Source organism: Pseudorasbora parva, chromosome 8, assembly GCF_024679245.1.
Source record: "Pseudorasbora parva isolate DD20220531a chromosome 8, ASM2467924v1, whole genome shotgun sequence".
Taxonomy (NCBI): Eukaryota; Metazoa; Chordata; class Actinopteri; order Cypriniformes; family Gobionidae; genus Pseudorasbora; species Pseudorasbora parva.
Genome location: NC_090179.1, coordinates 32,914,565 through 33,058,743, shown reverse-complemented (window position 1 = coordinate 33,058,743; position 144,179 = coordinate 32,914,565). Strand labels below are relative to the sequence as shown.

At 37.9% G+C, this 144,179-nt stretch overlaps 4 protein-coding genes across 10 annotated transcripts in view; 2 read left to right on the top strand and 2 right to left on the bottom strand.

Moving 5' to 3' along the window:
- Nucleotides 1-52,140, top strand: part of cadm2b (cell adhesion molecule 2b) — a 263,536-nt gene extending 211,396 nt beyond the window's left edge. The window contains exons 4-12 of one of the 6 annotated variants that reach the window (XM_067450974.1): nucleotides 11,428-11,580; nucleotides 13,090-13,227; nucleotides 25,465-25,626; nucleotides 26,243-26,333; nucleotides 27,998-28,176; nucleotides 41,359-41,385; nucleotides 50,663-50,785; nucleotides 50,899-51,004; nucleotides 51,437-52,140. In XM_067450974.1, the coding sequence (XP_067307075.1) occupies nucleotides 11,428-11,580; nucleotides 13,090-13,227; nucleotides 25,465-25,626; nucleotides 26,243-26,333; nucleotides 27,998-28,176; nucleotides 41,359-41,385; nucleotides 50,663-50,785; nucleotides 50,899-51,004; nucleotides 51,437-51,542 (1,085 nt within the window). In that variant the 3' untranslated portion in view covers nucleotides 51,543-52,140. The other 5 variants (XM_067450978.1, XM_067450975.1, XM_067450976.1 and 2 more) reach the window with 5 other exon arrangements.
- Nucleotides 52,141-63,199: 11,059 nt separating this feature from the next.
- On the bottom strand, nucleotides 63,200-72,332 carry bach1a (BTB and CNC homology 1, basic leucine zipper transcription factor 1 a). Of its 2 annotated transcripts, none has more exons than XM_067450972.1 (5): nucleotides 72,190-72,332; nucleotides 71,342-71,596; nucleotides 69,008-70,234; nucleotides 67,789-68,007; nucleotides 63,200-65,313 (listed from the first exon to the last, which is right to left on the bottom strand). In XM_067450972.1, exons 2-5 carry the CDS (start codon nucleotides 71,579-71,581, stop codon nucleotides 64,960-64,962), a joined length of 2,040 nt encoding a protein of 679 aa, XP_067307073.1. In that variant the 5' UTR covers nucleotides 71,582-71,596; nucleotides 72,190-72,332; the 3' UTR covers nucleotides 63,200-64,959. The 2 variants fall into 2 exon arrangements, with proteins under 2 accessions (XP_067307073.1, XP_067307074.1); XM_067450973.1 differs by having other exon boundaries at nucleotides 67,789-67,995.
- A 708-nt stretch (nucleotides 72,333-73,040) lies between these two features.
- mipepa (mitochondrial intermediate peptidase a) lies at nucleotides 73,041-102,904 on the top strand. The gene is made up of 19 exons (XM_067451791.1): nucleotides 73,041-73,481; nucleotides 73,573-73,746; nucleotides 76,240-76,328; nucleotides 77,331-77,417; nucleotides 77,764-77,827; nucleotides 78,900-79,082; nucleotides 79,190-79,346; nucleotides 80,962-81,010; nucleotides 81,356-81,416; nucleotides 81,571-81,623; nucleotides 82,666-82,819; nucleotides 82,931-83,008; nucleotides 83,730-83,934; nucleotides 84,034-84,143; nucleotides 84,851-84,925; nucleotides 85,080-85,196; nucleotides 92,185-92,306; nucleotides 93,585-93,658; nucleotides 102,187-102,904. The coding sequence occupies exons 1-19, from the start codon at nucleotides 73,338-73,340 to the stop codon at nucleotides 102,285-102,287; spliced, it is 2,097 nt and encodes a 698-aa protein (XP_067307892.1). The 5' UTR covers nucleotides 73,041-73,337; the 3' UTR covers nucleotides 102,288-102,904.
- Nucleotides 102,905-103,499: 595 nt separating this feature from the next.
- Nucleotides 103,500-140,544, bottom strand: tnfrsf19 (tumor necrosis factor receptor superfamily, member 19). Its single transcript, XM_067451790.1, has 10 exons — nucleotides 140,185-140,544; nucleotides 139,407-139,499; nucleotides 138,324-138,434; nucleotides 130,151-130,329; nucleotides 125,970-126,055; nucleotides 109,475-109,636; nucleotides 108,122-108,244; nucleotides 107,816-107,918; nucleotides 106,754-106,998; nucleotides 103,500-104,027 (listed from the first exon to the last, which is right to left on the bottom strand). The coding sequence occupies exons 2-10, from the start codon at nucleotides 139,494-139,496 to the stop codon at nucleotides 104,023-104,025; spliced, it is 1,104 nt and encodes a 367-aa protein (XP_067307891.1). The 5' UTR covers nucleotides 139,497-139,499; nucleotides 140,185-140,544; the 3' UTR covers nucleotides 103,500-104,022.
- Between the last annotated feature and the right edge of the window lie 3,635 nt (nucleotides 140,545-144,179).

Below are 144,179 nucleotides of genomic sequence, written 5' to 3'. Positions count from 1 at the left end.
CCCACTGTAACATGATGTAAAGACCCTGCGTATGGGAAAACAGCACCTGCAGAATGTATTCATTTTGCACTTCATAATGAGAGATCAAACTACCCTTTATTGCGAAATGTAACCTCACAGATCCTGAATAATTTATAGTCTATTGTGTGGTGCGCTATATGTATCTTTACCAGATGTGTTTGGGAATGTAGATGAATTGCAGCTGAAATCCGACTCTATGTATCTGAGACCAGCATTTTACGGTATACGTATTGATGGCAAAATTTGTCTGAGCTGCGGCAGTATTAACTGCTCTTTCTGTGGGTATCTCAGATGCTTCTGGCGCATGATTCCTGACATTCATTAGAGATGTTCAACTCAAATTGCAAAAGGTCAAATTGCAGAGTGGGCTCTTAATTGGCCTGCGGCAATCAAAATGTTGTTATGTTCTAAATTACTGCATTAATGGACTCGTTAAATCGCTCATTAGATAAGAAGATTCAAAAGCGAGCAAAATGCAGAGGAACAACATGAGGTGCTGAGACAGGCGTCTGGTTATGTTTAAGCCTACAAAGGTCTGCAAGGTTATAACAGTAAATTGTCTTTTCCTTACTCTTTTGAAAGGGTTTATGTAATGCTGCTCTCTGATGGGTATTTTCAGGTTTTACTTGTATCAGCACATTCTGCATTGTCAATTCCAGCTGGTCCCCTGTGTACTATTGAGGCCATCGTGATTTATATTAGCATTCATCGCTGTGGGACAATAAATGCGAGAAATCAGACTGTGATAATTTACTATATCTGTGTGGGGCAAAATCCTATTCAGGAATAGATGAAAAAGTCCAACACGCATTCAACTCGCAGAATTATCGAGGACAACAAGGACACGTCCAGGATATAAACTCTCTCCACGCCAGAATTTTTGAAAAAAGTTGCTAGCACCAGCATTTCTGATCATTTTCACAAAAGTTTCAATGTTTAATGCGGAGTTAAAAAACATACTTTTTCATCAACACTTGAATGTGAGCAAGTTTCATAAAAAGCAACATTTTGAGCAAAAACCTGAGAAAATCTATTTTTTTGTTCAAAGACTATGTCTGGATCGGATTTAGAATGATGATCAAAACAATTGCACAGTCCTATAGTTCAACATGCGTTGAATTACAACAGAGTTTTGATTAATTTGCTGTTTAATGTTGATTTTTGAGATATTTTACATATGTTTCTTTTTTGCCTGTGTTTTGATCAGGAGACTCAGTATCTTCTTCAGAAGATGTGTAATAGCGCCCCCAATCATACAGTGAAAACACAGAAAGCTGGAAAATTCTGTAAATGTTTCTGTTAAATGCATGGACAAAACTGGGTAAAGAGGTATATAAAAGTACAAAACGTGAGATCTCAGAGATAATCTCTTGACTATTAGATATGTTTCAGGCACAGATTATACGATTATTTAGAGCAAACGGCAATGTGATGGGTTGGATTCCTATGGGATGTATGAACTGATTCATACGTTGTATACTTATATAATGCATTGTATGAATGCATTGAGATAAAAGTGTGTGACAAATGCACAGATGTAAATGTAAACAGAAATGACCGTGGCCTAATGGTCAGCGCAAATGCACCACAAATATAGTTTTAGCGCTTAATGTGTGGGAAATATAGGTTCAAATTTGGCTTGCAACCTTTCCCAATCTCAGCCCCTTTTCTTTTCCACTTCAGTTCTGGTCATCTCTCCACTTTTAACAGGACCGAAACAGCACTGCTCCATTCTCAAGGAAATCAAAATTGAGAATTTGCTTAAGGGCTGCGTTCTATATAACACTTATAGGCTGTACTATATAGATGTTTAAATGTTTTAAAAAGTTATTCTGTTTTTCATTTTGTCTAAGCCACACTTCTGACTCCAAACCTTCTAGACAGAAGACAAGTGAAACAAGTCATCACCATCTAACATTTCCACACTTAGTTAAATGTCATTTTTAAAGCTCAACACCTCACATAGAGCCAAATGGGCCTCTAATGGGCTCCTATCATTATAGCATTACCAGTCAATAAATGAAATGTTAAGTGCTGTGTGACATTTCAGAAAGTCTCTATTTGTAGCTTAGCATTAAGGGTGTTGTAAGGCAGAGATAAGGGATGGTTTCTACTGTGACTGTCTTAAGTTCATTTGGGTCTTACATCTAGGTTGTTGATGAATGTGAAGACGGACAAAGGTTGATTGAGTTTAACAGTATGCTTGGTTATTAACTAATGACCATTTAGGTTAATGTTCACAAAGCGAAAGATCAGTGGTAAAACACCTTGTGTAGTGAACTCATGATCATCAGGTCTAATTCAACTTCAATGACCTACAATGTTTGTTGGAATACTTTAAATAGAGTTCCTCCTTACAACAGTCAATCCTATCTGATGAAACAAACTCTGCATGTTTGCATATTCTGTTTGCCGTTGCATTTCTGGATAAGCTGTGGATATTGTACGTTCTAAGTCTCAATTTTACATGCTCTCAGTGTAATACAGCTCACATGAAAGCATTGTGTTCTTCGACTGACCCAAAAATGTCTTGTCTTGTGTTTTGATATAGCAACAAGCTTGATGAACAAAGGCTAACTTTTTGTGATGCAGCAGAAGAAACTAAACCTTAGAGATTTGTCAGAGAGAATTAGGTTCTAGTTTAGCTCTTTTATGTGCACAATTGCGCAGTAACTATTCCCTATTGTTAGCTGAGAATGTCAAATTTGACCTTATATGACTTGGTGTAAAAAAAGTCACAATCCCACAAGTGTTTAAATGTCATCATGTCAGTTGTTACCCAGTTTGTCCCTTGCACCTGGTTCATAAGAACTGTTTGAACCTCTGATCATTGGCCACCTGCAGTGGAGCACTTTCTTGGCCCCCAAGAGATGCTGTGAAGTAGCTTCCTATCTACGATAGAAGTACAGGCTCACGTCCCTGCTATAATCACAGCCTGTCCAGATAGTGACCAATCACAGCTGGCCGTTGGAGCAGTCTAATTGCAGAGAGTGGGACTTCTGGCTTCTCTAAATGTGTCAATGCCAGGATCAACGCTGCCAGCTGCGGGACAGTCACAGCCGCGGGGCCTGTCGCTCATGACGTCCTTTTGCGTCTCCTCATCAGATAGAGTGGTCTGATTATGTCAGAGTAGAAGCTCGGCTCCAAAGTTGGATGTTAAATCTGGTTTCAGAGCCTTTTGCGAAAAAGTGCTGGGAGTCTCTCAAAGTGCACTGCCAAATGATTGTTCACAAGAAAGGTGCGAAGACATTTTGTTGGCAGTTGTTTTCCTTCCAAGAGCAACAACACCAAATATATATAAACACAATATTATCCAACCGCACACACATTCACATGCACTTATGACCTTAAAAATAACATTCACAATCTGTTCCATTATCCACTGCGTTTTCTTCGATTCGACTGTAATTCTTCTCGCCAAGTTTTAATTTGTAAGCCATAAAGAGTCTTAAATAAAAGCACCATTCAAAGATGCTAAACAGGGGTTCGAACCATCGGGCAGTTGTCAGACTGCTCCGGCCCAAGGGAATGATGTGATGTCTGTCAGATCATCTACAAGTCAGCCTTGCAGAGTTCCCTTCTTCCCCGAAAAAGATTGAGAAGGGCGCAAGGTCGAATCAAAGGATTTCTACTGCTCTCTAAGTGGAATAAACTGCATTGAATAAGTCAGAAGGATGTTGGAAACCAACCATTTCATCATGTCGACTTATTTAAGCTCTGGGAAAAAGAGCTTTGTCAGACGTTGGCATTTCACGGAGGTTGTGACAGATTGGAGCTAACTCTGGGCATCTGGCAGGCTTTCGATTCTTTTTTTGGAAATGTGGATGCGGAGTTTTGCCAGCCCCTGTTGGCCTGCGTTGAATTGATAACAGTTGTCTGTAGGGTTATTCAAACCTTTGTATACTTGTTTCTGTCAATGGATTCAGGATAATGTTTTGCGCTTGACACCATTGTGTCAGAATAAGACGTAGCACAAAATGTAAGTGTAAGTGAAATGAACCAGCGCATCACAAGATTGTAGTATCGAGCTCTCTTTGGGAGTTGTATTCACCTCTTCATTTGACCCTGGTGCAGAGACAGATTTGACCACTGAAGGAAGTCAATTTCAGACTCTGTGTGGGTGAATCTTTTTTCTTCCTCTCAATGTCTTTCTTCTCTTCGCTGTCATTCTTTTCAACAACCATATCCCTATATGTTATTATTGTATGACTTAAATGAAAACTGCCAAGCGTTTTAGAGTCAAGGCACTGTACCATCAACCCTCGGCTGTGGTAAACAGCAACTGTTCCTCGCCTTGGCAGCTTATCATCACCTTTGTGATGTTTTGCGTATGAGTGTGTATGTGTTTGTCTTTTCTGTAAACAACAAGAGAGCGTACTCTTTTCTTCCATTCCTCCCTCTGTGTCTGAGGAAGATAGAGGGATATGGGCCGGTGAAAATGTGTCATCTGTTCCTAAGCTTTGATGGTCCTTTTCTCGCTGGGTTTCGTTGGACTCTATCAGCAGGCCCATGTGTAGCGCGGGCCCAGACCTGATCACCTTTCCTCCCTTTATCCAATTCCGCTGTGTCTCCGTGCCAACCCATTCCTCATTCCCCCCTGGCAATTGCCATCTCCACAAACCCTCTATTCATTCTCTATTCATAACTCAGCACACATTCAGAAGGAATATTTAAACAGTCTTGACACATCCTCTAGAAAGATGCTGTCTTGTAGCGTCAGATCTTATTGTTTGGAGACGCATTGCTTTTTTAACATTAACGTACGTTTAAAGGGTTTCAAAAGACGACACAATTGTCTCTACTGACATGTAAGTAAAACATTTTTTTTTACATTTGACATGTCATTGTGTGCATGTAAGAATGTTCCCAATAGGACTGTGAAACAAAACCATGTTTTTGTTGAAACAAAACAGGACACCTTATACAATTCATAGCATGATGTCTGTGTTAAGGTGTCCATGAAACAGAAGTTGCAACTGACTACTGTATTATGACATGTTTCCAGCTTGTTGAACAAGGGCCAGATTTATTAACAACTTGAGCCAGCGTACACCCACTTTTGGCATTAAAAAAAATTATGTCAGGATTTACTGAAGGCACGCAGTGAAAAATTAGCGCTAAAAAGTTGTGGACAAAGTTATTTTTGAGGCTGAATTTATTGCATATGCATTTGTAGGAGTTTCCCTTTCAGAAGCAAAATTTATGGGAGGAAAATCATGCAAGGTGATTTCACCTTAAAGCTGCACTGTGTGATATTTTCCCCCATCTAGTGGTGAAAAGGTTTATGACCATCCAGTGAATAATAGTTTCTGTTCCTCTCAATTTCGATTTCGTTTCAACTCCTACGGTGGCCGATTTAGTCATGGCTTCCAGTTCGACCTCTTCGGTGAGTGTTGCTTCAACTCAAGTGATGAGGTAATTTTTGAAAACTATTATAATTTGCAGTTATTTAATTTACCAAATGATCTATGATCAAATTAATCTATGAAAAATGAATAATAGTTTAACGTTTTCGTTATTTTTAACCAGTTCATTGCTAACATCAGCTATCAGGTTCCCAGACGAATGCAAGCTAATCTTAGTAAAGTATCTTTTATCAGTGCTATCGTTATTCTGTTGTACAACACCACTAGCGTAAGGCAAACAAATTATAATGCAATTAAAATATTAATCTCATGTTATCCGTCATAGAACACGGATTTATGTTATAAGGTAAACAATACTTTTTCATCATTGACGCGAGGAAAACTATCCTAGACGTTGTTCTAGTGTAATGCACAGCACACCATGATATAATTAGCCAGGCAACAATAAAACTTCCAATATACACAAATAGGCTGAATTAATATTACCTGTCGAGAAGAAAGCAGGCAACGTCGGCGTTCTTTTTAAAATCGTTGCTCCTCATGAGCTCTTTCCATCTTGGAAAGGCCACTCCAATATTTACTTTTGTCTTGTTGATTTGCCTGTTGCATTGCCGTCTTAATTCTCTTTTCCGCTTCCTTGGCGACTCTGATACATATCCCGCAATATTACTAGGTCCCCGACCCGGGTCGAATTCGGTAATCAATTCCCGGACGTGATCCCCCTCTTCACATTCGACACAGTGCCATCGAGTGTAAAAACGCGAAAAGCGAAGCTTGAATTTACGGGTATGTCCCTCTTTGGCAAATGTACTTTCAAGATGGAGGAGCAACATGGCGACCGCCATCCGAACCCTCAACACGTATGTATTTTCAATGGTATATTATAAAATTACGAGAATGCATTATTACTTGAAAGAAGTAAATATACATTAATGAGCACATATATTTTTGAAAGAAATAAGTGATTTTAGCTAAGAATAAACTAAAAAAGTTACACAGTGTAGCTTTAATATTCCGATATTACCTTATTTAAAAAATGTTATTGAAAGTTAGACACTGGTAAAATGTACCAATGATCACATTTAAAACACTTTTGGCCTCATAAAACATACCCTGTAGCCCATATGAATTATATAACAATTAGGCTATCGATCTCATAGTGAAAACCTTGTAGCCTACCAACATTTAATTAACAGTGGAAGTGAAATCTTGGTACCGTCTTATGCGTACAGGTGAAGGTCATGACTGTCACGCATGTCTTAGACAGTAAGCTTTTACCTAGTGTTTACTGTCTTTTTGCACTCACAATCTTCTAATATTACGCTCTGACACAACATATTTCTTGTCACACTCATTTTACTTGTTTGCGCTAGTCAATTTACTGTTTTTCGCGCCCAAATCTACAGCCCAAAAATAATGTCTTAAAATGGATGCTAATTTGTGCTGCTCTCGGTAGAATATGTTGGTCATTATGGAAATTATCAAGTTGCATCGTTAGTGGAGCATGTGCAGAACCTTCCACTGGCACTTTTGTGGAATTGTGCTCTCATGCTAATTTGCCCTGTTTAGTAAATTTGGACCTAAATGTATGAAAAAATGTTGTTCACAATAAGCAGTAACATGCATTAACTAAAATTAGTGACTTTTGATTTCATGCTGACTTTAAAGCCAAAAGGCAGATGAGGTGAAGCAAAGTGTACAAGCTGTTAAATGAAAATTCTCAGTCTCTCTCTTTTTTTTTAAACGACATAATGCAAGTGGATTGTGCATTTCAGACAGTGTGGGGTGATGAATAAGGTGACCTTTCTGTTCAACAGTCTCTCAGCTGCCGAAAGCTCTTCTTGGAAATTGCGAACATAATGGACGAATGGCTTGCTTGTGGCAGAGAGGTAGAAAAGGTTGAAACTCCAGTTAGAGACAACAAACAGCTTCAGTGTGAAAGTGACCGTCAATTGCAGGGGATATTCAGGACAGTGGGTCAAAAATGTTTGTGTCACTATTCTGTGTACAAACGAATCTTGTGAATAATTCATAATGTCATGAATTAGTAAGTGAACCTAATTCTTAAGCTTTACTGACAAGATATTTTGAGCTTGAAAACTGTGGTTCACTAATAAAAAGTACGGATGAGAGCTGAACTTAGTCCCGCCCAGAACATTTGAGGTCAGGAAGTTCAGTCTGGAATTGATTCGTTGTGGACCGACTATGCTCGAACCAGAGCTGTTTGGACCAATCCATTGGCGGGCTTTATACGATGATGGACCGATGATCAACAGTAACGTAATCATCTACATCACCAAAGAGCACTCGGGTTGAATTTTTTTACTAAATGAAGAACTTGTATGTATATGCATTCACCTTTACTATTTCTTTTCAAAAATGATGATTGTGTTGGTAAGTACTCCTTGTATCCTTAAATTATTTTCACAACACTGGCAAAGATATTGTAAACTCATCTTCTTCTTCTACTTCTTGCTTGCAGTTGAGTTCTGTTGACAACTATGCATCCCTCAACATACGTCACTTACTCCATTGCTCTGATTGGTTGTAGGTCTATCCAATTGAGTGCAGAGGCATATTCTTCCCTGGTTAGTTTGAAACATGCCCCATAATCACAATCCAATTGAGCAGTATCAGACTCAAATCTGATTATGAGGACATCAGGCTAAAAAGTACCATTGTACTACTATACAGTATTTTGGACATGTTCCATGGTATTAATAATACTAATAATAATTTATCACACATAAATGATTCCAAAAAGTTGGGACACTGTACAAATGGTGAATCAAAAGAAGTGCAATAATTTAAAAAATCTCATAAACTTATATTTTATTCACAATAGAATATAGATAACATATCAAATGTTGAAAGTGAGACATTTTGAAATGTCATGCCACATATTGGCTCATTTTGGATTTCATGAGAGCTACACATTCCAAAAACAGGTAGCAATAAGAGGCCGGAAAAGTTAAATGTACATATAAGGAACAGCTGGAGGACCAATTTGCAACTTATTAGGTCAATTGGCAACATGTTTGGGTATAAAAAGAGCCTCTCCGAGTGGCGTGTCTCTCAGAAGTGAGTATGAGTAAGTGAGAAGAAAAATAGTGGAGCAGTATCAGAAAGGAGTCTCTCCGGGAAAAACTGCAAAGAGTTTGAAGTTATCATCATGTGCATAATAATGTGCATCATGTGCGTAAAGTGCATAATATCATCCAAAGATTCAGAGAATCTGGAACAATCTTTGTACGTAAGGGTCAAGGCCGGAAAACCATACTGGATGCCCGTGATGTTCGGGCCCTTAGACAGCACTGCATCACATACACATACTAAAACTCTATAGGTCAAAAAAGAAGCCATATCTAAACAAGACCCAGAAGCGCTGGCATTTTTTCTGGGCCAAAACTCATTTGTTATGAATTATTGCATTCATCCATGAGTGTGTGTGGCAAGGGCAGCTTACACACCATCAATGCTGAAAGGTATATCCAAGTTCTAGAACAACATATGGTCCCATCCAGACATTGTCTCTTTCAGGGAAGACCTTGCATTTTCCAACATGACAATGCATCAATTACAACATCATGGCTACATAGCAGAAGGATCTGAGGAACTGAAATGGCCAGCCTTCAGTCCAGATCTTTAACCCATAGAAAACATTGGCGCATCATAAAGAGTAAGATGTGATAAAGAAGACCTAAGACAGTTAAGCAACTAGAGGCCTGTATTAGACAAAAATGGTACAACATTCCTTTTACTAAACTTGAGCAACTTGTCTCTTCAGTCCCCAGACATTTGCAGACTGTTAATAAAAAGAAGAGGGGATGCCACGCAGTGGTAAACATGGCCCTGTCCCAACTTTTTTGACATGGGCAGATGCCATGAAATTTAAACTATTTTTCCCTTAAAATTATACATTTTCTCAACATTTGATATGTCATGTTGTATTCTGAATAAAATAATGAAATTTGAAATGCCATTGCATTCTGTTTTTATTCACAATTTGTACAGTGTCCCAACTTTTTTGGAATCAGGTTTTTATTTAGTGCTTTTCTCAAATGGCATGTACTTGATAGAAACCAATGGACAGATTCAGATTAGGGCTGCACGATATAGTGAAATAATCAAAATATCGCAAATGTGCATATCGCCTATATCCTATGCATATATCGAAATGATTTTAATGGGCTGCTTCAAAAGTTGACGCATATAACAGAGAATAGACTGTGTATGTGACTCTTACTTATGTGTGACTTCCTTGACGTTAAAATAGTGTAACGTGAGGGTTTGATATGTGATGGTGGATCACTCCTTATGAGAATAAACAGCAGAATGGAGACGTATGAATTTCTCAAGTGGTGCTTTACTGAACGCTACCCACAACAACAACACTTCCCCGTCCGGACCTCCCTCACATGACTGAACTAACCAATCAGAGCGAACTTAGAGTGAGGTATGTGAAAGAATCTGAAAGGCAAAATATCCTGACTGCGTTAAATATTTACACCTAAACAAACTTGTAAATAATTAACTGATTAAATATTGTGAATACATTTCTAGTAACTTAACTAAAATATACATTATATTAAATTCTGAGCATTACAACTTTACATATAAACTCCACTTCTAAACCTTACAATAGTTTAAGCACAATAAGCAGTGGAAAACAACTACTTGCTGTCTCGCACTGTCTGACACACACCTTAGACACACAAGCCGCCCCTCGGACATTGTGCAGTCCTTTATTCAGTTGTCTTTCACAGTTTATTGTACCTGAAAGGTCAAATACACACAGTTATGTTAAAATGCCTTGGCAAGAACACAGTAAGTAAACACAGTCGGTGTCTTGGGTGAACATAAACAGTTGGGAAAGAAATCAGAATAGGCTCCATGCAGTCTTTAAGTGACAGCAGCCTAATAAAGTAAACCTGCAGCTGTCAGTCAAACAAAAGAAAAAGAGAAAATCACTCTTGCTCTTGTCTGAATAACTTTGTAGCTTTATTATGAATCAGTGTAAATTTAATTAATGTGAAGACTATGCAGTGTTTTGGTTTTACATTTTATTTATTTAGTTTCTGTATTGTTTCTTACTTGAATGCTACTGTTATATCTAATGTAGGCCTACCTGAAAGAATTAAAGCACTGTTTATTTCATTTGTATCTTTGTTTTATTACATTTGTCCTTGATTCTAATAACAAAGATAAGTTAAAATAATATAACAAATCATCCACCACTAGGTTCAGGTGTTTTTGTTTACCTAGATGTTCTTGATATTAAGTTTTAGGTTGATATAACTATATATTACTGTAATACAGTTCGTAGATGGGAAGGAAGGAGGCGGGAACCGGCGAACATTTAACAACTTTTATTAAACAAACAAAACGAAAGTAAACCGCGGGCAGCCCCTCACGGACGACTACCCGCAAATAAACGTAAACAAAACATAACATAAAGTCCAGGCCTGGTCCTCTCTCGTCTTCCGCAGCCCTTGCTCCTCCTTTTATGCTCCCGTCACATGGCCGCGAGACGAGACCGGTGTGTCATGCAGCTGGCACTTGTTAACACTCATCACCGGCCCGCTCTCGCGGTCCCTCGCCACGCTGCTTGCCACACCACAATTACCAAGTTGAGCAAAGAATTGTTGGTATTTAAATATTGGCAACAGTTTTGTTGATCACATTATTTAACAAGGTATTGCATATCGCATTTTTCTTCAATATCGAGCAGCACTAATTGCTAAGAAAACTTATTATGTTATTTTCAAATGAGTAGAGTATTCTTTCATAATTTATCATATTTTCATTTGAGCTGTTATTTTTGTATGCCAACCCTGAATATTTTTAATAGGACAAAAAATAAAATTGAGTATTTTGTGCCCTGGATGCTTCACGCGACCAATCAAAATACTAAGGTTGAAACCAACTTTACCATGGTACCACTAAAACACCTTTTTACGACAATGTAACAATTGAATGTTGCTCCAAAAGTATTTTTTTTTTTTTACCTTATTGATTAGTTTTTGTTTTTATATCTTAGCATTAAGGGACAACCGGATTGAACTGGTTCGAGCCTCGTGGAAGGAGCTGACCATCAGCATCAGTGATGTTTCTCTGTCAGATGAAGGACAGTATACATGCTCGCTCTTCACCATGCCTGTCAAGACTTCCAAGGCTTTCCTGACTGTGTTAGGTAAGACTTCTCATAGATCAATCTCCCTCTCATCCTCATCTATCTGTGCTTTTAAGGTCAACTCACTCATCACTGATCTATGGTCAGTGTGTTCTCTTCTTTCACATGATCTTGTTTTCTTTTAGCTCTTTGGTGACACAGAGAGTAAAGTAAATGAGAAAAATTCACACCGGCTAAGTCATTAGATGTGTCACTGCTTTGGTTTATAATCAGCTTGTGAACTTCTCACTCTGTTCAAACTAAACATATTTTTTTACAGACAATAAGTTGTTTTTTTTGGTTCATCCAACAGTGGTGAGACTACTTTTATGTGGAAATACCATTTTTACACTGCATATTGTTTAAAAGTAACTTTACAGTCAATTGTTTTTTTGTTTTTTTTGTTTTTTTTTGTTTTTTTTGTTCATCCAAAGCGGTGGGACTACTTTTATCTTATGTTTCAATACTACTTTTACAGGCAGTTTTGTTTTGTTTTGTTTTGTTTTTGTTTTGTTTTTTTCATCCAGCACTGGTGGGACTACTTTTATGCTTAAATACCATTTTTACATTGCATATTATTTAAAAGTAACTTTACAGTCAATAGTTGTTTTGTTTTTTGTTTGTTTGTTTTTTGTTGTTCATCCAACAGCGGTGAGACTACTTTTATCTTATGTTTCAAAACCACTTTTATAGGCAATAGTTTTTTTTTTTTTTTTTTTTTTTTTTTTTTTTCACCCAACAAGGGTGTGACTACTTTTATGTTTAAATGCCATTTTTTACATTGCACATTGTTTAAAAGTAACTTTACAGGCAATTTTTTTTTTGTGTGTTTTGTTTTTTTGTTTGTTTGTTTTTTTCATCCAGCAGTGGTAAGAATACTTTTATCTTATGTTTCATTACCACTTTTACTGGCAATTATTTAGTTTTCATCCAATAGTGGTGGGGCTACTTTTACAGGTTGATACATTTCTTTAGCATCTTTCCATATATGATATATAACATTACAAAGACAATGTTAATAAGAAATGTTGTCACAGTTCCATGTTAAAATGGACATCCAGTCATTCGGCTAGGTGTTCATTTTAACATCTATTGTTGTGCAGTACTGTAATAATACTTTTTTTGTTTTTTGTTTTTGGTCTAAATCTATTCCTTGGTAATCAGAAGCAGTGAACCCAGAACATTCATTTAACCCCCAAAGATGATTGTGACATTGAACAGTTGTCTGTATAGTTTGGTTTGATGTAGTAAAGATTAAAATCTCTTTCATTCAAATGCTCTCTGTTCCAATAAAATCACAAAATACTATGAAGCATAATATAAAATTGATATACATCTACTGACAAACATATATGTAAACTGAATTTTTTTTTTTTTAAATAATAAAAAAGAATGTCAGTCAACCAACATTTGGCAAGAAATATTCCTCTGAACTACATCCGTTTGTGTTCAATGGGGGGCTGAAATCCTAGAATCACCCATGTTTCCATCAGTGCTGTCTATAATCCTCCTCCTCTGTTTGTATATCAGGTGTTCCAGCAAAACCAGAAATCACAGGCCTCTCGAGACCTGCCCAGGAGGGGGAGGACGTCACACTGACATGCACCACATCTGGCAGCAAACCGGCTGCTGACATCCGATGGTTTAGAAACGACAAGGAGGTGCAAGGTAAACAAATCCCCCCGGATAGCCTAGAGCTCACTGTGTGCAGTGAACAGTTGCACATGTTGTCAGAGTGCAAGTGTTACATACTGTGTAATGTGCATCTTTACACTTTATGAATTGTGCAGCCCTTTACAAAGCATATCACTCAGTGGGTATAGCGTAGTATTGTATAATCCTGGGCCTTGAAGGTGAAGTGTGTCATTTTGCAGTGTTAAAATATTTACTGCCTTCCCAGTTTAATGTGCATAGACTGAACCAGATTTCCAAATACATGTATGCGTTGTTGTTGTTTTTATTTGTTTTTCTAGAAAGAATTCAGATAATAGAGGGAGTAATGTATAGCGGGATCAAAGTGGTGTAGATGGTCAAGCCATGTAATGCCAGAGTAAAGGCTAATAATGGCTGAATACAAATAAAAGAATAATGAGGATTAGGTCTCATTCACAGCAGGGTGTGAATGGTTCTTTGAGTGAGAACAATAGAAACATAAATGGAAAATCTCCTCGCCAGACATTAGACAATAGACTGCAAATGGGTGTTTACAGAGCAATAAAATATGTTTTAACATCTTATCAGCCTTTTCTAAAAACTCAAATGACATGGTCTTAGAAAATGATTAATAAAAATCATAGATGTTATGATTTTATTTTTAAAATGACGCATGAGCAGACTATATATATATATTCTAACTTTTCATAAAAGTACAACACATAAAAGTGGGGCAAAATCTTATTATGAAATACGTAAATGTTTTTCTCTTGTTCACAATGGCCACATTAATTGCAACATCCTTTTGCCAAGATCGCAGCTCTGAGTCTTCTTATAACTCCTGATGAGTTTGGAGAACACCTGACAAGAGATCAGAGACCATTCCTCCATACTGAATCTCTCCAGATCCTTCAGATTCACAGAGCGATGCTGTTGTATCTCTTCTTCATTTCATCCCACACATTTTCTATAGGGTTCAGGTCAGACAACTGAGTAAAGATATTCAAGACCTCCAGCAAAAAAAAAAAGGAAAAAAAAAAGCCCACAACATTAAAGATCCAGTTGTATTTAACCATGGGCATCGGGGTACTTATCCGTTATCCTTGCTTGCACCAAACCCATTTGATGGGTGTGCTGCCAAAAAGCTCTTTTTTTGTCTCTTTTTTTTAACACAGAACCCAGTCTTTTGAAGTTCCGGTTGTGTCGGACAACTGAATATGTTGGAGTTTGTTCTTGGATGAGCGAGAAAACCCTCCCAAAGAACTTGTGGTGATGCAGGTGCTGTTTGATAAATAAATAAAATATTCGCTTTATGACCCTAAAACTAATCTCTGCAATTCTCTGCAGTTTGAGTAGACAAAGAGTGATCCTTGGAGAGTCATTGTCCACTCAAACTCTCCTCCTCACCATGCATTAGGACGAAATGGACACATGTCCTCTTCCAGGCAGATTTATAAAATGTTTAGCTGATTTTCAATGCTTTAGCTATTTTCTTAAGAGCCACTTTCCATTTTGTAAAGCTCATCAATCTTTTGCTGCACATCAGAACTATATTCTTTGATTTCACTCATTGTGGTGGATGATTAAAGGGAAATTTAGCCTTTTTGTTTCCTCATATTTATACTCCTGTGGTACAGGAAGTCGTGGCTGAACAATTTCATGCTCCTAGTCACTCTGGTGTGCTAAAATATGAATGTGAATATACTTCAGAGATAATTTACTCATAAGAATATCCAGGGGTGCCAATAATTCCCCCCCCCCCCCCCCCAAACACACACACACACACACACACACACACACACACACACACACACACACACCATTGTCTTACTTCAAAGGTTTTTATTAGTATTTTTTTATGAAAGATCAAAAGAATAAACAGTGCAGATTTATTTTCACAGCTGCCTTCACTCAGATTTAACAAGGGTGCCAATATTAGTGGAAGGCACTGTATATCTCAGTCTGAGTAGTTAAACTGTAAAATCTCAAGTGCTGGCTTTCTAAATATATGTTGGCTATGTGTCTATTAAAGATGCCCTAGAATGATTTGAAGCAATATGTTAAATTGTTCTCTGATATCTACGTAGGGGGGTATGTGGCTTATTTAAGGGCAAAAACCAGATACAGTTTTACAGGTCCATTTACAACCCTATAAATTGTCCCTAGGATGTAATGTTCTGTTTTTGCCTCATTTCAGAGTCATGAATATTAATGTTGAGCTCTGCTCTGATTGGCTTATTTCAGCAGCTCACAGCACACTGCAGTTCAGTGAAGCAGCTCAAGAGTCCTGACCATCCTGACAAAACACTGACCGACTGAATGACACTTTAAGCAGAACATTCAAATGAAGATTGATAAAATGCAGCCTACTTGTTTATTGGTGTTTTCAGATCATTCACGCCCGAGAAAGAGCTCACGTTCGTGCGGTTGCTAGATTTCAGTAATTAAATCCCCCAAACAGAGCTTTTCTGTGAAAAGAAAACCTGTATACACTCCGGTTTTTACCTAAACATGTCCAATCTGGCAACCACGCGAGCTCTCTTTTGCGCATGGACGATCTGAAACCACAAATAAACAAGTAAGACTATCGTTTTAACTTATATGGTGGAAAAGGTGACATTTGCTAGAAGAATCGTGTGAACGATCTGTAACCAAAGTACGGTTGTATTTTGTAATGCAAAATAATATTAACCTTTGTCATTAGACACACTATTTAATTTTGTATGGTACTTGGAGTATCCTATTGTTACTATATTAGCATCTTGCATCATCTAGACAATGCGGTCTAAGAAACTTTCAATTTAATCAGAAATTGTTTAAACAGCTAGTCAATAAGTGGATAAATTACTTACTGCTTGCAGGAATATAGTTGCCCCTTTCTTCAGTTTAAGACGCTGAGTGAAGCTTGCTAGAAATGGGGCGAACAAACGAACGATTTGTTGTGGTATCCGATTATTATAAACCTTAATCATTTGAGGTTGAGCCGTTTTTGCTATCTTAGAGTGTCTTGTGTACCATCAGTAGATTCGGATTGTTTGGACAGATGCAAATGTTGGTGGCGTCCATATAAATGAACCCCAAGGCTTACGTCATGGTTGGGTTTATGTTGAGAAGCACTTTTTTTCTGTTAAATTTTTGATTTACGAGATTTACATAAGAAATAGGAGGCAATGGTGTTTGAGACTCACAGTATGTGATGTCCATGTACTGAACTCTTACTATTTCACGTCAAGGTTAATTAAATTTTTCATTCTAGGGCACCTTTAAGAATACTTATGAGCAGCAACCTTTTTATTTTGGGTATGTCATTTACACCCCACTTGCCAAAATGGGGAGTATTGGGTAAGAAGTTAATTGTATCTATGCTGAATAAAAGTATTAATGTATTTTTTTAAATCCTAAAATTCCTTTAATAATTAAATATATTATGCTAATTATATACATACATGATTATATATATATATATATATATATATATATATATATATATATATATATATATATATATATATATATATATATATATATATATATATATAATTATATATAGTGTAAATGTTTATTCACCAGTGAGATGAATCATATTTGTCTGAAAAATATATAGTTTCTGATACTTTGATTCAATCTGATGTACGGTAGTGCAGCATAGCACAATACATCGGTTCAACTTTAACCAATATGTTACCCCAGACATCCCTCCAAGGGCTAAGGCTCACACATCTCGGGTAGAAGCCCCAGTCCGCTGATCTGGTGGTGGTGATTGATGGCCTGAGACTCCGTTAGACAGGACAGACTCAGATGGCATTCATGCAAGCCATACTTAAAGGCCAGTGGCACGCGTGAGCATGGCATCACAGCCGGACTGCCTGTCACTCACTCCAATTCAAAGGAATCTCGCTCTGTGATCTGATCTTGTGAGACGCATTGGATGTGCTTCTAGAGACCAGCACGCAGGCCCAAACAGAATATCTAACACAGTGCGATACCGCTCACTTTAGGATGGTCAGGGAGATACGAAGCCTTGTGTTGATGGATACCCTGGCTGCCATCGACAGAACTTTCAGTGCAGCCTTTGCGACTCTTGGAACTTCAGCACACAATCAAAATCTCCTGAGAGCTTTTTTACCACCGGGGTTTGCTGGTGTTTTTTTTTTGGGGGGGGGGGGGGGGGGGGGGGGGGTTAAGCTACAATTTGCTTTCTTTGGAACTGTGCTAAATAAGCTACAATATTTGCCTTCTTTCATGTGCTTTTCATGCTGCTTTACCACATTGGATAGGTTTGCACCAGCTATTCACAAGGACTGTTTTAGGACCTGGGGGTTAAAGTAGGGGGTGTTAGTAACTACAAGCTCATTTGTAATAAAATGTATACTTAAAAGTATAGTTCACCCAAAAAATGTAAAATCTGTCATTAATTACTCACCCTCATGTCGTTTCAAACCAGTAAGATTTTCATTCATCTTCTCAAAAAAGTTCATAAAGAGGTCCTAAAATGAATTTAAGTGGTTTAGTCCAATTTTTTTTAAGAGACTTGATCGCTTTATGATGAACAGATTCAATTTAGGCTTTAATTTACTTATAAACTGATCAGAGAACATAAACCGTAATTCAACCGAACCTGCTGCCTAACACAAAAATGAACCTCATTGGTTCTTGCTTAAACTCGAACCTGCATGCGTAACACAAGAATGAACCTCATTGGTTTGTGTGGAAGCTCAAATGTGCTGCATAACATACAAGAATGAACCTCATTGGTTCTCCCACGTCAAGCGAACATGCTTGAGCTTGTGTTTACCAAAAATGATTTGTGAGTTGATGAATGTTTATTTGAATAAACCATATATAGACTAAACCACTCTAATTCATATGGATTAGTTTAGCAATCTCTTTATGAACTTTTTGAAGCGTCAGCGTTGTAGTTGCATAGCTGTCAATGGAGGTACAGAAAGCTCCCAGATTTCATCAAAAAGATCTTCATTTGTGTTCTGAAGATGAATGAAGGCAATATGGGTTTAGAATGGGGTGGGGTAATTAATGACAGAAATATTTGGTGAACTATCCCTTTAATTTGGTTGCTATTTGTTCTTAAATGGTTCAACCAAAAAGTATTATTTTGTCATGATTTACTCACATTCCTGTCATTCCAAACCTGTATGACTTTCTTCTTTAATGAAACACAAAGTGTTTTGAAGAATGTTCACAACCAAACAACTTCTACTGTATGTGCAAAAAAAAAAAAAAAAAAAAAAAACATTTCACATTTCTCAAAACATCTTTTACTTTACACACAAGAAAAGGGTCCTACAGGTTTGAAAAGACATGAGGTGAGTAAATGATGGTTATGAAGAATCTTCAAATCTGTTTCAAATGTGTAAACATAGTTGAAAAGCTGTGAATTTTTTATTTTGTTGATGTTTAAAAAAAGTTTATGTGGGGTGGAATTTTAACAGATTAATTGTGCAACAATCAATTATTTAGCAATGCTGAATATATTGTGGCCACTTGTTAAGAATTGGTTCACAAGAATTAAAGGAAGTGTATGTAAGATTGTGGCCAAAACCGGTACTGCGATCACTTTCAAATGACTGTAGAGCAGTGTATCCCCTCTTCCCCTCCCCCCTGACTCGAGGTTGCCAGATTGGCTGCAGGATCCAGCAGGAACGTTTATAGCTGTTGCTGTGGTAACTAGAGTAGAGCTGGCAACCCGGATGCTGAAACACTACTGACTTCGTGATTGGTCGATAGGTGGAGGGTGGAGCTTCAGGCCAAAACACAACATGACAACATCAACATCAGTTGAGGGCTTCAACAACAACTTTTAAATGACTATCCTGGCCGGACTACTGTTGTCAGTGATATAAGTATTTGAAATTAACTTGATTTCTTAATGTCTAGTGACATATCAGGGCTATTTTACGATTAATTGAAATACATTTCTTACATACAGCTCCTTTAAGAACTTGTTCTCTTTACAATTTGCTAATCAGATCATATAAGTGCGTATCAGACTTCTAATTAGAAGGGGAAAAAATCGCTTTTATTTATATTGAAACATTGTGGGTGGGTGTTTTTGCTAGTAAGCAGCAATCCAGAGTACACTAGCATCCCCCTACTGTGCCACTCAGAACACCCAACAGCTTTGGATTGAACAAAAACACTCAGAACATATTCTTTACCGCATAGCAGCTCCTTGGCTATAATCCAACATCAAAATGTAATAATAACAGTGAAAGAATCTACTTTCAATATTTCTACCTCTCCTCTGAGAAATGCAATTGATTTTACCTGCACACCAGAAGCATTACACAGGTCTCAGAGAGAGAGAGAGAGAGAGAGAGAGAGAGAGAGAGAGAGAGAGAGAGAGAGAGAGAGAGAGAGAGAGAGAGAGAGAGAGAGAGAGAGAGAGAGTGTGTGCTTCTGCTGCTTAGTACACTCAATATCTAGCTTTCACATCACTGACCAGATACCACACTGCAACATATTGCACAGCTATAAGCATCAACACTTGTTGCTGTATATGAAATTACATATCATCAATTCTTCATACTGAACACCAGCAGTAGAAAAAAAATATTTTTACTTACTTACAGTACGTATATTTTCTTACTTATTTTATAATACCAGCATGTTATTAATTTCCTACACTAACAAAATGTACCATGGTATTACCATGGGTGTTTTGTTCATCGCTCCATGCTCATACAGAACCACATATTATACCGTTCATAATTTTGGGGACAGCCAAAACGATTAATATTTAAATATATATAAATATATATATATATATATATATATATATATATATATATATATATATATATATATATATATATATACAGTATACTTACTTACTTGGTAGTAAGTGTAACATTGTTTGTTTGTTTTTTTATTGTTTTTTTTTTAATTTATTATTTATACCTCAAATAAATGCTATTCTTTTGAGCTTTCTATTTATCAAATATATATATATATATATATATATATATATATATATATATATATATATATATATATATATATATATATATATATATATATATATATATATATAATGTAATTAAAATGGACAAAATTAATAATTCTAAATACACTTTTTATGTATTCAATGCTTTCAGCTGCCACAATGTATTTTAATTAGTGCTGTCAATCAACTAAAAAAATCTGTGATTAATCATGATAAATCATATGTTTTTAATTTATTTTATAATGTTATAACTTCACAGTTAATCTCAAAATGAATGTAGAAAAAACAAAGATAGTATATTTTAAATATTTGTTTAGTAGCATCTTTTTTATAAATGAAAGCCAGTATCAATGATACTAATACAGCTACTGGTGTCATAATGAAAATGTTTCCCCTCAATTTTAAACATTAATTATATCCATTCAACATTACAGTACATTGTAATTTAAAGCTATATATTTTTCTACATTAATATGGCTTCAAAAAATATAACAACTTTTAATTTAAGTGAACTTAAAACAGTCCTCAGATAAACCCATAATAAATGTCATATTTACCTGTGCCCTGTGAAACACAGTTATCAATCAGTCGGCACTACATAAATGATAAATTTAATTTAATCCTTATTAAAGCTTCAAAAGTTATTTTGTCAAGAGCCGTGAATAAATCTCTGTTACCTTTGTTTTTTGATTAATGACACGCATTCCTGTAGATTTTGTTCTCACACCCAAAGATTGCTCACATAAAGCTGTCTCTGAGTACTAATCCAAGTTCTTTTTCGCTGCTTATTGCGCTTAATCAGTAAAATAAAAACATATTAATGCCAAAATGTCTGTCTGTCTTATTCACGTAAAACATAGTCAGCTATGTTTTAAGTGAATAAACAGTTGGGAAAATATATATATAAAACACATGCAACAGAATAATGCACTGTAAAAAAATTTTTCATGATTTATCAAATTTCAGATATTCAGAGAACATAGTTTTCTGAGTTTATTACATTTATTTATTAAAACAAAATTGTACACCTCCACAAGGCTGGTAAGGGCTACAGGGAAATTGCCAAGCAGCTTGGTGAAAAAAGGTCCACTGTTGGAGCAATCATTAGCCCATTGGCTTCTGTCCATCATGGCCTCCTAATCATCCCCTTATCCTGATTGGCTTCATCACTCTGTCTCCTCTCCACCAATCAGCTGGTGTGTGGTGAGCGTTCTGGCGCAATATGGCTGCCATCGCATCATCCAGGTGGATGCTGCAAACTGGTGGTGGTTTGAGGAGATCCCCCTCTTCAATGTAAAGCGCTTTGAGTGCCTTGAAAAGCGATATATAAATCGAACTTATTATTATTATTATTATTATTATTATTATTATTATTATTATTATTATAAAATGGAAGAAGCTAAACATGACTGTCAGTCTCTCTCGGACTGGGGCTCCATGCAAGATCTCATCTCATGGGGTCTCAATGATCCTAAGAAAGGTTAGAAATCATCCTAGAACTACACCAGGGAGCCAGGGAGGAGCTGTTCAATGACTTGAAAAGAGCCGGGACCACCATTTCCAAGGTTACTGTTGGTAATACACTAAGACGTCATGGTTTGAAATCATGCATGGCAGTTTCCCCTGTTTAAACCAGCACATGTCCAGGCCCGTCTTAAGTTTGCCAATGACCATTTGGAGGATCCAGAGGAGTTATGGGAGAAAGTCATGTGGTCAGATGAGACCAAAATAGAACTTTTTGGTCATAATTCCACTAAACGTGTTTGGAGGAAGAAGAATGATGCGTACCATCCCAAGAACACCATCCCTACTGTGAAGCATGGGGGTGGTAGCATCATGCTTTAGGGGTGTTTTTCTGCACATGGGACAGGGCGACTGCACTGTATTAAGGAGAGGATGACCGGGGCCATGTATTGCGAGATTCTGGGGAACAACCTCCTTCCCTCAGTTAGAGCATTGAAGATGGGTTCCAACATGAAAATGACCTGAAGCACACAGCCAGGATAACCAAGGAGTGGCTCTTTAAGAAGCATATCAAGGTTCTGGTGTGGCCTAGCCAGTCTCCAGACCTAAACCCAATTGAGAATCTTTGGAGGTAGCTCAAACTCGGTGTTTCTCAGTGACGGGCCAGAAACCTGACTGATCTAGGGAAGATCTGTGTGGAGGAGTGGGCCAAATTCTCCTGCAGTGTGTGCAAACCTGGTGAAAAACTACAGGAAACGTTTGACCTCTGTAAATTGCAAACAAAGGCTATTTTCTCAGGTGTTCAAATATGATAAAGCTGTATCATAATTAATAAATAGTTATTTAAATAGTAATAGGATTTTTGTATTTATTTCATTTTATTTATTTATTTATTTTTAGATTATGTCTCTCACAGTGGACATGCACCTATGATGACAATTTCAGACCCATCCATGATTTCTAAGTGGGAGAACTTGCAAAATAGCAGAGTGTTCAAATACGTATTTACCTCACTGTATCCCTGCTGCCAAATTATGAGATCTATATGGCTGTTTTTCACCATGGTATTGATGTTAAAACTATGGCCAGTGGAAAAGCTAGAGTGGCTGGTAACTTTGGAAAACCACTTTCCACAGTGGCTGGTGAGCAAAACAGTTCATGTTAAGTCCTGATTACATTTGGCAGGTGCTAAATCCGAAGTGACTTGCAGCACATTTAGAAGATGCATTTTTATCAATACTAGTGTTTCCTTTGAATTGAACTAACAACCTTTGTGTTGCTAGCGCAATGCTCTACCAGTTAAGAACATGATGGAAGTAAAATGGGTTTGCCATTTCATTTTATTTCTTTAGTGTTTCATCAGTGTTTTGAATAGACAACATGGATGGGATTTGGATGAAAAAACCCAAGGACACCATTGATGTTATGAATGTTTTACTTTGTCTGTGTCTCTAGGGAAAGAGATACTTGTCCGTTTTATCTGGACAGGTCATGCATGTATATGTTTAGTAAGATGTTTTCAGGAGACAATCCTCCAGGGAGATGTTTTACTCAGCCATTCATGATGCTGTAGATCCAGGGACGGAACGCAGACATGGCTCTGAGGGTTATTATATCTGGTTGCTGATTCTCTATCACTTTCTGTGCTCTTCCGCACGCAGACGTTATAAGGATTATTTACAAGCGCTAAATGATTTTTTGTTCTTCACATTTCCTCAGGTTTTCAAATAAATGCCAGGGTAAAAGGCACAATGTTTTGAGCTGTATAGTATTAGGTCACTTTCTATTGGTGGATTGCTGTTCTTCTGTGTGATTGCAAACAAAAAACGTTCTGCAAACAGAAGAATGTCACAATGCTGTAGATGTACACAGTTTAAAGATAATACCTGTATAATCACATATAAATGATTAAAGGGAAAGTGTGTAGGTTTTGCTGCTTGAGGTTGCTTATTAAAAACAATAACAAAGGTGTAGCTTGATGCCGCAGTGAATGAGCGTGGAATCATGGGAGTTGTTGTCTTCACCTCCACAGCCGATTGAAAGCAATCCGACAGGACTATAGCGATTAAAGTCACATTCAATGCTTGCCGGTTTTCACCTCCTTCAGTTACGTTTGGTAACTTAAATTAACGTTTTGTTTCATTCTAATGAAATAGCCAATAGAGTGGCACAGATGTGACGTCACTTTGTAGGCCAACCCAATAGGATTTTCCCATAGGCTTTTGGATTAAAACAGGCTTTTGGATGCCTGTATTTATATGACGCCAGAATTAAAAAGCGAAATGTAGGCTATAAACGGACTACACCACGGTCCCGTGATTTCAATGTCACCATCACTAAGCTTTCGACAACTCTTTCAGTTTGATTTCAAAACTTTTTTCTAGAATAGTTTATAAGAGCACAGTTATGAGCATAATGAGGCTGTAAAAGCTCCTACCTTTTTAACATGATGGTGTTTAATCTCCTTGACAGCCTCTGTAGTCCCTTTTAGCCACTTTTAAGCAACCGCCTTTTTCAAGACTCGTAACAGCTTCACAAATTCACGAGTGGGGTAATACTGATGTATTTTATGTCATAAAATAAAATGTGAAAGTGTCTTGAGTTTGTGTTCACCACAGACCTTATTTCAACCATTTAACCAAAATCCCATTCAAAGAACCCTTCGACTTTGTGACGAGGGAACTGGAAGTGCTAAAATGCTCACTTCCACGTTTTGGCCAACAAAGTGATGTAATACCTGCACCACTCTGTGCTGAGTTACTACTCATACAGGTCACTTTATCTGACCAATAAAAATTGTGGGTTAACGCAGTGCTGTTTTACTTGGTCAAAACTGTCATACTAACAATACATTCGAATGTGTTCAAAGTTGTGTTGCCTCTGAGGTACAAACATGTTACTCACAGTGATTTAAGAAATGAGTATCACAGAACACTTAATAATCACAATATATGATGTACACTGTAAAAAATTATTTAGAAAAAAAGTTACCTGGTTGCCTTAAAATTTTGAGTTCATCGAAATTAAAATTTTGAGTTAATACAATGAACATTTTTTTTTTAAAATTCGACAACCTTTATTAAAATATTATTAAAAGATTTTGTGAGCATATTGGGTAATTATGTGCACTGTAAAAACTTTTGGTTGGTTTTTGTTGGTTTAACTTTAAAAAAAGTAAGTAACCTGGTTGCCTTAAAATTTTGAGTTTATTGAAATAAAAAAATTTGAGTTGATACAATGAAGGAAATTTGTTTAATAAAAAGGAACTCAAAATATTATTGTATCCAAACCACAAAAACAATTTGATAAATCATTAAAATAGCACAATTTGGCATGTTTCACTGCGTCATCAGAAATAAAACACACACAATTACCCAATATGCTTACAAAATCTTTGAATAATATTTTAATAAAGGTTGTCGAAGCTCAAAAAATGTTCATTGTATTAACTCAAAATTTTAATTTCAATGAACTCAAAATTTTAAGGCAACCAGGTAACTTTTTTTCTAAATAATTTTTTACAGTGTGTGTGTGTGTTTTATTTCTGATAACACAGTAAAACATGCCAATAGGTATGATTTATCAATTTTTTTATGTGGTTCAGATACAATAATATTTTGAGTTTCTATTTATTAATCAAATTTCCTTCATAGTGTCAACTCAAATTTTTTATTTCAATAAACTCACAATTTTAAGGCAACCAGGTTACTTACTTTTTTAAGTTAAACCAACAAAAACCAACAACATTTTTTTACAGTAGGTACCTGTATAGTACTGTATGTGTAACATTAGTTTGATAGGTCTTCTTGTTACTGTTTTAACAGGCCAGAAAGAGGTAAACGCCACTGGGAGGTCCTTCACGGTCAGGAGCAGCGTACACCTCAAGGTGGACAGGAAGGACGATGGAGCAGCGTACACCTGCGTGGTGGAGCACATAGCTCTGGGCTCTTTGCCGCACCAGGTCACAGAAGTGCTGGAGGTCCACTGTGAGTCATGATTTTGGATCATTTTAATGGAAACTGCTATTAGATCATCTGAAACGGGACATCTACCAGCACCAGTCTGAAGAGTGTTATGTGTACAGTAACACCAACTTGGCAAAGTTTAGTAGTAATGTAACCGTAGCTCAGTAACATGTTTTCAAAATAGTGTAAACAGTGTAAATAACTTTTACATGAATTTAAAAAAAAGGGTTTTACTAAGTGTTACTATTTTACAATAACTGATTGTATAATGTATAATATATTTACAAAAAATATCCCTTTTTTCCTTCTTTTTTTACATTTTGTTTTGTTTTTGTTGCGTCTTGTGTTTTCTTTTGTTTTTGTGTCTTGTCTTGTGTTTTTGTTTTGTTTTGGTTTCATTTTGAGTTTTTGTTGTTTCTGTTGTGTCTTGTTTTTGTTTTATTTTGTTTTTGTTGTGTCTGGTTTTTGTTTTATTTTGTTTTTGTGGTGTCTTTTTTTTAATTTTTTTATTTGTTTTTGTGTCTTGTTGTTTTAATTTGTTTTGTGATTTTGTTTTTGTTGCATCTTGTTTTGTGTTGTGTTTTCGTTTTGGTTGTCTTGTTTTTTGTTTTTGTTTTTTTGTTTTTTGTCAATCCAGATCCTCCTCAGGTACAGATTGTGCACTCAGTAATAGTACCTCAAGAAGGACAGTACTTCAAACTGGAGTGTGTATCCAAAGGCAACCCACTGTGAGTGCAGCCTTCTTTTAATCACCTACACAAAGATTATTTGAATACGGTTTGTCTTATGAAGTTGAACTTGCAGAATCATCACATCTCAAGGCGGCCCTTATCTGCATGCCGAGAACAAAAAGCAATAATACTAAATCAAATTGTGATATTTGGGAGAGATTTAGTGAGTCATATAATCATCTAGAGGCAGTTGTAACTCTTTCAGTGTGACCTTTCTGAGGTAGAGGACAAAACCATAAAAAGTTCCTTGAGCAAAAATGATAACAACATGAGAGAAAAATCTTTTCTGCCACCAGACTTCCCTATAATGATTACAGGAGCTGTATGGTTTTTACATATAATCATATGACTACATATCATACATTTTTTTAATTATATATTTGCAAATGAAGTACAATAGGGGGAAATTTACATTGATGTGTTCTTGTTTTTAAAAATAGATTGATAGAGTGCAACAAAAGCACTCTTTTTTTCTTTTTTACTAAAATCATTTCTAACAAAACATTTAATGGAAAAATCCTGTATAGTGTACATTTTCCTGTACACTGGGGGGTATCTACATAAACTAGCATAGCAGTACATTTGTTGGCACAAAAGCATGGAGTTTATTTGTGTTTGAAATGCAACAAGATGCTCAACTGATACACCAACTTGGCATGCAGTCAGGGCCGTTTATAGCCATTCTGATGCCCCCAGTCAAATTTTAAAAAGCTATATTGGTGTTACTGGTATAAATGATCGAATATATACATACATTCCGATATATATATATATATATATATATATATATATATATATATATATATATATATATATATATATATATATATATATATATATATATATATATATATATATATATATATATATATATATACTGTTTGTTAATGGGAAAAAATAATACCAGTAATACCACTGTGTTGCCAGATGCCTGTATAACCCTATGCCTATACTATATATATATATATATATATATTTCTTAAATGCTAAGAAATTGTTCTCAGACATAAGTACATAATTATTAGGTGTTGTTATTATTACTACATTTTGCATGAATGTTACAAATATTGAACCTTAAATAATGCAACGCTATGCCTTCTGTTTGTACGACTCTGCTTGCATTAAGGACTATTAGCAATGAATAAATCAATTCAGCAGTCGACACCATCTGTGAAGACACGTTAAATTTGACAAAGTGATTTAATAAAGGATGTATTAATATTGTGAATTAGCACATTTTATTATACCATTTTTAAATTGGTCGTTACAGTTTTATATGGGACAATTACAAAACACACTGATGCATTTATAGTTTGCCTCTAACATACACAAATACTATCTGCCCATTTCACAGCGTGATTTCTCGACTGCCACAAATACTGCCCTAACAAAATACAGATCTGTGCACTTTTTACCGTACTTGTTTTTTGTTGGTTTTGTATTGACCTTTAGTTTGAATTTAGCTTTATTGTATGGGGAAAGGTGCACTATGTAGTATTTTTGCAGTTAAAAACAAAAAACAAAAAAACACTAGGCCAGTGTTATATATTTTGTTCATATATTTTGACTTATAAGGTTCTCATGCTTTTTTGTTTGCTTGTTGTGAGTTCTCAACCTTTACATTTCTTAAGCCTCAAGCTAAATCACTCTGTTGTTTTTAGGCCTGAGCCGGTTTTTTGGACGAAAGATGGAGGTGAGCTTCCTGATGTCGAACGAATGATCGTGGAGGGTAGAGATCTAATCATTACCACACTGAACAAAACAGACAACGGCACATACCGCTGTGAGGCCAGCAACATCCTCGGCACCAACAGGGACGAATTTACGCTGTATGTGTATGGTAAGTACTTCTGGGTCAACACAGTCTCTGGAGGGCAATAAATCCATACGTTTATTTTTTTATATTCTCATGTGTTCTCATTATTTATTTTATTTGTGAAAGTTTACGTTAATATCCATCGTAATCTGCATCAAAACACACATACGCACTCAGTAAACTCCTCCTGGCCTAGTTTACCAGTGTTCTTGTGTGTTGGGGGTATACAACAGAAAATGCTGGTGGCTGCAGTATTTGCCACCAAAGTGAGACAAAGCCAGAAATGATAAGTTGGTTCTCCAAAACAGGAAGTAAAGCAAGAGAAGAACACAATTAAGGGTCCACTGCTAATGCGGATAACATTTGTCAAGCTAAAATTGGAAGGAAGATACAGAGCACCCGGGACAGAGACGGATTTGTAGCATCGCTTTTTAATAGGCCCAACAGAAGTCACATTTTTTGTACTGAAAAAAAAAGAGACTTTTCACAACAGGAGGGTCCCGTATGGACGGATTCCTTTTGAAAGTTGAGCCCACAACTCTCCATGACTTTCTGCTGCCCTAGATTTATTTTGCCAAATTAACAAGACAAACAGACACACAAAATAAAGATCTTCTTCACTGTGTAGAAGCTCTACAACTGAATCAGGTTAACCTTCATCCTTCCCTCACATGCTGTAACAAATCCTTCCATTGCGGGTCAAAACTACCCGTAGCCCTGAAATTATTGCTTTTTTTTTTTGTCCAGAAAGCTGATTTTTTTAAATATATTTTTTTATTTACCTTTAAATTACTAGATTTTAGATTTTGTCAATAAATAATATAATTTAAGCACATTTTTTTAACATAAATTCGAAATATCTCTCCACTACATGCAATAACAGGCTCAAAACAGCTATATATATTTCATGACTCTTGCCACTAGATAGCCTTATAGCTCTATATGGATCAAACAAGCTGTTCTGCTGTCAGGTCCTAAAGTCAGTTCTCACTATCTCTCAGTTTTCATTAATAAACACATGTATAAAATATTTTTTGGGTGAAGGTTTAGCATTTTTAGCTTAAAATATATAAGCGACATACTAGCCAATATATATATATCTGACAGACAGACAGACAGACAGAACGACAGACAGACAGACAGACAGACAGACAGACAGACAGACAGACAGACAGACAGACAGACAGACAGACAGATAGATAGATAGATAGATAGATAGATAGATAGATAGATAGATAGATAGATAGATAAGTAGATAGATAGATAGATAGATAGATAGATAGATAGATAGATAGATAGATAGATAGATAGATAGATAGATAGATAGATAGATAGATAGATAGATAGATAGATAGATAGATAGATAGATAGATAGATAGATAGATAGATAGATAGATAGATAGATAGATAACACTTTTAGTTCTATCATTTACTAGCAAAGACTAACCAAATGCTAATAACCACGCTAATCAGTCAAACGTTGACCTCCAAGTTAAAGAAATGTGAGGCAGCAAGATACAGACAGGTGTAGAGAGGAAAAGAGGGAAAATTTCATTCACATGACTCATTACCTCTGCTTCTAATTCATCTAGATGTCTGACTTCACCCGAGTGATATATATTAAGCCCTTCCTCTCAGGATGAGTTGTCCGACTCGGCTCTGAAATGAACCTAATTTGCTAATGGTACGACTGCCAAGTGGCAATAAATGTCAGTTGAAATCACACAGTCTCTATTCATCTCCAGTTAGCGTTTTAATTTCCGTTTATTAATGTGTCTGCTGGCTAGGTACACTTTATTTTTCCAAGGACAGATAGAAAAAGTGTTTAGGAAAGGAAATAAATGCAAAGCTGGGTGGCAAATTCTGCTATTTTAGTATTCTGTTATGGCAAATTGGGCCGTGATATTTAACATTAATCATGTGCGGTTAGAGTTTGATGCTTAGAAATTAGTATCATACGGAATTGAATGATTGAAAGGGATATATCATAAAGTGCACTTAATACAAAAAGTATGCAAAAGTTTACTTTTGCATACTTTTTGTGTTAAGTGCACTTTGTGCTAATGTCAATGTAATGATGTTCGTAGATGGGAAGGAAGGAGGCGGGAACCGGCGAACGTTTAACAACATTTATTAACTCAAAAGAAATAAACAAAACGAAAGTAAAACCGTGGGCAGCCCCTCACGGACGACTGCCCGCAAACACACAAAATAAAACGTGGGCAGCCCCTCACGGACGACTGCCCACAAACACATAATAACACAAAAACAAAACATAACATAAAATCCAGGCCTGGTCCTCTCTCGTCTTCCGCAGCTCTTGCTCCTCCTTATATGCTCCCGTCCCATGGCCGCGAGACGAGACCGGTGTGCCACGCAGCTGGCACTCGTGAACATTAATCACCGGCCCGCTCTCGCGGTCCCTCGCCCCGCTGCCTGTCACACCACAGTCAAATGAAAAGTTTTATTTTAAAATACATTTAAAATAATATAGTTTTAATAATCTTTTGTTGCACTAATGAAGTACACTTATGATGTGTTGACTAGCATGTAAAGTACTTATCATGTTTAACTGTAGCGTGTTATTCAATGTTACATTTAAAGTGAATATTATTTTAAATGTTCTAAATTGCAACTTTATCATTACAAATGTGTAATTACAAATATAATTTAAATATGGCATATGTTTCGATAGAAAATATATTTTAGTTGACCCAAAGGCTTGTCAGTGCATTCGACAGGACACTTTAAACATATTTCAAAGGCAATACAAATATTTATGAAATTACATATTGTATAAATACTTAAGTCCTATTTAAGGGAGTCACTCTTAAAGGGATACTTCAGCGATTAGCATTAAGCTTTGTATCAGTAGAAATCCGGTAGTATATTCAAATGATCATGAAAAAAATAGGATTCGTTTTATTACACCTCCACCCCAACTGCCATTGGTTGGAGAAACAGTTAGCCCCACCCCCAAACTCACACCATTGGTTTGAGGCAATGCCACTATGTTGGGCTGCTCAGGATGCTCAAATAAACATCATAGTACCACATTTACACTTTTTCCAGAAAAAGGGCTAGTAATATCTGTTAGAGTCATGTGTATATTTAAATATGCACATCAAAGTTTCAGAGTTAGATTAAATAGTAGTATTTTAGTATTAAAAAAGCCCATACAGACAAAACTGAAACCTCCATATATTCATAAGTCAAGCCACTCACAGCAGCCAATTTCTAGAAAGACAAGCATGAGCTAGAAAACAGCAGGGTCCACAGACAATCCAATTGCTCCTCTAGATGTGAAAATCCATGTATTGGTCTGCACGCTCCTATATATCTGAGTGTTATTGAGCCGTTGAGAGACCTGTGACATCTCTCCTGCAGGTGTAATGTATAGTCTAATCGTACCCAGCAGTAGGTCGGAGCAGACGAGACTCCCTCTGGCTACTCTGAGCCCCGAGTTCTCCTCAGACTTTTAAATGAGCATCAGCATTTATGTCTCATGGGTTTAATCCAGCACTTGCTTGGAACTGTAAAATATTTATTACTTGCTTCCTATAATCAGCGTGTGTTCGCTATACCAACCCCCTCTCAATTAAAACCATGAGAACAGATGAAAAAGAGTTTCGTTTACTTGCTGGGAAAAGCGTGCAAACATCCATAAAATTGACGTCTTTTCAGAAGTGCGCCCTGCTGCTGGAGCAAGAGATGAAATGCTTCCAGAGGCACTCGTGGGGCATTTTGACCCTAAACGAAATCCTTGCCAAAGAGCTTGAAACTGCTGAGTTGTATTTATACTTCTTTTAACTTCTTCCTCCTCTTCAGTCTTAGGTCTTATTTAAAGAGCTAATTATGTATTGGTAATCAGTCCGGGAGACATGTAAAGGAAGAGCGTGGGCGGCCCACGCCACGCAGAGACTGATCAAAACAGCACGCATTTGAAGTCCAGGCGGAGGAAACTAGCAAGTGATCACGTAGGTTTCTGATGTAGAAGTCAAGTATTAAACATTAAAGAACCAGAAGAGGAGCATTGACCATCAAGAAAAAAATGAAAATAAACATGTAAATAGAGCTGTTTTTGCATAGTTTTGGACAGGATCTGTAGAACTGGGCATATGGGTGATGTTTGCACAAATCCAGGTCATATTAGCTAGTCAGAAGCATAAGGATGTAAGAAAAACCTCCACTGTCCCAAAATGAGTCTACATAAAAAAAAATAAAAAAAAATGTTTTAATATGTCAAAATATGCTATAAATGTGCAGAGAAGTACAAGCTTGAATAGTAGAATTAAATACAGTGCCTTTCTACAGAAAGATATGGAGGCTTGTTTTTCCTCCATGGAATAAAACGATTTAAAAGATAATTAAGGTAATTATCTCACAATGCTGACTATTTTTCTCACAATTGCGAGTTTATATCAGTAAACTAGTTGTAAGCTGTAAAGTCAGAATTGTGAGATAAAAAGTCACAATTAACTTTCTTTATTTTTTATTCAGTGGTGGAAAAAAGAATCATAGAAAGAATGTGTGCTTCACAACAACACAGTGTATGCATAACAAAATATAAATATTATCTAGGTTTTTTTTACCTATATGCCTGAAGTGCACCAAAAAGCAAGCACATGAAAATGTTCACTAGTATTACACATTTGGGGTCAGTAAAAAAAAAAAATACTTTTTTTCCAGCAGAGATGCGTTCATTTGAACAAAAATGTCAGTAAAAATGTTTCAGATAAATGCTGTTCTTTTGAACTTTTTATTCATCATAGAATCCTTAAAAAATATATTATATATATCACGGTTTCAGCACAAATGTTGACAATAATAAGAAATGTCTCTTCTTCATATTAGAATGATTTCTGATGGATCATGTGATGTAATGATGCTGAAAATTCAGCTTTTCCTTTACAGGAATAAATTACATTTTAAAAGTTGTTAAAATAGTAAATTGATATTTTAAATTGTAATAGAGTTTCACAATATTACTGTGTTTACTAAACATAAAGTTCGATTCACACCAAAAACAAATATCTATAAAGATAACTATATTAGCATCCACACCAGTGGAAGATATCATTCTGTTTATTCTAAGCGCATACATGTCTGCCGCTTTTAATGTTCAAGCTCCTAAATCAAGATGGATTCTGATTGGCTGTCACTGTTTTTATCGTTCATTAGCTGGATAAAATCGTGACTCCAACGATATTGCTTCTCTGAGCCGTTATTGTTATAGCTGTGGTGTTGTCTGGCTATCACCAGACCAAGCTCAATTTAAAATTGAACATTGGTGTGCTCTGTATTTTCTACTGCACAAGAGGGTGTGATAAACAAGCATTATTCAAATGACTCCGTATGAAATTGGATAGTCCTTCAACCAATCAGACCACAAGGGGCAAAAAAACAAGCATAATTCAAATGAATCTGTATGCAATTGGATAGTCCCTCAACCAATCAGACCACAAGAGGCGTGATAAACGAGCATAATTCAAATGACTCTGTACGCAATTGGATAGTCCCTCAACCAATCAGACCACAAGAGGCGTGATAAACAAGCATAATTCAAATGACTCTGTATGCAATTGGATAGTCCTTCAACCAATCAGACCACAAGAGATGTGATAAATGAGCTTAATTCAAATGACTCTGTATGCAATTGGATAGTCCTTCAACCAATCAGACCACAAGAGGCGTGATAAACGAGCATTATTCAAATGACTCTGTACGCAATTGGATAGTCCTCAACCAATCAGAGCACAAGAGGCGTGATAAACGAGCATAATTCAAATGACTCTGTATGCAATTGGATAGTCCTTCAACCAATCAGACCACAAGAGCAGAGGTGTCAAAAGTACTTGCATTCATTACTCAAGTGGAAGTATAGATACTAGGGTTTAAAAATACTTCTGTAAAAGTTGAAGTTTCAACTCAAACTTTTTACTTAAGTAAAAGTGTAAAAGTACTGGTTTCAAAACTACTTAAAGTATAAAAGTAAAAGTAATGTAAGGAAAAAAATGCCATTAAAGACAAAAGCTTAGGCCACACCACAGGGGCATATAGCGCACTACGTCACCTCCTCAAAAACATTTTTCTAAAGGCCATAATGACTATAATGTTATATTAAAATGTTAATGTTGAAAAATTTGGGAGGCACTGGCTACCTGTTTCAGCCACATATATACCCATTGAAAATGAATGCATTTTAGTACAATGGACATATACCATATGTGTACTGCTGAGCATTAACATGTTTCCTGAAGCGGAAGATATGATGACTAGTTGCCTATAAGTAATGTTATCAATAACCTTTATTGGAATGTAAATGTAGGCTACATGTATGATCAGTGTTGCCAGATTGACGACACTTTAGAGCCCTACGGGCCCTGACTTTTTTTACACCCCTCCCTAACCTCATACCCACTGTCGGCCGCTGACTGCTTGGTTGTCACTTTAAAAAAAATTAACAAACAAACAAATTATCCAAACATTTTTCTAAATTAACTTTAATAAAGAAACTAAACGAAATATAACTACTTGGACATTAAAAAAAAAAAACTGAACTATTTTAATGACTGCAGGAGTGTGTCATAGGATTGTGCAGGGCGTGTGCAGGGCTCAAAGCTCAACAAAACCAGCCCACTCCCCCGGGAAAAAAAAAACACAGCCAAAACTATAACTACAAAAATAATGTGATGATATTTTATTGAATAAGCCACTTTAAGTGCAAACAGTGCCCAATATAAGAGATCAGAAAAAGCACATAATTAACAGGCATTTCATACGTTAAAACACACCACCAGGGGCGTAGCCATCTTTTCAGGAGTGAGGGGGACAGAAATGTCGTAATACCAATTTTTTTTTTTGGACCAATATAATTTATCGCATTCGCATCTCTTGCTCTTAATTTGGTAAGATATCAAATACACTGCTGAACAATAACCTCTAATATCTATATTTTTCTCCTATATTTTATGCCAATTTTACAAACACTTGTGCATTATTAAGTCTCCATAGATTTAACCAGCTGTTCTCTATGTGAATATATAATAAAGTGCAATTTATTCCTGAATTTATCATCATTCAGTGTCACATGATCTTTCACTGATCATTCTCAGAGGATTTGATGATCAACACACATTAATGATTATTATCAGTTGTGCTGCTCATGGTGCTGCTTAATATTTGTGGAAGCCATCTAAACATTTGTGGTACAATTGAAAAAAGAGAGAAATGAATACTTTTATTGATCAGACATGCATTCAATTGATCACAAGTGATATTTTTTATATTATAAAAGATAATTTATTTAATAAATGCAAATAAAAGCTGTCAATTGAACTTGCTATTCATCAAAGAATCCTGAAAAATAAAATGTATCATGGTTTCCACAACATTTTTAAGCAGCACAACTGCTTTCAACACAGATAATCATGTTTCTTGATTACAAAATCGTCATATGACAATGATTAGTGAAGGATCATGTGACACTGAAGACTGGAGTAATGATGATAAATTCAGCTTTGATTACAGGAATAAATTACTATTCACATAAGAAAATAGGCTGTTTTAATTTGTAATAATATTTCACAATATTACTGTTTAACTATTTTTGATTAAATAAATGCAGCCGTGGTGAGCAGAAGATAGCCTACTAAACATTAAAAAAGCTGCATTATTTATGTGATACTTTATTGTCAATAAATAGGCTACATTGAGATGGCTTGAAAAACACATATAAATTATATATTGTCGCAATCGTCTGATTGTCGTCGTCACGTTTCATCACTCATAGCGATTGTTTTCCTTCAGCTCCAGCGTGACTGGATATTACTTCTACGAATCCGCTTTTGGACATTCTATGAGAGCGCCCTCCTCATATTTAGATGCGAATAAAATGGCAGGTCATGCATAGATTAATTTTTGTCTCTGAATTTAAATCTTGATGTATTCCCATTGGTCTATGTAAATACATTTGACCGTGACGCGTGAAGCGCGCTATCAACCGAGATTAGAGAAGGCTGTCTTTAGCGTCCCTGTTAACTTGCCCGCCGCCGCGCAGGGTAACACCGGTTCGAATCCTCGATTAGGATCGGTGAGACCCAGTAAAAGTGCGGGGGACGAAGATACATTGTATTAAAAGTGAAGGGGACACGTCCCGTCCCCCCGTCCCCCGCGTAATCTACGCCCATTCACACCACTGTCACAATGCGATTCATTGATACTGTACAATAATCCGCCGACAAAAAAATATCAACAATGCGCTTAGCTTTGCTCTGACAAAACTACAGTACACTTGTGAAGTTCATAGAACATGCACTTAGCCCTGTCAAAACTAATTCATCATTGATTCAAACCTCTTTCAGCAGCTGTTGGGGTTGCTAGTTGCAGATGTCCTGAATGATGGACAGGAATCATGATTATATTTATAAAGTGTCTTCGAGTCACAGGTGTAATCCACGTTTGAGAGTTGGTTCACTCTCCCACTCCTTACTGTAGAAACGGCTTGTGTATATATACTGTATGTACCGGTATGCCACTTTAGCATAGCGATCACTTGAATATGTAGTACATCTACGACGAGTTATCCCGCTAAAAACCTGGCTGTCATGACTGAGCGCGTCTGCTGCTGCTGATTGACTGAAAGTGCGTGCTCGTCCGCTGGAACCCGCCCAATCTGGCAACACCGTGTGTGATTTGTGCTTTGAGTCATGGATCGCGTAGTAACCAATAGGGTGTTGGTTTGGTATATGTTTACACTTCTCATCCAACCACAATCAAATTCACACTATCCGGATGACGCGATTTATCTGCATTTTTTTTAAACAAGATGAAATGAAAGAGGAGTAACGAGGCTATTTTTAAAAAGTAAGGAGTAGAAAGTACAGATAATTGCGTGAAAATGTAAGGAGTAGAAGTAAAAAGTAGGCAGAAAAATAATTACTCCAGTAAAGTATAGATACCCAAAATTTCTACTTAAGTAAGGTAACAAAGTATTTGTACTTCGTTACTTGACACCTCTGCACAAGAGATGTGATAAATGAGCTTAATACAAATAACTCCATACGCAATTGGATAGTCCTTCAACCAATCAGACCACAAGAGATGTGATAAACAAGCATTTTCAAATGACTGTACGCAATTGGATAGTCCTTCAACCAATCAGAGCACAAGAGGCGTGATCAATGGGCAACGACCATTTTTTTTAAGGCTATGGTAAGGACCCATAGTTTCTCTATCTGTCATCGTGTTAAACCCGCCAATAGCACACCAGGTGGATAAGCCAGTCTGTGATTGGTTCCCACAAAAGTGTAACAGAAGCAGTAGTAATCAATGTACAGGTTTCCGGGCGAAATCAAATCGCCGGCAGATCAGGCTGGGTTTACCGAATCTAGTTGTGGTGTGAACTCTGCTATTCTTTAACATTGAGAATGCCTTTTAGAACCATATCTTTATTGTTATCTTTATAGTTATCGTCCATGGTATGAACATGCCTTAAGAGACTACTTTTCAAAGAAAATTACTGACCCCAAACTTGTGTATATTTTGTAACTTGTGCTGCCCTCAGTGGCCACCAGGGTCACATACGCAAAATCTCCATCAACAACACTAAATACAGGCTTAATGTTCTTTAAACAAAATATAATTTCGTACTTCTTTTGAGTTGAAATATAGCCCAGGCGCGTTCTTGTCAGGATTCGTGAGATTCACCCACATCAGAAACCCTGGGGGAAACGCACTCAGCCCGTTGCAGAAACGACCCGGGAGCAGTCACACAGCGTTTGAACTGCTGCGGGAATGTGGATCTTTTCCTCTCTTCCCATCTCTGTCTTTCTCCATCTCTCTCGCTGCCACTTCACGTCACCTCCACCTTTTTACATCAGAAATTCTTTTTTCCCTGATTGTACAAATTGGACTAAAAGGTTTTTGGCTCCAGTGTTGAGGGGAAAAAAACTAGCCACAGATGAAATTCTGGTTGTCAGTCTGTCAAAGAGGTGAGAGATAAAAGGCATTTCTCATCAGACATATGCTCTGTTTCAATAAATCGAAGGGCAGATTCTCCAGTGTGAACGAAAAAGCTTGTGGGGAGTGGGGACAAGCAACATTGGGTCTCATTCACTAGTTATTGCGTGGGTTATTGGTATTTGTTTGCACAGGTTTGCATTTTTTTCTTAACCTTGTGCTAATATTAATGAATTTGGAGTATTCTAAAGCTGAAGGAATACTTTAGTTTTTTTAACGCCCATGTGAGCGTATGCGCACAGTCGAACACACATCCTTGCAAAGTATGCTTCTTTTGACTCGTACGCATACACAGGCATTCAATGCATGAGCAGTTTTGATCAACCTTTCACCAAGACTTACAACCCATATAAATACTGCAAAAAATGAATGTAATTATACAACCTGAGCATTACAGAAATTGCTGTTAGAAAAATCTGGCGGTGGGCATTCAGTACGCCCATACTCTTCTGATGACGAATTTCGCATCACACGCACTGTACGCTGACCCTTGCGTATGCATAAAAAGTGAAGTATACTTTGGCCTTTATGAGCAAGCATGTTTCTAGTTAGTAATTTGCATAAAATACAACCAAATTTCATATTAGGGCTTTCCATAAAACTCTTTTTACAGCTGTTCTTCGCTTTCAGCAAACATATGATGCTCTCTAAAAATGTACATATGCATATCTGCGTTGTTTTACAGATACACCTCGCAGCTCAAGCTATAGCCCAACTCCTCTAAAGGTGTATCTTCGCTTTGTATTGTTGTAATGTTGGTAGTATACTGAATGTAAATGTTCATTCTCTGTTTCCTGGACTGTGGAATTCCCGTTTATTTGTTAGCAAAAGTCTGCCAGATGACTTAAAATATCCAGTGGACTTTTGACAGCTCCAGGAATTTTGTGAAAACGGCAGTTTCTTTCAGTTTTTTCCCTCCATTTCTTCTTTGTGGTCATCCAGTTTGAAATGTTAACTACAAACATCTGTTCGCCCATGGGCGTGCTGGTCTGAAAACGTTTTCATTGGTGGTGCATTTTCGAGGCAACTGAAATAGACTGCGCCATTGACCAACAAAAGCCCTGGTCTAAAGTCAGTGTAGTGCAGTGTTTTTTGTGTTATTTAAACAGCGAATAGTTATATACGCGCCTACACTCTGCTTGTTACGCACACAGAGATGCGCAGCAGCACACAGACATTTTTGAATATTAAAAATAAAAGGATTCCTCTCTGGAGAAGCGTTCAGTTAGCCTGACGTGGTCATACTCAATTCTAGTCAGAATATGAGTCTGAAACTGCTCCATTGGGCTGTGATTATAGGGCGTGTTTCAACCGAACCAGGAAAGACCTCAACTGGATAGACCTACAACCAATCAGAGCAATGTATAACATTAATTGTCAAATGTCAACAGAACTTAAATGCACTGTGTTGCCAAGTCTGCAGTTTTCCCGCAGGTTGTTTTCCATGTCCGCGGGTTGAAGCGACCTCAGTTATGTGATTGCAACCTTGCCAAAAGCCCCGCAAAGCTATATTGGGCTTGTTTTGGGCTAGTAGTTGGCAGGTTTTGTTGTAAACACTTGGCAACCTTGTGAGTGAGTGTAAACAACCTCTGCTGGTGTTGTAAAAAACAAATTTAAGGATACACAGAGCACTTACCAACACGATCAGCATTTTTGAGAGAAATAGTGAAGGTGAATGCATATAGGAAAAAAGTTCTCAGTTTAGGATTAGAACAAATTCAACACAAACACCTTTGAAGACGTGGATGATTACGTTACTGTTTATCATCTGTCCATCATCGTCTAAAGCCCTCCCTGACAGTTTCATTGGTCCAAACAGTTTCTGTTCTGGCACAATTACTCCTCTATGGATCAAGTCCAGACCGAACTGCCCGAGCTCAAATGTTGTGGGCGGGGCTGAGTTCGGCTGGCATCCAGGCTAGCATTCAGTCTATCCGTTCGCAAATTCCACAATATAAATAGTGTATCCGCCATGGTGTAAGCACAACGGGCTATTAAAGGGAATGGGAGATGAGACTCTGATTGGTTTATTGTATGTTACACCCAAAACACACCCATGGACTGCATTTTTATATAGCGCTTTTAACAGACCCTATGGCCATCCAAAGCGCTTTACATCTTGCCTCACATTCACCCAATCACTCTCATTCACACACCGACAGTGGTGTCTGCCATGTAAGGCTCATCCAGCTCGTCAGGAGCAGCCAGAGTTAGGTGTCTTGCTCATGGACACCTCAACACTTGGTCAGGTGGAACCGGGGATCGAACCACCAACTTTCCGGTTTGTGGACAACCTACATGAACCACTGAGCCACTGCCGCCCCTCTCATGACTCGAGAGACTAGGCACAACCCTTTTGGACCATGCGCCTGGTGCACCGATCGTTTTTCCCCAGCAAAAGTGCATTCGAACACATGCTAACTGCACCTGCACCATGTGCTCAGATCCTTAAAATAGGGCCCTTTGTGTCAAACTTTTTTGCCTCGTGAAACTCCCAGTTGTGCAGATTGTATGATGAAATGTGTATGATTAAAGAATGTCTATGTATAAATCATTTCGGATCATTTTGACAACGTTAACGTCTGTAAAAACTCGAAGGAAACACTTATGTTTTTTGTACATTATTGTTGCGTAAACATACCCTAAGTACAAAAGTTATTGATGAATCATGATGCAGTTTTCACACGCAAACTCGGTGCATACACATTGTTAGTGAATGAGACCAATTGCAACAATTTGTCATGCCCGTCCTTTCTTATCTGTGTAAGATAAAGAGGCTAGTAACTCAAATGACTAAACTGGTATTAATGCATTAAGAGTATCTTCATCTTCAGCCGCTTGAAATACAGAGCGATTTGCAAGATAAGAAACATCATTACAGAGCAGTGCAGTGGGCAAGGCACACATAAGAGATTAGCCAGAATGCATAGATATGAATATGTCCAGACAGATGTGTTTTGCAGAATGTGTTAGTTCGTACACACTGCATTTGTACTTGAAACCATTGTGTCGTCCGAGTCGTCCATGTTCCATCATTCTGACTGCAAGTTAATGCTGTCGGTTAGTGTCTTCATTAATGAGTTTGAGTTTTTGTGGCCAGTTTTTTTTTTTTAATTCTTTCCCCTTGTGATGTCCTCACCCTTGTCTTCCCTTACTGCCCCTTTCTGTCTGCGTCCATGGCAACAGCTAAAGATTTCCCAGGTACAACTACAGGTAAATATTTTTTTGCTGGAGTGCTGACATCATCATTGCGAGCCAGGGCGCTGTAGTGTCGCTTGTGGAGTGGTGGATCAGGTTACGCCAATTAACCTCCTCCATAGCATGAGCTGGTAGCCATTGCCTTGCATGGGAGCACTGCTGATCTTTGTGAAATGTCATGGTGCTCCATGGTGCTGTCATTCACACAAGGGATGCTTAAAACTTTTGGCCCAGGGAAATTAATCAAGATTTATTTTAGGAAGAATCTGTAAACCTTAGAAATGCCATTTATATTGTAAAAGGGTCGATGGCATAAGTATAGGCCTATATTAGATAACAGAAAGGAAACATCTTTTATAAAAATGTAGCTTTTAGAAATGTACAGTCAGTCCTTCTACAGCCAATCATTATTTATTTTCAGTTTTTTTCCAAGAAAATGAAAGCATTTCTCCACACTTTCAACATCAAATGTCAATTGTTGCATCTAAGTAACTATATATACGTATATATGATAATAAATAAGTCTGTACACAAAACATGAGCCATCACTGACCCACAAAATATTTGAGCCTTAAAATATATATTTGAAAGTTTTTAATGAAATAGTACATTATATATAAAAATATGACTCTTTCCAAGTCTGCTTTAGTTCTTTTTTGTATTATCTCCAATAACCAGACTTAATAAACCAGCACTCAATTCTAGAAGATAGCTCAATGTCCTTGTAGACCATTTGAAAGGCGTAAACAAAGCTAAAAAAAATCCTAGTTTTCACTCACTAGAACTGAGTTGCAGCATTGACTGTTAAATCACTGCCACAAAAACATGTCATCAGTGTGTGCATGGTATGGCCTTTTGAGAACATGTTTTGTTTTTTGTTTTTTGCTATGTACAGTTTATGTCCTGTTTTTGTTTTTGTGAAACATTGATTTTTCAGCTTGGTCGTCTATTTTATTGGGGTCTCTGTGCTGAATGTTCCACCCCCCATGTGTTCTAACTATTTGTCATAGGTCAGATTTCCTTAGCCTGCTCTCCCATAAGGGAATTGATTTTAATTATAAGCAACTGTAATTTGTTTTTAAAATCTAATTATATTTTATGCCACCCACACCATATTCCACTGGGAGTACAGTGAACATGAGCTGCAAAATGAGTGTTTGAGATGACAGCGCATGTAAAGATATATCTCAGGTGTTATCTGTGTTTAGAACACAGTTCATACTTTTAAGGAACTTTACCGGTTTAAAACATTTTTTTTTAATTAATGCAATGAAAATAACAAAATACCATCCGTAATGAGTTGCATTAAACACAATTTATTTTTGTTTTCACAAACTGAGCTGTCACTGTATTCTGTATTCCACTATGGAAGCTTGTTTCTGCCAGGAAATTTAAAAAAAATGTAATTACAACTTTTTAATCTCAGAACTGCAAGTTTATATCACGCAAATTGGACTTGGTGTAAGTTTATATATAACAGATCTGAGAAAAAATGCGAGAAATAAAATTATTTCGCAGTTGGGGGTTTATATATCGCGGTTCACTTTTTTTTCAGAATTGCGAATTTATGTCGCACAATTTGGACTTTATGATTCCCAATTGCGAGATTATAGCTAACATTTCTGAGACAAAAAGTCATAAAGTCAAAGCTATAAAGTCTGAATTGCGAACAGTGCTGGGTAAGGTATTCTAAAAAAGTAATGAATTACTAGTTACTAATTACATCTTCAACAGATTATGTTACTACGTAATTATTAATTACTTTATAAATCCCATATCAGTGTCAACCAGTTGAACAGTATAAGGATGAAAATGCTCTTTTAATTCTATTAATATATATATAAAACTGCATCAATTGTTCTTAAACTGGCCAATTTATTTAAAAGAAGGTTACATTAAAATCATACATTTTTAACCTTAGATGTTAAAACAGATTACATCAGAAGTAACTGTAATTCAATTCCAGAAAAAATAAGAATAAATGAGAGTAATCCCTTACTTACTTACAAGTGAAAAGGAATAAATAAAAAAAATTACTTAGTAATGCATTAACACCCAACACTGATTGCAAGATATAAAATTCAGAAATCTTTTTTTTTTTTTTTTTTTTTTTTTTTATTCCATTGCACAAACAAGCTTCAATAGGCCATAATGCCTGTCAGCTTAACGTGTTTTGAACCGGTAACAAATTAAAAGTGTTGCCTATAGACCTCATTTCTTATCTCCACAGACATGTACAATTTCACAGGGTCTTTACCACAAATTGTAAATCAAGAAATTAACATTAATTAATTCTGCAGTGATTTATTTTGATGCAAATGTTCATTTAAAACGTATGAGGATTCTGATTGGGTGTGTGTGTGTGTTTGTGTGCCATAAAACACATTTGTACTGTGCCTCTGGCCTTTCACATGCGAGATCTTAATGGAATTCATTAACGCTCAAGCTAAATGACTTACGTCTCTGGCCACATGTCGCCATCCATGAATGAGACTAATGATCTCTTTACTTTCACAAACTAGCTCCATTTCCGAAGGAGTTCAGTATGTCTTTGCTCCATCGAAAGAAAGATACAAATCAAAGTCACTTTCAAGGAAAGTCAGTTCACTCAACAGTCTGCAGCCATATTTGCAACACCTTGGGCATTCAAGACCAAGTCCTATCTACTTGAATGGGGAAATCCTGAAATCTCTCAAAAAACTGAAAAACTTTTCGATCTCACAATTAAATAACATATTTCAGTTCCAGCCAATGCCCACTGTCATAAGTACATGTCTCAGAACACTGGATTATTGGCTGCGGTGTCATGATGACTTAATTCATCAGCAATTGGCTCTTTATTTAGATGGCAGGACTTGTTAGGCCATATTGTGATGGTGTTGCACTTTGTCCCATTTATAAGTAATATGCACTATCTTTGTATATATAGCCTTTGATACATGCATTCTAAAAAATGCTGGGTTAAAAACAACCCAAGTTGGGTTGAAAATGGACAAACCCAGAAACTGGGTTGTTTGAATGGGTCAATTTACTAGGGTTCAAACAACCCAATTTCAGGGTTTGTCCATTTCCAACCCAACATGGGTTGTTTTTAACCCAGCATTTTTGTGAGTGCTTCTGACCTCCATTAGCCAGCTGTTAATCTCTGACCAGATAAATTTGGAGATATCATAAGTGTTTTCTATATTTAATATGCAGATAAAGGGGTATAATAGGTATTTCTAGTGTGGGGTAACGCAAGTAACTTGAGTTACATAATCTGATTTTTTATTTGTATTTTTTAAGTAATGAGTAAAGTAACGCATTGCTTTTAAATTTACAACAAAATATGTTACATAAAAAAGTTACTTAAAAAAGTAACAAGTTTGTTTTCTAAATGATTGACTTCTACTGTACAAGTTTTGCATTTCCTTCCCCCTGAAACTAATTCCTTTAACTTTTAGTGTGAAAGGACCTTGAAATTTGCCAAAATTATTGAACTTTTTCTTTTGTTATTAAAAAACAAACAAGCAAGCCCAGACCAGGTGAGAAAAAGTAACGCAAAAGTAACATTACATTCCATAAAAGTAACTAAGTAACGTAATTAGTTGCTTGTTTTAGGGAGAAATGCAATATTTTAACACTGGATATCTCTCAAAAATGTCTTTAAAATAAATCCTTAGGCTATATTAATGTTACCGTGAACAACAAAAACGTATAATGGAGTATTGGACAAAATATTGTAATAGCAATACAAGTATAGCCAAGTGACAACTGAATTTAAGCAAAATGCCGCAAAATTTGGAGCCTTTGACAAACAACAACTTTATCAACAACAAAAGAAATGGAAAAATTTTTGTGGTTACCATTGTGCTGAAGAGTAAAACTCAAACAAAATTATGCAAACTGTTGCCAACACATTATTTTTATAGCGTGGTGAGCATAAAATAAGAGACTTTAAAAAACAAACAAACAAACAAAAAAATCCTGTTGAAAGGTAGTGTATATTTTGTAATATTTGGACTATGAACAATTATATTGTGTTGCATTTTGATATTTTGACGCACAATTGTTTTTAAGTAAATTAAATTAAAATGTAAAATACACAAATATCACAGCATATACCTACATACCTTCTGTCACTTTTATAAGTGCAACACAAACACGGGAACGTTTTGAGGGATTTTTCTAGCTTGACACAACCAAGGTCAAAAACCAGCAAGTATGCTCCCACATGTAAAATCATAAGAATTGATATTAAAGGACCTCAAATAAAAGAATCAAAGTGATCAGTGTGTGTTCATGTGAATACGCAAGGAGACATCACTGTCCCACACAAGCTCTAGAATCTGACTCCTGCCTTTAATTTTAGATGATGTGCTGCATAACAAGACAAACATCATTATTCTTATCCCTGCTTTAAAACTGTCTTTTCATGAGATGCCATAATGAACAGGCAATATCCTTATTATCAAGGGATATGCAAAACTGTACTTTCTATTTCTAAGCAACATCCATCTACAAAGCCGAGACAGCAAAGAGGAATTGCTGCAATAGAATAAATAAACTTTTTGAATTGTAAATGTATATAATTCCTGAGGCTCATTTAAATGGGAAACAAAATTGATTGGAAGGGCAGCTTGAAATCATAAAACTGCTAACTCATTCAGAGTTGGAGGCAATACATTGGACTATATTATCAAACTGCATATTCATAAGAAAATAAAAGACATTTGAAGGAATAATGGCTTGGCTTTCCTAGATGTGCTATCATTTTTTGAAGCTAAAGCCTATCTTGTTTTTCATAATAGCATAGAAAAAGATCCATAGATTTAAATCTGAATGTTTTAATTTCTGATTTTTTATTTCCCCCAATTCAATTAAATTGGGTGGCAAATACAACACAAGCTTTCCAAATTGAAGTAAAGCAAATCTCATGATTGGTGTACTTGATTCTGAACAGCCTTTCATAAAGCGTACCATACTTTGAACTTGATTTCAACATGGCTTTTATTTTGCCTCAAAACAAAGCACAATGTTAATTGAACAAAATGGGTTCATTTACGTGTTAGAAATGGGTCTGCAGAAGTCCCTGTTCTACACATCTCCCAGGGTCACTTTGCCAAGCACAGCAGAAGTGAGAGCCATTCATCACTATGAGCTAATGAGAACAAGTTCCAAGTGCAATAAAGACACATAGTTAAAGTTTACACCCCTGCAGAAGCCCTGAAATTGCGCCCAACGCAGGGCCAAAAGGTGCTGCGTCAGGAAACGATCGCTCCAAGTCAAAGAAAAAACATTTTTGTCCCGTTCCCTTCAAGTGAGGTTAAAGGGACATTGTACCCAAAAATGAAAATCCTGTCACCCTCATGTTGTCCCAAACCTGTGTGACTTTCTTTCGTCTGTGGAACACAAAAGGTGATTTAAAAAATAAATAGAAAATAATATCTTAGCCTGAATAAGCATTTAAAGGTACAGTAAGTGATTTCTGTTGACATTTGAACATTTGAACTGATTGAGGCGGCCAAATATGAATCAGATTCCGATTAGAGAATCAGGAATGGAGAAGAGATTCTTGGTAACAATTTATTTGCAATCTTGAATATGAATTTGTGGTATGCAGCTGTGATATTGTATGGTCTAAATAAAATACAGTAGTACACTGTAAACAAACACTTGCGTTGTATCGGAACAGAACACTAGCGCGCTGGTGACTCGTGATGATTAGTTCGGCAAATTACGGCAAAAAAAGCGGAAAAACTAACAATATAAAAATCGGAAATTATCAATCACATGCATAACACATACAGATATGATATAAATGTACATATGTACTTACATGTATTGCATTAACGCATTAAACATTGCATAAGCAGCAGCATAAATTAAGCTTGACTGTCATCTTCTACCAGTGCACGTCACTATAAATGGAATGTGTGGAAAAAATAACATTAGTTCAGGCTTTCTGACAACCGTATCCGGTCGGCAAAACTCCGAACACATCTTCCCTTTTTAAGAATGACTTCAGTGCCGTTCTTTGTTCTTTTCTCAGAGAAAAGCTTAACTCCAAGTCTTCAAGAGTCGTAGCCAAAGCAGATTCGAAAGACCGCCGGTCGCCAGCTTCTTTGTTTACTAGTAACATGCAAACGCAACTCAGCCGTCATTATGCTAAGCCCCGCGCACCGATTCTATAAACGATGTGATTGGCCCGACCAGAGTTTGGTATTTACAGCTCAGAAATGTATTGAGAGTTGCTAGACACTCGCGGCAGATTAAATTTGCTGCCGCTAGGGTGCGTCTAGATTTCTAGGCTAACCTAAGCAGCCTCCTAGCGCTAAAACCATACTCTGTAGGTTTCGTGTTCAGGTCAGTACAGACAGTAGCACAGTACCTGCATGACTCGTCATAGACGTAAACAGAGAAAAGTACAATATTCTTCCGCAAGACCGTTTTATTATCCGCTAGAGAGCTAAAAGTTACTTAGTGGTGCTTTAAAGCTCTTGCATGATCATAACTCTTGTTTTTCCTGTGATATTCATCAGACCTTTTCTCTATTGCAATGTCTCTCAGCCATCTCTCTTTCTACACTTACTGTACCTTTAAGCTTGAAAAATGACACAAAAGCTCCATAAATATGGAGAAACAAACCAAAATCAAGTTATCCGCTTTAGCCCCTTCTTGTAAGAAATTACGTGAGCAAATCAATAGTTTTTAGTTGGATAGTTTCAGTGAATCAATTGTTTTGGTTCACAGATGGAAAGACTTAGTCATTTTACTGATCAGATTCAACTCACTGAAGCCCCTTTCACACTCCATGTCGGACCCGCAATATTCCCGGAACATTGCCGGGTCGCCTTCTGTGTGAAAGCAACCACGTCCCGGGATTGATTACTGAGTTGAACCCGGGTCGGGGACCTAGTAACGTTGCGGGATTCGACCCAGGACGAGCGCTGTGTGAACAAAAGCCGAAACTAATGCCGCAACATGTACATAGTTATCGTGTGACTCCTAGAGCTTGTTTTTTCAGTAATACAACCCTGCAGTGGCAGAAGAGCTAGTCGGTGTTTTAAATGCAGAGAGTGTTCGTATAAAAAAAGGAACTAAAATTAAACAAGCAGAAACATGCGCAAACTGGACACAAGTCGAGACCATGGAGCTCCTTACTATCCGCGCTGAAGCTTAGATCGCTCGACGTTATACGTCACATCAGGATGTCACGTGTCAACTCGATCCGGGACCGTTACGGGTTGTGTGTGAAAGCGCACATATTACGGTATTTCGCTGGCAGTGTGAATGGACCAAATCTAGCGGCCCGGGAACAAATGCCGGGTCGCATTATCCGTGTATTTTCCGGAATCGCAGTGTGAAAGGGGCTTTAGTGATTTGGTTGCAGTGATTAACAGCATACAAGAGGACCAGATTTTCAGCGAATAACAACTTAAAGTTTGTTCCCGGTCCTCATGAACTTTCATTATGGAAAAGAGTGGCTAAGCTTTTCATAAAAATAAAAAAATCACCTTTTGTTTTCCACAGAAGAAAGAATAAGAATTTCTTTCCACACATTCAAGGCAGGTAGTGACAGCACTACGCTCTCCACAGTGGGGACTTAAGATTCACGACTCCAGGTGACGATTTATTCAGTAGAAGTTCAGAGGCGACCAAATTCATCCTAGTCTGCGCTTGCTCACTCAAAGTTAAACCCAGGAGACAAATCAGCCTGCTGCAAACCCCTGCCGTTTTTAAACGTCTTGTATATCGCCATGGATTGAGTCACTTTGGTCCTTGCAGGGCTGTGTGAGATATGACAGGTCTTTGGTAGCTGTTCAGCATTCATGTGTAATGATAAGTCCTCCCACCCCTCCCTCCTGCTGCCTATTGAAAGTCAGTATAGAACATTGGCTTTGAATTGATGTTGCTTGGGCTCCAAAACTCAAAACAGCATGACATGCTGGGGATGATTCTGTGATCCGGCATGGAATAAACACCAGTTTGCAATTCCCCAATTTGTCTGCATGGGAATGTCATATGGCAGTATATTGTTTATATATAGGAATGCCTAACCCAATATTCCCTAAATATTCAGTTGTAAATGAAAATGGGTTCCAAAAGCTTTTTAGTAACATTAATTGATTAAATCATGATGATAATTTTAGGTTGTGTATATATACTGTATATATATAATAAAGAAAGTACTAGATTGTTTAACCTTTTATATATATATATATATATAAAATTATCCCATTTTTTGTTTTAAATTAGATTTGTATATTTTTGAGAGGTGATTTTCCATTCAAAACATAGTTAACTATTTCCTGGCCAACACTTAAAAAAAAAAAAAAAAGTTGCTAGCCAGTATTGCTGTTCATTGTTACAACATTTTCATGGCCCCCAGAATATGTTGTTGTATGAGTATCTGAGCATGCAAATTGTCAAAAGGAAGATCAGGGCCTCTGCTTTTAAACAAACAACAACAAATGTTTTATTCTAGCTTCATGCGTTCATTTTTTTATCAACACTTGGATGTGGGAACGTTTAATTTTAAAAAGCAACATTTTGAACAAAAAGCTGGAAAAATTGGGTTTTTGTCAAAGACTACAACGCGCATAAGCAATGCTTTTACCGCTTGTTTCTGCTTCTTGTTTCCTGTGTTTTGACCTGGAGATTCACTACTCTTTCAGAAGTTGCATAATACTGAGACAAACAAAAACAAAACAAAAACATGCTGAGTAGTACAAAAACAAATTACCCAGACCTGAACCTACCTATGAATCTAATGGGAAAAGCACATAAAAGTCATAAGTAAATGTCAACAATTTCACCATGTTGTACAAGTTTTGGCTTTAATCGCATGACTTTTTTTTGATGCGCATCAGATTGAAATGCTAAACTTTGTACCAAATAATATTTTTATGCCTCGAACAAGCTTTTTTTTTAATGCACATTTTGTAAACTTAATTTGCATCTGGGTCTCTAGACATGGTCTGGGTAAGTCAGTGGGATTTTTAGATTTTCGTCTGGAGGACGAAATTGTCCCATTTATCGTCCGCCAGACGAAAATCTGCCTGATCACTTAGAAAACCAACCTTTCCTCAACAACCTGCACAATTTAACACATATCTAAATTGAATGGGATCAAGTGAAAAATGACTGCCTGCTCCAGCTGAGATGCTTACAACAGTATTTAGTGAATTGTGGGAAGTAATGTGGGTGTTCATGCATCTTATATTAACACACCGACCCATAATTGGCTAATTATAGCGGTTGCTCCACTGGCATCTTCTCATTCCATCCTCTCCATCTCCTCCTCCTCTAGATCCTAATGCTCTGACGCAGCACGGCCCCGACCACGCGCTCATCGGCGGAGTGGTTGCCGTGGTGGTCTTCATCACCCTGTGCTTCATCATTGTCCTGGGCCGATATCTGGCCAGGCACAAAGGTATGGCTTTCCTCCCCTCTCTCGCCCCCTCACCTATAGTGTGCAAAATGCTTCAACATGTCCACTGTTGTACCTTATGTGTCTATGTGACCTATGTGGGACTGTGTGGACAGGGACATACTTAACCAATGAGGCCAAAGGAGCGGAGGACGCCCCTGACGCAGACACTGCCATCATCAATGCGGAGGGGAACCACGCACATGCAGAGGAAAAGAAAGAGTACTTCATTTAGCACCTCTGTTTTTTTCTGTTCAGTATTGTCACGGCAACACTGCGAGCCAGCAGAGGAGGCGTTATAGCGCTCCGCTCCCTAACAGCACTAGTCTGGTCTGGCTTTGTCTCTGTTTGCAAACCTCTTTAAGGCCAAATTCGACACGCCACCTGCTGCAAAAGAATGTTGCCTTTTTTAAATGATTCCTAATCGTCCAAAAAACTATATATATTAGTTGAGTTTGTAACTGTAACACCAGGTCCATTTAGGCCAAAAAACCCTATCCCACCCCTCCAAAATGACCCCCGTTTGATTTGCCAAGTGCCAAAATATACAGACATGTGCTTGTCATGTTTGTTGCTGTGTTTATTCATTTAATTTCCCAATGAATGCTGATTTCTCAACCACCCTCACTGTGCCTGTTATATACCTTTTTACAGATATTACCAGGGAGCGGCAAGAAATGTGGTTCATCTCAAGTCGGAAAACCTTGGCTTTGCCAATAATTACGCTTTAAGACAAGAATATGTGAGATGTATAATGTAAATATCATGTACTGTCTTTGTTTTTTTGTGTGCGTGTCTGTTGTTTTCCATTGTCAAAGTGGGTGTTTTTTTTTAAGTACGCCCTGTAATAAAGAATATCCCCCAGAGGTACGGACAATTATGTAACATACGGACTCCCGAAACAAGCCGGCAGATTGAAAATGGCAGGAAGTCGATGAAGCACAAATGAGAATTGGTGTGTAACCATTAGAAGCAAGATTATTTTCTATTTCCATCATACCTGTCTGTATATTCTTGCACTGTTAATATCCCCCCCCCCCTCCCCGAGCGTTTATTTCAAACCTGAAAATGTACCAAACATAAGCACAAATTCATTGTAAAATGTCATTGGTTTAGACAGTCTCAGGATGAAAAGAAGAGCCTAACTGAATTTGTCTTTTATCACTAGAGTGAATGAATTTTTGTTCTCACTTTGTGAATTGATCTAAACAGCCATTTGTTCGACGTTTGAATGGAAGTTCGGCATTGTTTCATTTCGATTCGCTGACCGACCCTTGTTAATATTGCTGTATATTATTTTGCTAAAGTGATTATTGGTGGAATATTGTTAAACTATAGGATCCCATATATATATATATATATATATATATATATATATATATATATATATATATATATATATATATATATATATATATATATATATGAGAAACAAATGTCAAAATATCTATTTCAAGTGTCCCATACATTTAGTTCCTATAAGTGAAGAAAATATTTGTTTGTTAGTTTGTTTTGTCCCAACCCAGGGAATGTATATAATGTGTATACTTAAGCATTTGGTAAGCTGTTTATTTAATTGAATTTGGAATCTTTATTGCTCTGTTTTATGCTACATGTGTGCAATTCCATTTTAGCCTCTCTACACAAGGTATGTCTCAACGGATACTTTTCATTAATATCAATTTATTGGGTAAATCTGATGGACAAACACAATACATTATTATTAGTGCTTTTTATAAGCTTGTGAACAGATAGGATCATTTGTTCATGAGAAGGTCAGAACAACAATCACCATTATTGCCTTTGTGTTTGCAACAAAACATACGACCACACATTGAAGCTCTGGAGCAGCGTAACCTTCAATGTACGTTTTTACGAAACATGTTTCCAGTGTTCATACTTTATTTCACTCTTTATAACATCAACTAGAACTAAGACATTTTTCTAAGAACTTTTGATTTGCCCTGTGTTTTTTGTTTGTTTTGTTTTCTTGTTTGTTCTTCTTTTTTTTCTTTTTTTTTTGCTGTATGGGAAAATGTGTGAGGTTGCTTTTACATTAAATATTCAACTTTTTCAAACTATGCCTCTGTAAGAAAAGAAAAAAACTCAGAGTACTGAGTAAAATATGCACAAACTCAGATTTGTTTTTTCTTCTTCATGCAACACACAAGTGAACACACACACACTATATTAGGCAGCAGGTGAACATTTTGTTCTCCAGGTTGATGTGTTAGAAGAGGAAAAATAGGCACGCATAAGGATTTGAGCGAATTTGACAAGAGCCATATTGTGATGGCTAGATTACTTTGATTAGTTAATTTGAGTGCATCTGCAAAACTGCAGTTTTTGTGGGGTGTTCGCAGTCTGCAGTGGTCAGTATCTATCAAAAGTGGTCCAAGAAAGGGACAGTGGAACAGTGAACCGGCGACAGGGTCATTGTGGCCAAGGCTCACTGATGCACATGGGGAGTAAAGGCTGACCTGTGTGGTCTGATCAAACAGACAAGCTACTGTAGCTCAAATAACTCAAGAAGTTAATGCTGGTTCAGTTAGAAAGGTGTCAGAATACACAGTTTATCGCAGTTTGTCGCGTAATGGGCTGCATAGCTGGAGACCAGTCGGGGTGCCCACGCTGACCCCTTCCACCGCCGAAAGCGCAAACAGTGGGCACGTGAGCATCAGAACTGGACCTCAGAGCAATGGAAGAAGGTGACCTGGTCTGATGAATTATGTTTTCTTTTATATCACATGGGTGGCTGGGTTCTTCACTTTCCTGGAGAACACATGACACCAGGATGCACTTTGGGAAGACGGCAAGCCGGCAGAGACAGTGGGATGCTTTGGGCCAGGGGTGGCGAACTCCAGTCCTGGAGAACCTAAATCCTGCAGTGTTCATCTTTAACCATGATAAAACTTACCTGCCTTTAGTGTCTTACCCTTCAGACCTTGATTAACTTGTTCAGGTGTGTTTGATTATGGTTGAAGCAAAGCTCTGCAGGACTGGAGTTCAACACCCCATGGGCAAAGTTCTGCTGGGAAACCTTGGGTCCTGCAATCCATGTGGATGTTACTTTGACACATACCACCTACCTAAGCATTGTTGCAGACCATGTACACCTTTCAATGGAAACAGTATTCCCTGGTGGCTGTAGCCTTTTTCAGCATGATAATGCATCCCGCCACAAAGCAAAAATGGTTCAGGAATGGTTTGAGGAGCACAATGATAAGTTTGAAGTGTACACTAATCTCAAATTCCCCAAATCTCAATCTATTCAAGCATCTGTGAGATGTGCTGAACAAACAAGTCCGATCCATGGAGGCACCACCTCGCAACTTACAGGACTTCAAGGATCTGCCGCTAACATCTCGGTATCTCCAGATACCACAGCACACCTGCAGGGGTCTTGTGGAGTCCATAACTCAAGGGGTCAGGGCTGTTTTGGCAGCAAAATCGGAGACAACACAATATTAGTCGTAATGTAACACTGCCAGCGGCATGAGGTAAAGTGACAGCAGGATGGTGCGTTGCTTGTGCCGCCTCTAATGCCGAGTTCACACTGCATGATTTCAGGCATGATTTCCACTCGCTGACAGGTTTTTACAAATCAACGACAAATGCCGAAAGCGAAGGTAAATTGGTGCTCGTTCACGCGAGTAAGAATTATCAAAGGTGTGATCCTGACTGAAAATTATATCAGCGATGACCTACAGCCAATGAGAGAGTGGGATACATGGCAGTGGGAAGTTCGGGGAGGAGTTAATTTTTTTAATAGATATATTTACAATTCTATCAAACAGAAACAAAGCACATACATTTGCTTGACCAGCCGCAATGGCAGCACAGTGCAAAATTATTTATTTGTCTCCAACTCTCTTTGCAGAACACAATCCTTGCTCCCCATGTCTCCCCAACCATTTTCTCCCCTTAATCTTTTTTTTTTTTTTTTTTTTTTTTTTCGTTACAAATCAGAGCACAGGCATTTTGGATCGAAAAGCTTCTTGTGGGAGCTTCAGTCTGGCGCGAGAATTGGTCTCATGCGGGAGTGATATTGCGTTATTTCCTTATCCCTTCTTGTGTGTTTTTGGTTGTGAAATGTAGTTTGCGGACCAGACAGAGTTGTTGGTGACTCTTCCTATTGTAAAGTCATACAATGTGAAGCACCTCTGTCACCAATCCATGTGCACACTGCAGCAACTGAATGCTACTCCAGATAGTCATGCAGTGTGAAAAGAACAGCAATCTGACGACTTTGAAAATCGTGTAATGTGAACAAAGCAAAATCTAGACAGACACCTAATGTGTGCAGTGGGGGGGGGGGGTCTAATTGGTAATGAATGGGGAAAAGTCACATGAGAGGAGACAATGGTTGCATCTCAATCAGCTCCCTGGTTCAGTAGTCAGGGCACTGATCAGGACATAAGTCAATTTGAGACGCACCCAATGCCTCCATCGCACTATGATCGGCTATGATTGGATGCGATTGGTTATTGATTAAGCAATAGATTGACACGTTCGTCTGTGTGTGAAGGAATATACACGTCCTCTTTTGTGTATAGGGATGCACGCCCCCCCCCCCCCCCCCCCCACCCCGAAAAGTGGGCTCCCCCAAAGGCCACAGTATAGTTCGAACACTGCTGATCAGGACATAAGTCAATTTGAGACGCACCCAATGCCTCCATCGCACTATGATCGGCTACGATTGGATGCGATTGGTTCACGTAATAAATCCCACCTCTTGTTTTCTTGTGCGTTATCAAATCAGAAGACAATGAAAAAGACTTAAAGCTACACTATGTAACTTTTCCATCTGCTAGAGGTCACCTGTTGAAAACAAAGGTGTAGTTTTTATGATGGCAAGTTTGAGCTCAGAATCTTGGGACATGTGGTCTTCACCTCACAGCCGGTGGAAAAGAGTCGGGATGGGACTCGGGCAGAAATCATGCACATGAATGTGATTATTAATGTTACTGTAGTATGAAGCAGAGCAGGACCGTGTGTTGAGGAGCTGAGCAAGGCCGCTGGAGCGATTGTTACCCAAACACACGGCTCGCGAGCAGCGGGACTTTTATTATGAAGGGACACAGTCGTCGGCGCCATTTCCGCTTTTCCGGTCAAGAGTTTGAGGTAACGCAGCTCTGTTTATCATATAAGATACATTTAAGTGTGATTAAAATAGCAATTTTTACAATTTACAAATAGGCCTAGTTGGAAACATTTGGGATATTGTAAGAACTCAACTGAAGAAAATATATAACACTGGCCTGGTGTTTTTTGGATATTTTACTGCAAACAATACTACATAGTGCACATTTATTAGAAAGACTGATTAAAATGTAACTAAAAAAATGCAACTCACAACTTTGTCACATCAAAATCAAACTTAAAATTGCCTGAAAATATGACGACTAGGGTTTTTAGTGAGCAATCAGCTTGATGAAATTAAAAGTGCATCTTCTTGTCTGTGACCAACATATATGTACAAGCTTGATGATTGCTGAAAATATGTTGACTGTTAAAAAAGAAAAGCTGAACACAAGCTGATCTAAATGTAAATCTAAAATTATCATTATATCACAGTTAAATAGTATTATAAATATTAATATATATTATATTTATATTATTATAAATATTTATAGTATTATAATTATATATATATATATATATATATATATATATATATATATATATATATATATATATATATATATATATATATAAAACAATTATTTCAATACAATTATAAAAATGAAACACTTTTGAAATAAAAATATGAATTATATATGAATAATATAAATTGCATGGTCTTATTTTTGCAGGTTAATATGCGAGTAAATCATGTCCTTGAGCTGGAATGATATTCTATATAAATAATATTTTATGTGCGCTGAAGTGGGCTTGTATTGTGAATTCCATGGCTACATGCTGCCACCAAGAGCCGGGAGCTCTCAAGGCATGAGTATGCGATGCACTTCTTTTCTCAAAGCTTTGTTTATTGTCTCCAACTTTAAGTGGCTTTCTGCTGAAACTTTCAAATCCTGTCCTTCTTCCCACTGTACCACCATGGCGACAGCTTTACATAATCCATAGTGCGGGTTGCCAAAAAAATTACAGGAAAGGATTTGAGGAGATCAAAACATTTCAGAAGGAGCAATGCAGTGCATTCGGCCTTAAATCTAGACTGAGGCTTAACAGAATAACCGACACAAAATCATTACATTTCTCTGCGCTCACAAAAAAGAAAAAGAAAATGTATGCTGTATGATTAAATGTTAGTTAATGCTGGTTCAATTGATGGAATTAGCCATTAAAACTGAAAAGACATTATAACACAACAACTGAAACTGATCTATTTTCAAAAGGGTTTTTACATCTATGAACAAGTTTGGAGTGAATGATCATTCAGGGCTCTGGGCCAATTAAGCTGAATCCAACTGATTAATAACAGAGCTATTGTAGTTGTTGATGATGTTTAGTAATAGTATTACTACCACCACTACTACTAATTTCATAATAATCATTTTAATCCTAAAAAAATGAATGGTTATCTTGCCTGATTTTGTCAAAGGAATGAGACATTAATTTTTGTTAGTTATAAATATAGTTCAGTAATCATGAGAAATGTATATTTTCTCAAGGAGTGGTTTTGCATGTAAAATTCCATACATCTAGTTCAAAGATTGCAATTATTTTTATTAATTTTATTAACCAAGCTAAAATAGTTGGAACCTGCCATCTGCGTAACATCTCAAGAGACTTAATTATTAGGATTGATATTTCCCCAGTGCAGTTAACAGAATATTATTTGGCCTGTTCCCAATTAGCTTTTCTGCGGATTTCAAAGCAGTGGTGCTGCCAGAAATCTCCAAGTGAGTAAATCTTTCTGAAATAGGGAGGACTTTATCCAATGATGTTATTTACAATTATATCAGTATTTATTTTTATTTTTTTTACACAATGTAATTATTAATCACAGGCATGCTCCCTGATATAACTGAGTCGAAGACATTGGCATGAAAATCAGGGGCTCTGTAAATCTTTTTGGAATCTGTTTATTTACAAGAACCATCTGGATTAACCAGTTCACTAGAAAAGAATCAAACATTCAAAAGCTACATATGAGAGAAAGGTCTGTTTATGTCTGTTTAAACACACAGTGCATTGCACCCTGATGCATATTGAGGCTACATTAATCCTAATTTGAAAATAGTGTTTTCTTATCAAAACGTTCCATGTCCACTCTAGGTTGCTCATCCACACTGAAACTAAAAATGCTTAAATCACCATACTGCGCATGTGTAAAACATACTAGGTGATACGGAGAGCGCAGACATAATAAACTTCTATTCTTCTGGCACATTCATTTTATTAGCAAGATATCCCACCACTCAGGGTTGCATTCAGGTTGCACCCAAAATCGCATGGTCTAAACCGCTAGGGTTTGCTGCGGGAGAGCAGTTGCGAGTACATTTTCAGTCATCTTTGCAGTAATGCAATATGAAGACTGTAGAAAGGAACTCTTTAGCAACAGCAGGCACAACAAAGGCAGTATAAAAATAGAAATCTATGGGTACAATATGCGTCACGTGACTAAACATGCGTCATCGTTTTCAAATACCTCCGTTTTCACAGTCCACACTGCAACATGAAAACGCTTTCAAATGTATCCACTTGGGAGTTTTCAAAAAGCTTTGCCTTCATTGACATAAACTATGTTTACTTGAGAAAGTGATGAGATCAAAATGCGATGTGGGATGACGACAAGCCAGCGGAGGGAGCGTGATGCTCTGGGCAACGTTCTGCTGGGAAACCTTGGGTTCGGCCATTCGTATGAACATCGATTTGACATGTGCCACCTACTTACTTAAACATTGTTGCAGACCAGGTTCACCTCGTCATGACAAGTAGCCTCTTTCAGCAGGATAATGCACCCTGACATACTGAAAACACTGTGAAAGGAATGGTTTGAGGAACTTGATCAAGAGTTCAAGGTGTTGTCCTGGCCTAGCCTGAATGCCAGCCGAACTCAGCCCCACCCACAACATTTGAGCTCGGGCAGTTCAGTCTGGATCCATAAAGGAGTAATTATGCCAGAACAGAAACTGTTCGGACCAAGGAAATTGTCAGGGCAGGCTTTAGACGACGATGGACAGATGATAAACAGTAACGTAATCATCCATGTCGCTTGTTGGGTTGAGTTTGTTCTAATCCTAAATGGAGAACTTGTTCGTATATGCATTCACCGTCTCTATTGCTCTCAGAAATTATGATAATGTTGGTAAGTGCTCTGTGTATCCTTAAAATCTTTTTTTACAACACAGGCAAAGATCGTTTACACTCATCTTTTTCAACGTGACTTTTTCCAGCGTGCGTGCAGACAGGGTTGCTAATTTTTTACAACAAAACCCACCAACTACTAGCCCAAAACAAGCCCAATAGCTTCTCGGAGGGGGTTGCAAAAATGGTGTTTGGAAGGTAAAATGTGTGTTATTTTGGCAAGGTTGCCAGCTAAAATTCGCATTGCTGGGTCTACACATCACATAATTGAGGTCGCTTCAACCCACGGACATGGAGAACAACTCGCGGGAAAACCGCAGACTTGGTAACACAGTGCAGTTGAGTTCTGTTGGCGTTTGACAACTCATGTTATTAGTCGCTCCGTTGCTCTGATTGGTTGTAGATCTATCCAATTGATGTCTTTCCTGATTCAGTTGAAACACTCCCCATAACCACAGCCCAATGGAGCAGTTTCAGACTCATATTCTGACTAGAATATGAATACTAGAGTATAACGACATCAGGCTAGCCCTGGCCTACAAACTCCCCAGATCTCAATCCAATTGAGTACTTGTGGGATGTGCTTAATCAACAAGTTGGATCCGCAGCGGCTCTACCTCGCAACATACAGCACTTGAAGGATCTGGTATCTGGGCTGACATAATATGTTGCTGTCTAGGCAGAGGACATCTTCAGGGGTCTTACAGAGTCTATACCTCAGTGGGTCAGCGCTGTTTTGGCTGTTATTAGGCAGGTGGTCATAATGTTTTTGCTCATCGGTGTACGCAACATCCATTTTGTGGCTATTGATGTTTAATTTACAAACCATTAGGCATATTCTGGCAACTTTTATTGGGTGGGCCAGTCATCAATGACCCTTTAGAGAAAAATGATTTTAAAAACAATTCCAATAAGATTGAAACAAAAACAGCCTATCAACTATTGAGGCACTAACAGCACCTCTAAATTACTATTTCAATCCTCCTTGCATAGTATCACCATGCTGCTGTGGTTTCATCTATGATTATATGCGGAGTATCCCTTCCTGTCATTGTATGCTATGTTGGCTAGCCTACACCATTGGAATATTTCTAAGCACACACCTCATTAAAGACCTTTGAGTGGAAAACAAAACAAAATAAGTAATTTGGAGATCTTTAGTATGCATGGAGGAGGTAAACAAATGAGATCACCTTGAAAGGACAATTAAGAAAGAAGCTAAGAACCTGTCGGGCCACACAGAGTAATTACAACTTAAAAGATAAATGATTGAGTTTTTAATGGTGTTCTGAATCTAGTTAGTTTTAACGAAACAAGCAACGATCAATACACTTGAACAGAAGACCACAAATGAACCCAATTGGCAGATTTATCTTTAGAATGACTGACTCTGACAACTGGCATGGCGACCTTGAGCAAATGGACCAACAGAAAATGGGTTTTTCTGATTAAAACCAACGTACCCTAGACATGGGAGATTATTTAAATTCAGTGCGGGAGGGCAAGCCAAACACAACTTTATCTTTAATAGGGAGCTTTAAAAGGAATTCACTATAAGACTGGGCTGCTCAAGATGGAGATTTACCTTCCTGCAAAGGACAAAATTGATTTTTTAGGTTTGGCACTTTAAGGTACTTTTATTGTACAGCAAGCTGGCAAAATCGTATGCATTTCTATAATGTGATTTGTACGAAAACGTACATACGATGTACAATTTAACTCACTGGGGCGTGAGCAGATCATATGAAAATGTATGATTACAGATTATACAAACACATTAGCCACCAACCTACCCAAAACATACAATAGATTGTTGAAGATTGTTGAAGGTCTTTCTATGTCTTTTACATATTGTAAAGGGTCTTCAGTGACATTTCCTCTGGCCACAGAATTCAGAGATTCCAAGAGAAATAAGTTTTTGTCTGCTCTTCATGTGGTTGGATGGAGGCCTCATGTTAGAGAGTAGGTTGGGCATGACAGGGATTATCCGTCATCGTCTAAAGCCCGCCCTGATGATTTCATTGGTCCGAACAATTTCTGTTCTGGCATAATTACTCCTCTATAGGACAATTCACCATGACGTCACAACAGTAATAAACGTTATTTAAACGTTATCCAGACCGAACTGCCCGACCTAAAAAAATTGTGGGCGGGGCTGAGTTTGGCTTTTGTTCGAATTTTCCGTTATTTGTGAGAAAACGCTGTTGGACGCTAGAGGGCGCTATTACACATCTTCTGAATGAGTACTGAATCTCCTGATCAAAACACACACGAGTAAGACGTAGTAAAACAAGCGATTGCATGTAATCATATGTAAAAAAATAAATAAATAAATAACGTCGTCATCATCATCATTAAACAGCATATGAATCAAAACTATCTAATTTAGGGGTCCCCAAGCTCGGTCCTGGAGGGCCACTGTCCTGTAGAGTTTAGCTCCAACCCCAATCAAAAACACCTGAAACAGCTAATCAATGCCTTTATAGGCCCAAGTAAGACATTAATTAGCTAGTTCAAGTGTGTTTGATTGACAGGTTCGTAAACTCTGTAGGACAGTGGCCCTTCAGGACCGAGTTTGGGGACCCCTGATCTAATGTTACTGCATGAAATGTGGACCCAGGACGAGCTGTGCAAGCTTTTAAGAGTGTTGATGTACTCGCTCTGAATCTGATCTGTATACAGTCTTTCACATAAACGTGATTTTCTCAGCTTTTTGTTCAAAATGTTGCTTTTTTTTAAATGGAACTTACCCATATTCAAGAGTTGATAAAAAAGGAATGCATGAAGCTAGAATACATTTTTAAGAAGAGGGTCAGCTCTTAATTTTGATATTGCATGCTCAGATATTCATTAAACTAAATATTCTATGGGATATTACATTTTAGTGAAAATGGTCAAAAACCCTGGTGGTTCCCAGGGTGGTTCCGACCCAACTTCTGTCGAACACGAAGATATTTTGAAGAATGTCGGTCAAAGTAGTTAGAAAAAAAAAAATACTATGGAAGTGGTTGCCATCAACTGAGTGGTTATCAATATTCCTCAAAATATCTTCTTAGGGTGAGTAAATAATGACAATTTAATTTTGGGTCAACTATCCCTTTAACAGCAGGGGCAAGCCTATTTGGTGCGAAACAACTGAACATATGTGAAATTTGTATCTGTAGAGCATACACGTCTATCAATACATTTGAAGTGACAGAAAAAAATCTTCATGTGTGATTCCTAGAATAGGATTTGTGCACCTGCAGTGAAGAATGTGTAAAGGTGTCACTGTTGTGTTGTGTTTGTAAGAGAGAAAAAAAGCTACAAGTTTACAACTCCTAAAAGATTTTTTCTGTCACTTCAAATGTATTGATACACATGTGGATATGTTCTACAGATACAAATTTCACTCTCACACGTGTTCAGTTGTTTTACACGAAATATACCTTCACACAAGCCCTCCCACTTGGGTAGGATCTTGAAAGATGAGCCACTCTTGCTTGGAGGTCTCCGAGCGATATCTACTTGGAACTTACCACTCCCATCTGCGCTTTTATTCGTTTGTGTGCAGAACCCTTATTTGCCGTGTTTAGAGCAAGAGTTTAGAGTTAAGTCTCTTCATGTGTTGTGCCTGCCTTGAAAAGATTAATTTGCTTTGAAAGTGCATACTTGTACTATATGCGCTGCGCATATTAAATGTATAAAATAACGCTTTTTGGATGTGTATTTAAAATCATGCAGGGTCTACTTGTGTGCGTATGAACAATGAACACGCTATCCATAATACATGATTATTCTGACCTCTTGTGGTGAAGAGACTCAGCTGCTGACAACCACAGGGCTCCATCACATCTTTAAAAATGTTACCATTTCGGACTCTTTTAAAACATCAGCATATGTTGAACACTTTCTATTATTCAGATTTGATCATTTAAAATAATAATGAATTGTGTGGTGGCTAGAGAGGAACCTGAAATCAGTTTACAAAACATTATATGCATCACTTCTTCAGTAGTGACCCTCTTTAAAAACCAAGCTAAAATATGCTGACGTGTATTTCATGCATTACATTTAAAAAAGATTGATTTGTTCAGTCTCTGTCAGCACATTAAGCAAGCACCATTGCATTTCCACATTTTCTGAAGAAAAAAAATATATATATATTATTGACATTTTATTTGCTACTATTTTTTAAATATGGATCAAATAGTGAATTATACAGTGCATTCTAGGCTTACATGACAGTATTTTGGTTACAGGGTTAAAACAAAGAAGGCACAAAAAAAGTAAAAATAGAACATTTCATTGACGTTACAATGGCAAAATTAACAAGTTATATTTTTAGTCTAAAAATTGTACTGAAATTAACATTAATGCTTAGATTAACTAACTAAAGTCAACATGAAACAACATAGACATCAATTTTACTTCCATGTGGAGTAGAGTCAAAGAAAATAAATGTGAGTCAGAAATTGATTTTATCTTCAATACATGAAGTGAGCATCCTGTACCACAATGAGGGTTAAAATAATGCCTGAATTGCTCCAACAGCCAATATGATGCTTGGTCAAGATGACATCAGCTGAAAAGTGTATTACAACTTATCATTGCAATAATGTAGTATGAAGAATCATGCACAATAAGACACAGAAACATGTATTAAAGTTAATAAGATGAATCATGATTTTATGTTGGCCTTTCCCAAACTCATTCCACTTTAGCAAGCAAAAAGTGAACAGTCTCTACACTTTACTATTTTCTTTTACCTTACTTTAGAGAGACTATGGATTCAATGTATTTTTCACAAATCCTACATGATATGCATGAAAACTTACATTAATTAAAATGTTATTTAAATGTTGCTATATTTATGACATATGCATATATGAATACGTAAAAAAAAATTACACAGATGCATATTCATTACAGAATTCTCATGCCAGTAAGAATAAAGATGTATTAGGCTACACTGGAATGTAATTGTATGCTCTACATCGCATAACAAAATCATAATCAGTAACATAATAGAGAGAATGATTGTCCATAGTGGCAGTGTAAGTGAAATTAATGCTAGCAATTAATCCAGTCATTCCTGTTAAGTAGTACACTTGCAAGTCTCCATACATATAAATACTGTATATAAGTGTATATTTGGATATAATATAAAAGTGAAGTCATATTAATTTGTTTTCTTTTATCTAAAAAGCATAAAAAGTTGTTTATTTTTCTCTAAATGTTAAATGCAAAATGGGGATCTTAAATTTTCTGTGACCTTAATATCACTTTCCACCCTGTTACGTCTTTTGAAAAATCCCTTTAAAAAAAAAAAATGCCATTATGTCATCACAACATTATTGTCCAGAAAAGTGACAATAAATTTGGTGGAAAAAAACAGCATAAACATGTAAGCAGTTAATTAGAGAAATGATTGTGCTGAAGTTGTTTGTCTTACTTTTCCACCCTGCTGGACAAAATGTTTAAAAATTGGTATGAGAACTATCGATCCATAATAAAAACAAACCATGTAATTCCACCCTGTTATGTTCCATTCTGTAATTCATCTTTTGCCATTATCTAAATAATCAAGCTATAATTAGCAACGTTTACGGATATGAGCTTCGGCAGAGCCCATTTCTGAAATAATTAAAAAATGAACTTTGTGTTGTATTTTTAAGTTTCAGAGTTCAGAATGTGTGAAAAGTAACAGGAACGACCCCTATGCAAGGAATTAAAGGCATAGTAGCATTTCCATTTGAATGGTAATAGTGCAAATTTAGTCACATCCATACTTAAAAACATTACGAAAGTGCTCCTAATAAGAAAGTCATGCTCAAAAGTGTAACTGGCGGCAGCAGAAAAGTAAGCTCCTGAGTAAAAATGAAATATCAGACCATTCCCAAGCGGCTTTCTTCTGTTGTACATCATGGAGCTAGATCTGTAACGGCGCTCTGAACTTCATCTTGCAGGGAAGCGGCGGGCGAACTGAGTGCTACGGTGTCTCCTTCAGGACAAGTGTCTGGAAGAAAGGTGTTCAAGGAGGTATTCGCATGGATGTCCCGGTCTGGTCCAGCCAGGCTAGGAGAAGCCATGGGGGTCAGGAGGATGGATGTGGGACAGTCGGAGGAGACGTACCTGGACAGTGCTTGCAGCTGCTCGGACTGCGGCGAGGTGTCTGTACAAAGGCTCTGGCACAGGCCCGAGAGGTTCTGACGCACATCCTCCAAGCTGAGCTTCAGCTGGTTGCGATCTTGAAGCAATTTCTCCTTCTCGCCCCTCTGATAAACATGGAAACAAAAAAGGAGATCCATTTCAGGACTGTAATCTGTGCTTTGACATTCTTTATGTAAAAAAAACATGCGCGTAGAAGAGAGGACGTGTATATTCCTTCACACACAGAAGAACGGGTCAATCTATTGCTAAATGAATTGCGGAGACTCTTAATATACAATTTACAATCATTGAAGAACATCTTTGATTTTAATGAAGGAAGAAAAAAACAAGAATTTATAGGTCAAAAAGTCCACAAATAGTCTATTCAAAGCATTCGGCTGTCTTTCAGTTCACATGAACGGTTGAAGTTACTCGTCAGGCTACAGAAGAATACCATAATTCCTCCATTCAACTAACGTTAGTCTTATTAGGACATTGATAGTCGCGCAGACCTATATCAACCCAGCCACAACACATAATTGGGAATAACCTGCCTTAAAACAGAATCGACCACAGAGGCTTGGGGTCAGCTTCCTTTGCTGTTCTTCCAGTGCTGCGTTCCACTCCACTTTAAGACACGCACTTGCAAACTTCCCTAAGCACTTCCTCTTGGGGGAATCCCCGCCACCATTTTGAAGTGGACAAGGGAAGTTTATATGGACAGACCCTTGCTCCCTCGATTTTGACCGAGTGAGCGAATCTACTTCATATGTACACTTCAGGCAGCTTCATATACCACAATGCAACGCGATTGTGATGTCACCACATATCACGTTTAATTTACCCCACCACAAACAACTCTATGATATTTTCAAAAACATTTAAAACAACCCAAACACATCCATATACATATAGAATGCTGCATTAAACAATTTCGTAAAGGAAAAAAATAAATAATAAATCAACTCCAAAGTGGATTCCAAGTGATCAAGGGCTTAGGGCGTTCCAGTTCAGTCCATTGCAAAGTTTCCGCCAGTGGTGGACACTCATGCAACGTCAGCAATGATGCACATCCGAGTGCACGAGACGGAGGGAAGTTTCCGAGTGAAGGGCATGATAAAAAATGAACTGGAACACAGCACAGAAATCCAAGATCAAGAAGTGGGTATTGTTTTTGTTTTTTCTATGAATCTTTGCGTTGACATGTACTAAACATGAGTGGAATTTGCACCGCAGCGCCACCACACCTTGATGGTCATGAACAGCATGTATAGTTATCTTTATTGAAGTGAATTAGATTTAAATTGCCATCATGCATGAATTAATTATATATTTTTTAGCAATTTTACATATAATAATCCACGATGATCACATTACAGAAAACTGAAATTGCACCTCAAAATAACAGTTTCAATATTTGAGACCCCCCAAAATTTCTCAAATCACGTTTTCAGGGGAGCCCATGTCTTATTTAGGGGAGCCGAGCTCCCCCAGCTCCCCCGTAGTTCGCACCCTGCCTCAGCTCTCATCACGCGAGCTCATGAAGCTCATCACAATGCGTGTAAAACTCCTGCTGCGTGTGTGCTGACACTTCCTCAGCAGCTAAATCACAATATATTGAACAGACACGTTCAGTTTTGAATTGTAGTGTCTGTTCTCTAACTGAACTGATTTTATGAAGATGAACGCGGTGTTAGGAAAGTAAAAGTGATTCAGTAGCGGTGGCTTTGGGAGTGGCCTCACAGGGCAGCATTCTGGGAATTGTAGTCTTTCATCCCCATGAGGCCTTTTCTGTCTTTTCTCAGTCTAGAAAGCACCAAATTCAAAAATAATTTCACATTTCTACTACATTAATGTACCAGTTTAAATACAGATTCATCTTCCAAGCGCTGAAGTACCCCTTTAAAGGTGCACTATGTAGGATTTTAGCAGTAAAATATCAAAAAACACCAGGTCAGTGTTATATATTTTGTTCAGTTGAGTTCTTACAAGATCCCAATTGTTTCCAACTAATTGTAAATTGTGAGAAAATTGATATTTTAACCGAGGAACCAGGACGTCTGAGGGAGTCGCCTGTCAATTGCGTCATATCTGGTTTCCAAAACGCTTTACTCTTAGCAGTGTGCAAAAAGTGCCATAGCAGCTGCCGGGCAAACGCACAGAGTAACTTCATAACATCATTTTCAACACACTTAAATGTATCTGATATGATAAACAGAGCTCTGTCAGAAAAGTGAAAATGGCGCAGACAACTGTGTCCCTTCATAATAAAATTCCCGCTGCTCGCTAGACGTGTTTGCAAAACAATCGCTCCAGCTGCCTTTCTCAGCACCTTCAACATTCAGTCCAGCTCTGCTTCATACTACAGTAACATTAATAATCACATCCATGAACATGATGTCTGCCCAATTCCTTTTCCACTGGCTGTGAGATCTACGTCAAACTACGTCTTTGTTTTGAATAGGCGACCTCTAGCAGATGGAAAAGTTACATAGTGTAGCTTTAATTAGGTGGAAAATTTTTGAGCGTTCAAATTGTTCAGATCGCTCAAATAACATTGAGAGAACATTCACAAAATGTCACTATAAAAACAGACATACCAGTTTCTTGATGTCTCCCTCCAGCCAATAGATACAGTCTAGCTTCCTCTTGCGGCAGCGCTGTGCAGCCACGCGGTTCTTACTGCGTCTTCTCACATCCTGAACAAACTCCAGCTGTTCTGGAGTCAGCTTCTCGCGTTTCAACATCTGCAGGAATGCTCTCCGGGTCATGCTGGAAATTTGCTCCACAGGGAATGGCAAATCCACCTGGGAAGAAAACTATGACGTCAACACTGCATTATGGAGGATGTTCAGTTTAGAGGTTTTTAAATTTTTCAATAGAGACTAGTGTTGTAGTCAAGACCACGACTTTGTGGGGTTGACATTAAGACAAGAAGACCAAGGCAGGGCGAGACCAAGTCAAGACCAACACCAGACCAGCACTCCTCATATTCATTTAAAAATCAATATCTATTGTCTAAGAAAGATCTTATTATTCTAATTATATTTATTGATTAAATATAAGACTCTATAGAGATGTGACCAATCAAATAGTTTACAATAAAATTAATCTTTGTGTTGCAGAGGTCTTAATTGGTAAAAATACAACTGCATAAATAATGTTGATAACAATGTTTTAAAAATGATAAGTCTACTTTTAAATATGAAACACTTAATCAGAGAGTCATAGAATCATTTATTCAACCGATTTGTTCAAAGCATTTAGTAACAAAACTAATCGAAATAGTTCAAACTTGTCAAAAATATAATTCACTTAATATTAACTTCTTGTTTATTGACTGTTTGTACAAAATTAATATCACGTTTGCAATCGTGCTCATATTCATAACAATTTTTGTGGGAATTTGTATTAATTTTGGCCATTTTACTTTTTTGAGACAACCCTGCACTGATTTCAAACCCGGCACCACAGTATCAAAATAAATCACATTAGAAATAAGTTATTGATTCCATTTTAAGCACGTTTTACATCAAATCACATTTATGATGTTAAAAATATAAATTAGACAATGCCCTGGCAATTTTATTTAGAAATATCCTCGCAGTTGTGGTATTGTCTTCTTAGTCTGAGTCCGAGACAAGAAATGGTCTTACGACTGGTCTCGAGTACTACAACACTAGTAGAGACTAAACTTTTATTTGAAGCATGTCAGAGAATCTCAACCAAGTACACAATATTGGTGAAGTCTGCAATTTGGCACCAAACTCCACCTCTAAGTTCATGAAGTTTTGCAACCGTGAGTGCTAGCATGCTCACCTCCTGCACTTGTTCATTGCTACCACATTGAGCACAGTCTCCATCCGATTCACACTCAGAGTTTTCCCTTGAGTTAATTGGTGACATGCAGGGACTTTCTCCTCCAGTGTCCTCATTGGACAGAGCGTGTCCCCCAGAGTTCTGTCTGTCACTGGAGCTCAGGTCCCTCAGGAAGGGACAATCATCAGGTGCAGCTCCCAGATCTAGATGCTTCAACCAGTGGAAGTCTGAGCCGTTTCCTGCAGATGACTGGTCGATAGAGTCCAAAGGTAGCGGCTCATTTAACGTGGCGCTCAAATCCGGCCAAAAGCCCTTCGCAAGATGCTCAGCCACTTCCCTTTCCACTATGCTTCGCTCGGTGAAGCCATCTTTGGGGGTCAGTTCAGAGAACGTTTGTTTGTTAGAATCAAAGACCTGGCTGTCGTCTGTGCCAATGCTACTGAGGTCTGGAGCACTGGAAATCCCATCCAAAACACAGCTGGACTCCACAGAATTCAAGGGACATAGTTGGCTGCAGTTGGTGGGTGGCATTAGAGACCCTTCAAGTTGGTCAAAGTGGCCATCTGTGATACTGGCTATGTTCAGGTCTTTATCAGTAGGTGGTTCACAACGTACCTCCATTGCTAGTTCCTTCTGGAATTGTTCCTCCATTGCTAAAATGTCCCCACCACAGCCAGATACAGCCGAATGCAATTTCTCATTGTCACTGGTGCTTGAAGTTGACAAGAAAGGACAAACTTCACTGGCCATCGCAGAAGAGGAAGGTAACTGTGGGCCACAGTTCTGCAGGCAAAACTGGTCTCGGCCATCACCCATGTGGTATGAAGAGCTTCTTGTGTACAGCGGGGATAAATCTAACTGAATTTCTTTGCCATTTGAGATAGGGGGACCATCTTTCGGACTTTTTACAGAGGATGTTGTAGATGCAGTCTGCATGACATCCTGAGATAGACAAGCTTCTTCAGTTTCAGGGTTTTGGTTACTGGGACTGCAGATGGTTTGGGATTTCGTACTGGACGCTTGGCTCTTGCTTTTCCCTTTCAATTTTTTTGAGGTTCCACCACCATCAGAGAATTTTGGGATGAGGAATTCAAAGCAGGCTTTATCGAGGTTTTGAAATCCAAGAAATTCAGCGCATCTGTGGATCTCCAGGATGTTTTCTTTCGTGAAGTGAAGTTTTGCAGTGTAGGCAAACTGCAGAAGAGGCTCAAATCCCTCCACAGTGACCTTGGGAGATTAATGATCTGGTCATGATTACTGCATGAATAAATCATTTACAAATCGCATTACTGGGTTATTGCTGTAACATAGTTTGCTCAATTTAATCTCAATATATAAAGGCCTAATTTGACAGCAATGCAATGTAAACAATTTTTCAAGAAATAGTTCTCGCAATAATGACCACTTTGTCATCATTTACTCACCCTCATGTCGTGACAAAACTCGTATGACTTCCATCGTACACAAAGTTAGTTACCTTTTTCAATACACTTTCCATATAATGAAAGTGAATCTGGATAAATGGGATTAAGTGTCAAAAAGAAATTTAGAACTTTTAAACCACGTTCAAGACATGTTTAAAAATGTGGTGTAACTATCAAGTGAAAAGTTAACATATTTTGAATACATTAGTGTTTTATATACATTTCAATTGTATTATTATTAACAAATATCATGAATTTAATGAATAAATAGCTTTATTTTGCGGGAGTCACATGACATTTTACAACCTGCATTATCATAAAAAGGTCAACTTCTGTTATTTTAATAAACTTATTGACCATGACAAACCGTTATAAGTTACAGCAGGAGGTCTCTCTATGATATAATTTCCTGTTTTTGATATTTTGACATGACATTGATTTGTGGATAAATATTAATGCAAAAATATAATAATCATAAAAGATTATTATTCATTGTATTATTTTATTGAGGCTTTTTTCTTCGTTGTGGTTTTAGGACAGTTGCATCACAATTACATTTTTTACTTTTTGTCCTTTTTTAATTAAGAAATATAATATAATAGGCCTATTTAATTATAAACATGGTAATCATAAAAGAGGTGTATTCAAGTAACCAGTATGTATGCATGGATAAATGAATAAATATAGCCATGCAAATAAATATAATTTATTTTATCAAATAATGTCACTGACCCTTACACTGACCTTCATTGGGTTCAATTTAATTCATATGTGAGTAAATGATGACATCATTTTCATTTTGGTTTGAATTGTTTGAAAATAACAACAAATCATAAAGAGAAGACAGCTTAACCATAGGTTTCTCAAAACCTCCAGGTTCAGCCCATCCATCCACCATATCAAGCATTACCTCATCCGGTAAGCTGACAGTGAGGTTTGGTCGGCTGTGGTTTGTCAGTCTGGTGTAAAAATAGTGGCTGCAGGAAGCCAGCACTGAAGAGTGTGCTCGAAAGCTCCTGCGCTCCACTTCAACCGTCACATCACACAAGAGCTCCTTCTGTCTCAGTTCCTCCAGAGAGCGAAGAACATGATGGCTGTGAATAGCGGACTGAAAGGTGAAAACAGAGGTCCGGGGGCCATCCACAGACATGACGCAGGGGTTTAGCTACAAAATAACAGATACATAGACGCAACTGTGTAACAAGGTGAAAATACAGAAAGAGATGCATCAAGTTACACTTGGGTGGAGGGATGTCCAGCTCAATACACGGTGGTGAGAGGCACAGATGCATTTACAATTAAGCCATGTAGAATACAAAAAGTGAAAAATATAAATACAACCAACATTACTTCATCAATATTTAAGGTAACCATTGGGATAAGTAAACAGAGTGACTGAGCATGACTCTGCAAAAAAGTAAAAGCATGTTTTCAGTTTACGGCTAAAACAAAACATAGCTAATCTTTTTGTATATGGGCCAATCATATAACGTAAATTAAATTTTAACTGGATTTGTAATCCAAAATATGTGTTAAGCATCTGCGTGTTAAACAAACATTTGTTCATGAGCTGACATAAATAAACATGGCTTAACTATAATATCTGAATGTTCCGAGTTGTCAATATGGCATAATAAGCGACATAAAAAAACAAAAATGGGAACTCGCCAGTGGTTTATAATGAAACTGACATTGTTTTGTAGCACAATCATGTTTACACGTGGGGTTTGTGTGTCTGTAAAGGAATATAAAACTCACCTGACATATCACTGGAGATCAGAAGCCGTCAAAAATCCCGCTCTGTCCATCGCTTTTCTAGTCTAAAAGTAAAAACGGATTAAAGTTTGACAGCGAACGAGCTCCATAATGCCTGTCATGTGACTGTACAGTGCGGCAGTGAGTGCGCGTCACATATCACGCACAGAACGTACTGCGTCATGCATCTAATAACCACGCCCACCTTCCGCATGGAGATTAGATAGATAGATAGATAGATAGATAGATAGATAGATAGATAGATAGATAGATAGATAGATAGATAGATAGATAGATAGATAGATAGATAGATAGATAGATAGATAGATAGATAGATAGATAGATAGATAGATAGATAGATAGATAGATAGATAGGAAAACGATGAGATTATTCATTAACAATTTGGTAATTTTACATACATACATACACATATATATATATATAAGAGTGGCTGAATTGTTCATGTTTGACTTCGAAAAAAAAAATATATATATATATATATATAATTTATTTATTTTATTTTTATTTAGAATATTTTTGAATTATTATCAGTCTATATTTTATGTAAATTTTGTTAAACATTTATGTAAAATAATAATTATGATGATGATGATAATAATGATATTATTATTATTATTATTATTATTATTATTATTATTATTATTATTATTATTATTATTATTATTATTATTATTATTATTATTATTATTATTATTATTATTATTATTATTATTTACAGAGAACTGTGTTCAGAACCTTTATTTTGTAATATGAAATACCAGAGATGATTCGCCTCATTTTTCACTTGCTGTTTAAACTCACTGTAACGTCTTTAGGTATCTTGTGAATCGTTGCGAATAATCAAACAACAACTGTATTTATTAATATTGTATTATATATTAACGTTCTTAAATTGCGAAATATGATTTAAGAAATGCTCACGATTTTTTTTAAGTGTCGAAAGTGCTACTAAAAAATCTAAGCCTTAATCTAAGGCTTACTGTCATTGGAAGGAGCATGTTAAACTTACTGCAGTGCTTTTCCGTTTGTTGTAACTTAGTTGTTTATTCTAGTTAGTTTAGTTGTCGGTTGTTCTGGCTGTGAAGAGTGAATTGAGTGTAGTTGTTAAATCGCATGCTGACTGTCAGTAATGTCAGCGTACAGACCTTTGCTGCGTTTGCTCAGACATGGGACAGTAGCGCGGGTCTGTAGGACAGTCACCACTTGGTCACCTGTAGGAGCTGCTTTTAATGCCAAAATCCAGAGGAGACTAGACCTCTTTCACCAAAATGCGGTACGTAACGTTACTTGTCTGTATCTATGTCTAATTTCAATTGCTGTTTGATTGACTTTCAATAGCGTAAAATGCGAAATGTGTATGTCAGGGGTTGTTTGGTGTCCCAGAGCTCAGCTCTATTGAAGGTTTTGAGGTGGTCCAGGACAGAGCCCTGCAGGAGACAGAGCAGCTGGTGGAGAAAGCCTGCCGCTGCCCTCCAGGAGTCCAGACTGTGGAGATATTTGACAGACTATCAGACAGCCTATGCAGAGTGGCAGATATGGTAAACAAGTTTTTTTTTATTTTATTTTATTTATTTTTTTATGGATAAATAAAAACAATTGTAGAGCATTACAGATGAGAAATGCATATTGCTCCTCAGCAGGAGATATTTTTTTGGAAACCATAATAAAAAATAGGGCTGGACGATATGGCCGAAATTCATATCACGATATTTTTCTTAATTTCGGTCGATACGATATAATTCCAATATCGATATGAACTATATAAAAGCTTTAGAAAAAACTACTAAGAACTGCCACAAAGGATGTCTGTACCTACAAACTTCTGAAAAATGTATTTGCCAAGTCTATGAATAGTCCTCCTATATAAAACTATATAATATTTTAGAAATAAAACCAGTACAAATAAATTAATGTTCACCTTTTATTTGTATTTAGCCTTTATATGAAAAAGAAATGTGAAATCAACATCAAATAACTCTCACTTTATTAATATTAAATTTAAAGTTTAAACTACAACATAGGCTGATTATATTATTCTTAATATAGATTAAACAAAAGTGCTTCAGCCAGGATTCAGTCTGACTCTATATTTTAGCGGAAGGATCTGCTTCAGATGGTGGAACCGATCACTGACGGTGATGTCACGTGCATAACCTCAATACAGAGTGGCAAAATGCACTTAATGTGCATCCTGTGTGCAAAATGATGCGCTAAAGAAGCAATGCAGAGTCACAGCGTACAGTGCTCCTATGCCGCAGACGCAGTTTATTGAGCAATTTCTTTTAAGTTTTAAATTTCAGTGAAGAACAATTCATAGCGCTCTGTTTTCTATTTATGCAAAACTATAGCATATATTTAATGCTGCATTTATTTAATTAAAAATGCAGTAAAAAATGTAATACAGTGAAATATTATTCTGATCTACATCATCTGTTCACTACGTGAATCTATAGTAAAGTGTCATTTATTTCTGTGATCAAAGCTGAATTTATCATCATTACTCCAGTCTTCAGTGTCACTCATCATTCTCATATTAGGATTTGATGCTCAACAAACATTTATGATTATTATCAGTGTTGAAAACAGTTTTGTTGCTCATGATGCTCCTTCATTGCTTTCATATATTGTCGCAATCGTCTGACTGTCATCGTCACCTCATAACGATTGTTTTCCTTCAGCTGCAGCTCCAGCGCGACAGTAAGTTTCTAAGAATCCGCTTTTGGACTTTCTGTGAGAGCGCCCTCCTCATATTTAAATACGAACAAAATGACAGGTCATGCATAGATTATTTTTTGTCTCTGAATTTAAATCTTGATGTATTCACGTTGGTTTCTATGTATACACTTGCCCGTGATCTCAAGAGAAGCGCAATCAACCGAGGTTAGAGAAAGCGGTCTTATAGCGTCCATGTTAACTTGCCCGCCCTCGCTCCAGGTAACGCCGTTTCGAATCCCGCTCGAAGCGGGTTGACTAGGACCGGTGAGACCCAGTAAAAGTGCGGGGGATAAAAATACACTTTATTAAAAGTGCGGGGGACACGCCGAACCACTTCCACCCCACTGAATTAACGTTAGTCTTTCTCCTCTTATCAACTATTTATTTCTCCTTACTTGTAAAAAGTTCGTTCAGTCACAATTGTGTTGCGGTCAGGGAAACTGTTTTTGTAGCTAAAACTTGCAGAGTTGGATTTATCAGCCTACTACTGCTGAGCACTGACTCCGTTTCTGTGGTGTACGTCATCGCGCAAGTAGCCAATCATGTTCTGCTCTTTCTGACGGCTACACCCTGAACCTCAGTCAGTGAGGAATGCTGTAATGTCTATCGAAATATCGGAAATGTGTTTAAAAATCATATCACCGTTATTGAAAAAAATTATATCGCGATATATATTGATATTGAATTATTGTCCAGCCCTAATAAAAAATAAAAACAAATCACCACCATTGTTTAATGAAGCAACTGGACCTTCTTCGTGGTCCAGTTCTGATGCTCACGTGCCCACTGTTTGCGCTTTCGGCGGTTAACAAGGGGTCAGCATGGGCAGCCTGACTGGTCTGCTGCTATGCAGCCCCATACGCAACAAACTGCGATACACTGTGTTTTCTGACACCTTTCTATCAGAACCAGCATTACCTTCTTGAGCAATTTGAGCTACAGTAGCTCGTCTGTTTGATTGCAACTCGCAGGCCAGCCTTCGCTCCTCATGTACGTCAATGAGCCTTTGGCTGCCCATGACCCTGTCGCTGGTTCACCATTGTTCCTTCCTTGGACCATTTTCGATAGATACTGACCACTGCAGACCCCACAACAGCCCACAAGAGCTGCAGTTTTGGAGATACTTGCCAAATTTTCCTCCTCCTAACACATCAAATTTGACGACAAAATGTTCACTTGCTGCCTAATATAGCGCACCTATTAACAGGTGCTTTGATGAAAAGATAGTCAGTGTTATTCAATTCACCTGTCATAATGTTATACCTAACCGGTGTGTGTATTTTTATTTAAGTATGTGTGTGTATATTTTTGTGTAGGCAGACTTTATTAAGGTGGCACATCCTGACGTGTCCTACCGAGAGGCCGCAGAGAGGACTTGTATAAACATTGGTACTATGGTGGAAAGGTGGGCCTGGATTTATATCCACTTTTTTATATTTAGTATAAATTATATTATATTTATTGTTAGTATTTTCACAAAAAAAGGTTTTAAGCCAGTTATATATATACATATTATACAATATATACATATTGCTGTAGTTTCCAAACATTACTTTTGCCATTTATTGTAATAATCCAATGAGATTCACAAGTGGTCTGTCAACGGTCAGTCAGTCTGATCTCACCATCGAGTCTGTCTGTGATTTAATGAAAAACAGAAAAACTGACACAGATTAAATCCAGAAGAACTGTGGCAAGGACGCTTGAAGAAACCTACCTGAAAAACTATGCACAAGTGTATCTATGACTAAAGATCTATTTAATATAAACAAACTTCATGAAATCAGCCCTAATGTTGGAAGATGTTTCTATCAAACCTCCAACCGATGGGACCAGATTGTTTATGCACGTTGCAGAATAGGCCATCCAGGACACGCAGGTTTTTAATTCTAGCCAAAGATCCACCAACAGATTCTTTCTGTCAAAGCTCTTTATCATTGAAGCTTAGATTTAGCTGGTTTTCATCCTTGTGAGAAACTTTTTTTTTATTCAGTTAACTCGTGAGGACATTTGTAACAAAGTTAAACCAAATTACTGTAATTTTTTTCTCGCCATGAAAATTGTCAGAGAAGCTGGGATGGCATTAAAACAAAAGTACAAAAGCTGTTTTAATGAAAAGGTGGTCACACCAAATATTGATTTTGATTTAGTCATAGAAATTAATTAATAAATAAAATCTATTTATGACTTTATTTTGAAAGCTCCGTCACTTTACAGCATTTTTACACAAATGCCTAAAACTTATGACAGCACTGTAGTTTTGCAGGCAGGTTTCTTTGAGAGCCTTGGCAATGTTCTCAGTCTAAGTTCTCACTCTCTGCCTCATTTTTTTCAGTTTCTTAATGTAATCCTAGATGGACTTGATTTTTTTTCCTGAGATATTTATGTGTTTTATTTTGTCCTACAGACTCAATACCAATGTTGAATTGTGTAAGAGCTTAAAGGACCTGCTGGATAACAAAGAGATCTTTGCCAAACTGGACCCAGAGACAAGGTATAAATCAGATGTTTTGTTTTATTTTATGATAGAGGTGCATGTCTTGTGCTCCATGAGTAACCATGACAGTCAATGCCATTATTTATTTGTTCCTGCATGGATATTAAATCTCTATCTATCCTATTAGAAAATAGGCATAGTGTGCAAACCTGTACCTTTCTTCATGTTTGATAACTAATCGTGGTTTTACATAGAATTTAACATGTAAGTCCTAATGCTGGCAAACAAGTTCATGCCCAAGCATGAAAACCCAGTCAAACTGATCTTGTTTACCTCATACAAGTTGTTGTTTTCTTTGTTAAAATATCTTTGTAATATTCACTATATTGTTTTATTGATGCAGAAGAGTGGCGGAACTGTTCATGTTTGACTTCGAAATAAGTGGAATCCATCTGGATAAAAAAAAGGTTTGAATTTTTTTGTTGTTGGTATTAATTATACATACATTTGTTTGACTCAGTTTTGACTCTCAGTTAGAGCTGCACAATCTTTAAAAGTTTTTGATCTCGATTCAAACACCCTGAAATTGTATCCTTAAATGACAATGTTTCGACCTTTGACAAGATCTCCGCAAACATTCAAATCTGCTTTCATGCTGCCGCTGACCCAGACAGAGCAGTTGCATGAAACATCTTTTCAACCACACAGTATTGATATTTCTGTCATATAATAATTCAAATGATCATTGAAGTACTGGGATAAACGTTTATAGTTCAGCTATATTATAAACACTATTAGTCATTCATTCAAATTAAAAAACTGTTTAAATAGACTGCAGCAATTAACATTTTGCCAGAACATCTATATTACATGTTATTTTGTTAATTTGGCTGTTCAGAATGGTATGGAAGCTTGTTTCTACCACAGAATAAAAATTCAAAAAGGTAATTGACTTTTTCTCAGAATTGCTTGATATAAAGTCTCAATTGCGAGATATAAACTCTGAGGTAACTTCAAACTGTGAGGTAAATATGTCATTCATGTTTGTTTGAGCGGTCTGAGAGGTTTCTATTTACAACGTAATTTTACAAACAATGTAGCCAGTCTCAATCATATCTGTTGAGGGTGTGAACGAAATAGTCAATCAGAGGCGTTAGTCTGAATCTGCTTATCACTGCTGAAAAGATTTTGTTTTGTTCAATGTGTGGCGCACACTCAAATATCCTCAACAAGTCAACAAGTGTAAACACAATGTCAACAAAAGAGTCATTGTACAATTAATACAGTTTTTTTATAACAAGTTTTTGTGAGATTGCAGAATTTTCAGAAGCCTTAGTGATTGTAAAGGGAGGCTCTCTTGCTTTCTGTTTATTGCGCATTGATTAAATCAGAAACCGCAATGATTTTCAGCGATAACCAACAGATGAGACATTTTGTTAAAGTACTTCATTCAAATGTTTTTGCTCTGATATCGAAATTGGTACAGAGAACTGCAAACACTGCTGTGCAATTTGCAGATTACCTTTCCCTATTTTTCAGAGGAAAGAGGCTGTGAACTTGAATGTAAAGCTGTTGGATCTGAGCAATCAGTTTCTCATGAGCTGCCACATGCCCAACAGAATAGAGAAGAGAGCTCTTCCTGAACACATTCACAAGCACTTCAGTAAGGATGGAAAGTATATTCAGATCAGCGGTCTGCATGCGGACACACCTGATGATCTGGTACATCACTCTCCTTAATTAGTTCTGTTTTGATGTTGGATAAATATTTATTGAAATGCTTACAAGCTCTCTTTTTTTTTTTTTTTTTGCCTTCACTTATTTTTCAGGTCAGGGAAGTTGCGTATAAAATTTTCCTCTACCCGAATGCAAATGTGATGCACATACTTGAGGAACTGCTGGCCTGTAGAGATAAACTGGCTCGCTTAGTTGGTTATGAAACTTATGCGCACAGAGCATTAAAGGGAACCATGGCCAAAAGCCCAGGTAAAATACTTGTTTTCTTATTTGGTTTTCTTATTTTCATATTTTACCTTTTAATGTGTGTAATTTCTGTACCACTAGCTGCACCAAACAGACCAGCAAGAATAATGATTGTTTCTTGTGAAGAAGTGCAATCTTTTGTATTAAATTTCATTACTGTCAAATTTGATTAATTGTGATTAATCGCATCCAAAATAAAAGTTTGTGTTTACATAATGTGTTTACTGTGTATATTTAAGAAATTAAATGTATATATAAAATATTTATATACTGTATTATATAAATGATATAAATATTTTTTATCTATATACCTGTATGTATTTGTATGTGTTTTCAAATAAACATCACAATTATAGACAGTACACACACACATTATGTAAACACAAACCTTTATTTTGGATGCTATTAATCATAATTAATCGATTTGGCAGCACTATATTATATTGCATTATCAAATATTTAAAGGTACACTATGTAACTTTTACATTCTTGTAATAAAACGAGAATCAGCATCGGCTTGGCTTTTTGGAGATAGCGAGAGCATGTTTTCTTTTGTCAGAATCAAATTGTTGTAAAATGTACACAGATTCCACAAGCGAGTAAGTTGTTTTATTTAACAGATACATTGCTCTCAATAAAATGTAGCTCTCTAACAGAGTTGACTGTAAAGCATTATCTTTTGTGAGGGGTAATTTCATTATGGTTGTTGTAGCTCTGTGCTGGCAGAGTTTAGCTCCAACTTGCCTTAACACACCTGTCTGGAAGTTTCTAGTATACCTGGTAAGACCTTGATTAGTGGGTTCAGGTGTGTTTAATTGGCGTTGGCTAAACTCTGCAGGAAAGTGGCCAGTAACCTGTCTGGCTATCACCAGACTAAGCTCAATTTAAAATTGAACATTGGGCTGGGGAGTCTGCTCTGGATTTTCTACTGCACCAGAGGCATGATAAATGAGCATTATTCAAATTACTATGTATGCAATTGGATAGTCCTTCAACCAATCAGACCACAAGAGGTGTGATCAATGGGCAACGACCCATCATTTCTCTATTTGTCATCGGGTGCATCTCAATCAGCTCCCTAGCTCAGTAGTCAGGGCACTGATCAGGACATAAGTCAATGGGCTGACTCCTTGATCAGTGCCCTAACTACTGAGCAAGGAAGCTGATTGAGACGCACCCATCATGTCAAACCCGCTAATAGCATGCCAGGTGGATAAGCCATGCTGTGATTGGTTCTCGCAAAAGTATAACAGAAGCAGTAGAAATCAATGTACAGGTTTCCAGACTGAATTGCAGGGCGAAAAAATCAAATCGCCGACAGATCAGGCTGGGTTTACCCAGTCTAGCCAGTAACCGTAACATCTTCAGATAGTCAGCTTGAGATCCATTCCATCTAAACTGGTTGTATCTCTTAAGCCTAGTTGTGAAGGTTTTATAAGCAGTAAGATAACCATATTCATCCACAAAGTCACGCGGATCTGAAGCACAATCAAAACAATTTTTGATTGTGTGCAGTTTTGTTTTTTATCCGCTAGAGTGCCAAAAGCTGCATAGTGTACCGTTAATATTATTTATATTTTAGGAATACAAGTTAATGCCAAGGTCTGTTTCTCTACAGAGGCAGTTATGAGTTTCTTACAGCAGATCACCGACAAGCTCTCAGACAGGTTGAGTTTTTCTCTTCAAAATTTAACAGTTGCATTAAGCCACAGATGCATAATAATGAATATATTGTTCATAAGTTACAGTCTGCTTTTATTAAGAAAGCTTAAGCCTAATTTATCTATCAGTGTTGTTATTGTCTTATTCTAGCAAAAGGTGCCACTAGGTGTCGCTGTCAACAACGTTATTAATGTTGTTGCAGCTATATAGAAGCTGCATGTTTTCCTAAAGATACATATTTTAATAGAATATGTATGTATGTATGTATATTATATCATGGTTATAATGTAAAATATAATGTTTATCTATGTTATATAATATAAACAACTATATTTCTGCCTAAACCTTAGGACTGAAAAGGATTTTGAAATGATGAAGGATATGAAGACAAAACTCAACCCCAGAAATTCTGTAAGCACTGCTCAATTATATCTGATATTTGAATTTTCTGCTATCATATTGCATCATCTTGTAAAATTTTAGAACTTTTACAAACTTAATAATACCTTCAAGATTCATATTTGAGAAATAGTCAATTTAAACTGAATTAAATCTTTCTCTGTAGGAACTAATGCCATGGGACCATCCGTACTTCAGTGGTGTGATACGTGCAGAAAGGTGAGAGATCTGAGATAAGCATGAGACAGAATTACATTTTCTTGCATCTAAGAATTTTCTCCTAAAATAATGCACTATTGTTTGAAAGTAAAAGTATTTCCTTAGCTATAAACACAATCGTGTAACTACACACCAACTTGTACAAATCTCAAACTGACATGTCAAAATCAAATATTAAACATAAAAAAAAAACATTAACTTTTGTCAAACTTTTTTTTAAACTATACATTCAAACTTTTTGACTTTTGGAAGATACACAGAACCTAACACATGTACAGACTATTGAGTGAGATCAATTCAAAACAGTGTTACTAAAACCTCTTAATGGTATTCACGGGTCATCATTTAAAGTAGCTGCTGTGCGCTTTAATTATACTGTGTATGTAAGTAGTATAAATATCTTGTTGCTGACTCTTCTCCAGTGTTAGGATGCATTTTCTAAATTACAATTACTTGTGCTCCTATTTATATTATCCTGAGATTGTGGCTGGTGTGTCATCAGTTTTGCTACCTAATGTTTACTCATGGATAAATGTGTGCTATTTGAGTTCACACCATGATGCTTGTGTTAATCATATTATGTGTTTGTTTGTTTTTCTGAATGAGAACATGCTTAAAGCTGTGTAAAATGAGGGCATTTTTGTGTAGAGTTTTGCAGAAATGTTCCTTTGTTTTGAGAACTGAAGAATAGTTTTGGAAAGTGGGCCAACTGAATCTATTCTAATGTGTTAGCAATCAAGAACACTGAGAAATTATTGGTTTTATTCAGCAAGAATGCTTTAAATTGATCAGAAGTACCAGTAAAACAAAAATAAAACAGTTAACATTGATAATAGTAATAAGAAATGTTTCTTTAGCACCAAATCAGCATATTATAATAACTTCTGAAGGTTCATTTGACACATGCTCTGATTTTTGCTATAATGATTTTGACAGTTCTGGTCACATTCTTGTAATGTCTCGTTTGTAGGTTTTAGTGAGAAAAATGTGAAAGGACATTCCGCCTTTAGTAACATGGCATGTTTTTATTTTGTCTTTGCAGATTCAACATTGAGCCAAGCCTGTACAGTCCATACTTTTCACTAGGAGCATGTATGGAAGGTCTGAATGGTCTTTTCACACAGCTGTATGGTGTATCACTGCTGGCTGAGCAGCCCGGTGTGGGGGAGGTTTGGTGTGAAGATGTGCGCAAGCTGGTAAGATCATGCTTCTGTGCTTGATTATCGGTCCCAAAGGGCTGAAATAAGAGCTCATCTTCAGGTCTATCCAACTTCTTTTCTAATGTCACTTTTTAATTGTTCCTTCAGGCTGTGGTGCATGAAACGGAGGGACTGCTGGGATATATCTACTGTGACTTCTTCCACAGACCTGAGAAGCCTTACCAGGTGAAGAACTCCGATAAGCCATCTACTTTTTTTGTCCATCTCAAATGATTATCTGTTATAATTAGTTCCAGTCCTCTAATTTGATTGGCTGAGCAGTGATTCATACTGAGATTCAGTTACATCGTTACACCAGTAGGCGGCAACAAGCGAGTGAGTGTCTTTATGAGCAAGTCACTCACTGCATTTGAAATGGAATAATTCCCTACTATATAGTATCAGAAAAACAGAACGCCAACAAAACACTGTGGCTTTTTTTTCTGCATCATAAATGACTTGCATCTCTGAGTGCCGAGACAAATTTCAATAAACGCTGTCATGTTATCATATATTTATATATATCATGTGAGACACTTTTGGGAGGTCATTATGCCAATTAAATTTGATTTCTGATATCCGACATTCGAATTAATACACACCTTCATATATAGAACATATAAATCATAATTTTTTGTGGTTACAAAGTACACCACTAGTATGTGATTTCGGATGCAGAGATTCAACTCAACCAATTAATTTAAAACGTCAAATCTTTATGAGGGAGTCACTGAATTATTCATTCAAGCGATTTGTTAAAGAACAGATCCTTTTAGGTACAAATCTTTGCTGATTTTATTCAATAGCTAAATTAAACCAAAGGTTTTTTTTGTTTGTTTTTTTTCCTCAATTTTTTTGCTGCTGCCAATTAGTATTAATCAGTTCAGCTTGTTTGTTTCCAACTCAGGACTGCCACTTTACCATTCGTGGTGGGAGGCGACTGGATGATGGCCAGTATCAGCTGCCGATGGTGGTCCTGATGTTAAACCTGCCTCACCCCACACAGTCTGCTCCCACATTGCTCAGCCCGGGCATGATGGAAAATCTCTTCCATGAGATGGGCCATGCCATGCACTCCATGCTGGGACGTACCCGCTACCAACACGTGACGGGTATGATATGACCAACTCATTTTGTTCATATTTGTGGCCTTCCGCTTTTACAACTTCATCGGAGCAGCATGATCATGGTGACCTTGTTTCCCTCTTAAGGAACCCGATGTGCCACTGATTTCGCAGAGGTACCCTCTATTCTCATGGAATACTTTGCCACAGATTATCGTGTGATCAGTCAGTTTGCTCGCCACTACCAGACTGGACAGGTACACTGCAATATTCATGTTGGTCATGATCAGTTTCATCATTATTTCATAGATTATTTTTAAGGGGTCCTTTTATGTTTGTGTAATGTTGCTTTTTGTGCATGAAAAAGGTCTGCAAAGTTAAAATAATTCTGCAAAGCACAAAGTCCACTCCTTCTCTGTATCAGTAATCTCTGTTTCAGAACTCCCTGAAATGCCTTGATTGTAGTATTGTACATATCACAATATTATAATTCCTAATTTAAATAATTTTCTGCCCATGGCATACGAGGCCAGGTTGAGTTTAGTTAATTTTGGTGTTTTTCTACCCCAAATCTAAACCAACTTTATTCAGCCTTCCTAATACAGACAAACTTAGAAACATCACAGAAACTCTCTGGTTGTAGTAAGGGGCAGTACGAGGCAAACTCTAAGAGGTAAACCAATCACAAAAGACCGGGGTCGGCTGTCCCTGAGAAGACTTCCTTTTTCCGAAGGCTAAAACGGAGCATTCAGATAGAGGGTGAAAACAGGTGCCGTAACAACATAAATTATAATAGAAAAAATTAGTTTAAACTTAAAAAATTAAATGATGTAAACTTATTGTACTAGACCTATTAAATAAATGTATTAACTTGTAAATTAGCATAATAGGACCCCTTTAAATCCTCCCAAGTCTTCTGAAGTAATTTCTGGGTGAACATTTAATAGAAAGTATTTTCTCACAGCCTTTGCCGCAGAGCATGGTGGCCCGTCTTTGTGAGTCCAAGAAGGTCTGTGGTGCGGCTGACACTCAACTTCAGGTATCTTATATATACTCTCATATGTATTAAGTATGTACTTTTAAAACCTAACATTTAAAAACACTTTGTTTTAATTGGAAATCTAATTTAATTGGATCTAATATTGACTGAACATTTTCATAAATGTTTTTGTATTTGATGTTTATATCTTTAGGTTTTCTATGCAGTCCTGGATCAAGTTTATCATGGAAAACCACAAAATAAATCAACAACAGATATCATGATAGACATCCAAAAGAATTATTATGGCCTGCCATACGTCGCTAACACAGTAAGTGTGTTTTAGTGTTTCATTTGAGTATAAAAATATCATTTGGTGCAGTGTTTTTTTCCTGTGTGTGTGTGTGTGTGTGTGTGTGTGTGTGTGTGTGTGTATGTATATATGTATGTATATATACACAGGGCTTGACATTAAAGGGATAGTTCACTTTGAAATTAAATTTTGATATGTTTTAGCTTACCTCATGGGCAGCCGAGATATAGGAGTATTTGTTTCCCCAGTAGTTTCAATTTTGATCATTTTAGGTCAAACCGTTCTTGTCTGTGCCTCACCACCTCAAAGAGCATACACAGAGAAGTCCAAATTAAACAATCCCCCATCGTAAGTACACACTGATGGCCTAAGACACGAAACAAGCGGTTTGTGTGAGAAAACGAACAGTATGTGTATCGTTTTTACCTCTTGTACACCACTACGTCCGACTGATCTGAGGGCGCGCGTGCGTGTTTCCTGTGGTATGATGTCGTTCATCAGCTGATCAAAAGTTTAAGACCATAAAAAATTACTCAGTAGTGAGTAGCCCCACCGTTCTTGTTGATCACTTCAAAAAATTGTTTCGCATGCTTGATGCGACTGTTTCCAGGAGGCTGGTGGGAGGGTTGCTCCATGTGGTGAAGATGGCTTCACGAAGGGCATCCATGGTCTGGAACTGACGTCCATTTTTGTAAACTTCCCTTGCCATCCATCCCCAAATGTTCTCAATGGGATTTAGATCAGGGGAACACGCAGGATGGTCCAAAAGAGCAACGTTATTCTCCTGGAAGAAGTCCTTCGTCAGGCGGGCTTTGTGAATTGCAGCGTTGACCTGTTGAAAGACCCAGTCATTACCGCACAGACAGAGGCCCTCGGTCAAGAGGGATGCCCGCTGCAACAGATCCACATAGCCAGTCGCCGTTTGACGCCCCTGCACAACCTGAAGCTCCATTTTCCCATTGAAGGAAAAAACACCCCAGATCATGATGGAGCCTCCTCCACTGTGCCGTGTAGATAACTTCTCAGGTGGGATCTCCTTGTCATGCCAGTAACGTTGGAAGCCATCAGGACCGTCCAGGTAAAAAAAATTCTCGTCAGAGAACAAAACTTTCTTCCACTTTTCAATGTCCCATGTTTGGTGCTTCCTTGCAAATTCTAAACGGGCAAGTTTGTGTCGTGGGAGGAGACGTGGCCTTTGAAGACGTTTTTTGTTCTTGAAGCCCTTCTCTAGCAGATGACGTCTTATGGTTATTGGGCTGCAGTCAGCATCAGTTAGGGCTTTAATTTGGGTTGAGGATCGACCTGTGTCTTCACGGACAACCCGTCAGATCCTGCGGCTCAGTGCAGGTGAAATCTTTTTGTGTCTACCACTTGACTTTTTTGTCCTATTACTCTCGGGATTTTTTAAGAAATGTTAAATGACTGTCTTACTGCGTCCAACCTCAGCAGCGATGGCGCGTTGCGAAAGGCCTTGCTTGTGCAGCTCAACAATCCCGCCACGTTCAAAGAGAGAAAGCCTTTTTGCCTTTGCCATCAGACAGTATGACTGCTTGAAGGAAAATGACATGAAAGCCATATTTTTGTGCAGATTTGACCTTTTTATGGCTATAGTCTTAAACTTTTGATCAGCTGATGAATGGCCTGTTTGAGTTTAAATGCAGTTTTCAATAAATAGCCTACTCTCTATTTTTTGTCTCTTGCTCCTGTTTCTTCTTTTGGCATTTTGAAGCAGCACTTACAACCCGGTTATGATCCACAAGTGCGAAATGTGTAAAACTTGCAATGCATCCCCTGGTCTGAAGATTTTGTTCAGAAGTGTAGATGAATAACAAATTCTTGTTGTCGATATGGTATTGGACTGGCAGCCAGTGCAAGGAATGTAAAATTGGTGTAATATGGTCTCGTTTGCGGCTACACGTGAGTAGACGGGCAACTGCATTTTGGACCATTTGAAGGCGAGAGATGGAAGAGAGAGGTAACCCAAAATAAAATACAAAGAATTACAGTGATCAAGCCATGTTGATATAAAAGCATGAGTTGCTGTTTCGAAAACTTTGAAAGAAAGGTTTGACCTTAACTAACAGCAAATATGATAACTGGCACTAACTATGGTGTTAATTTTTTTGTCTAGTTTAAGCCCATTATCTGGGTGAAATCCTAGATCTTAAACATTAGAAATAAGACAATGAGTTAGTGCTGAATTCAGTTTGGGTACTCTTTTGACCCAAATTGAATGATTTGGGTTTTATCGTCGTTAAGTAGCATGAAATTATTTGTAAGCCATAGTTTGAGTTCATGCAGGCAAGCTTCCAATCTCTTGTATGGCGAGTTATCTTTCTGTTTAATAGGTATATAAAGTTGTGTAGCATCCGCATAGCAGTGGTGCAACACCTCGAATTTATGAATCCAACTCCTGAAATGGCTTTAAAGGGTTAGTTCACCCAAAAATGAAATTGATGTCATTAATGACTCACCCTATGTTGTTCCACACCTGTAAGACCTCCGTTCATCTTCGGAACACAGTTTAAGATATTTTATATTTAGTCTGAGAGTGTATCCAAGTGTATACACACTATACTGTCCATGTCCAGAAAGGGAATAAAAACATAATCAAAGTAGTCCATATGTGACATCAGTTAGTTAACTAGAATCTCTTGAAGCATCAAAAATACATTTTGGTCCAAAAATAACAAAAACTACGACTTTATTCAGCATTGTCTTCTCATTGTCTGCATTTGTTTTCAAACATCAAATAAAGATTCAAACGGTTATGAATCAGCGGATTGGTTCATTATTGATTCATGGCGCTGATTCATTACGTTATATAAAATATCTTAAACTGTGTCCCGAAGATAAATGGAGGTCTTACGGATGTGGAACAACATTAGGGTGAGTCATTAATGACATAAATGTTATTTTTGGGTGAACTAACCCTTTAATGAAATAACGTTGAATGATTTATATAATGCCCCTAGAAATCATTACTGCACAAAAAGCACATCTCCCAAATGTAGGTGGTCCGTTGCCCTAAAATGAAGTGATCCATTGACGTTATTGAAATTAATGAATGTTTGTGAATCTTTCCTTGACTAATCCTTAATAACAGCTTATACTCCCGCTTCTGAAGTACAAAAACACATCAACACACCAAGGTAGTTTAGTTTTGGCCCCTTTCCTGTCCTGTGGTTTTCAACACAGACACTGCACGGTTAAAGGATTAAAATGCTTTTCTCCGCTCCCCAGCCCTTTTCGGGGGCCTTTTTTGCAATAACAAAGCAGAGATATACTTTGAAGAAGTGCTCCCTGGGGGAAATATTTGAAACTCTTCTTTCAGAGTCTTTTCCGAAGGGAAAACATAGTTTGAAATGCTTTTCTCAGCACTACGGCAGCTGCAGAGATGGCCGCCTGAGAGCCGGAGCGATCTAAAACACATATTTTATTTCGGAATAGCCTTCATAAACCATTCATCCTGGCCTGTAATTATGTGGAGCCACTGGGAATCAGGCCTCCCCCCAACTCTAAATATTCCCCTCTCTCTTTAATTGCTTCAACCGTAATGTCTTTACCATCATCTAAATCACCCAGCTTCCCCCTTCTTATCCGTTATTACTGCCTCTCACGGGAACGCAGCTAATAGTATGCGTGTGTCCTTCATTCCTGTAGGATGCATGTTTTATTGACTATTAAAGAACAAATGAAAGCTTTCCTCAGTCCACATATGGTCGTAAAACCCTCGGCATGCAATTCTATTGAAGTATCACAGCTGTTTTGACGCATTATATCGTTGAAGATATAAAACTAGATTTTTACCTGACAATTTTTTGGCTTGACAATCTTTCCATGACACACATAGGAACATTTTAGCTGTCCCTCCTTCAGTGTTCGCAAAAGTTTTGAGTTCAGTAAGATTCAGAAGTAAGTCTCATATGTTCACCAAGATGGCATTTATTTGAACAAAAATACAGTAAAAAACAGTAATATTGTTAAATATTATTACAATTTAAACCAACCATTTTCTATTTCAATATATTTTAAAATGTAATTTATTTCTGCGATGCAAAGCAATATTTTCAGCATCATTACAGTCTTCAGTGTCACATGATCCTTCGGAAATCATTCTAATATGCTGATGTTGAAAACAGAAGTTGTGCTGCTTTATATTTTTGTGAAAACCATGAAACATTTTTGTTCAGGGCTTTTTGATGAATATAACGGTCGAAAGAACAGCATTTGTTTCATTTAAGGATTTATTTTGCCCACTAGGGGGAAATTTAAGTCTTATTGCTGAACAAAAATAGCATACATCAATGAGCTGTAAAATTTGAGGTATTATACCACAAATTGCACAGGACGACTTAGGCACCAAAGGTTCATACTGAGGATAGTATATAATAGTATAATAGTGATACTTGACCATTAATAAAGAGTGTGGCCAATGATGGAGATGATTAATGAGAGAGACAGACATATTTACCGTTGTTTGACTTTTGCTGACGTTGATTCGGTTTACAAGGGCATTAATAGTGTTCTGGAAGATAATGTCAGCTGTTAGAAACATGGACCAGATGGAGGTTCTTGTCCTGTTGCTAATATTTGGGAACATTTGCACAGTGTTACATTCCTCTGGCCGCTGAGATGCATGATGGGATGCTAAAAGCGTACATGTCCAAAAAACCATGGTATTACCTTGTTAGAGTTGGTTAGATTTTTATTAGCTCAAGGCCTTTATGCAAAGTAGTATAAATGCGATATTTATATAAATGTAGATTTTTGCCTATAAATGTAGATTTTGAAGTATCTTGTGGCCAACAGCCTGACAGAACCCATCTGCAGGGAAAATATTTCCATAACCCAATACAGATTTTAGGCAAGTGTTGATAGTCAAGTAGCTGTTCTGTTTTGCTAATGTTTCGCTTTCAGATGTTACTTATCTGCAGGAGTGCGTTTGGGCTTACTGAAGTCATTAGGGGCCATATGGGATATGTCTTGCTGATACTCTGGGGCTTAAGTCTTTATTCTACAGCAGTTTCACCTTCCTCAACCATAATGTGTCTCACATAGTGCTGTTTACACAACCCTGGCTCTCTTCAACAACCTCGCAGAGAAACACTTACACACACACATTCTGCGTAAGAACAGACTGTCCAGCATGTCCCTTCTTACTAATCATTATAGCCAGATGTATTTGTGGAGTCCTTAATATTCTGTAGCAGGATAGCAATGCTTTTATAATGTACAAAAGTATATAACACGTGTATCTGTGAGATTCCTACTTTCAGGAGGTTGTAACACTCTGAGGTGAATCATGTATTAAGCGAACTGCAAAAAAGGCCTAATGTGCCTAATGTTTCCCCGGCCCGTGATAGGAGAGGAAGGTATAAAGCCTACTTTGTTTAGTTTGTTTCTTGTGTTGTTTTTTGTTTAATTCTTGGCTTGTTTTTTGTTTGTTGTCTTGTGTTCTGGTTTGTTTTTTGTTTCTTGTCTTGTTTTTATATTTCTTGTATTGTTTGTTTGTCTCTTATTATGTTTTGTTTGTTTCTTGGTTTGTCTTTTGTTTTTTGTTTTGTTTGTTAGTTTTTTTGTTTGTTTTTGTTTGTTGTAGTTTTTTTTGTTGAGTTGAGTGGGGGGTTTTTTTGTTGCTTAATTTCTGGTATTGCTTTTGTATTTGTTTTCAGAATCACAATCAAAAAGAGCTTTATTGCCAGGTTGTTTGCACGTATGAGGAATTTGTTTTGGTGACTGAAGCTTCCACAGCACAAACAGAATGACAGTGACAGGACAATAACATATAATAAGTAATTGTAAATAGAAAATATCAATATACAAAATATATATATATTTTAAAATACACAATATACATAAATAGACAATACACAGTATATGTTTGTACATGTATGCTATGTACAAATGCAAGGAAATGTAACTAAGAAGTATGGTGTATAAATAAATAAATGTATAAATAGTGGAGTATTGCACATGTTTATTGAATGTTCATGAGATGGATTGCCTGAGGGAAGAAACTGTTTCTATGCCTGGCCGTTGTGGTGTGCAGTGTTCTAGCGCCAACCAGACGGCAACCGTTCAAAGAGGAAGTGGCCTGGGTGTGGGGGGTCCAGAAGGATTTTGTTTGTTTGCTTATTTTGGTTTGTGTTGTATTATTATTATTTTTGTTTTGTATGTATTTTTTTTTTTTTTTTTTTTTTTTTTTTGCTTGGTTTTTAGTTTTGTTTGGTTTTGTTTGTTAGATACAGTAGAGAGTCAACAGATTGCGTATCCTGCATGAGCACCACGGCTGTGCCGAGACATTGCGAGACCTCTAAAACAACTGATGCAACAGAAAATAACAAAAACTTATTGCAGATTTTAATGTTTTAGTAGCTATGTCAAACCTGTAATTATAGTGATGAAGAATTTCTTTCATCATTCTGTATATTTAATGGCAGTTACAGTTGACTTTTTGAACCCAGCTATGTTAGACTAGCTGTAGCTATAAACTGATTTTATCGTATACCAACAGGTTTGTTGCCCCTATTTACTGTCAAATCAAGCGTAGTGTGCTCGGTTCATTTCCTGCAGGGATAATGGTTACTGCAGGTGTCTAAGCACGTCTCCATCCCTGAGTGATGCGTTTGAACTGCTGAGCTCTTTCAACACAGATCGAGCCTGTGTTTTTATGGCAGAATATTTCCTCAGTTTGCACCCACCCAAAAGATTATCACTGTCTTTAATTTAACTCAGAGTAAAGTAACCATGGGAAAGGGCTTTGCACCATTTGGGCTTTGGGAATGTAAATATTTAGCGATGAATATGGTCCTGAAGGCATTGTGGAAATACCTTAACTTGACTGTTCCATTTAATTGGGTCACAGTTGCAGCTGAGATATTGAATGTTGTTATTATCAGCATGTTTCCCAAGTTAGGAAATAACTTGGCAAGCATTTACAGAGATGTAACAGGAATATTCCTACGGCAGCTTGTGATTAGTTCACCTGCACCTGTCTCTGCAGGCCTGGCAGCTGAGGTTCAGTCATCTCGTCGGCTATGGGGCGAAGTACTACTCGTACCTGATGTCACGGGCCGTGGCCTCTATGGTGTGGAAGCAGTGTTTCCATAAAGACCCCCTCAACAGGTTTGTGAAGTTAAATCAGCCTTGCATCGCACGCTACAGTTTTGTTTGTACACTAAAAAATAAAGGTTCCAAAAGGGGGTTTTAGGGGTGATGTCATAGAAGAACAATTTTTGGTTCCCCAAAGAACCTTTAGTGAAAGTTCAGGGTTTTTTAAATTATTTTTTTATATACAACTTAACTCTCTCCCCGCCATTGACTGAATTTTACGGCTTTCTGTTTTCACTGTTCTACGGTATAGGGGACTTTTATAGGCTTAAATTTGCTAAATTTCATTTTTATTTGAAACTTACCCACATTCAAGGGTTAATTAAAAAATTCACAAAGCTAGAATAAAACAGGGGCTGTACTTTTTTTTAGGGTTTTTTTGGATATATAGCATGTTCAGATATTCATAGAACAAAATATTCTGGGGGACGCAAAAATTGTGTTGTGGATTTTTTCAAAAACAAACCGTATTCATTAAGAACCTTTTGTGCAATGGAAAGGTTTCAGGGATGTTAATGGAACTGTATGTAAGAAATGTATTTCAATTAATCATAAAATGGCCCTGATATGTCACTAGACATTAAGAAATCATGTAAATTTCAAATACTTATATCACTGACAACAGTAGTCCAGCCAGGATAGACATTTAAAAGTTGTTGTTGCAGCCCTCAACTGATGTTGATGTTTTGGCCTGAAGCTCCACCCTTCACCTATCGGCCAATCAAAAAGTCAGTAGTGTTACAGGTTGCCAGATCTGCTCTAGTTACCACAGCTGCAGCTATGGGGCACACAGGGAGCTATGCAGCAGGGGGGGGGTACACCTGCAGTACCATTTTTGGCCACAATCTTGCACACACTTCCTTTAAAGATTCTGAACCATATATGCCATTTATAAAGAACCTTTATTTTTTGTGATTGCAAGCATAAAAGTCATGAAACTTAACTAATGAATGATTTCTGTATGCCATACCATTTAAATGTGTAAAATGTGAAATTACAATATGTGATAAATAAATGTTAACATGTAAGAGTGCACAAACATGGAGAGGGCCTCAAAGTTAACAGGCACAGACTGAAAACCACAAAACTCCTGTTTTCATTTCATGGGGTCTTTCAAAATACCAGGATATCTTAACTACTCCACTGTGGTTTTGTTCTTTAGCACTTCCTTTTGTTTGGACAGTTTTGGACATGTCAGGCGGTTAGATGGGGAACATAAGGGTTTATGGGCTTGGATTGTGGGAATGATGCTGGTAGTGTAAAGTAAACCTCTGTCTGCTCACGTTGTTGCAGGGAAACCGGAGAGCGTTACCGTAGAAAGATGCTGGCTCATGGAGGAGCGAAGGAGCCTATGCTGATGGTGGAAGGTAAGAAAAAAGTCTGCACCTGAGAAAATGAACACAAAGTTAGTTCAGTTCAATCACTGCCATTTTATTTTCCCTTAAAGATTTAACATCAAAACTGACCTAATTTTCTGACTATGTTTCTGGTTTTATATTAAATGATTATTCTGTGGATGTTAATTATGAAGAAATCATCCCATTAATGTCACAATGTAATGACATAATAATAGCAGATAAGAAGCTATCAAGGTTGAATATACCTTGATGGGTATCTACTAGATGAAAAAGTTCCCAGCCCTGGTTTTTACCCATATGAGCAATATTAATTATAAAAATCTGTATGATGCCCCTTACGAGTCCAATATCTCTGAAGCACATTTTGATGGACTTTGATGGTTTTACGGTTACAATTTGTTATGCAAATGTTTCAACAATGTTGCTGTTGGGGTTTGAAATCAATGAAAGGTTTTCTAACTTCATCCATTTCTTAAAAAGTTTGTTTACAAAAAAAGACAAATTAGATTTCTAAGTCAGCGTCTGAAGCATATTTTGATGGACTGCGGTGGTTTAAAGTCTTCTAGCACTCTTTCCTTTTGGTTGGTTTTCATGAAAAGATTTTTAATGAAGTGAGGATCCAGATTTAGTTTTAAAATGTATATATATCAAAGGTAAAAAAGAATTGTATAAAAAAAAAATTTTTTGTCATATATAGATAATTTTATTTATTTATTAATATACATTTTCCACTCGCAATGAATATAGCCTTTGTAGCTCATGTGGTGCTAAATCATAAACCAGCAATCAACCATATCAGTATCTGTATGAAATTATTGTTATCAGAGGTTTTAAACAGTGATTTATCTATGTTTTTATTGTATGTTAAAATGTAATACTATTATATTATAATTTCATTTCAAGCATGTGGTTTCGCCAAAAAATAAAAAGCCAAAAAACAAAATCATTTAATAAAATAAACGTTAACTGATTTTTGAAAGCATAAACATGTGCTAAAATAATAATAATAATACAAATAAATAAAAATTAAACATTAAATGAAAATGTTTAAAATGTAATCTCTATTTTTTATTTACTTGTATTTGATAATGACTTAATTGTTTATAATACTAGTTGTTGTTGTTTTTATATATATATATATATATATATATATATATATATATATATATATATATATATATATATATATATATATATATATATACATACACACACACTCTCACTCTCTCTCTCACACACACACACTTGTGTATTGGTATTACTGAAATATCTGCATCAGTGCGTTCATATGCTTATTTTCTGATTCCTTAACCACTTATATATTTCATTATTAACGGTCCGGTTCAGAGGGGTCCTCCTCAGTGTGCCGCCGCCCCCCTCCTCTGGGCCGGATCGCAGTGGAAGTGGAACAAGAGCCACCCTAGAGAGAGCCTGTAGCCTGGGCTGTTTTTATCTGCTGGTCTCCTTGCTCTGAGCTGGCCGGATCCCAGGCCTCTGGTGCTGAAAAGTCCAGGCTGGATTAGATGGCAAAGCAGAGAGGGGAAAGTGACGGACTGACGGCCATGCTGACTGAAGCCCTGTGTTCTCCAGCCATGGGCGGCACAGAGGCGTCTTTCATGGCCCTCAGCTTTCCCAGGGACCGAAGGAAAGACTGAAAGAACAATAGCACAGTCGAGCACCTGGGCTGGGATATGTTTTAGCGCTGTAGCACACAGATGGTGACATGCAGGAGTTTTAGATACAGGATCACAGGAAGGTCGGGTTCACCTTGCTTTCAGATGTTCTTTAATGGGGTTTCAATTCAAATAGTGTTTGGCCTTTACCGCCATTTACACATTTCATTCATATACAACAATATGCAATCATAAAGGATGGCAGATCTTATAAATAACTAGATTCTCTGGATTAGACAGTGAAGGAAATGTAGTGGTTGAATGGGCAGTAAAACAATACTGGTTTGCCTAATTCTGTATTGATAAAATGCTGCCTGATCATTGTCCTGATTCAGGACGCTCAATACACATATCGTCTTTTCAGTCCATTGTCACGTGTCCAGCGTAAAGACGACTTTTAGTTGTTAAATGTATGGAAGGAAGGCTAGACAAATCCCAATTCATAATGCAAATTTTGTGATATCATTGCTGTTGGGTTTTGAAAACTCAGCATTCTATCAGTGAAAATTAATCTGTTGGGGGTTATACAGTTCTTGAATCATGCTATAGATCATTTTTTTTTAAATCTAAACATAATGTCGCTTTGTTCTGACTTAAAGGTATAGTGCACCCAAAAATGAAAAGCTTTTCTTCTGTTTCTTTCTTCTGTTGAACATAAAAGAAGATATTCGGAAGAATGACGGTAACCAAAAATGTATGGCATACTATGGAAGTAACACAATAGTTTTACCAGAATGTTTGAGGAAACCAATACATTGCTGCCTTCCGATTTGTATATGTTATATCATACACTATTATAATACATATATGAAATAATAATATTATATAACATTAAAAGGAAGTTTAACTGTTTACACTACCATATGATGCATTTTGTTACATTTTTGAAAAATGCATTAAAATAATCAAATGTGACAGTACAGACTTTTATTAAAATATGAAGCACAACAACTGTTTTTAACATTGGTAATGATAATACGTTTCTTAAGCATTAAATCAGCAGATGTGAATATTTCTGAAAGGATCATGTGAAACTGAAGGATGGAGTGACAATGCTGAAAATTCTGGCACTAAGACGTAAGCAGCAGATCCTTCAAGTCCTGTTAGTTGTGAAGTGGAGCCGCCATGGAAGGAACTTGTTGGTCAAGCACATCCTACAGATAGTCATTTGGATTGAGATTGGGGAATTTGGAGGCAAGGGCAACACCTTGAACTCTATAATGTTCCTCAAACCATTCCTGAACAATGTGTGCAGTGTGGCAGAGTGCATTATCCTGCTGAAAGAGGCTACTTCCACCAGGGAATACCATTGGAATATGCCAGGACACCACCATCTCTCAGGACCTAGAGTGGTACAATCACATTGAATCCATTGTGAAAAGCAGAGGTTGTACTTTGTTCGCCAGTTGAGGAAGTTCTACCTTCCACAGGAGCGCCACCAAATCAGACATCATTTGTTAGACTACAAAGGACAGTCTAAACTAAAGGATTATTGGTGCTCTCCTGCACACCCTCCAGGACCTGTACTCTTCCAGAGTGAGAAAGAGGGCAGGTAAAATCATCACAGACTCCATTCACCCCGGACACCACCTATTTGAACTGTTGCCGCCTGGATGACGATTCAGATTTCAGAAAAGGACATTTCCCTCTTAAACAAAGGAGTGATGAATTGAGAAATCAACTTTCCCTTGAGCTTTTGATATAAAAAAGGTTATGGTAATATAAGATTATCCTGTAAGTTTCAGAGCTAAAAACTTCCCTGTTAGTCAAAGAAAAGCTGTTATAGACACAGAGATTTTATATCAATCTCTCCTCTCCCTGAACTGACAGGGGAGCTTAAGCTCATCAAATATGCAAATCTTATCCAATCCTAGCCGTGGGCGTTAACTTCCATTTTTTGCATTGACTTCCATAGTAGGAAAAAAAAACTATGGAAGTCAATGGCTCCAGTTAACTTTGGTTACTGACATTCTTCAAAAAATCTTCCTTGTGTTCAGCTAAAGAAAGAAATGCATACAGGTTTGAAACAACTTGAGGGTGAGTAAAGGATGACAGAATTTTCATTTTAAAGTGAATTATCCCTCTAAAGCTCTTTCCGATTCCATTGTCATGAAGGTCTGCAACAATGTGCATCCCACAGTGCATCCTGCTGCCATCATTTTCCCAACGTACACGTACACAGCCGCCCATGTGATGTAAAAGAAACGGGACTTATCAGACCAGGCCACCTTCTTCCACTGCTCCAAGGTCCAGTCCCGATGCTCACGTGCCTATTGTAGACACTTTCTATGGTGGACAGGGGTCATCATAGGCACACTGATTGGTCTGCAGCTACACAGCAAGAGTGTGCTGACACATTCCTCTCATAATTGTCATTAACTTGTGCACAGTAGACCTTCTGTTGGCTCGGACCAGACAGGACGGCCTTCTTTGTCCTCATGCATCAAAGAGCCTAGAAATTTTTCACTGATTTTTAGCTTACTATCTAGTCTACCCAGACCTTAATATGTTGCCTTGTTAGAAGATCATCAACGGTATTCGCTTTACCACGGACTGGTCATAAAGTTTTGGCTCATCAGTATATAGTCTGTAATGGGTCAGGAATTTAGAAAAAAATCTTAATTTAAGTAATGAAATTAATGACATTTACGTGTAAACTCCTTGTACAGACGATCAGATGTTACTTGTTACTGTTAGAAGTGCACTTTGGATCATCTCAAATAATGCTGGAGAACATGATCTTCAGGTTTTGTTCATGTACCTTAAATGCTGCTGTCAAAGCAAAAAGGTACACACCAAATCCTAACCATTCTTTCATTTATATTTTTTTGCTAATTTTTCATCTTTACTTGAATTGACATGCTTATTACTTCTTCATTTGTAGCAAAAATAACTGCAATAAATAAACCAAAATGCAAAATGGAAGCAAGTAGAACTTGGAACCTCACTTTATATTATAACTAATATTATTATAAATAATATTTGTAAAAAAAAAAAAAAAAAAAAAAAAATTCCCACATGAAAATGTCACATGATTCGTGTGCATCATTCTTGAAACTTGAGCTTTCTTTTTATTTTTTGACAAAGCTTTAAGACCTCCAGTTTTAATTACAGAGTCAATGATGAAGTAATTTCAGCCTTCAGGTAGATCATGAGCTTACTGCTTTCAACTCGCGACATGTTTCAAATAGTTACAAACGTCAAAGCCATGGAGAAACCAGAAAATCTCTTCATCTGCTGGGAGGGAGGCTGTAATTATCTTCTTAGTCTTTAAACATTGCTCAACCTGAGTCTAAGCAGTATGCATGGAGACCAGGACTACTGGAACTCTTGTAGGAACGCATAAAGAAACATTCAACTCGAGAGATTTGGTTGCACAATTAAGACAACCAAATAGTATCTTGTGTCAAGTCCTCATTTGACCTCTTGATAACCCTGTCCTCTTTCATATGTAACCCAAACCAGCACTACCTGAGTCATGTTCCACCATGTCTCGCTGTGCCCGCGTAACTGCACAACCTCAAGGTGTGGCGTACGGCGCAGGAGCCAATGAACGGCGTTTAAACAGGGATTAATTGAGGAGAGATGAGCCTGCCTCACTTTGATGTGTCCTTTAGTTTCATCATCCTCCAGTCTCAGTCATGAGCTTTTCTGACCAATCACAGAGAGCCTCCTCATCCTCTTGTTCTCTATGGATAAATGAAGCTCTCTGTGAAGGAAAGGTGTTTGAAAAGGCACGTCGGACATTCGTTCTGTGGTTGACCTCCATTTCAAAACACACACAGCTGGATTATTCAGGGCATCTTGAAATAGAAAGTCCCTTTGATTCGTAATAAATCACAATGCACCTGCACTGATAAATATGGTGACTTTATTACATCCATCCCTGCAAATGTTTGATCCTGTCAACCGTGCAATCATGTTCCCACAAAAAAGATGAATTATTCCTCTGTGGTAAGGTTAAACATTGGTATACATTTTTCAGTTATATATGTATACACTGATTAGGCATAACATTATGAATAGGTGAAGTGAATAACACTGATTATATTGTCATCACCTGTTAGTGAGTGGGATATATTAGGCAGTAAGTGAACATTTTTGTCCTTAAAGTTGATGTGTTAAAAACATGAAAAATGGGCAAGCGTAAGGATTTGAGCGAGTTTGACAAGGGCCAAATTGTGACGGCTAGACAACCAAGTTAGAGCATCTCCAAAATTGCAGCTATTTTGGGGTGTTTCTGGTCTGCAGTGGTCAGTATCTATCAAAAGGAGTCCAAGGAAAGAACAATAGTGACTCGTGTGGTCCGATCAAACAGGCGAGCTACTGTAGCTCAAATAACTTGAGAAGTTAATGTTGGTTCTGATAGAAAGGTGTCAGAATACACTGCATTGTAGGTTGTTGCGTATGAGGCCACATAACTGCAGACCAGTCAGAGTGCGCACGCTGACCCCTGTCCACTGCCGAAAGCACCAACAGTGTGCTCGTGAGCTTAAGAACTGGACCATGGAGCGATGGAGGAAGGTGGCTTGGTCTGATGAATCAAGTTTTTACATCACTTGGATGGCGGGTGCGTCGCTTACCAGGGGAACACATGGCACCAGGATGCACTATGGGAGGAAGGCAAGCCGGGAGAAGGAAGCCTTGGGTCCTGCCATCCATGTGGATGTTACTTTGACAGGTAGCAACTACCTTAGCTTTGTTGCAGACCATGTACACTCTTCGGTATTCCCTGGTGGCTATGGCCTCTTTCAGCATGATAATGCGTCCTGCCACAAAGCAAAAATGGTTCAGGAATGGTTTGAGGAGCACAATGATTTTGGAGCACAATGAAGTTTGAGGCGTTGACTTGGCCTCCAAATTCCCCAGATCTCAATCCAATCGAGCATCTGTGGGATGTGCTGAACAAACAAGTCAGATCCATGAAGGCCCCACCTCCAAACTTACAAGACTTAAAGGATCTTCTGCTAACATCTTGATGCCTGATACCACAGCACACCTTCAGGGGTCTAGTGGAGTCCATGCCTCAATGGGTCAGGGCTGTTATCAACACAATTTTAGGAAAGTGTTCATAAAGTTATGCCGGATCGGTTTATACACACAATAAGCGGATGAAATGTTGATGCAAGCTTTTAGTTTTAAGATTGCACACAAACATTCACACATTTTAACTGGTCTAATTGATTTTGATTCGATCATTCAAGAGCTCAGAAAATGAAAAATAGCCCAACTCTTTACCATCAGGAATATGAAGCTCATTCCTTCAAATGTATCTAATATCTTTATTCTCACTGGATATGGGTCTTAATTTGTATGTTCATGGTTTTGAAAATAGAAAAAAAAATGTGAGTCTGCATAGCCTTGTAGTTGAATCCCCTCTAGAGTGATCTCAGGAAATGAACATCATTATAGAAAGTGCCACTGAAGCTGGAGACGTCTAGTCCTGGTGTGATTTATTCAGAGATTAAATAAATAGTCCACGTTACATCTTCAGCTGTCTGAAGAGCATCTGTGTCTGTAACAGTCGGCTTAAAACAACATGAGGACAGTAAGGTGTTCAGATTGAGGTGCGACTGCTTACTGTTAATGCAGCAGCCTTTCTTTCTTTCCTCCTTTCCTTCTTTCTAGTAGTACTTGTGTCTTCCATGCCTAATTCATGTCCAGTAGGTCAGACACCAACTATTTGGCAGCTTGTGCTTAAAAATCTACCAAATCCGGATCACAAGTCTATGGAGCCCCTAAGGGGACATGGTGATGGGGGGGAAATTAAATGGAAGGAAAAGTTCACACAATTTTTATCATGGAAATAAAAAGAGCACATCTGCACATTTTCTTGGGGGAATGCAATAGTTTTGCAAGAGAGCCAAATGTTTTGCAAATGAATGCGTAGTTTGTCTCGCAAATGCTTTGCAATGAGAAAGCAAAGTTTCTTGGTGGAAAGCAAATATTTTAAAGAGAACACAAAGTTTCTCTGTGGTAAGCGAATGTTTTCATGACTAAGCCAAGTTTTCCTGGGAACTCCATACCATTGTGAGAAAACGCAAATGTTTTGCGAGAGAACGCAGGATTCTCTCGGGGGAACGCAATAGTTCTGCGAGAGCACAAATTTTGTGAGTGAATTCAAAAACATTGAAATATAATTTTTCCTCCCATCTCACATCTCATCACCATGTTCCCGTAGGAGCTCTATACAAATCTACATCTGCTGTATAAGTCATTATGAATTATAACAAGGTCATTTAATCAAATAAAGCCATTGTGACTTAGAACAGAATCACAATCATATGATTGTCAAAGCAAATATGTACACTACTATATATATTTATCTTGATTAATTCGTTTTGTTGCGCAGAATTTTCATTGGGAATAATGTGGGTCAGAGTTGCATGAGATTTTAGTGCAGCCTGTTACTGTGTGGACTTGGCCTCCTCTGTGTGCGTGTGTGTATGTGTGTGTGTGTGTTTTAGAGGTGACCTGTGCAGGAAAGAGGGGGAAGGGAGGAGGGACTATTTACATTGGCAGTTCTACAAGGGGAAATGAGCAGACTTCAAAGCACCAGCAGAGAGGAATTGTAAATCGAGTGTGCAGAGTTTAGCGCTGTTATTGGCTGCACTGTGTTCACTGAGCAGGACAGAAAAACAAATGTGTCAACCTGTGGAAGACAATATTGTCATAATGTGGCACGGGGAGATACCGCTTCTATGCCATAATAAATTCTGCTCAGATTTACAGTGCTTCTTTGAAGTTAACATTACTCGAGGCAAAGTATATGGTAAACATTTACCTAAACATTAACGCAGGAAAGTCATCCTGCTAAGAATGAAGGTATGTAACTGGAATTTGCCCCTCTTGTTTCATGTCCAGGCATGTTGCAGAAAAGACCCTCCATCGAGGACTTTGTCCACGCCCTCGTGTCTGATCTGGACCCTGACTTTGAAACTTTCATCATGGACTCTGAAGGATGAGCATGCTTGGTGTTAAGTTGAGTGGTCTTTCGAAAATTGCGTTCGGTCTGTAAACTGCCTGAACGATCAATATTAATGTATTGGGAAGGGAAGCAATTCATCTAACAAAATGTAATGATCTCACAACTTTGAATGAGTTATTGAATTTCACAAAACCCGTTAATAACTTATCCAGAAAGAAAGTATAATTTGTTTCAAGAAAATTCTTTTTTTGCATTGTCACATTTTCATAACAAAAAGAAATGCAGATTAAAAATAAATACATTTAAATAAAAGTTATTCTTTTTAATTTATTTATTCATCAAAGAAAAAAAAGGTTATAGGTTATAAAAAGAAATATTAAGTTTTTCCAGACTGGAGTAAAGGCTGATGAAAATTAAGCTTTGCATCACAAATTTGATAGTATATTAAAATAGAAAACCATTATTTTAACTGTAATATTTCACAATATTAAAGTTTTTCTGTGATCAAATAAATGCAGTTTGTTTTGATGAGCATAAGAAAACTAAGAGCACGAAACTTCGTTCCAAAAAATAAAAAATATTAATGTTTGCGCAAACATTACTTTTTTTAACATTTTTGAAAGAATTTTCTTCTGCTCATCAAAACTGCATTTCACAGAAAAATATAAACTATATATATAATATACACAAATTTCGCAAATGTTTCGCGAGAGAAATATTATATATATATATATATATATATATATATATATATATATATATATATATATATATATATATATATATATATATATATATATATATATATACATACACTCCATCTGGATGGAAACACGTGTGATGCTTAATATTTCTATTTATAACCAATGACACTTTTTAGGATTCTTTGATGAATAAATCAAATAAAAAGAACAGCTTTTATTTATTTATTCTGCATTTCTTTCTGTTATGAAAATGCAAAAAAATAATAATCTTGAAACAAAATATACTTCTGATTTTTGAATAAAATATGACATGTTTTGTGATATTCACCATGTGATATAAAAGAGGGTTAATATTGTTGGATAGTAATTAAAGACGTAGTACTGTTTGTTCTCAAAAATAATTGTTCTCAGATGTGAATTTATTCAGACATTTTTAGTATATATCTAAAAATACAATGCTTTGTATATTAGACTTTGTATACCTGCAAGTGTTATGGTTTCAGATATTTTTGCGTGCCATTATATTTCCATTAAAACACTCAAGCAAATCTTGTAAAGTTTTATTTACAAATTCACCAAGTTCACCAACCATCAATACAAAAAGCAAGAGTGAAGGCACAAGATGAGTATCTACATTATAAAAAATATTGTCCTTCTATTTCCTATAATACAATATCTACAATTCAGCACACTGGAGATCACGCACGCATTTTGATCTGTGGAACTGGAATGTACTGCAAAGAGTCTGAAAACCATTCGGGTCGACTGCAACTAACACCTGCAGCCAAACCTTAACCTTCAACCCACCTGAAGAGGCAGTCAGTGCTGGGGTAAATTACTAAAGGTTTCCTTACAAAAGAGAATCTTTCGTCTTGCGTGGTTTTGTTTAGACATTAATAAAGTCTCTTTAGACCGCTGTTGACAAGCGTCACACACTGCTGGAGAAAGACGGCGAAACACACGTTCTCAGTGTGTGTGGCCTGATGTAATCTGAGGTGGGATCTTCCTTTGCTCTTTCTACCTCCAGAGTGGTTCTCAGAGGCCAACAACAGGTGAGATAAGAGTAGGTCATCCTGGAACAAGACAAAAAGAATGCAAGAACAAACATGTTAATCGCTTGGCACTGAATCAGTCAAAGTAAATTCAAACTTGTCTCGTGATTTTCTTAATTTATTTGATTTAGCACAGGCACAGAAGAGCAAGATTTGACCTTGTCTCTTAAAGGGATAGTTTTCCTATTTATTTATTTTTATACAATGGAAGTGAATGGAGACAAAATGACAAAGCACTGCAAAAGTAGTCTATATGACTTGTCTGCTATATTCCAAGTCTTTTAAAACCATATGATGGTTTTGTGCGAGGAATAGGATATTTAAATTATGTTTTGTTATTCACTGAAAATGTTTTGCATGTTCAAATATTCAACTCGAATTAAAAATTAAAGCTTGCATAAATTATGGTGTATGTACAGAGCAGTGGTGTCATGGCCACAAATTAAGAATTGGATTCTATTACTTATGTATTCATGCCCTCGTTTAAATAAATAGTCAAGAAAAATCTTGACCTGCTCTTGTCGTTCCTAACCTGTATGACTTTCTTTCTTCAGTGGAATACAAAAGAAGATATTTTGAAGAATGTTGGTAACTAAACAGTTTTGGTTCCTATTCTTCCACTGTATGGACATAAAATACAATGGAGGTCAATGGGAACTGCAACTGTTATTAACATATACATACAATATTTTTGCATTTTTTAGCTTTTATGTTGTTTTTTTATTCGTTTTTTTTTTTTTCGTTTTACAGTTTGACAACACTAGTCCCAATTCATTTAATTGTATAGTAAACTTTATGAACAATTTCATCCTTGTTCGTTCCAAAACAGATTTAGAGCATTTCCTTTTTGTTTCCTAATCTCACATGTCAAGATTAAACATGTTAAAAAACAGAAATCTATTTAACCATATAATTCCAAACATCTTGATTTATCTTGTTAAAAAAAAATTCTATACTATCTGGTGACATTTTGAAGGGTAACAAAGTAGGAAAGGCATGACTTCACGTGTTTCACACCAGCATGTTGTTTGACAATCAATGGCCCTTTTATGTGTTTCAAAGGAAATTGAATAATTTGTTCCTTTCATGTTCAGCTTTTCACCATAAGGCTTTTGTTTCCTGCGATCGCGAGTGTTTACACACACCACCCTCTGCTCTTGATGGCATGGACAGTTTGTCAGACGCTCATTTACTTTGGCTCTCGTGAACGAACACAGAAGCGGAGTGTTTCAACATCTCAGTTTCCAATCAGCTCAAGTCTTGAATTCTGTCTAATTTCTGTTGCGAAATGTTGTGTGTGTTATTGTTCAGCTTATGAAGAAAATTAATAATAAATCCCAGACTTCCCTTGATTTAATTTATTTATTGATTTATATTGATTTCAGAAAAACTTTAAAATTTGTTTACGTTGTGTAGATATCATGAACTAATTCTTTTGCAGCAATTATTAATCTTGGCTGTTAATTTCTACATATACACTACCATGCTAAAGTTCAAAAATACAGTAAAAGCAGTGATATTGTGAAATATTACAATTTAAAATAACTGTTTTCTATTTAATATTGTGGGAACTGAGAGATTTTTCTTGTCTGGCTATCACCAGACCAAGCTCAATTTAAGATTGAACATTGGTCTGGGGAGTCTGCTCTGTATTTTCTACTGCACAAGAGGTGTGATAAACTGGCATTATTCAATTAACTCTATACGCAATTGGATAGTCCTTCAACCAATCAGACCACAGGAGGCATGATCAACAGGCAACGACCCATAATTTTTCTCTATCTGTCATCGTGTCAAACCCGTCAATAGGGCGGATAAGCCAGTCTGTGATTTGTTTCCGCAAAAGTGTATCAGAAGCAGTAGAAATCAGTGTGCAGTTTTTCAGAATGAGTTGCAGGGCGAAATCAAATCGCCGACAGATCAGGCTGGGTTTACCCAGTCTAACATTTTTCATTCTTTGATGAATAAATATTTCAAACTATATTTATATGAAATAGATACTTTTTAAATGTCTCAATTGTCACTTTTGATCAAATGAATGCATCCTTTCTGAATAAAAGTATTTATAACTGACCTTAAATATAAATTAGCATTAGTAATTTATAATGGCTTTTTAATTGAATTTTAATAATTTATTAATAATGCACAATGAATAATAGTGTAATTCTGTCATAAATTACCCACTCTCATGTCGTTTTAAACCAGTAAGACTTTTGTTCATCTTCAGAACACAAATGTAGATCTTTTGAATGAAATCGGAGAGATTTCTGTTCCTCCATTGAACACTAAGCAACACTTTGACGGTCAAAAAAGCACATACAGATGTCATAAAAAGAATCCATATGAATCGAGCGTTTAATCTGAAGTTTCTGAAGAGACACGATCATGAACAGATTGAACTTAGGTTTTTATTCACATATACTTTGCTTATTAAACCACACTTAAAGTTGCAATTGAAAGTACAATGTTAGAATTTGCATTTTGTGTACTGGTAATGTATATTATCAAAATTGTTTTATGTTCCGTTAAATGATATGGTCTATATTTCCTATAATTCTTTGTGGCAGCATGGGAATATGCCCAGAAAATCCCATTTATTTAGATCCAAAACATTTAAACATCCTAATTATGACTTCCAAACTCTCAAATAGAAAATTCCCAGAAATCTAAATGCAGCATTGATTCACAGATAGTTCATCCCTGTAATACATCACTCTGCACGAATTACAGTATAATGCATCACTCACCTTCAAATGTAGACAGCTGCTGCAGTAGAGGCCGACTGTTTGACCCATCCTCAGGTTCAGCTGTGCTCAGGCCTGAGATCTGCAGGTCACGCTCCTCGTCCTCTTCACACGATGAACACGTCTGTGTGGACTCTGAGGCGCGCTGGAGATCGGCTGTGGTTGTACTGGTCTGAACGAGTGGCCAGGCCTCATCCAGTGCACATCCCACATCTGCCTGGCTGGTTCCCAGGGATGGGTTTACCAGTCTGTTGAGACAAAAAGACATGGAGTTCAGTGGAGATGTTTAAGGGAGAGTTCACCCTAAAATGTGTATTTAGTCATCATTTATTCATCCTGGTTTGGTGAAAAACATGTCACGTTTTTATTAATCTTGATTGTTCTAGACGACTGGTAGTGAACTGAGGTGCTAATAGGGTCTCATGAATGTGCACCACGTACAGAAGACGGTCAGGATTTTTTTTTTAAAGAAACATATCACCCAAAAACGGTGAAGGTCATTAATTACTCACCCTTGTTTTGTTCTAAACCAGTAAGACTAGTAGTGGACCTCCATTAAGTGGGCTGTTGTGGGCTTGTCATTAAAAAAAAATTAGATAACTGATGTATTTTCCCACGAGCCGATATGTTAGCGGTCATTGATAGTTGTAAGTCTCCCACTACAACTAACACAGCAATAAGCCTATGTGTGAACTGATATTAGGCTAATATCGTAGATCTACCACTGTATTGGGTTTTGCTCAATACTATGTGGAGAAGCAAGATCATTTAATAATTATATTACCATGTGGTAGTGAACCTCTTATAATTCATATTTAAACAACTACGGCTTGTGTTGTTGGCCAGATAAAATGACAGAGAAAAGAAAAACTGACATAAGATAATTTTCCAGTGCACTAAAACACCACAAGTAACATTTTGGCAGTATTATTTGTGTCTCCTTCAAAAAATTGCCCTTGAGAAAAGGTATGTTTATTGCCCCCCCTGAGCTGTTCGATGAAATTTACGTCCATGCCAAAGCTGATCCTTTAACATCATGTAAATGTGAACGGTTGAAGGACCCACCCTTCATTGATACTGCTCTGAGAGTGAAAGGGCCGACTCTCACGGCCACGGCTCTGGCTCCAGGTGTCATCGCAGCACAGAGACGGGATCAGGTGTACAGGACCTGGAAAACAAACCAAACATGAATCTAATATCATGACAATCAACATTCCAGTACTTTGTGATATTAATAAAATGCTCATCTGTCAGATAATTACCGGCTAACTGACATGTTTGGACTCGTCCAAGAGCTCCAGAAAGAACACAGGATTCCTCCGTTATATTCCATCGTATTAGTACGACTTCTAAAAGGTGTGTGAAACTCACCGCAGGTCTGTCCTGATCCGTGACGGCAGTGACAACAGGGCCGATGGGAAAACTCCAGAACTCGCCGATCCAGACAAGACAACTCTGAGCCCACATAAGGACCTTCATGGGACCTCAATGATACTGAGCCATCGCCACATGAAACAACAGCAAAACAAGCATTAAAATAGCCTGAATCATGCTACATTTCCTGTACCACACAACCTCAGCAGGCAACAGTGACATGATAAAATACTTTAATACTGAATACATTATTGATGTAAAAAATCACACAAATATCTTTTTTTTAAGAAATGAATACTTTCAGCAAGGATGCATCAACAGTGACAGTAGAGATTTTAAAATTGTCTGTTGAACTTTTTTTATTCAACAATTTAGCTTTGCATCACAAAAAAAAAAAATCCAATTGTGATAATATTTCACAATATTACTGATTTTTTTCTCAAATAAATGCAGCTTTTGTGAGTGTATCTTTCAAAAAAATCATTACTGACCACAAACTTGTTAGTGTAATTATTAATATTAATAATCTAAACTATAAACAATCCATCTAGAAATATAAGCTGTGTCCCAAATGACACTACTCAAACGTGTAGTGTATGAACTTGTCATTCAACATCGGAGTCTGTGCTACCATTCGGTGCTAACTGACTAGAGAAAACAGAGACAATAAGGCTGTTGTCTTTCCTTTTGATACAGCTAGGAAAACTTCCACACTCATAATGCACTGGGCACGTTGCCATCCAAAACCACTCCCACTGGTCTGCTGTGGAAACGCTTGACCAGAGCCAAATATCACCTTGCTTTAGTAGGAAATACCACTTAGCAAACTTTTAGTCATAATGGTGTCAACTTTAGAATTCAGAGAAAACGTTTAGTGGGAGTGAGTTACTTTAGGTTTTCAGTGAAGGATCCAGGGCATTGTAGGTAGTGACTAAAGGCTGCAAAGAATCATAAATGCAGATTGCAGAGAGAACGCTGCAATAGAAAAGTAAAAAAAAACCTCAATGTTTGTAGTCAACATTTCAAACCAGATGACAGCAAACACATGGTTTTAGGCCAAATTGAGCGGAAAGCAAGAAACTGCCATTTTCACGAAAGCCCTGGAGCTGTCAAAAGTCCACTGGAAGGTGTGTTTTGCATCATACAGCGGACTTTTGCCGACAAATAAACGTGAATTTCTCAGTCCAGGTAACACGGAGAACAAGTAAACAAGAGTGATTAGAAATTCTATCTATTTAATAGCCATAATTATAAAATTCTACAAATATTCCACAAGCTTTATAATCATAAACCACGTCTTATACTAAAAGAGTGATAAGCATCAGAGGATTTGGCAGTGGTGTGAGTCACCTGGTTTCTTCTCCAGCAGTTGTCTTTTACAGTAGATGACACACAGGATGAAGAGGGCAAGCAGGACTGTGGCCAGCGCACTGCAGATGACGGCAGCTAGAGCCATGTCTCTGGGGCTTGTCACTGGAGGCTGGAGCGGGACAAGATTCACTCGCCCCATACCTGACAGATACACAGGAGACAGGAAGTGAGTTCACAGACCGTCTCCAGTTCTGTTTTTACTCAATTTCTCACTATTATTTTGGAAGATTTTCCACTTGTTTCCAAACAATTTAAAAGATAATTGAACCTTTATATCTCACTCTCACATTTGTAAGTTATAAAGTTAGAATTGCGAGATATAAACTCAAAATTGTGAGTTATAAAGTCAGAAAAATTGCGAGATATGAACTTACAATTGGGAAAAATAAAGTCAGAATTGGGAAAAATAAAGTCAGAAGAATTGTGAGATATAAATTTGACATTGCGAGTTATTAAATCAGAATTAGATAATATAAACTTCCAATTGTGAGAAATTAAGAATTGAGAAATAAAGTAAGAATTGAGTTATATTATAAAGTCAAAATAACTGCTATTAGGATTCTGATATTTGCAATTCAGATTTTTTCTATCACAATTTGTGAGAGAGAAAAAAAGTATATATCTCGCAATTCAGACTTTTTTTCAGAATTGTGACAATTGAATTGCCACAATTGCGAGTTTATGTTACAAATGCCAGATTAAAAAAGGTCACAATTAACTTTTTTTAATTCAGTGACAGAAACAAGCTTCTACAGATTATTTCTCTACAAACACATTAGTGACAACAGATATCACAAATATTGATAAAAACACAAAATAACACTATAAAAATCATAAAACCCTCTTATGGTTCTCCTACATTGCTTTTTTGAAGTATATATATATATATATATATATATATATATATATATATATATATATATATATATATATATATATATATATATATATATATATATATTATTATTATTAAAATAACATTTACCAGAAGGCTAAAGGTCCCAATATACTTATGTAAACTGCCATTGGTCTATAACGACTATATTATTTGTGGGTGTGGTTTGAGGCTCCATCTTTTTTGAAATGGAAATACAAATAAAATCTTCACTGTGAGTATATCGTGGCTTCAATTCGCCATTGATATCCTGAAGAATTTCCTATAGAATTATATAATAGTGTTATAAAATCCAAATATTATCTGAAGACATAATGTCTATTACACATTGTTTTTTTAACATCATGATGCAACCTAGTATGTTTCATCTTTCATTGAATCTGCCAAAACCAAAAGCCCCCGCTCGAGTGTGTGTGTTTGTGTGTGCGTGTGTGTGTCACATATCTCCTCTCGTTGTGGTTGCGGCTGGGAATGTGCTCCAAAGAAAACGAGGTTTAAATAGCAGAAATGTCCTGGAGGTGAAGGGCACATTCCCAGCCTGCTGATAATTTTTCACCCCTTTACCCCGGGCCAGTCGGGCCTTCACTTGCCAGTCTAGCGGGCCCATTATTAAGAGGCAGATCAAGGCCATGGGCAGTCACTGCTATATGTTTGAAGTCAGTTGGGGAATGTGTAATCAGCCTGAGAAAACAGCTGCCACAGTCTGAAGGCACCACAGGAACTCTGATGTCACCGTCTAAAAAGCCTTCCCTACCCTGAAGACAACAGCCATCTGAGAAAAAGCAGGGACTATCAAGTGACTGATCTAGCCTGAAGAAGGGGTTTTACACTCAGTGTTCTACTGACACCGACTATTAAGTCATCGAGATAATTGGGGTTATCATGTTATCTGGTGTGTACATCAATGTATCCGTCACTTAGGACTTGGAAAATGGCTGTGTGGCGAGCTTGAGAGTGTGTAGGTTCACATAAATGGTTCTTTCGCTAGTAGGAGTTAAACAATTAACAGCTTAAATTAGCGCACTGGGCAATGCATTAACAACTACTTCACATGAAGTGTACAGGAGACTCAGCATTCATAAAAGACCATTCATTTTCTTCATAGGGTAAAAGATTTTTAACGATATCTTATAAACGTTTAAAGACAGACCTACTATGAGTTTAGAGGTTGTAAACTGATGGTATGCTTTTGTTGGAACCATCAGCCTGCTTTATTTCCATGCATTTTTTTAAATGATCAATGGAATTCCTGGTGAAAAACGACATTACCTATGATGCCTCAGTAACTTCTGTTTTCTTAACTTCTTATTGCCAAAAGTTTTGGGGTGTCTGCCTTTACATGCACATAAACTTTAATGATATTCTTTTATCCGTAGGGCTTAATATGGAGTTGGCTCACCCTTTGCCGCTATAACAGCTTCATCTCTTCTGGGAAGGCTTTCCAGAAGTTTAGCTTGTTAGTTTTTGACCATTCTTCTAGAAGTGCATCTGTGAGGTCTTTTGAAGAGGCCATCTCTAAACTGTTCCCACATAGTTGGGAGGATGAAATTGTCCAAAATGTCTTTGTATGCTGAAGCATTAGGAGTTCCTTTTACTGGAACTAAAGGGCCAAGCCCAACCCCTGAAAAACAACCCCACACCATAATCCCCCTCCACCAAACTTTACACTTGTCACAATGCAGTCAGGCAAGTACCATTCTCCTGGCAACCACCAAACCCAGACTCGTTCATCTGATTGCCTCAGCATGTGCTGACTTCGCTCTGTGATTTTACGTGGCCTCACTTCATGGCTTAATTGCGTTTCTTCCCAATTGCTTCCACTTTGTTATAATACCACTAACAGATGGCCGTGGAATATTTGGTAGTAAGGAAAATTCACGAATGGACAACCTATCACAGTACAACGCTTGAATTCACTGAGCTCCTGAGAGCAACCCATTCTTTCGCAAATGCTTTTAGAAGCAGTCTGCATGCCTAGGTGCTTGATGTTATACACCTGTGGCCATTGAAGTGATTGGAACACCTGAATTCAATGATTTAGAGGGGTGTCCCAATACTTTTGGCAATATAGTCTACATCATATTGGAACAGTCAAAGCAGGTCCATGAACACAAGTGCAAGTTGACTGAGAATCAGCAACCGTAGTTATACGGATGTGTGAATCTTTTAACACGGACTTAATTAGACTTCTTCACAAAAATGCACAAGTCTAGTTTAATGTATTGTTTATGTCCAATACCGGCAATATTGAATACATCAAAACATACAGTTAAGTACAGACATGCCTACTGCAAATCCTACATGGTCAGATTTTGGAACAAAGACAACAAAACATAGAAATAAAGACAGACTTCTTTATTCCGAAGTATTATTTTGCTGTAATGAAGTTAAATATGAACCAGATATTTGTTTAACATCTTTTCATTGGATGAACACAAGCATTCTTTATTTGCTCTATGGTAAATTAATCATTAAGCAAACATGGGCTTGGCCTTCACAGATACAAGTGCTCTTTGTGAGACAATGTCAACATCAGTTGAGCCCTCAAAAGAAGTTTCTTTGTCAAAGATGTGTGCCTTTGTGCACTTCGTTTGAAGACATAATCAAGGTGCACAACTCATCATTTAGTCCTATAGTGACCAAGTTGAGCAGTTGGATTTAGAAAATATTTAGCATTGTTATGCAGTCGCTAAGGTGTTGCTATAGGGCCGTAGGTGGTTGCTAAGTTCTTGTGAGTGCTTGCTAAGCGGTTATTTCTGTCATAAGTACAACATGTTCCTGGATCAATATCTTTGTTGTTCCTGGAACAACATTCTAATCAACCAATCAGATTTGAGGGACAAGTTCACAGTTTATGCCACATTTAGGCTTAAAATCAGGTGCTTTTACATTAGTGTTATTCAGGTTTGTTCTGGTTTGTGTTTTTTTGTAGAACTCAATATGCAATATCCATAAGCAGAATTATCACATTAATGATAAATAAAATGCCGATAAAGTGTATCGCAAATATAAATATTTATACATCTAAATAAATTGGTTGCAGATGCACAGTCAGCTTAAACTTATGTGGTCGCGGAACAGATTTAGCACCCCATAGCAACATACACCAATGGGAAATCTATGTACATACATCTATGGTTGTGAACCTAGACAACTGACAGGGATAGGTCGTGTGACAATGACAACACAACGGATGTATTACGTCCGAATTTCATAATACTTAGGGTTATTGGTTGTGAAAGTTATGGAGCACTGGTTAGCACACGTTGTGCAGGTTTGAGTCCGACCTGCATCATGTCCTGATCCCATTTCCATTCTCTTTCCCCAATAATTTCCTGTTTTTTTCCCAAATCAGAAATCGCATGTGTATATGCAAATAAACTGAAGGAGAAAGATGTTACTGAGCAGAATCACATGATGAACCGGCATTGCATGTGTACTTCTATCTAAACCGTCATGTCTCAGTGCCAGCAAATCTGGCCCAGCTGTGATCTGTCCTCCTTCCCTTCACCTCCCCCCAAAACCAAAGCGTTTCCCCTCTTATCAGCGGCCCACAGCTGCAGCAAACACAGACAAAGGGCGGCCCTTGAAAAGATCTCACCTGCTGATACTATCGGCCCTGCACTCCATGAGCCAATAGACTGTTCCCTTTCAGTCGGTCACGTTCGACGTACGTCAGAACTGAACCGACGAATGGGATCTTACTTTAGAGACCAATCCTACTTCGAGCATCTAACAACGAGCCAATGAAATTTGGCATGCGATCACGCATTCCACGCTCCGCCCCGCAGCGCGGGTATAAATAGGAAGTGGAATGGTAGCAGCGCTTTCTACTTCGGAGCCGAGCAGTGCTTACTGTTTCCTACGAAGAGTGTCTGACTATGAGTCAAAGAGTGTTGAGTGAGAGAGTCTGCCAGTGCGGGTGATACGGCGCGTCAGTGAGAGACCGTCTGATCAGTGATCAAGCGATCTAAAGGAGCTTGTTGGTTCGCTGAGCGTTTCCCATACAAACTGTTGGTTCGCTGAGCGTTTCCTATACAAACTGTTGGTTCGCTGGGCGTTACACACACACAAATACACATCACTGAGAGCTCAAACAGGCTTGCAGAACGAACTGTGTGGAGCCGCGGTCATCTCCCTGAGTGCTTCAGCACACTAAAAGAGCAGCTTTCCATTCACAAAAGAGCAACACGGTTTGACCCTGCGTCTTTTTCAAGATGTCATTCAAACCGTGTATTCCTGGTATGCAACTGTTTCCTGTCCTCTTGACGGCCACGAGCGCATGTGAGATTGCTATCGTGGGTGATTCATGTTCTGGTAAAAGAACATGGTCACGTCGGCGCGTTGTTCGTCTCCCCCTTCTCATAAAGGGCTCGAGTGTTCAGCGCGCCGTGTGCCGTCGAGCGGCCGGCTGACAGCGGTGGTTGTCACGACAACCGGCGCGCGTCAGTCGGCGCTCTAGATGCGCGGTCGAGACTATGAAACCTCAGATGGGGTCGAGTCCCTTCGCCTATCCCCCGATCTAGTTCATTTCTAGTGTTACTGGAAAAGGGCTACTTTGGCTGATAAGCGCTGGTGGCCTGAGGATTACAGTGGGGATTCCCCGCCGGGTAAATCCCCTCGGGCCCCCACTCCTCTATCGCATCAAAAGCATGCTGAGACTCTGTTCGTGGGTGGTACGGATTCTCTCATGAGAACACGACCACGTCAGGGCATTGTTCGCCTTGCCTTCTTCATAGAGGCTTGAGCGCTCAGTGCGCTGTGTGCCGTTCTGACGGCCACGTTCACTGTCTCGCATGCCTGCTGGTAGTTGAAGGTGGAATCGCTGGTCCTAAAGAGAAAAAGGGCTAGCGTTTCATTTTTGGCTCTGGCAGAGGACAGATGTCAATTGCTGCATCGGAGAGAGGGAAATATGGAGGGTCAAAAGGGCCAAAAATGAGAAAAAAAAAAAAAAAAAAAGTATCATTGTTTTCCCTCTCTCACTGCCCTCTGCCCTGCACGCACGAGGGTAGTCCCAGCCCAGGGGTTGTGCAGGAACTGCGTGCGGTGTTGGACCTCGCCCTATGGGCGACGAAAATCACTGCACGCTCCCTGGGTCAGGCGATGTCCACACTAGTGGTCCAGGAATAGGGGGCTAACCTGACAGATATGCGCAAGAAAAGCCTGTCTGTCGGGCTGGCCTCCTCGGCGGCACCATCGAGAACTTTGCCCAGCAGTTCTTGGTGGCCCAAGAGCAGACGGAGGCGTTGCACCAGGGTGCCGACGACCAGCTGCTCGGTCGTCGGTCGCAGCGCCTCTGCCGGCTCGTCGCCGAGGGCATCCCCTCCTGCGTCCGCCTCCACCCTGCTAGAGCCGAGCAGCAGCCTCCACTGGAGGAGCAGGGTGCCGGACGCGAGGGACGCCCAACCCGTCCAGGGCCCGCTAACCGGCAGGCAAGCGCAAGGGGACGCGGCCCTGAGACGGGCCGGCTAGGGAGAACAGGAGCTGCTCGGGGGAGACGATGTTCGCATCCCTCCCCCACCCCCCCGGAGGAGGACCGGGGGGCCCTGACTGGTTTCGGTTCTGCCACTGGCTCTCCGGAGTCCAGCGGTACCCACATTTTAAGAGCAGTTTCCTCTCTCTCTGGGCCCCAAGAGGGTCAGGTTGGCAGTGTGCGACGCCCACGGGCCTTGTCACTCCTTTCCTACCCTCCCGTCGCCAGGGGGCAGTTGTGTGGGCCTCGAGGACGCCCCCGGGCCTTCTCACCCACACACTTCCTCTCTCGTGAGCACTCAGTCAACACTCCGGGCCGCCCACGGGCCTCCCGGGTCGGGGCTGAGTGCTTCACTTCCCTGCCTCCGGGCAGTGGGCAGCAGAGTGGGCTCCGAGGACGCCTCCGGGCCTTCTCACCCACTCTCTGTCCAAACCAGGAGTGCTCAGGCAACACTTCGGGCCGCCTCCGGGCCTCCCGAGTCGGGCCAGAGTACTCCGCTTCGCTGCCCCACCCCGGGCATGTCTGTGGTGCGGTTGGTCCCGCTTGCACGGTCTCTGGGGGCCTGGCTAGGTCTCCCCGGGCCGTCTCGCTGGCTCATCCGTACCATCAGACTCGGCTACGCGATTCAGTTCGCGCGCCGGCCGCCCAAGTACAGGGGCATCCTCTTCACCTCCGTGCGAAGCAGCGATGCTCAGGTCTTGAGGTCAGAGATCGAGGTCCTACTGGCGAAGGACGCGATCGAGTCGGTTCCTCCAGCCGATATGAAGACGGGGTTCTATAGCCCCTACTTCATTGTGCCCAAGAAGGGGGTGGGTTACGACCAATCCTGGACCTGCGAGTTCTGAATCGGGCCCTGCACAAGCTCCCGTTCAGGATGTTGACGCAGAAACGCATTTCCAATGCATCCGTCCCCAGGATTGGTTTGCAGCGATCGACCTGAAGGATGCGTACTTCCGTGTGTCTTTCTCCCTCAACACAGACCGTTCCTACGTTTGGCGTTCGAGGGGAAAGCATATCAGTACAAGGTCCTGCCCTTCGGGCTGTCCCTGTCGCCCCGCGTCTTTACGAAGGTTGCGGAGGCAGCCATTGTTCCGCTCAGAGAACGCGGCGTTCGGATTCTCAACTACCTCGACGGTTGGCTGATCCTAGCCCAGTCGAAGGACCAGTTGTGCGAACACAGGGACTTGGTGCTCAGTCACCTCAGCCAGTTGGGCCTTCGGGTCAACCGAGAGAAGAGCAAACTCTGTCCTACACAGAGGATCTCTTATCTCGGTTTGGAGCTGGACTCGGTCAACCGGACGGCGCGCCTCACCGAGGAGCGAGTCCAGTCGGTGTTGAACTGCTTGAATATGTTCAAGAGCAGGACAGCGGTCCCACTGAATTCTTTCAGAGGCTCCTGGGGCATATGGCATCTGCAGCCGCGGTCACGCCGCTCGGATTGCTTCATATGAGACCGCTTCAACGCTGGCTCGAAGGCCGAGTCCCGAGGTGGGCGTGGCAGAGCGGTCAGTACCGGGTCCCAGTGACTCCTTACTGCCGCCAAACCTTCAGCCCGTGGTCCAGCACTTCGTTTCTCCGGGCCGGGGTGCCCCTAGAACAAGTGTCCAGGCATGCTGTGCTATTCACGGATGCCTCCACCACAGGCTGGGGGGCCACGTACAACGGGCATGCAGTTGCTGGTCTGTGGACGGGGCCGCAATTGCATTGGCATATCAATTGCCTCGAGTTACTGGCAGTACATCTGGCACTCCGCCGCCTCAAGGGGCCGCTGCGTGGCAAGCATGTACTGGTCCGTACGGACAGCACCACGGCCGTTGCGTACATCAACCGTCAGGGTGGTCTACGCTCCCGTTGTTTGCTCCAACTCGCCCGCCACCTCCTCCTGTGGAGTCAGAAGCAGCTGAGGTCGCTTCGGGCCATTCATGTCCCTGGTGTGCTGAACCAGACAGCCGACGAGCTCTCTCGTCAGCCGACACCTCCGGGAGAGTGGCGACTCCACCCCCAGGCGGTCCAGCTGATATGGGACCAGTTCGGAGCCGCACAGGTCGACCTGTTTGCCTCTCCGGACTCGACCCATTGCCAGTGGTACTATTCCCTGACCGGGGGTACCCTCGGCACAGATGCACTGGCGCACAGCTGGCCCCGGGACCTACGCAAGTATGCGTTTCCCCCAGTGAGCCTTCTTGCACAGACTCTGTGCAAGGTCAGGGAGGACGAGGAGCAGGTCTTGTTAGTTGCGCCGTATTGGCCCAACCGGACCTGGTTCCCAGAACTCACACTCCTCGCGACAGCCCCTCCTTGGCCGATTCCCCTGAGGAAGGACCTTCTTTCTCAGGGACGGGGCACACTATGGCACCCGCGTCCAGACCTCTGGAATCTTCATGTCTGGTCCCTGGACGGGACGCGGAGGTTCTAGATGGACTACCACAAGCTGTCGTAGACACCATCGCTTCAGCTAGAGCCCCCTCTACGAGGCGCCTCTATGCGCTGAAGTGGAACCTGTTCGTTGAGTGGTGCGCTTCCCGCCGGGAAGACCCCCGAAGGTGTTCGATCAGTGTCGTGCTTTCCTTCCTGCAAGATGGGTTGGAGAGAAGGCTGTCTCCCTCCACCCTCAAGGTATATGCTGCAGCAATAGCAGCGTACCATGATGTAGTAGAAGGTAAGTCCGTGGGGAAGCACGACCTAATCGTCAGGTTCCTCAGAGGTGCGAGGAGACTAAATCCTCCTCGTCCATCCTCGATACCCTCTTGGGACTTAGCTCTAGTGCTCCGAGCACTTCAGAGCCCTCTCTTCGAGCCTTTGGCGTCTTGTGAGCTGAAAATCTTGTCAATGAAGACAGTGCTCCTGACGGCATTGGCCTCGATCAAGAGGGTAGGGGACCTGCATGCACTTTCGGTCAACGAATCGTGCCTAGAGTTCGGGCCAGGTAACTCTCACGTTGTCCTGAGACCCCGGCCCGGATATGTGCCCAAGGTTCCTACCACTCCCTTCCGGGATCAGGTGGTGAACCTGCAAGCGCTGCCTTCGGAGGAGGCAGACCCAGCCCTGGCTTTGCTGTGTCCGGTCCGCGCTCTTCGCGCTTACGTTGACCGGACCCAAAGCCTTCGGACCTCAGAGCAACTCTTCGTCTGTTACGGAGGCCAGCAGAAGGGAAAGGCTGTCTCCAAGCAGAGGTTAGCCCACTGGATAGTGGATGCTATAGTCTTGGCCTACCAGTCCCAAGACGTGCCTTGCCCGTTCGGTGTAAGAGCTCACTCCACTCGGAGTGTTGCTTCTTCCTGGGCGCTGGCTCAAGGCGCCTCGCTGACAGACATATGTAGAGCTGCGGGCTGGGCGACACCTAACACGTTTGCTAGATTCTATAGCTTACGTGTAGAGCCGGTATCTTCCCGCATCCTCGCCCCCAGTGGCCAGGAGCGCTAAGTGCCCGTTCTAAGTGTCGGCTTGCGAAACGCCACTCCCGCCCTCTGGGCCGGATACGTGCGTCTATTGTCTCCAGTTGTGTTCCCCGGGAAACCGGCTAACCCTGTCGAGCTCCTCCGTCACCCCTCCGGTGTCAGACGTTGCGGACCGTCTGACGCCAGGCCTGCACCCGTATGCTTGTGAAACGTGGCTGTAGGCTGGGTTCCATATGTAGCGGTTCCCTCACGGCAACCCCATATGTGTATTCTTCCACGGTATCAGCTACCCTTCGGGCTAGCCCCGTGTCTTTCCCTCGACAGAGCCCGCTCTGTCGTCTCTGGGCGTGTTCTTTCCCCCCTTCAATCAGGCTGGAACCACCCCAGAGACTGCCATATGTTGCACTACCCTGCCAGGTTAGTCCTTATGTGTATTCTGCCACCTCTCCTTCCCTGAAGGACGTGGCCCCGCAGCGTACCCTCTCTCTCAAATACGAGGTAGGCACGCTTCCCAGCGTTATCCAATAGTCATTCTGAGTGGGTCTTGCAGAAACAGTAGTGACTGTACTCCCTGCTTGGAGCCCTGACTTCCGTACCATACTAGACGGTGCAGTGCGCTCAAGCAGGACGCTGGAAGGGCCAGCATCCTGGCGTTTTCCATAGGGATCCCATTCGTCGGTTCAGTTCTGACGTACGTCGAACGTGACCGACTGAAAGGGAACGTCTCGGTTACGTATGTAACCCTCGTTCCCTGAAGGAGGGAACGGAGACGTACGTCCCGTCGCCAGATGCTGTGCTTCCGCTGGGAGTCCGGTCACCTTTCGGCTCCTCAGCAGAAAAAGCGCTGCTACCATTCCACTTCCTATTTATACCCGCGCTGCGGGGCGGAGCGTGGAATGCGTGATCGCATGCCAAATTTCATTGGCTCGTTGTTAGATGCTCGAAGTAGGATTGGTCTCTAAAGTAAGATCCCATTCGTCGGTTCAGTTCTGACGTACGTCTCCGTTCCCTCCTTCAGGGAACGAGGGTTACATACGTAACCGAGACGTTCTCTTTGATATGTGCGGCTGTTGACTTTAGAGAATGCCACACTGAAACACATGGCCTTGAGCCCGAAACAACTGTGGGGTAGGTAGTATTAAGGATTGTGTTGATCTAGATCCTGAAATTCCAAGCAGCTGATTAAACGCTCCATAAAAGAACGACCGTTATTCACTTCATTATTAGTTCTTGCTGTCTAAAACACAGGCAGCATCACAATCATAATGGAAACTCATAAGTGATTTTTTTTTAATGTAAAATGCACAGGACACTTGATTCACACGAAATCTGAGTATATATATATATACATAACAGACAATCCTGTGATTAAATGCAGATAATAACTTAATATAACAGTACACAAGAATATAGGTGCTGCATTCAAGTGTTGGATAACATATGATAGTAATAGTAGTAGAAATAGTTGTAATAATGACAATAAAATAAAAATAATAAAAATATCAACAAGTATTCAATAAATATTTTTCAATTGTTAAAATATACATTGCACATGCAATATATATATATATATATATATATATATATATATATATATATATATATATATATATATATATATATATATATATATATATATATATATATATATATATATATTATAATTAATAACTATTATAATAATAAGTATATCATAAGTAAGGGAGTCAATAACAATTCCCTTTATATATATATTTTTTTCATTTTTAATAATAATGATTTTTTTGGGACAACCTATATTATATAACACAGTATTTTATAATATTGTATAACCCTATATTATTATTATTATTATTATTATTATTATTATTATTATTATTATTATTATTATTATTATTATTATTATTATTATAATTATTATTATTATTATTATTATTATTATTATATTATTAATGTATTATTATTATTATTCATTTATTACTATTATTATATATAATGGTATATTACATTTTAAACAATACTTACAATAATAATGATACAGTAATATATAATAATATATGCATGTGTTATTTATTATTATGTATAATATTATATTATATGTAATTAATATATATTATTATATAATATACTTATTATTATTATAGTTATTAATTATTATAATATATATATATATATATATATATATATATATATATATATATATATATATATATATATATATATATATATATATATATATATTGCATGTGCAATGTATATTTTAACAATTGAAAAATATTTATTGAATACTTGTTGATATTTTTTATTATTTTTATTTTATTGTCATTATTACAACTATTTCTACTACTATTACTATCATATGTTATCCAACACTTAAATGCAGCACCTATATTCTTGTGTACTGTTATATTAAGTTATTATCTGCATTTAATCACAGGATTGTCTGTTATGTAGGCTATGGCTTTATCAGACTAATCAAATCAGTCCATCAGTGACCCACAAGACATGAGACTCCAAGATGAAAGCCAAAAGATATCCCCTTCAGCTTAAATACCATATCAGTCATTCACACTCTTGCGGTTCAAGCTTTCTTCGGTATGTACAGTACAGCAATGGTTGCCTTTCAAGCTGAGCTGCTTCATAGGCTCTAAATTCAGTAGCTTTGGGCTCGAATCCTAGTTAGAGTTCAATCAGAGGTGTTTTGCAAAAGCAAAAATGCCATTCTCACCCATTACCAACCCAGCAGCCGCCCGGCTCTCATGTGACCCCTTCATAAATTGGCTTCTCATCAGTTCAGATGCTTGGATTGGACAGCTGTGAGGGGCTCTGCCAAATATTTAGAGCTATCCCATGACAAGAAAAGACAGCAGCAGATGAAACACATTAAAGCAGCTAGAGGAACCCATAAAATGCTCTGTTTTCCTCCTTTCGCTCTCAGGATGGGCCAAGGAGACCAGAGTGTTTCTGAATTTATGGTCCTCTCTAAAGGCAGACTTCCTCATGCAGCTGTGTGTTTGCCCCGGGCCGATGTGGGGGCTATTAAAACCATCAGGCCTTTGAGTTTTCACCGCCCTCTGTCAGATAATGCCAGAGGACAGGAACGCTCTGGAGTTTTTTCAGCCATTTGCACGCACAAAGGGTCAGAGCAGCTTTGAGTTCCTACATCAGATTCAGTTATAAAGTAAAGCTACAGAAAAGTAAAGAAAATTCATACGCGGAGCATAATATACAACAATTTCTTCCACAGTCTAAAGGGAGCGTTTAATAAAATGTGGCTGCAAAACTTCTCTTTTTGATACCTGCAACTTTTCACAAATTTTCCCAACATGTGGAAACCAACAATTACCTTATGTCAACTATGGCATTCAGACACTTGTTTCTTTGTGAAATACACAATAATTCTCAATGGCAAACTCACAATTATTTATTTTATTTTATTATTTTTTTTGTTAAGTTTAGTTATTAAAAACTATTTTCAATGAACAATAATTATTTTAATTTTCTCTATAAAGGCAAAGCTCTATTTTTAAAGTGTGTTTTATTTTATTTTTATTTTATAATTTATGATAGTTTTCTAAAATAAATTCTTAACAACAAAGAAATTAAAGAAACAAATTATTTTCTGTATGAAGCCAAACCTCTTTATTTTATTTTATATTTTTTATTCTATTATTTTATTTTATAATTTATGACGGTTTAATTGTAAATTATTTTTAAGGAAAATGTTGTTATTTTACTATTTATAGCAGTTATTATTCTTAAAAACCAAGACATCTATTTATTTTATTCTATTTTATTATTTTTGTTTTGTTTTTTTAAATCAATAAACAAGATTTTTATTCAATTTATAAAGGCAAAACTCTTTATTTATTTCTAAATTGTGTTTTATTTTATTTTATAAGTTATGACAGTCCTTTAAAATAAATTCTTCACAACAGAGAAATTTTTTCTGTATAAAGCCAAAGCTGTTTATTTTTTACATTCTGTGTACTATTATTTTATTTTATAATTCATGACAGTGTAATTTTATTTTATTTTGTTATTTTATTATTTATAGTAATAATTTAAACAATTCTCAATAACCAAGTCATCTATTTATTTTATTTTATTTTATTTTATTTTATTTTATTTTATTTTATTTTATTTTATTTTATTTTATTTTATTTTATTTTATTTTATTTTATTTTATTTTATTTTATTTTATTTTATTTTGTTTTATTTTATTTTATTTTATTTTTTATTTGTTTAGTCTAGTTATTAAAAAATTTCATTAAACAAGAATTGTTAAAATTGTCCCTATATATATAATGGCAAAGCTCATTGTTTATTTTTAAATTATTTTTTTGTATTTTATTATATTTATGTGATATTTTATTACATTCTTTTCTAAAATTGTATTATTATTATTATTATTATTATTATTATTATTATTATTATTATTATTATTATTATTATTATTATTATTATTATTATTATATGGCAGTTGATCAAAAAAATATCCAATGTAACCGAGCAGTCGTTTTCTGAAAAAAGCCCAAACCGGTAATTTCTTACATAATTTTTTTATGATTGTTTTAAAATTATTATTATTATTATTATTATTATTATTATTATTATTATTATTATTATTATTATTATGGACATCAAGGAAAAAACAAAATGCTAAAAAAAAATGACAGGTCCTCTGAAGACTATACATACACAATTCATAATGATTACATAATAAGCCAGAGTTTATACAGAGATCAAATTCTTCACATCCACGGGTGGAGCTGACCTGTGCCTATAGGACTATGCATCTGGCGAAGGAGTGCTAGACCTGGCTCAAACCCCACAAATACGCTGCAAATCTCCACATGCAGCAGCTGCAAACATCTTAAACTTCTGGAAGTCACACTTCATTTTGAAAGGTATACGTTCCTCCCATGTCTCTCCCTGTGTAACTGCCAAAGACATATGCGTCTGTACAATGGCCCTCAACGGTGGGTAAAATGAGCCCAATTAGCACCACAGACTGCAGGAGAACAATACACTGCTTTGTGAAACGCTACGTGTTTAACATACCCGTGTGTATATTTGCGGAAGAGAGCCATGCAGTTACACAGAGAGCTTTGTTTATTACCTACGCCTATGTTCTGACTTGTAAAAAGGCATTTATTTGATTGTAAAATTCTGCTGTATGAATCACTAAGACTGAGTGGCTCGTCATCTCAAAGATTATTATTAATGCAACTGTTTGTATGATGGACCCTTTTAAAGGATTACCCTAAAAAAATCTGTCATTATGTACTCACCCTGATTATGTTTTTGATTGTATGTTTTTGAGTTCATTCTAAGCGAATGTGGACCTCCAGAAATGCACTGATACTCTTGCCCTTTGCATTAACTCTCGTTCGCATGCTTTCAATCTATGTGATGCTATGGGATGTAGAATATTGTGCACAAGTCATGGGGGCAAATTTATGAAGCTCAATGGCCACTTTAATGGTATGGAAAAGAGCAGCTGCACATTCTGCATAATATTTTCTTTTTTTGTTGTATGGGTTTTTGAATGAAATGAGAGCAGGATTATTATAGCTAACTAAAACTATAACCTAGCCTGAATGCCAGCCGAACTCAGTCCCGCCCACAACATTTGAGCTCGGGCAGTTCGGTCTGGACTTGATCCATAGAGGAGTAATTATGCCGGAACAGAAACTGTTCAGACCAATGAAATCATCAGGGCGGGCTTTAGACGATGATGGACAGATGATCAACAGTAACATAATCATCCACGTCATCAAAGGCGCTTGGGTTGAGTTTGTTCTAATCATAAACGGAGAACTTGTTCATATATGCATTTACCTTCACTGTTTCTCCCAGAAATTATGATCATGTTGGTATCCTTAAATTCAGTTTTTTACAACACCGACAAAGATCGTTTATTCCAGCATGCATGCAGACAGGGTTGCCAAGTTTTTACACAAAAAAAACACCAACAACTAGCCCAAAATAATAGCTTCTCTGGGGTGTTCTCCAGGGGAAAAAATGGTGTTTGGAGGGTCAAATGTGTGTTATTTTGGCAAGGTTGTATATCACACTAATTGAAGTCGCTTTTTTCTTCAACCCGCAGACATGGAAAGAACGCTTGGGAAAACCGCAGACTTGGCAACACCGTGCACTTGAGTTCTGTTGACATTTGACAACTAAGGTAATGCGTCCCTCTGTTGCTCTGATTGGTTGTAGGTCTATCCAATTGATGTCTTTCCTGGTTCGGTTTAAACAAGCCCCATAATCACAGCCCAATGGAGCAGTTTTAGACTCATATTCTGACTAGAATTGAATATGACCACTTCAGGCTAACTATAACCATAAAAAATGGTTACTTTAAATAAAATACCTGTTAAAATTATAATGGATTAATAATGGACTGAAAATGTATGTCATTGTCAAATTAATTGTAAACAAACATTTTTCATCTAGATGCCAAAGCATTTCTCATTTTCATTTAGTTTAAAATGATGTACTAAAATAATGAATGAATAAACACAATAATTGATGACATAATTGTTTACTTTTAGAAGAAGAAACCTTTTGAAGACATTATCAATGACGTTCAAACTAAACTGTGATCTGATGCCGATGTTTTTTTTTCCCCCTGAGGAAATGAATGCACTGGACATTTTCCTCAAAGACTCAAAATACCTTCAAAATCTGTTCTATTTAACATTAATCAATAAATATGCTTACAGTGCGGTTCATATGGTGGCGGCGGATCTCCACATGGGATGCACTCCATATCCTGAAATCCACTTAACTTCGTTTTTCTGTAAAATCTGTAAGATAAAAATGCATATTAATTAAAAAAATATATATATATTTTTTATTTATTTACTTGTTAATTAATTATAATTAATGTATTATTAATTAAGGATATTTCAATCAACTTCATTTTAATCAAATGAATTACATCATATAACAATGAATTAATCAGAATGATATAGCATGTATTACCATTCAAAAGTTTGGGGTCATTTTTGTTAAAGGAATTAACACTTTTATTCAGCAAAGATACATTATATTCAGAAGATTATAGATATGATATATGATCTATATATAATATATATAGATGACAAGATTATAGCAAAGACATTTAGAATGATTTCTATTTCAAATAACTGCTGTTCTTTTGAACTTTCTATTCATCAAATAATCTTTTTTATTTTTTAAATATCATGATTTCCACACAAAAATAGTTTTTAACATTGATGATGATAATCATAATAATAAATGTTTCTTGAACAACAAATAAAACATTAGAATGACTTCTAAAGGATCATGTGACAATGGAGACTGGAGTAATGATGCCGAAAATTCAAATTGTGTCACACAAATAAATTAAATTTTTAAATATATTGCAATAGAAAGCATATTTTAAATTGTAATAATATTAATGTTTTTACTGTATTTTTGATTAAATAAATGCAGCCTTTGTGTCTATATCATGAGATGACATAATTCAAAGACATTACATTCACTATTGTTGCAGATGATTAAACAAATGGATAGACAATAAGTGGCTTTAGAAGCAAAATGAAAGCAATCCAATTTACAATCCAAATTGGACTTACGGTTTGTTTACACAGGACACAAGCTTGTTTGTGATATTTGTTCATTGTTGGATCGTGTACACATGCATTTGTCTTGCTGCTTTTCAATTGATTATCTCTGGAAAACCCATTATTAGAAAATTGGATTTGAGGCAATAATTACTTGACAGCCCTAATTAATTAATCAACATTGCAGGAAAATCCATTACAATAGAAATATTCCACCATTAGTTACAGTAACAGCCCTAAAAACACATTTTTCTAAAATGATGTAGATGAAGGTCATGTGAGGAGTTGCCTTCAGCATGTCTTACTGTGCCAAAGCACTTAATTATGGGTAATCAAAAGTTATTAAAAACGTATCTGGTGAGATCAGGATGCTGCTATTGGGGAAACCAGTAACTATTGCAGCGATAGTGAAAAGCAGGTCTTCATAAACCTGACATGTTTCAGCTTCTAGGGCATGTCTGGACACAACCAATGGCCTTGAGTTGATTTCCCTGACCTGGACTTTAAACTGAGAAATTGTCTGCTTCACTTGAGGCTGGAGGGCTAAAGTGCGCGTAACTTGTGTCAGTCGATTTTAAAAAGCTTTCTTGAGAAAGACTGAGCCACAGCTGCACATAAATACAACTTGGGTTTCAGAAAGACTCTATGCTCTCAAAAATAAAGGTTCTTTACAGGGCGCCCACCCACTTTTTCAGCAATGCTGGTTCTGGAAATATTTCTTCCATTCATTTTTCCCATAGGGACAACATTACAAACTTTTATTTGAAGCAAAAAAAGTATTTGAAAAGCTGACAAAAAACTTCATTGGCCACTACAAAAAGAACTAGTATACAAACAAGAACAAATCCTTTTGAGAGCATAGGAAGACCAACTTTATTACATAATTTGCGGTGCTTCATGAGCCATGCAGAATTTTTTTTACACTGTTTGCTTAAAACGATTCTCTGATTGGTGGGAATTTCCATACAGCATCATGGGTAATGTAGTTTTTATTTTGCTGTTATACACAATTTGTTTTCTAAATACATGGAAAAGTTCAAACAGATGACTTCAGCAAAAGAATATACCATCGATTAACAAAATCAGACATCACAGCAAGTCTGTCTTTAAACATTTATAAGTTATTGTTAAAAAATGCAATTAAACTATGGAGAAAAGTTTTTATTTCCTGAACACGACTGTTGCATTTATGGTTCTATGAAGAATGGAACTTTTCCATTGCACTTAAAATAATAAAATTACAATTCGATCATTAATTACTCACCCTCATGTCATTCCAAACCAGTAAGAATTTCATTCATCTTCGGAACACAAATGAAGATATTTTTGATGAAATCTGAGAGCTTTTAGCTATGAAACAAACACTTTGACGCTTCAAAAAGTTTATAAAGAGATCCTAAAACAAATCGAATTGAGCAGTTCAGCCCAAATTTTTCTGAAGAGACTCAATCACTTTATATCATGAACGGATTGAACATATACACATATAAATATTCATCAACTCACACATCAGTTGAGAACCAATGAAGTTCATTCTCATGTTATTCAGCACGTTTTAGATTCCACAAGAATCAGTGAAGTTCATTCTCATGTTACGCAGTACGTTTGAGCTTCAGAAATAACCAATGAGGTTCAATCACATGTTATGCAGCACATTTGAGCTTCCGCAAGAACCAATGAGGTTCGCTTAAGATTCTGTTTATGGTCACTGATGTTTATATATTTAATTATACTAAATTAAATCTGTTCATCATATACACTGACCTAAAGGATTATTAGGAACACCTGTTCAATTTCTTATTAATGCAATTTTCTAATCAACCAATCACATGGCAGTTGCTTCAATGCATTTAGGGGTGTGGTCCTGGTAAAGACAATCTCCTGAACTCCAAACTGAATGTCAGAATGGGAAAGAAAGGTGATTTAAGCAATTATGAGCATGGCATGGTTTTTGGTGCCAGACGGGCCAGTTTGAGTATTTCACAATCTGCTCAGTTACTGGGATTTTCATGCACAACCATTTCTAGGGTTTAAAAAGAATGGTGTGAAAAGGGAAAACATGCAGCATGCGGGAGTCCTGTGGGCGAAAATGCCTTGTTGATGCTAGAGGCCAGAGGAGAATGGGCCGACTGATTCAAGCTGATAAAAGAGCAACTTTGACTGAAATAACCACTCGTTACAACCGAGGTATGCAGCAAAGCATTTGTGAAGCCACAACACGCACAACCTTGAGGCGGATGGGTTACAACAGCAGAAGACCCCACCGGGTACCACTCATCTCCACTACAAATAGGAAAAAGAAGCTACAATTTGCATGAGCTCACCAAAATTGGACAGTTGAAGACAAAATGTTGCCTGGTCTGATGAGTCTCGATTTCTGTTGAGACATTCAGATGGTAGAGTCAGAATTTGGCGTAAACAGAATGAGATCATGGATCCAACATAACTTGCTGGTGGTGTAATGGTGTGGTCGATAGTCAATAGTCAACCATATCAGTCATTCACACTCTTGCGGTTCAAGCTTTCTTCGGTATGTACAGTACAGCAATGGTTGCCTTTCAAGCTGAGCTGCTTCATAGGCTCTAAATTCAGTAGCTTTGGGCTCGAATCCTAGTTAGAGTTCAATCAGAGGTGTTTTGCAAAAGCAAAAATCCTAATTTAAATCCTAACAGTCAATAGATCACAACCCAATAGAGCATCTTTGGGATGTGTGGAACATGAGCTTTGTGCCCTGGATGTGCATCCCACAAATCTCCATCAACTGCAAGATGCTATCCTATCAATATGAGCCAACATTTCTAAAGAATGCTTTCAGCACCTTGTTGAATCAATGCCACGTAGAATTTAGTCAGTTCTGAAGGCGAAAGGGGGTCAAACACAGTATTAGTATGGTGTTCCTAATAATCCTTTAGGTAAATGTAAAGCGATCAAGTTTCTTCAGAAAATTAGTTTTACAAACTTTTAGAAGCGTCAAAGTGGTAGTTGCATAGCTGTCAATGGAGGGGCAGAAAGCTCTCAGATTTCATCAAAAAGATCTTCATTTGTGTTCCGAAGATGAATGAAAGACTTTAGAATGAGGGTTTAGAACAACATGAAGGTGAATACACAATGACAGAATTTTTGGGTGAATGATCCCTTTAAGGTCCTTTATAATAGAATTATATAGATTTTATGTTCTTCACACTAAGAATTTTTTTTTTTTTTTTTAAACCTTTTAGAACCTTTTTTTTAAGGTTATTATAGACCTACTTGGTCTTAGAAAACGCCTATCATTCGTTATTCTGTATAATTGTACTCCAGTGACTGACTCACCCGGGCAGGCAGTCTCCGCATACAGCGTTGTTCGTGGTGGAGCAGTTCCCCTTCTGAAAGCGGTTGAGTAGGGAACAGTCCAGACAGGGCTTGCATTTCTGCAGGCTGCGGTCCTCTTTGAAGCGACTGGCTCTGCAGGGCACACACTGGGCATCCTCCCCATAGCCAAAGCCACATTCCTGTGAGGATTAACAGAAGATATCTCACTGCCGAGGAAGGGAAGGGCGAGGAAGAGCCACAAAAAAAAAGGAAAAAAGAAAAGAAAACGCCAATGTGGACTAACAAGAAGCTAAGATGAAATAATGATTACAGTGTGTGTGTGTGTGTGTGTGTGTGTGTGTGTGTGTGTGTGTGTGTGTGTGTGTGTGTGTGTGTGTGTGTGTGAGAGAGAGAGAGAGAGAGAGAGAGAGAGAGAGAGAGAGAGAGAGAGAGAGAGAGAGAGAGAGAGAGAGAGAGAGAGAGAGAGAGAGAGAGAGAGAGAGAGAGAGAGAGAGAGAGAGAGAGAGAGAGAGAGAGAGAGAGAGATCCCCCTGCTGAACAAAGGCCAAGCTTCTTTTGAGAGAGTCTATCTTACACAGGCAATAATCTCCCTGACTCTCACGGGATCAATGGACAGCCTTCTGCTCCGGGCCCCCGAGGGCTCCACATTTGAATCAGAAAGGCCCACGGGGACGCCCATTGTTGGTTTATTGGGAGTTTATTGCAGAGGTTTTGTCAGGCCTGTCTTCGGCTAAAGTGTGTCTGAGAAATATTGATATTGAGAGGTTTTGGTGTGTGGACGCAGAAAAAGAGAGTCATTTAAACTAAAAGATTTACAAAGCATAAAGATTTTTAATAATGCAAACACTTGCACAATGAAGTGATTCAGAATTAGCAATGCACATACATATTTTTTTATTACATTAATATATATATAATGTAAAAAGAAATTGTCAATTAATTTTGTTTAAAATTTTAAAAGATACAAGCTGAACATTTTAAAAGATACAAGCTATATATATATTTTGTTGTTGATGATTTTAAGTTTATATTATTTTCTTTTGATTTTGGAGTGAAATATAACCCAGGCATGTTCTTGACAGGTTTTGTGAGATTCACCCAGAAAAGTGATCTGAGTACATACGCAAATACAAATCACGTAGGAAACTTAAGAAGAGCGGTCTCAATGTCAAGTTGTGGGGTCGTGAAGAATTCTAAGCATTCTTGAATTATACGAGACAACACCCTTTGCATTGTTCCCTAAATACAGGCCTATTTTATTTCAATAAAAGATCCAAAACTGTGCAGTTTGCATGATAATATGAGGCCAATTTTGCTTTACTCATGCACAGCCTAAGCAAAATATAACAGAGACTACAAATAGTGTCAAATAATTACAAATAAAATTAACATGCTTCCCATTTTAGCTGACTGAACGAACAATAGTACAAAATACAGTTGCCTTTAGCTTAGCAACTAGCAACAGAACACCAGAATTTTGCACTCAAAAGAGACCGAAAATTCAGCTGGGAAGATGTTCTAATGGATTTATAGCGGTTTTTCCTCGATCTGTGACAAACAACATTTGCTGGGCATGTTTCTGTACAACATGCTGGAATTTGACGTTTTACCACATTGAGTTTGACATTAAGAAGTGAAATGTAAGCAAACTTTTTTTTCCACGCTCCAGGATCTAAACTGAAATCTTAAGCGCCGCTTAATTAGCATTACTCAGAAGAGCATTTTCCCCCTCCAGGTCCACCCACTTCAATAAACAATGCCAGAGTATTTTCAAAACTCTACTGACAGTAATCAATCTGGAATATGCTTGTTTGTTTTTAATCCTTTCCACATTGATATAATTCTTGAGTCTTGAGAATCTTGCAGGGATACATTCAGCTTTCACTGAGACATATTTCTTAAACCATAATTGAAGCAGAACTACATGGAATTCAAATTATGTCTTATGCAACCCAATAGAGATCATCAATCAAGGCATTTATCAATGGAACCAACCAGCAATATGACACTAATCTACAGACTAAAAATCGTGTGTCCTTTTTTGATACGTGTCAGCTACAGACACAATAGATCACTCAAAATCAAAAATGTGGTCATCATCTACTCCCCTTTTTGCATTTTCAAACTTGAAGCATTTGTGATTCCTTATGAGGAAGAACCAATGCAGTGGTTGGAATGGATTGATGCAAATGAGTTTTGACATCTAGGGTGCAGGATTATTTTTGGTGAATTTGTTTCACATACAAAGCAATTCGGAGGCATCAGAGGGCAATGTAGTGCACGTAAGTCATCTTGATCACTCTTAAGGTACTTTTATGGTTCTATATTTCACAATTTGGGTCAATGTACATTTTTCAAACATTTTTGTGTTCTTAAGAAGAAATATGACATAAATTTTACTTTTGGGCTGTGGTGTAGCAGAACTACTAAATCAGCACAATATACAACAACAACATGCCCAGCAAATACTTTATAAACAACACAATCTGTAACCGTGATCCATTAAACAAACAAACCTCAGACAATTGCGTTCCTATCAGTAGCATTCCAGCAGAGGAGTGTAATTCAGAGAAAAGTGAGAGGACCTTTGTGGTTTGATATCACTCTGCACTATTGTTTTTTTTTTTTTTGCAGCTGCCCCTTCCCAAGTCAGGTCACTGTTACCCGCCTGCATTTCCACCACACTGAGCTGGATTAGAGAAGAGGCTCATATATCACTAACGTGGAGATCGGCTTCAAACAGGGGCCTTCTTTCTACACCGTGATCCAATTTCCCAGCTCCGGCACACATGGATTACTAGCCTGCGTGAGAGAGCCAATGACAAGAGCTCTCCATAAAGCCTGGTCCTGGTTTTAGCCAATGTTAGTGAAGACTGATTTGGCTCTCTCAACACAGGTCCTCCAAAGTCTGCATATAGGGTGCATGAACAGAATGACAGCTGTTGTTGCCTGCCCCGCAGCCCATATAAGACCTTTCTCTCCAGCAGGGCATGAAGGATTGGGGGGGTGGTGAATAAAAGAGGTATGGTCACTCCATTTGAAGGCATGATGCCATTCCCGGAGAGATAATCAACAGCAGAGCAAAGGGAGAATGAGAAATCTAAGGAGAGCTGTAACCCCCTGTGGTTTGTCTGTTGGAGTCTGCTGCTGGAATCCTCCAGCATTCAGAAGTTCAAACAGATAGATGAACCAATGAGCCAATGAGGCTCATGAATAGGCTCAGAATGCGCCTATGTGTCAGAGCCATGGCTCACTAGTAGTTATCACTGTGAGCTGTGGTGTTCATACGGGCAGTGGGAGTTTGAATCCGGCTCTCATCTTTTCCTAATCCTAACTGGACACTGAATCGACAAATAAGGATTCCGGCTCCCAGATATGGCTCAGAATGTGTCTACATGTCAGAGTCGTGGCTTAGTAGCTATCCATATGGGCTTTAGGAGTTTGAATATTGCTATTAACTTTTTCAAAATCTTAGCTGGACACCAGATGAAAACAAATGTAGGATTCAGGCTCAATGCATCTGGCTTAGTATTTATCACTATGGGCTGTGGTCCTCATATGGGCAACAGGAATTTGAATTGTGCTAGCAATATTTCTTGATCCTAGCTGAATCCAGGTGAATACAAATGAGGATTCAGGCTCCCGGATATGGCTCAGAAAGTGTATACGTGTCAGAGCCATGGTTTAGTAGTCATCACTATGAGCTGTGGTCCTCTTATGGGCCACAGGAGTTTGAATCTTGCTCAAAACATTTCCTAATCCTAGCTGGAATATTACAATAAAAAATGAGGAGTCAATAATGCAATGCTGCAGGAGTCAACTCTATTCTCTACAAAAGCCTGTTTTCACAGTCCAAAATCACCCAGGAACATTCCAGCCTAAGAGAACTCACCAAACCAGTACCTGCAAGTACCAATTTCTCCACTATCTCCAGATCAGATTTGAGTGAGAATGCCAAGCAAAACAGCAGGATGGATGTTTGATAGAGGAGAACGCTGGATGAAAGCATGTTCAGACACACAAGTGTTTTGAAGTCATCTTATTCAACAAAAAAAAAATTATACAAATAAAATAAAAACACTGTATTCAACTAAATAACCCTGAACCACCCTGCTCATTAATACTTTCTGTCAAAGCAAAGCTTGAACCACTTAACCCAACATGTACAAATTAATCTTACAAAACTGTCAAGAACATGTCTGAGTCATCTTTTATTTTTAAGATGTGCTTAATTGTCATAAATGGTCCTAAAACCAAGAGGTACCTCCCCCAGTGTCTGTTGAAGCCAATACGGAAGTAACTTAAACTGCAATTCATCGACTGACTACTAGGGACAGGCTCCAGAAGGGAGCACAATTTCATTGAGCCCCATGTTAAAATTCCCAACTTTAAAGCAGAAAACACATAGTTACAGCCTGGTACAAATTGTGGTTTTGGTCTATACGGCTAATTTTGCCCTTTTTTTAAAAATTTTAAATTTTAAATTAACTTTAAAAAATCGTATAACTCATTAGTTTACATTATATAACCTTAAAATTCTGCATAATTAAGGGCACGGTCACTTTTATCCACTGTCTGTTAGTCATTGTGCCACCTTAGCTCCGCCCACATCCCGCCTCTTTACCCATTTTCTGTTATCCGAGCGTGACGCACGATGACGCAGCCAAGATGGCAACGGCTTTACGCTTCAGAGCGGCTCTTCAGAATCCTATGGATGACGTAATGGGCACTACGTCCATTTTTGCATAAAACAAACTGCAGATGTTGTTTCTGTTCCTCAGAGAATAATTTAAAGCAATAGTTGAAAAGCAATACATTTACTCAACCTAAGCTCATATGCCTTTCTTTCTTCAGAACGCAAGATGTGAATTTTTAAAGAATATCTTGACCACACTTTTCCATATAACAAAAGTCGATGAGGATTGGGTGTGTCAAGAAGTTCTTCTCAGTGCATCATGCAATATATTGTATATTATAAAACTATTGGAGCTTGTGTTGAGCTGACAAAACCACCTGATTGATTTGATCTCAATTCAAACTGATTCAGTTCTAAAAATTCAAAACACTGACCCAATGATCCAGTCGTAATGGTTTACAGCTTACTGGATGTAAAATTATTCTATTGTATATTTCACAGAAGACATCTTACAGGTTTAAAAAAAACAAAAAAAGTTGCGCTAATGATGCCAGAGCATACATTTTTTTGTGAACTATCCCTTTAACAGTTACAAAATGCCTATCAACAAAGCTGTTATCAGCCTTTTCAGGTGAAAGACAGTGTGTAGGTGGGGATTTTACTAGCTGTTTGACTAGTCATGGATCTCTGAAAAAAATAGGGCGTCATGTGAACCGTCTAGAAGAGCTTCTGTGTCAAAGCTTAAAACAACAACAAAAATTAGTTGTTGGTGATGTTATTACAGCGAAGTTTCTAAGTTTAAGTGTAATATCTATAGTAAAAATAATGACTTAAAAAAATCACATTTCCCAAACACTCCTCCCACCTACCATTGGTCACAACAAACGGAAACCTCCCCCAAAGCCACACCATTGGTTGAGCCACTGTTACTGTTATTGGGCAGGTTAGGATGCTCAAACAAAGCAATGTTTTGATAGCACCACAGAGAAAAAGAGCCCTATTAAGCGCATGGCGCAGGTGCACTTAGGGAGTGTCCGAATCCACTTTTGCTAGTTTAAAGAAGGAAAAAACTGTTGGCGCACCAGGTGCATGGTCCAAAAGGGTTGTACCTATTCTCTTAATGAGTCATGGGTGTGTTTTTTGGCATTACCTGCAATAACCCAATCAGAGTCTCATCTCCCATTCCCTTTAAAAGCCAGCAGAGCTTGCACTATGGGGGATTTGCTGTTTACATTGTGGAATTTGCGAGCAGAAAGACTGAATGCTAGCCTGGATGCCTGCCGAGGTCAGTCCCGTCCACAACATTTGAGCTTGGACAGTTCGGTCTGGACTTGATCCATAGAGGAGTAATTATGCCAGAACAGAAACTGTTCGGACCAATGAAATTGTCATGGCGGGCTTTAGACGATGATGGACAGATGATAAACAGTAACGTAATCATCCACGTCGTCAAAGGCGCTTGGGTTGAATTTGTTCAAATCCTAAACTTGTTCATATATGCATTCACCTTCACTATTTCTCTCAGAAATGACGATTGTGTTGGAAAGTACTCTGTGTATCCTTAAAATCTTTTTTTACAACACCTGTAAAGCCGGAAAGATCTTTTATACTCTTCTTTTTCTTCTAACGTTTATTCCAGCATGTGTGCAGACAGGGTTGCCAAGTCGCCAACTACTAGCCCAAAACAACCCCAATAGCTTTTCGGGGGGTTCTCTTGGGGAAAAAATGGTGTTTGGGGGGTAAAATGTGTGTTATTTTGGCAAGGTTGCCTGCTAAAATTCGCTTTCCTGGGTCTATATATCACATAATTGAGGTTGTTTCAAACCGTGGACATGGAAAACAACCAACAAAAAAACAAAAGAAAGAACGAAAAAAACGCAGAGTTGGCAACACAGTACAGTTGAGTTCTGTTGACATTTGACAATTAACGTTATACGTCGTTCCGTTGCTCTTAATGGTTGTAGGTCTATCCAATTGATGTCGTTCCTGGTTAGGTTGAAACACGCCCCATAATCACAGCCCAATGGAGCAGTTTCAGACTCATATTCTGACTAGAGTTGAGTATGACCATGTCAGGCTAACTGAACGCTTCTCCAGAGAGGAATCCTTTTATTTTTAATATTTAAAAATGTCTGTGTGCTTCTGCATTGTGTGTGTACTAAGCAGAGTGTGTGCGTGTTGTGTACCCACTTATAGGCGCATATTACTAACACAGCTAATAAATATCACAAAATATACTGCATTACTGACTTTAGAGGTTTTTGTTCATCAATGGGGAAGTCGATTTCAGTTGCCTCGAAATAGCAAAACGGCAACGATGTGCCTGAACAAAACCTCGTTTTCATAAACGAACTGAGATGCGTGAGTGCATTTGCTATTTAATTAACGTGGAACGTGAAAACGATAACTGAGTCAGGCTGAAAGTAGCAAAAAACACTTGCGTTGTGCCTGCCATTGCATTGGGCCAGGTGTATGATAGAAATAAACTTGCTCATACTATAGTATCTGAATATTAAACCAGGATTAAAGAAAACGTTTTTAACATTGAAGTTAAACTAAAGTAATTGGAAAAACAGTTTTTCTGCATAATATTGTCCTTGGCTCTAAAGAATAGGGTTAAACCACAAGTGCTTGAATGGAAAAAGCAGGCAATCATTCACTACCTCCTCAGGCCCCAAAGCATTAATTGGCCGAAAACATCTGATGCACTGAAGCGTATAACCAATAAGTGTGTGTTCATGTGTACCAACATGAAAGTCATGCGGGTAAAAAAGCTTCTGCACTACATTTGTATACATCCAACAGCCTGATGTACCTGCATTTACCCAAGCATAAACCATGTAATGATTTCCACACTTCAGAAACAACCCAGACCTCGTTTTAGATTAGGTGGATAGTACAAAACCACTAAATTTCTTCCATGCCATGTTTACAAGGCCTTGAAATTCTCAGGGGTGGCAATGACATTAAAAGGCTTGAAGAAGAAAAAAACAGAAGATTGTGAGCAGGAGAGGATAAGAAGTGTGGGTGTAACTGATTAAAGCGTGGCCAGCGCTCTACAAAGGAGAACAGCGGTTTACCCTCTCTCTTTATGAAATGGAGGAAGCAATAAATAATTGGTCAGGACAAGCTATTCAAAACATTGGCATCCTCTCTCTATTGGTGAACTCTTTGCTTTTGGCCTGTTTGGTCTAGAAGTCTTTCAGGAAATCTGTGAAACTGATGGGAACGCGTCTCTCTGTCCCAGATTCGATCGCATACGTGGTTGAAACGGGTCTTTTTTTTTAAAAACAGCTTGAAGTAGAAGCGTCTAAATATATTTGCACATTAATTTGACTGTGGTAGGGGAACTGAAAGGAAAGAATTCTAGAATTAATCTCAATGGGAACCCATTCAAAAGAACAGTGCTTCGGAAATTATTTCTTGATTTAAGATGCAATCTTTTCAGGAAATTAAAAGTACAAGTTTTATACATGCACCAATGTTTCAAATTAGGCTGAAATAAAAAATAAACAACCTAGCGCAGAATTGGCAAACCTTAGAAAGCTCTTGTCCAGCATCGCACTGCCGGCAGAGAATACAGCTCCCAAACTTATCCTTGTATTCCTGTTCCCTGCAATCTCTCCTCTCCTCTGCCATAACTGCAAACTGCGAGGGACATGAAAAAGCATTGTTAATTATTACATCATTTCAGTAGAGGTTTGATGATTACAATTGTGTTCTCAAGAACAGACAAATCCACTGACATTCAGAAGTTTGGGGTAAGGGTTTTTCTTTTTTTGAAAGAAATTAATATTTTAAGGACTCAATAATGGTGCATTAAATTGTTCAAATTTGATTTATAATGGATTTCTATCCCAAATAAATGCTGTTTTTATGTTTCATGGTTTCCACAAACCACAGGCAGCACAATAAGAAATGTTTTTTGAGCAGTAAATCAGCATATGGGCCCCTTTTACATTTCCGGGGCTTTCAAATATATCCAAAGGAGGGAAAATTTAGAGAGAATGATTACTTTGAAAACTTTTCGATGTTGATAAACGTGTCAACACATTCCATGAAAAAAAAGGGTCCATTAGATTGATTTCTGACGCATCATGTGACACTGAAGTCTGGAGTAATGATGCTGAAAATTCTGCTTTGCTATTAGAATAAATTATTTTAAAATATTTTAAAATAAGTTTATAGTTCTTTTAAATTGTAATAATATTTCACAATATTACTATTTTTATTGTATTTTCAACAACAAAATGCAGCCATGCAGAGAATAAGACTTAACAAAAAAAAATATATATATATATATATATATATATATATATATATATATATATATATATATATATATATATATATATATATATATAACTAAATCTTAAAGAACAATTTTCTTTTGAACAATATCAATACATTTGAACAATATCAATACATTTGAATAATACTTATTGATTTTTTACTTTTTTGATTCAACAGTTTAAATAACTCAAACAATGCAGTTGATTGTACTTAAAACATTTAAGGCAGCAACTTTTTTTTGCGAGATCGCATCTCAAGTCAAGTATTAATTTGTTTATTCTTAAAGTTTAAGAGGAAGCAAAAGGCATTAATATGAACTGAACGTACCATAACACACAGTGGAAGGACGAGTATCCTGTGAAGAGTAAACGCTGAGTGGATCAGTCCCCGAGGCATTCTGGAAGGTCTTTCCCACATACACTATGAAAACAGAAATCCTTTGATGAATGATTAATGGAGGACACTATTTGCCATTATCTCTCAAAACTGTGTGAACACTAAGCAAACAATGATTATTATAAATCCATACCCTTTGTGCCTTATTTATAAATAGCTGGTATATAATACTGTCTGTTAAAATCAGACAAAAAATAAATTAATGAAATGAATCAAATCAAAACATTTTAAATCCACAGTGGATGTTTAATAAGAGATGTAACACTGGCTGAATTGGGGGAAAACGTTCCTCTATATCATTATATTAATTATGTAGGCTATTATTCAATGCAACTAACAACACATTGATGCCGTTCATGAAAAATATGCCCAGTGACTAATAATGTGATTCATAAACCCCATCGATCTGCATATGTGGATTTATATATGGAATAATGTTATAATACTCAGGTTTCACGTATTCAAAACGATATACTACTATAGGCCTATATAGCTAAATTGGATAACTTTTTATTGTTAGGCTACTTTTTGTCCTGGCATAGAAATGTGTAGGCTAGAAGCCTGTAATTGATGAATTAAAATATGCACATTGTATTAATGAAGGTGCAGATAGGCAGGCACTGTGTGTGTTGTGTCGTTCTGAAGATATTGATTTTTGGTTTCATATGCGCTCAAAGCAGCGCAGCAGCGGTGTGCAAAACTTTCTTACCGATAAACGCGTCGCTCGTGATATCCCGGTCTCCTACAGAAAGCGGTTCAGGATGCGATCCGGCGCGCTCGCCGCTGAGGTCTGACCCCGTCCCGAGTCCAGCACTGAAGTTAAAGCTCAGATCAAAGACTGCGGTCTGATGCCTGCAATCTGATCTCCCATCAGCATGCACATCAAAGCTTCACACACGTCCTGGACAAAAGCGCTTTAATCGAACCTGTTGACTCACTCACACCTCTCCATATGTTAATCCGAAAACTCCGTGCAGATGAACTGCATGATCCCGAGGCAGACGAGGACTGAAAGCGGCCAGCAAAACCTAGGTCTTGTGATCTGATCCGATCTCTCTCTTCAGTGCTGCGGGTGTTTGATGCAGAATTCCCTTTCATCTCAATGACGTCACTTGCCGCGCAGCCATTGGCTGGATTCTGCAGAGGAAACTTTTCACATCCACTTTGATTTCTTGACTTCGAATCATTTGCACTTACCTGACTCCAAAAAACGTGTTTGAAAAGTTAAGTCACACTTAAGATAACTGATAAAGATGTTAGATAACTGAACATCAAACCAAGTGTAATTTATACATATAGCCTATTTAAGAAAACAGATAGCACCGTTAAAAAATAAAAAATAAATAAAATAAAAAACACTTACAAAAATAAGTTTATTTGAAAAAGATGTTGCTTTTTGTTTGGATCTGCTGAGTGTTAAAAGCTGCAGTAAATGTTAACGTGTATTAGTACTGGATGCCTTCTGCTGGTCATTTCAGAGAATTACACTCTATTACTGTACGCCACTTAAGCGACGGGGTTTCAATCTTTTAGATGCCACGGTCCATTCTAAAAATCTAGAGGCATCTCTATAGTTTATTTTATAAAGGCCCAGTTTATATTGTGAAAAATATGAATTCACTTTAAAATAAAAATGACCCCATGATTTACTCACCCTCAAGCCATCCTACATGTATGATTTTCTTCTTTCTGATGAACACAAACAGTTATACTAATAAATATCTTGGCTCTCCAAGCTTTATAATGGCAGTGAACAAGGGTGAGTTTGAAGGTCAAAAAATGCATCCATCCATCATAACCGTACTCCACACAGCTCCGGGGGGTTAATCAAGGCCTTCTGAAGCGAATCGATGGGTTTTTGTAAGAAAAAAAATATATATATAGTAAAATATATAGCTTTCACCAGAACGCCTTCCATATTCAACTTATGCAAAAATTGTACCACCTCAAACAGTTCAAAATGCTAGATGTCCTACGTCCAACGTCTAAGACATATAGTTCGTTGCTGTGTGCTCTCCTCTGGGCCATACAAAAGCAGATCCAAAGAAAACCTCTAAAGTGATGGCAAAACATATATGGTGAAAATTTGGCCTGCGTGTTAAGCCATGTCATATCAGATGTGACCAAAACTTTCCACGTTTGGCCAAAATGCTCTTACTGGGATGTTGATACTGACTGAAGTTGTCAAGTTCCAAAATGCATTACAAAAAAAATGTAATGCATTTAAGCTAGATAATTTCATATACTTCACTTCATGTTGTTCCAAATCTGTGACTTTTCTTTCTTTCTTTCTTTCTTTCTTTCTTTCTTTCTTTCTTTCTTTCTTTCTTTCTTTCTTTCTTTCTTTCTTTCTTTCTTTCTTTCTTTCTTTCTTTCTTTCTTTTTAAAGGTAAATGTTTATCATCATTCACTTTGATTGCATTTTTTCTCCATACAATAAAAATGAACGATTGACTAAGATTGTAAGTTCTCACTTTTTTTTAGCATCCAGATTCTTTGGGTAAAGTCACCATGAAATCAAAACTTGACAATTCTTGTTTTATTGAATATTTTAAAGGGGTGGTTCCGGGTTTTTTTGCTTGTTGTGTTTATAGGGCGCAGTATAACATGTCTTAATACTACTTTTTTATTTTTTACACGCCATACTTTTTAGGGCCCAAGCCCTGAAAGGGCGAAGAGCCCTATTGTTCTTCTAAGGATTATTAGGGCCCAAGCCCTGAAAGGGCGCAGAGCCCTATTGTTCTTCTAAGGATTATTATTATTAGGGCCCAAGCCCTGAAAGGGCGAAGAGCCCTATTGTTCTTCTAAGGATTATTATTATTATTAGGGCCCAAGCCCTGAAAGGGCGCAGAGCCCTATTGTTCTTCTAAGGATTATTTTTAGGGCCCAAGCCCTGAAAGGGCGAAGAGCCCTATTGTTCTTCTAAGGATTATTAGGGCCCAAGCCCTGAAAGGGCGCAGAGCCCTATTGTTCTTCTAAGGATTATTTTTCTTTTTTTTTGTTATTATTAGGGCCCAAGCCCTGAAAGGGCGCAGAGCCCTATTGTTCTTCTAAGGATTATTAGGGCCCAAGCCCTGAAAGGGCGCAGAGCCCTATTGTTCTTCTAAGGATTATTATTATTATTATTATTATTATTATTTTAACCCGACTATTTGGGCATTTTCGAGGCGCTTCCCATGCTCGAAAACTCTTGAAACTTTGCACACGCATCAGAATGCGCGGCCATCAGGGCCGGGCTGAGGCTGGTACCCGGGCGTGGCAGGGGGGCTCTACGGCGCCCCCTAAAGTGGGGTCTGAAAACGTGGTCTATAAATCAAACACACTTTCACGTACATATATGAAACTCGGTACACATATAGAGCTCATCGGGCCGAACAACTTTCGTGCTCTAAGTTATGTGTCAGCCCAACAGGAAGTGAGCTATTATGGGTTGTTCGGAAAACGCATGCTCTGGAATTTGTGATACTCCTCCTAGACGATTCACCCGATCAGCACCAAACTCGGTCAGCATGAAGTCAAGACACTGAGGATGCTAAATTGCGAGCGACTTTTTAATATCTCAAACGGTTTGGCCGTGGCGAAGAGACGAATTTATGGCGAGAAAAGGGAAACAGGAAGTGTGTTATAACTTTTGCATACATTAATTCATTTTGATGAAACTTCAGCTGTGTGTTCGTTGTAAGAGGCTGATCACATGGATATGACTTTTGTAAGCCAAAGTTATAGCGCCACCAACTGGCACCAGGAAGTGTCCCTTTTTTCCAAAGTGGGGGGTTAGTTTTATCTACAGTCACCAAACTCGGTATATATATTGTACTTTTCGAGCCGGACAACTTTCTAATTTACAGTCATTAGCTCTGACCAACAGGAAGTCAGATAATTTGGTTGGAAGATAACACAAAGTGGAAAGCGAGCTCTTAGTTTTTACCTTCTCCTCAAAAGCGATTCATTCAATCTCCTCCAAACTCGGATAACATGAAGTAAATATACAGAAGATGCGAAAATGCGAACGGTTATTGGATATCTCAAACGGTTTTCCCTTAGCATAAGCCTAAAAAACACAAAATAAGCACACAAGTGCCTGGTTCATAAATAAGGCTATACTCCCACCTGCTGGTTATTCTATATATCACACTGTTTTTTTTGTTTTTTGTTTTTTCAACACTTATGTTCTCCCTTAAATGACCAGTAGAGGGCAATATTGTATAAGTTTTCAAGCAAAAAAACTTGCCTCTGTGTGTGTGTGGGTGAATGGTTTTCTAGCCTGGTGGGGACTAAAACCTGAATGCACACAGACTCATGGGGACTTCCCAATGTGTACAAAAGCTTATAAATCAGACAGAATGAGTTACTTTGAAAATGTGAAAATGCAGAAAGTTTCCTGTGATGGGCAGGGGCAGTGTAGGAGGACAGAATATATGGTTTGTACAGCATAAAAACCATTACGTCTATGCTTGAGTCCCCAAAAAGAGTGAACCAGACATGAGTCTGTGTGTGTGTGTGTGTGTGTGTGTGTTGGGAGGAGGGGGGGGGGGATCGGGGGGATGGGCTGAGCTTATAAGGGTTGCCTGCAGCATACTTCAGCATTACTACTGTGTGTGTGTGTGCGTGTGTGCGTGTGCGTGTGCGTGTGTGTGTGTGTGTGTGTGTGTGTGTGTGTGTGTGTGTGTGTGTGTGTGTGTGTGTGTGTGTTATTTTTTCTAG

Coding starts and splice junctions, on each gene's coding strand:
- bach1a (XM_067450972.1), bottom strand. CDS start 71,581: ATGTCTGTGGATGGCCCCCGGACCTCTGTTTTCACCTTTCAGTCCGCT. Junction 70,235..71,341: donor CTGTCAGCTTACCGGATGAG/GTAATGCTTGAT, acceptor TAATCTCCCAAG/GTCACTGTGGAGGGATTTGA. Junction 68,008..69,007: donor GCAATGAACAAGTGCAGGAG/GTGAGCATGCTA, acceptor TTGACGTCATAG/TTTTCTTCCCAGGTGGATTT.
- mipepa (XM_067451791.1), top strand. CDS start 73,338: ATGTCAGCGTACAGACCTTTGCTGCGTTTGCTCAGACATGGGACAGTA. Junction 73,482..73,572: donor ACCTCTTTCACCAAAATGCG/GTACGTAACGTT, acceptor TGTGTATGTCAG/GGGTTGTTTGGTGTCCCAGA. Junction 81,417..81,570: donor AACTCAACCCCAGAAATTCT/GTAAGCACTGCT, acceptor CTTTCTCTGTAG/GAACTAATGCCATGGGACCA.
- tnfrsf19 (XM_067451790.1), bottom strand. CDS start 139,496: ATGTGGGAAAGACCTTCCAGAATGCCTCGGGGACTGATCCACTCAGCG. Junction 108,245..109,474: donor ACTGCTGGAGAAGAAACCAG/GTGACTCACACC, acceptor GCGATGGCTCAG/TATCATTGAGGTCCCATGAA. Junction 106,999..107,815: donor CAGAGCAGTATCAATGAAGG/GTGGGTCCTTCA, acceptor TTGTCTCAACAG/ACTGGTAAACCCATCCCTGG.